This window comes from Amphiprion ocellaris, chromosome 2, assembly GCF_022539595.1.
Source record: "Amphiprion ocellaris isolate individual 3 ecotype Okinawa chromosome 2, ASM2253959v1, whole genome shotgun sequence".
NCBI classification, from domain to species: Eukaryota; Metazoa; Chordata; class Actinopteri; family Pomacentridae; genus Amphiprion; species Amphiprion ocellaris.
In genome coordinates, this window is record NC_072767.1 from 14,212,574 (window position 1) to 14,356,752 (window position 144,179).

The following is a 144,179-nucleotide window of genomic DNA, read 5'->3' on the forward strand; positions in this document are numbered from 1 at the left end:
CCCCTTCTTCCTCCTCCTCATCCTCCTCAGAGACTTACTAAGGCATGTGTGTGTGTGTGTGTGTGTGTGTGTGTGTGTGTGTGTGTGTGTGTGTGGTGTGTGTGTGTGTGTGTTTTACAGTACTCCAGCTACACCCATATTGTAACATACCAGAGCTGGCTCAGGCATTTATGCGGCTCTAAACAGAAAATCACACCATCCGCATAAAGAATTAACAGAATTAAAGTAGGTTCCTCTTCATTAAATGATTTGATTGCTTGAATTCCAATGATTTTGCTAATATATCCAAATAAGCGCTGCAATGATTTGTTATTGTTGCATTTATACACCCAGCTGCCTAAAAGGAATGGAACATAATGTCTAAAAAAAATATTCTTATTTGCTTTCTCTGTGACAGTTAGATGTGAAGATGGATATGGATATCATGTATATTTGGAAGTATAGGATTAGAAGATGGATACACCTGGTTTCGTGCAAAGACCAGAGGTAAGGGCTTACAATTGGTCCTGCTCCATCCTGACTCCAAAAAAATACAGTTGTCAGCCGTAAAGCTTATTATCGGGAATGTTGCATTGAGTTTCTTTCATCTCTACACTAACAGAAAAGTAAAAATCAGTGATACCCACTGTTACATGCTAGAGTTAATGGGTTGGGTTATGCTTAGTGCAACCTGGAGGGCAGTTGTAGTCGACAAAGTTGCCGCAAGAGGCCTTCAATTATGATTAATTGGTCAGTTTAGTTATGAGATTGATGCAACTCCTGTCGTTGTCTTCTCTTTCTGTTTGTATGTGAAGTTAGATGTAAGTAAAATAGCATCTAGTAAACATAGCTGGGACCAGTGCACATCTGGAGCCTTTCTGTTTTCATGAAAGGATCCCTAAATGGGCCTATCAGCCACAGGGTACCAAGGGGTGAAGAGGTGACAGGCCCTGGAGGCTTGGTTGCTTGATGTGACCATTGACATTTCTGGTTGGAAAGTATATCGATCAGTCAGTCAATCCGCCAATTGCAATGAGACTCAGAATAACTATGAACAGACATGACTCCAAAGGAATGCAAACCACCAAGAAATAAATGCAAAATGACCACAAAGAGACAGAACAAACTAAAAAGAAATGAGTGCAAAGAGATGCAAAAGGACCACTGAGAAATGAAAAGCATTAAAAAAATGGAGCAAAATAACCAGATAGACACAAAATAAACACCACTGGACCCAAATGACTGCAAAGACCCACAAACCACAACTATGTTGCCCTTTACATGACTGTGCTCCAGAGTCCACTGTCTCATGATCTGTCCACTGATTTTGTTTTCTTTGTATTTTAACAAGATACATTCTAATAGGTGAGATTTAGAGGTGTTTGTGGGTGTCATTTTTACACTTCTCTCTGCATCTGACTTGAAAAATAGCAAATAAACATATTAACCAAGTGACCCGAGTATTACAAGTTTATTTTATTGATATGTACAAACTTCTCAATTTTTGCATTTTACATGCTCCTGTGAGTATTTATATTCAGTTTTAATATATGCAAAGCACTTTGTAAATGTGTTTTTAAAAAGTGCCAAATGGTTTGTATAATATAAAATAAAATTCAGCCTGGACACTTGCTTAACATCAATTCCATACCTGCGTTGTTCTGTAGCGGGTTGTGGAGGCAGGAGTCCATACCAGCTGATGTTGAGATAAAGGCAGAGTACAGCCTGAGCAGGTTAGCAGCCAATCACAGGGCCACACACAGAGACAGACAACCAAGCACATTCACACCTACAGCCAATTCAGGATCAACAATTACCCCACCATAAATGTCTTTGGGCTATTGGAGGAAGCTGGGGCACCCACAGAAAACCCACATAGGCACATGGAGAACATGCAAATACACAAACAGAATCCAAACAGCAGCAACAGTGTTAAACACTACACAACCCTGCAGCTCCCTTAACACAGTAATCCCCTGCAAGAAACACCATGTTGGCATTTATGCTCGTCAAAGTTATGTAATTGTTGCATTGCTGCAGTCCATTTGCATTACCATCAAATTCAAGGGTGACAATAATAAAAAGAGAGCATGATGTTTACTGTGTTGGACATTCAAATGTTTCCAGATCGTGGAATAAGTAAACCATCTAAAAAACCTTAACCAGGATGTTGTGTTTTTGGAAAACAGGTTTGGAACATAAGCTTGGTTTGTAGTAAATTGGCTCAAATGTGCAGAAACAGTGATAGTCCTTTAATCCTTTCGAATGAAGCTGCATCACAGACCGTCTCTGCCCCACTGACAGACCTGGAGTGAAAGAAGCTCTCTGTATTCAAGGAGCTGGAGCAGCATCGTTTGTCTCCATGTGACCGGCAACCCACACTGGTTCAGGTGTCATGTGGCAGCTCTCTGAAGGCCCCTCCCTCCCATTCACCTCTTCTTCCCTGGTTCTCTCTCCAGTTGTGTTTCCATTTCCCCAGGAGGCGTATCCATATCAGCCTGCTGCACAGGAACACCACTGTTGCAGGATCAGTGAGCTGCAGCAGTCTATCTGCGACCTGCCTCCTCTCCTGTCCCTTACTGCCATAAACCAGACAGCAAGATACACAGTGGACACATATTTAAATTTGTAAAAGCTCTTGTAGGGTTACAGTATGTTTATATTTACTATGTATGTGCAATTTCAGTACTGATATCATATAAATTTGAACAGAAACATGGGCAGCAGGACAGCCATGTTGAATCTGAGCACAGAGTTCATCTCAGTTTCTCACATTCTCTCTGCACAGTCACCTCCTTCACCTCTGATGCCAACTCCCTCAGGCAATGAATGAGTCTTGTCTTTGTCTTATAAACACACACACGCACACACGCACACAAACACCTGCACAGGTACAAACACAAAATTAAGAGCTCATTCTTTTATTTCCTTGTTCCTGACTCTCTTTTTAAAACTCAATTCAGTGTGCTTTATTAAAAATTGTCTACTGCCAAAACCTCTTAAAAAAATATAACACTTGCACGTGCGCGTGTGTGTGTGTGTGTGTGTGTGTGTGTGGGGGGGGGGGGGGGGTGTGTGTGCGTGTGTGTGTGTGTGTGTGTGTGTGTGTGTGTGTGTGTGTGTGTGTGTGTGTGTGTGTGTGTGTGTGTGCGTGTGTGTGTCTTTTGGTTTATGGTTGCTACGTACCCAGCTCCACTCAAACTCCCTTCACAGAGTCAGTATCAGAGCATTCAAACTGTGTGCAAATAACATCTGTGTATACAAAACAAATCGAAATGACATATGCATTAAGTGAAAATGCATAAATTCATCTTTTATAAAGGACTCTTTGATTCAGCTCAGTAGTGTCTCTCATTTTATCCCAGGGGAAAGTACTGCATGTCTTTGCAGCTACAAAGGCTTCTTATCATGTTATCTTTTACTCTGAACTGTTAGTTGGCTTAAACCACATTAGGAACTGGTTTCACAGTTTTAACCTGACAGTGTTCTCTGAATGAAGTACATCGTCATACCTGCAGAGTAAATGCACCTCTGTTCAGATCCATCCATCACTAGTTTGTGGTTGCAAATGCAGATTTCACTTTTTTTGCATTTCGTTACAACAAATCTATTTTCAGAATTATTTTAGGATTTGTGAAAAGTAGCGATAAACAAGGAACTTGGGGAGAGTGCAAGGTGAAGTGACATTCAGCAAAGTTCAGTGGCCATAATTAAACTGTTACATGGTGTTTTACTTGTACAGTTAACCCCACAATTATTAATAACCCTGTCAAATTCTGATTTATTGGCATTTTTAAAATGTTTTATTTCATTTTTCATTTTTTTTTAACCAAAAATGCCATGTCTAGAATTAGTCTGATCATTTTCAAGTGTTGAATTTTTTTTGAGACAATGCAACTATTATATTGTTCCAAATGATCCAGGTAATTTTAATCAAGTTCTACAGCATTCTAGTGCTTATAAAATGAGAACAGTTGATGCAGTAGTTCTCTAGTCAGTCAATTGCATGGCATAGCTAACACCAGAGAGCTCAGTGAGCTGCTATAAGGATTCATCACAGAGACAGAGTTACACACAGTGGCTGCTCACAAGAGGATCAAAAGCTTTAAAGTTATATCCAAGTGAAGTACCAGTTGTCAAAACTTCATTAAAAAAGTACAACGAGTTCCATTCCATGAAAAATCTCAAAGGGCTGGTAGAAAGCCAAAAGTGACCCCTGCACTGTTAGAATTTAGAGATCAAGAAGAATCCAAAGATCACCACTGAGGCCATGCTGATGAATCTGAGCAACTGTGGTAGCAACATCTCAAGACAGACTCCGAACAAGGCTAATCTCCAAGGACACAGGCCAAGGAGATAACATAAGATAAAACTTTAACGCTTAAGGAAATTCCACTTCTCCAAGAAAGGCATCCAAAAGCTCACCTAGACAAGGAAGGAAGATTTTGGCCATCAGTTCTGTGTGATGAGATGAAAATGGAGTTGTTCAGACACAGTGATGTGACTTTTGTCTTGTAAAAAAAAAAGAAGAGAGAGAAGAATTCCCCCACAAGACCACCATCCCCACATTCACACATGGTCTTAGGGATGTAATACTTTGGGGGAGTTTTTCAACTGATTCACCAGGCAGTCTCTTCAAAGTAAACTAGTTACACTCTAAAAAAAAATCCTTGCAACTCAAAATTTTTACATGTGCTAGAGCTCTTCTACTTGACCTGCAAAATCTAAAATCAACTCACACCCTGATCTCTGCATCTGTGTTGTGGCTCACATGTGTTAAGTATGAAACCAAAAGCCAGAAAATAGCTTTGCTAACACTGGACTCAGACTGAAAACAGACAACCATAGTGACTGTTTAACCCTGTTTTCAGCTTCTATGCTAAGCTAAGCTAAGCATTCTGTTTCCTGTAGATTCATAGTTACAGTGCATCCATGAGAGAGTCATCTAGATTAATGCAAGAATGCAAAAAACTATATTTTCCAGTTAACTGATCAAAACTTCATTTTCAATTTTTCATATGTTGCCAGTGTTTGACCACTGAATTAGTAACTTTTTTTATTTATGAGGATCATTTTTAGCATTTATTCAGTTACTTTCATGTTTGCATTTTTCCTCTCTGTACCACCTGCATGTACAGGTGCAGACATAGATGTTAGCTCGGCATGCCGTTAGCCTTCAGGGTGTAAAGCAGAGAGGCCACTGCAGGGCCGCACCCATGCATAAGTGCATGACTGGCTCTGCTCGTTGTCTTTATGTGACTTCTTACTTTGACAATGCAGCCTGAGAGATATTTGACATTATTTAGCTTAAAGCATGTGAACTACAACAACCAAGTCAGTCTTTTACCTTAATCAAAAGCTCATCTTTACAGCAGAAGAAGGGTAAACTGATTTGATGACCTGTGGATCAAAAGGAGTTGGTTAACTGTGATAAGAAGCCAAAGGTTTATTAAATGTCTGGATTACAAACATTGTAATCTTTGCACCAACATCATTTCAATGTTTGCATTTCAATGTAAAGCAGATGACTAAACAATTAAGTCCAGTCATAAAGTCAGTTTTTTTTCAGATTCCTCATTTTCACCAGTATCTCTGACTGTTGAACATCCAAGCAGACCCACCCTAAACACCAGCAATCATCAGTATTACTCAGCATTCTCTTAATGACTGAAAACTTTTCCTTGGCACAAAGACACGTGCTGACAATGGGCTGAAGATGCCAAGGACCTGACAAGATGAGGCAGCCCTCAGACAGAGTAAACACAAACCAAAACAATTAAGACGTTCCTCCACTAACAGAGTTTGAAAGTGAGAAGCCATGAGCTGTCTGTACATGCAGCAATGCAGTTTGAGGCAGCGTAGCAGCGCTAACATGAAGAGATAGTTGTGTGTGTGTGTGTGTGTGGAACACTTGAACCAGCCAATCATGGGTGTATTCACGGTGTGGAACGAGTGTTTGGTTTTCCTCAGCTTACCTGTGACAACAAAGTCAAATTGGAGGCAATGGCAGGCCGTTTGATGTATTGATAACTAATCTGAAAGGTAATAACAGCTCAAAGAGGATGAGAACAGGTTTGATACATTTTGTTATTTCAAATCTCCTTTAATTTTTTTCAAGCATGTGCAAAACACTGAGGTTAACCTGAATTGACCCCAAACAGGCCAGCAGAAATCAGCAACATACTTATACCTATTCAAATGTACAGCAAATTACAATTTTTTAGGATTTAAAAAAAACTGCTTATCACCAATGTAATCATTAACATTTTTTTGCAGCCACAATGAAAAAACAAACTAAACACAAACCTCTGTAGCTTTCTTACATGAGAACATGACAGAAAAAGTTCTTATTGAGGGTTATTGAAGATGGGTTTGGTAGCAGGGAGGACTCCGCTGGCTGTACAGGCTGATCCCCTAGAATTTTCCCCAGGACTGTTCATCATTTTATTTAATAGTTGCTGAGGGTGGATAAATCCTGTTATTACAGTCAAAGGACAATCAGAGCAAAAAATGTTGTTTTTTCCCCATCAGTGGTCAAATAGGAGCAGACTTTCTCTCTACATTTATAAAGTTCAGCATTGTCAAGAAACTTTGCTGCAGTGACAAACAAAGCTGATTTGTCTCAAAGGTGAGGAACCCGTTGCTTATTTACACATCTAGCAGACCAAGAGTATCACTAATGTTGATTTTGAACTCGTGGTTGACCTAATATACTGTATATACAGTGGTTGAAAAAGGTTTTCGGACACCCTTAAAATTTTACACAATCTCAAGTATTTGTGGAAAAAATCTTTTATGTGCTTCAAAAGGTGTGGCTGCATTAGACAGACACAAACAAATACATATGATATTTTTTTTTTAACAAGAAAAACTAACAAAACTAAATTCTTGACAGTTTCAATATGTCAGTTCTCAACACTGTCGGTATCAAAGTCAACAAAAAATTGAGATTGTGTTCAAAACTGAACAAAAAATAAATAAACCATCATATCATCAAATGAATATTTAATAGTCCTGCCAATAGTATGCAGCAGAGCTCTAATCCTGGCTGGCATGTTCCCCATGAGCCTTTCACACTGTTAAGGGCTAATCTCGTCTCATTCTTCTTGAATTACTGCTTTTAATTCTTCTAAATTTCTTTGGTTTACGCTTTGAAACAGACCTTTTGATAATCCACCACAGAGTTTCAATCATGTCCAGGGATTGAGCTGGCCACGCTAAGACCCGGATAATGTGCTCCTGCAGCCAAGTTCTACTGGCCCTGGATGTGTTCAAGGGACATTATCTGGTAGAAACATCCAGTTTTGACCTTAACGGAACAGAGCACGTGCAAAACGGAGCGTGTGGGTTTCAAGAATGGCACCAATACTTGGCAGAGTTCAGTGTGCCATCACAGACAGTGACATGACCAACACCAGCAGCACTCATGCATCCCCAAACCTTGATACTGCCTCCGCCATGCTTGACAGTAGGTACTATACATGTTGGAGATAATGCTTGGCCTGGCCTTCTGCGTACCCTCACATTAGCAGGAAGAAGATAAAGCTGGAAACTGGACTCATCTGACCACAGAATCTTCTTCCAATTCCTGGCTGTCCAGTTCTTGTGTGCTTGGGCCCAACGATGCCGGGCTAACCTCTGTCTCTCATTGATCAGGGGCTTCTTGACAGCCTTGTAGGACCTTAAGCCATGATCTGAAAGTCGGCCATGTACAGTACAGGAGGAACACTGGACACCAGTTTGGTTTGACCACTGCTGCTGAAGCTTCTGTGATGTCATTCAGTGGTTTTCCTGCACATGTGGATCAGGATGCAGTCATTTCTTGCTAAAGAAACCTTTGGATGCCCAAATCTTGGTTTGTCTTCCAGGCTGTTGGTTCATTCGTATTTTTGCAGTGTATCCAACTGCTGAAGGACAGCATCTGTACTTCCTGGCTATCTGGCGACAGCTGTACCCTTTTTGGCTGAGAATCTGTTTCTCAATTCCTCATTTTAGTCATTTTTGTCTCTGAAGAACTTTCAAATGTACTGGCTTTATAGTGTGTTGTTTAATGAAAAGCACGACCTTCATAAGTAGATCACTGGTACTCAAAATGTATTATGTATTTTTATGGAACCAATCACTTTTAAGTTTTTAATGGCTTTTTTTAGGATTTGTTTAGTATTTTGGCTGTGACTGTATTAAATGAAATTGTACTTGAAGACCTAAGAGTGATTTTTAATGCAATATTTCACAAATGCATGGGGTGGCCGAAAACTTTTTTCCACCACTGTATATGTAATGAAGCATCAGGCTCTTTAGCACTAGATGCACTCCTTTCTCCCTCAGCTAACTTCGACTGTCGTTTGGTGCTGCATGGGCAGGTAGAGCACAGCGGGTTTATCAGAGCGTGAGAATAGCTGCCTGCTGCTGGGAAGGAGGCTGGCAAAAGTAGAGAGAATAAACTGTGCAATAACTACAACTATTAGGTGCTGGAGACCAAAAATGCTCAGCAGAGTTTCATAGATGGCAATAATCCTATTTGGATTTGTGGTTGGAAGTGACCCCAGTCACATTACATGGAGTCATTTGTTGCTATTTGTGGAGCTTACACTTACTAACTGAAATAAATAAAAAATGGAGAGAGGAAGTTTCTTTATATTGATACAGTCACTAAAAATCTCTGAAGCGTTTAGGAGTGCTTTTAAAAATAATAATAATAAAGTTAGAGTGTTAATAAAGACAGGGACTAACATTCCATGGTCTCTTTTGAATTGTTTGTCTTAATGTAGCGTTCTGGGCCAAATGAGGCCGAGACAAGGACGCCTGAGTACGGTGGCCCTGAGGTGCAAAATACATTAGACAAAACATAACAACATTTCATAAAACAGAACATTTCATAAAACCTAGCATTTCATAAAATACAGCAACAAAACAGAAAACACAACATTTCAGAAAACACTACAACAGCAAACCAGAAAACATAAAGTTTTACACAACAGAAAAGGTAGGAACATTTCTTGTTTGTGATTGGACAGAATCCAAGGCTGTCTGCTAACGGCTCCGTATCATTTTCTATTTGTGTTACGTGCTGCTTTCAGCAGTGTCCTTGTGTGAACTTAAAAGTGAGTTTGAAAGGAAAGGATTAATATCTCTAACAAAGGACATTCTTAGGGTGTAATTCTTAACATGATTTTAATCTATCATGACATTAGAATGTCCCTTTGGACAGTTAAAAATCAGGCCTGACGAGACAAGGCAACTTCTGACAAGTGGCATCAGAAGTGGCTTCTTATCAGATGACTGTTAGGTAAAGACATGGCCTCTGTGTTAAAAGGGAGAGGGTAATGTGGATGCTTCATGAACTGAACCCACACAGAACCTTGTCCTGACACGTCATCGGTTTATGGGAATGGTGTCTAACATTTCTGGTGTGAGACACCTACTTTAATACTCTCTTTCACATTCTCACGCTGCCCAAACAGATCTCAAGCCAAAAAAAAAAAAAAAAAAAAAACAGAGGAGGAGCTCTTCCAAGTTGTTGCATTTAGACTATTTTGCACCTCAGGGCCACCGTACCTGCATTATACCAGACAATCAAAGTCAGAGCATAAATGAAGCTGTTCTGATGTGGGAATTCATTCACTTCTAAACAACTTATTTCTTTTATTTATTGAATATCAGCACTGGATTAACTGTCCCTCCACAGTTTTTAATGTCAGTGCTGCATGACATTCTGGCAAACTCACAACTCATTAAAAGTGAGCAAGCTTTGTCCTGTCTCTGGAAATCAGGAATGAAAATAGATGGGAGAGGGTGGGAACAACAGGACTACGCCTCGGATACACGCCCTAAAAAGACACACATATGCACACAGTAGATGTTCCAATTCCAGTCTTATTCGTGTTTTATCTAAATTTATTATTGTCCCTGAGGCACTGTTAGTCACAAAACATGCTCATGCAGATTCAGAGTTGAAGTTCAATAGTTTGTCATTCTAAGTCCCACTAGAACTTTCAGAGCTTCAAATTAGTGCTCAGTGTAGCTTTAAAGAAAAAGGAAGGCCAGCGCTGGAATGCTGTTCTGGCAAGAAGTAGGCTGTGTGAGTTTGTGTGCAGGCTAAGGTGTGCTCTTAAATGTCATTTGCCAAAGGGAATAACATGATGGTAAGGTGAGACGATTTTTTTTTTCCTCTGAGAAAATGTTAGAGCAGTTTATTACCTTTATGAATCATTCACAGAACCATAAGAAGCTCTGAGAGTTACAAGACGAGCTGCATTCATCGTTGTCCCCCCAAAACGCCTCTACTCTCACTCATCCACTGCAAGTCTGCAATTAGACTTGAGCTAATGGAAAACAACTGTTTGCAATAAATCAACACAGCAAACACACCATAATATGCTGTTCCCTCCTCTGTCTCTAGCACTTTCTTTATGCACATACTCACAATCCCACACACTTACAAACACACACATGCTACATTCCTCAGTAGCTGTAGAGTCAGGAGGGTGTAAGGAGACTGTCCTCAAAGTGCAGAGTCTGAGTTCAGACATTTGCGCTTTCTTTCTGCTGTTATTTACTATCTGTACTTATGCTTGTGAAGTGTGTAACGACAAAAGGCAGGAGGACACACCGGCCTGAGCTGCTTCTGCATGCTTGTAAAGTGTGAGACATGATCGGTCTTGACTCGAGTGGATATCCTCATTTGTTGGCATTCCATTTATGAAGTCTGCTCTTTCTTTCTCTTCTTTGCTAAGTTGTTCTTTTCTGGGAAACATTTGTGATAAATAAAACAGACTGCAGTCTCATGATCAAAATCTCTGTGACGAAAGGTGAAAAGAAGATGAGTCCGCAGACATGCTGACCCCTCTGTGAGGCTGTACCTGGCAGCAGAAGCACTTTGGTAAATGTAAAATGCATCAGGATGCTAACACAGACATAGTAGCAACACTAGCATGCTCATGTTTAGTACAGGTTTACCAACATACATTTGCTAATTAGTGCTAAACACAGAGCACAGCTGAGGTGAATGGTTCGGCAGGTGGAAAAACTGGACAGGTTAGCTGGACAAACAGCAATCCATCCAGTGCTTCAGATATTTCCTTTTGGACCAAAGTCTCACTCATTGAACTATTAGTGTGGCTAAAAATAATAGGGGACAGCTCCTCTGGTTGTAAAAAGAAGAGTGAATGTACAGAAGACTGTGAGAAATTGAACGTACTTCTCACTTGGTCTGTTACCTCAGTAACTATTTTCCTCATGAGTTTATGGTCTCAGTTTTAAATCTCCTTCCATATAACATGATGTTACTTTTGTGAATTATGGCCCTAGTTAGATTACAATGGATAATAAAGCAGGGTATGTTTTAGGGTGGGGCTACCTTGTGATGGAGAGGTTACTATCAGTGTGAGTACTTGCCTCATTTTCTCAGCCAGATCCACACCATGCTATACTTCCGGTTTCAAAAGAGTAAGGGAGTGATGGCCGGATTCCAAACTCTGGTCTTCAAAACATTAGTCCACAAACCAATGGGTGACGTTATACATGTATCTCTTCTATGCAGTCTGCCCTCAAAACACAAGCAGCCATGTAGCATTTGGTCAGATCAAATACATTTAAAATGCATTTATCTGAACTGTGCATACATTTGTATTGGTTGGCATCAGACACACTCAACACCAGCAAACCAAATAAGTGGGAAATGTCTGAATAATGATATAAGCGGTCCTTTGGACAAACCAGGGGATTTTGAGCATGTGTGATAAGTGTTACTGTCACTCAAAAGTAGCTGTCAAACTTGTTTTTCCTGTGAGCACCACCCATTGGCTGCAGGCAAGTGTTTAAGCAGAGTCAGCATGTGAGAGTGAGTTTATTGCAGTGGAGGAGGCAGAAAAACTGTGGATATCAAGGGTGTATAAAAGTAAAGTCCTAAAAAGACCTGGGGAGAAGGCAAAGAGTGAGATGCACCTTAGAGGAGGCTTTATTTGAAATTTCCAATCATACAACCCCTGATCAGGTGGAAGCATAATCTGTCCTTACAACTGTGATGTAACAGAGATTCTGCTCACTGTACATGTAACAAAATCTCTTTGGGAAACCATATTTTTCATAATTTCAATGCTGAATGTATTTTATGTGGTTATCTTATTGCATTTTTTTATATCTAGAATGATCACTGCATATATTGCAGCTATTCTGGCAAAATAAAGTATTTTCTACCTCTAGCTGCGATGTCATGAATATTTTTTTCCCTCAAAATTGCCCTCACTTTCTAAAATCCTTCTCAGTCAGCGACACGTCCTTACTTTACGCAGTATTACTAGCTTTCCAAAATATCCTCCCCCTCCTGAAAGTCAAACTAGTCCCCATGAAGACTGAAGTAAAACAGTTGCCACGTCTGCCTCCAGCAAAGTTTGGATGGGAGTGGCACACAGTGAACTACTTTTTGGCACAGAGGTGGGGTGGAAGCGGAGAGGTGTGGTCGCCAGCCTCCAAAAACAGGCCTCTCCTGCCTTCTGTTGCAGTCTGCCCCAGAGGGACCGGGCAGGCAGGTGGACGGAGACGGCGCTGATCGTGAGTTGAGCAGAGCGGCTGAGGCTGCCGCGTCCCGGTCAGTATGAGCATGTACGGGTCCCAGCAGGGCCTGAACATGGGCCGGAGGGTCAGCTCCAAAGGCGATCTGGCTGGCGGGGGGAGCTACCATTACGCACGGAGCGAAGTGGTGCACGGCGGTGGTAATGGATACGATCCCTACATGGACGGATACAAAACCTACACTTTCTCCAAGTCCACTGGAATGGGAGGCGGCATGGGAAGTGGAACCATGAGCGGAGTGATGAGCCAAATGGCCAGCGGTATGGAAGGAGGGACGATGACCAGAATGAGGTGTGAATTCAGTCTTAATTTTATTTTATGAGTGTTTTGCCACCTGTTGCGCGTTTTGTTGCGCTCATTGGAGGGAGGACGCATGAGTCCATCAAATATTTATCCAGCCTCTCGGTGTCTGTTTCACCTCCTGCAAACCCCGAACACACTCAGCAAGCCAGAAAAGTTCCAACACTTGATTTGCCAAGTAAATGCATGTTCATGTATTGCAGATCATGTTTAGAGGGGGTGCTTTTGCTCTGCAGCTTTCATTGCACTGATCTGTGTTTGTTTAGAGTTTAATGTCTCAATGCTTCATTAAATTATTCTCTCCAATCTTCTTATAAATTGCTGACAAGCTGCAGGTATTTTGTAATGAAGTTAGAACTGAACTAGCGTGCATACATAATGTGTTTGCTGAAGGAGTGCCCCCATTACCTGACCCTTAAATTACACAACTGGTCATACACACTGATAATGGAACAAACCTGCTCTGTGAGGAATGTTTTAATGATGACTTATAGCCACTGAGTGTTGCATCTTTTTGGAATTATAAATCAGCTTCTTCTGTGCATAGCAACTTGCCTCCCTGGGGAGAAATGTGATTTATGGTCCACACTGAACTGATCAGCTCTCTCTGCTGCAACAGCTTAATACTCATCCAGAAACATCCATGTCAGTTTCAGACCTGCCACAATATGCCACTGTGGCGCTTTAGGAAAGAGAAGAGAATAAGGTGATGCCAAGATGTTTGATATGAAGACTGCTTTTCATGTACGATAATTAGGTTGATGCTGGAAAGAGTCAAGAAAACAATGTAGTTTGGGGGTCCAGTCATTTTAAATCACGGACTTTCTAATGTTTACTGTTAGAGCGAAACTGAGAAAAGGTAAACCTGTTGTTGAGGTTTTCATAACAAAAGCCTTGCATTTGTTTTTGGTGAGTTAAACTGATACAGTTTGCTGGGGCACATACGGATTGTTGAGAGTAAAAAGCAATCTAATCTTGATATATTTGCTGATATTTTTGATGTATATGTGAAGATTTATAGCTATTTGTTAAACTGGTCTGCAGCTTCACTGCACGCCCCCGTCTGCTCACCTGTGACGTGTTTTCTGTTATGTGTGCTGCTGGCAGTGCTGAGTGTTGTATAAAATGGAGCTAGAGCTGCTTTTCTAGACCAACTATGAGATGACACCTTTTCTAAACTATCCTAAACATCATTTGCTGCATTGTTTGTGTTTAAAAGCTTCTCATATTGCTACGCATTGGATAACGTACACTACCATACCAGAGTTTGGGGTCACCCAGGTCATTTCATGTTTTCCATGAAAACTCACACTTTTATTCATGTGCTAACATAACTGCACAAGAGCCTTCTAATCATCAATTAGCCTTTCAACACCATTAGCTAACACAATGTAGCATTAGAACACAGGAGTGATGGTTACTGGAAATGTTCCTCTGTACTCCTATGGAGATATTCCATTAAAAATCAGCCATTTCCAGCTAGAATAGTCATTTACCAAATTAACAATGTCTAGACTGGATTTCTGATTCATTTAATGTCATCTTCATTGAAAAAAAAAATTCTTTCAAAAATAAGGACATTTGTAAGTGACCTTAAACTTTTGAACAGTAGTGTATGTGCTGATAGAAATATATCCATGACAGGCCAATATTGATTGTGCCGACCAATATATTGGTGGGACTTTGCTACTTAGCACTTACCAAAATTATACAGATAGAATATCTGAGCCAGTATATGGGTTGATATAAGTTGATGGCAGATATGAGTAGGTTTTGTTAGATAGATTGTTATTAGAACATATGTTGCCTGAGAAGTTACCTGCAGGTCAGAAATGTCGAGGATTTGCTTGACGCTGGTCAGAAACAGTGTCCCCATCATATATCGTTGTTCCAACAGAGATCATTTATATATTGGTGTCACTCTGACTGGTTCATGCTGCAGCACAATGTTGGTGATCCTCTTGCTACATAATAAGGGGAAGAAGCCATTTTCATGGAATTCATTAGAGGATGTTAGTTTTTAACAGATTTATCTGAAAAACCTGGGCATCAATGTAATGTTCTCTTGTAAATGTTACTACTGTAGATCATAATGATTAATTTCAGATTATTGTGTCCTGCATTAATTGCACAACCCCACATGTGCTGCCTGTAAATGATGTCATAAATAACAAATATTCATAAATATATATCATATCAAATACATGAGAATATAGTGTGTGCATTTGCACAGGATTCTATTGTGTTCAAAATTAATAATAAATCAGTCAATATGAAACGCTGTCCATAAGAGAATCCCTCATTTACTCATTAAGCAAAGGCAAATGAAAGTTTTACCAGAAATCAGTTTAAATCCAGAGTTACTTGCCTTTTTTCACATCAAATTCAATTTACTTTTAGTTAAAAACAAAACAAAAAAATCTGGGAAGTTCTCAATCTATTGTGCCAGTGGGCTTTTATTATCAATAACTGCATCCCTTTGCAAGGAAATATCTAAGAAATGTGCAGTTTTATCAGGGCCAGTTCTAGTCTGCTCTGTGGGCTGGTACAGATAATATGTGGGCAAAGTCGATGGCTGGTAGTTCAAAGCAGGAGAAGCTGATTAGTTTCCCAAAGGTTTCTGTTTTGAGGTTAAATGCTGGCATCTCCTCCTTTTTTCTGAGATTACTGTTTTTGCATGATCCCTGACAAAAAAAAAGATAAATACAAACTTAGATAATGTTAGAATACTAATTTGTTCTGATTCAAGTGTGAGATTTTTCATGAGTAGTGAAACTCTGCAGGGTCTGTGCAGCAGGTGACTTTGGAGGCGGGGTTTATCCTGCCCACCCAATCAAACAGTAGAAGAGATCCTTTGTGTGTAGTTCCTTGTGCTATTTTAGCTAATTTAGGTTTTTCGTCATTGATTGAATAATAATAATAATATTTATAACAAGGCCAAAGAATTGATTGTCAAAATAATTGGCGATTAATTTAACAGTGGACAATTAATCAATTGAAGGTTGTAGCTCTGGTCACAGGAGGTTACAGGTGGATCTTGGTTCATTTTAAAAGGGTCACACAGAACAAAAATTGGGAACCACTGGTCTGAACAATGATATGTTGGTGGATATGCCTCTAATGCAAATAATGCTGCTGAAGACAATAATGGAAATGATCTTTGTGGTGATGAGCTGACTTTGCTGCCCCCTGCAGTGGCTCGGCCTTCGGTGCCATCAACCAGAGAGCTGAGGCCCTGCAGAGCCAGTGCAACGAGTACCTGAAGAAAGCCGATTATGCCATGCAGGCTGTGAGTCATGTTTCATTTTGTCTTGCTAGTTGCCAACTCTTTTCCTCCAGCAGTACAGATAAAAACTGGTCTGATTCAGAACTCATTCAATTCATTTTTTTTATTTCCAAAGAAAAATATTGCAGCTCTGTTGGCAAAAAGATGGAGAAAAAAATGACAGGAATGCTGTGTGGTTGTAAACTGAGTAACTGGATGAATATGCCTTTTATGTTTGTGTCAGAACATGTAATCGAAACCAGGCATATCATGAAAAGTTTTTTTTAATGTTTTCTGCTAGATCTGCTGATCTCTGTGAACACTTACTTTACAACACACACTCATTTAGTGTTCAGCACCTTTTGTGAAGTATTTTTTCTGTAGCTTGAATGTTGTGGGTGTGTGATTTATTAGTCTGTTGACTTGTATCATGAGTTCTCTATGTTTCAGTTGCAGAATTACATTTGTGAAACACCCAGTGTCACAACCATGTCATCCTTTCCAACATCACAAAGCTGTCCTCTTACATAGTTTTACTTAAGAGGATTTTATCTGGGTTTTGACATTTTTGCCACCGCAATACAAAGTGAAAATACAACATTTACTAAAACAGTAAAGGACAAAAGATGTTTGCATCTATGTCATGCTTTAGTTGGGGTTCATTCTCAGTTGTTTTTTTTTTTTTTTGGATAGTAGCCTTGTACACCTGTCTGATTATTGTGCTTCTTTCTTGCAGGGCAGCGGGGATACAGAGTACTACATGGGGAAGGCCAAGGATGCCATCGAAAAGCTGAAATACTGTGCGATGGACCTGAGGCAAATGGGACAGCCCAATGACAATGTAATCAGGAGGTAATGACGGCTACCTCTGACTTTTCTGTTTCTCACTTCCTCTTCTGATTCTCTATTTGTTTAATTTATCTGCAAGCAAAATGATACACAGAAAACTCATGAAAACTGTATATCTGATTCCTCTCAATCTCTAGCTTGGAGATCTGTAAAGACCGGCTGAAAGGGGCCCACATGGCCATGACCAGCTCCATGCAGAGGAGGAGAAGCACCAGGGGGAGCTCTGGAGGATGGGAGGACCCTGGAAGGAGCTTCCATGATGCTATGGCCTGGATTGGACAGCACAAGGCATTTATACGCACGCACACACACACACACACACACACACACACACACACACACACACACACACACACACACACACACACACACACACACACACACACACACACACACACACACACACACACACACACACATAGCTACATGCCTAACTCTGACCTCTATAACTATGCTTACGCGTCAGGAAGGGGCTTCAAAATATTTTCAGTTCCTTTACAGGAATCAGGGTCAAAATGAAGTCCTCCTGTTGATTTTGTAAAATTTCTTCATGGTTGTTTTTTCATTGTCTCATCCAGAAATTCAGCAGTAAAACAGCTTTTTAACAGGTCAGCTAATTTACCCAAATCTTTGCAGTGCTTTAGACGGTGTGACAATGCAGAAAACAAAGGGTTGAAGGAACGTTTGGTTCTTTTGAAAATGCCACGGCAGCTCACGTGGTAGAGTCTGTACCTATCAAGACTAAGTCGTGACCGCACCAGCCCTGCTTTGATGTTATTTCTTTGTTTGAAAGATCTGTATGATCTAGATTTTGGTGGTGGATGTCCATTTTGTTAACCTTTCAATTATACATTGTTCCTTCATTCAATATTTCGACATATTAGGTTCAGTTTCAAATATCTTAACAATGTTTCAGATTTCCTGGTGAGTCATTAAATCTTCCTTAAGAGTATCTGTCAGTATGATATCATATTTAAATTATTTTTTATTGATTAATTCGGTCTTATATTCATTTAGCATCAGACAGTCTGAGATACATGCTATTAAAACACTGGATACAAACAGTGAAAACATAGACATAATTAAAAGGATGATGTGAAGATGGTAGCTTGATGCCTCAAGAAGATCTACTCACACAAGCAGTTCTTTTAAAGATTAAAGACTGGGATCATTCATACTCAAAGGCTAGGTCATGTGTCAGCTTATGAAAGAGGAAGCAGAATGAAAGGACAAAAATGCCACTGTGTGAGTCTATATGTCAGTACTATGTAGATGGGAGTCTCAGTAAGGTGAGGAAGCTTTCAGTCAATGCTAAAACAGAGCTTGAACAGAGTTTAGAGATAAAAGCCTTCTACTGCTGTGTGTTGTTGCAGACACACTGGATATGGTGATTGAATGCCTGTCATGTTAATAAAAATATAAGAGGGTTTTGTTTTGAACCTGATGCTAAATCATTTTTTAAAGATACATTCCAGAGATGTTTGACCGAAGTGGTTCATAAATTCACAAAAGAATTACCCTCCTAAGTCGTTTCTCTGCCACCACCTGCTGGTGACATTCAGTGTACATCTGTTAGGAAAACACTTCACACTAACTATCTGTGCTGATAGCTGTGGGGCAGTTGTTCGAGATGCTTTGCCTCCGGTCTCAGAAGGTCTTAGCAGCACCATTGTGTTTACTTCAGTTTTGCTGTGAGCTCCTGCCTCCTGATTCTGTAACATTTCTGTATTGCAGCGTCTGATTGAAACAGCTCTCTGGGGAGACGATCCTGCAGCCATTGAGCAGCAGCTCACCAACCACCAGAGGTTTCACACCTCCATCCAGAGGAGCCCTGAGATGGACCGAGCCAGAGACGAGCTGGTGGGTTCAGTCTGCAGTGGGCTAGCAGCCACGTTATTGTTGCTGTGGGATGAAACAATGTTCACAGTCATTTTAGCTGCTGGTTTGTTGTATTTTAATTCAGTTCTCATAAAAAACGTTTCATTAGATGAGGTTTGTAAGGTAGAAAAATGGTGTAAATCTCATTCTTTACTCTTCAGTATTAACAAAGCAAAAGAGTTCATTTTTAATCACATAGGCCCAGTAACATGTCTATTACCAGTCTGGTAGCTGGAAGCTGGTAATAATTTCAGATGTCTGGTAATATGCCCTGACAAAAAACTGAGCCTCATATACAGAGATGACTCTATCTGTCAGAAAGCTCATCAGAGATTATTTCTTATCAGGAAAGTAAGAGGCTTTGGAGTTTCTAAAAATGCTTTGGAAATATAAGCCTGATTGAGAGGATCCTGGTGTTTAAAGACCCCTCCAGTGAAAATCAGTTTTGTTTTTTTTTTACCTTGTTAACATGTCAGTGTGGTGTTTTTATAGGCTGGTAGACACATTCAGAGCAAAATAAGCAGTCAGTGACAATAAGTGCTTTAGTAGAAGGCAGCTGGAGCGCTATGTTTTTTCCTGTTTTTTCAGCTTTCGTCCATAACTGACTGGTAGGGAGTCCCAGGTATTTATTCCATGACCCATGGCCTGGTATGAACCCATGGGTGCGTTCCAGTACCTATACTAACACAGCATACAGTATGGCAGATAAATATTTAGTGTGTTCCAATACATAGTATGCCAACTGCATTGTGCCAAAACTACAAGGATGTTCTACTACATCCAGTCAGATTTTGTAGTAATCAAGCCAGCACACTTTTCCGACCCACAATCCTCTGCACCATTACTTTATATATGTTACAGTGTCTCCCGAGTTTCTAAATTAAATTAAGCTGGAGTGAGCACATAGAAAGGTCACAGCTCATTTTGCATTGCAGCTGAAAGTTTCTGGTGAAATATTATGACAAAGTAGTATGTTCCAAGTGTATACATACTGCATGACACACTGCGTACTTTGTAAGGGTAGTTGTAGTACATATTAAAGTAAAACAACAAAGTATGTGATCTGGAACTCAACCCAAAACTTGCATACCATGAAGTACGAATGGTGGAGAAACTATATGGGGAGGGATCTAAAGACTGTGTTATAAGTACCTGATAAGTGATGATGCAGACCCCTCCTCTGTTTAGAAATGCTTGTTTCACAACTTAACAAGAGGTGAAATAGCTTAAAGAACCAAAAAGAGACAGCTGCCTTTTACTAAAACACATCAACACCATGACATTTCCACTTTGAAGTGCAGTGGCCAAAAACACAGGTTTATACATAACAATCCAAAGGAGTCGATCCTGTCAGCTTGAAGTGTGCAGCCTTTTATAGAATCATTCCCCATCAGAGTTAGTTTGCCTTTTAAAACAAAAGGATATCTCAACAGAAGGTGACAGACTCTGACAGACTCTGACTTGCAATCTAAAGTATGAGACAGTAGCTCCAAAAAGACATTTCATACCTGCTTGTCTTTTGGCTATTTTATTTCACTGTTATTTTTAAATTAGCTTTTATTAGCTTTCACAATTTAAAAAACAAAAATCTCAAAAGCGTATTTCTGAAATTGTTTTCCTGTCTTGATTTGTGTTGATTTTTGCTGATTTAGCAGCTTGCTATCTGTAAAACACCTTGAATTGCACAATGCTATACAGACAGTGCCTTACAAACTAAGTGTGATTAACTCAATAATTTTCTTCCCTTTAGGCTAAGAAAGGAGACAAAGGAAGTCTTCACGCTCTGGAACAGGAATGGGACAGTCTACAGGTGAAAAAAAACTAAGTGTTCCTCACTGCCTGTGTTGTCTATTTTTTTGGTAAATTGCCAGTCTTGTATTTAAAGTTACTCTCTTCTCCCTTGCTAGCAAATGTCGTTCGGTCGGACCCAGCAGCTGCAAGACCTCATGTACCTCATTCAGGAAATATCCAGAGAGATTATGTGGGTGAATGACAGGGAGGAAGAGGAGCTGATGTTTGACTGGGGAGACAAGAACGTCGACCAGTACATCCCCAAGAAGCAGGAGAGCTATTCGGTTAGTAAAATACAAAATCGCTGGGAGTTGGTAGAGAATTGGGTTCATTTGCAGAAATCCACGTGTTGATTTCAGTTTTAAAGAGCTTCAACTATAGTCGATTAACATTCTTGGCAATCCCGTGAGCCTAAATGGCGCTAATGTCTTTTATGAAGTTAATCTGCATCTCATAAGGGAGCAATCATCTGTGGTAGATTAGATTTTGGCAGCTGCAGTCAGTTATCCACTTAGAGCACAGCCACAGAGGTTTTCCTTCAGCTGCATGCGGATGTTTTTCTGTTTCCCCTGTGATTACTAAACCTCTTCTTATATAACAGAAACTGATGAGTGCCCTGGAGGATAAAGAGATGGAACTGAATAAACTGAAAGCCAAAGTGGATAACGTCCTGAAGAACAACCACCCGGCTGCAGACAAGATTGAGGTTTGGACGGATCAGATCACTTGGAGGAATATGAGATGAACTCCCAGTAGAACCTTCAATAGTTTCATTATCTCACATTTTTTGCATTTGTGCATTTTTCCAGGCTTACAAGGACACCTTACAGACTCAGTGGAGTTGGCTCCTTCAAATTACAAAATGCATTGATGTCCATCTGAAGGAGAACGGAGCTTACAGCCAGGTAAAATAAAGCTGTTTCAATATGCAGTTTATAAGCAGCATGACCGTGTGTGATCTGAAAGCAGTCACTCATAAAACACACAAACACACAGAGAATTATAAAGGCCTTCCATCTGCGACTAAAATAGTTTGAAAGAATATGAAGCAAAATCTAATTTGAGTTGCATATTTATATTGCAACATAAATAGCCAAATATTAAGCTGATATGAACCGAGTTATGCAGTGAAGATGTCAGAAAAGTAGACGTTTTAATGAATAAGACTGCACAGACACCATGAACATCAAATTATTTAACAGTTTTCATTTTTGGTTCTATTTGGGAGGGAGGTTCTAAGTGGGAGGAACAACAATATATTATTTATTCAGCATGTTAAGGGAAAGTAATGTAAGTACAGGTAGCAGAGATGTTGCTCTTCTTTTTTTCTTTCTGTTTTAGCATTGCAGCTTAAATACAGCACTGTGCATTGAACTTGTCTGGGTTTGGTGTCAGTTGAACTGGGTGTGAGCTACAGTACCTGGAGACAAACCTCTGTCAACGATTTGGCAACACGATGGCATATGCAGTCAGAGTGCAGCATGTATGTTAATGATTTTAAAAGCATTCATTTATGTCATAGACATCCTGTATTTGTACTCGAATGTCAAATATGGCCTGAAAATTTTAATGATTTTAATGTGAAGACAGGAATTCTGAAATGGAAAATATGTAGGAGCCATGAATGCCAGACACAACTTAAAATAAATTCTAGTTTTGCTATGTGTCTACTGCGTGTTAAATAAGCAACTGTTTGCTAAATGTTCACCATTTCTCCTGTAAAAGTTAGTAATATGTCAGTGTTGTACTTATAGCTCACCACTCTCCTCCGAAGAGGGCAAAAAAGCACTGCTTTAATTGAAGACAAGGAAACGTGATGTGATTAATCAGTCACAGTCACCTGTCAATCTGAATCAGACAGCTCCTGACACCTCTCATTTGATTAAATTAGGTTATCCTGTGGTGTCTAAACAGATTGTAAGTAATATTAATACATGGATAAACCAATTTGTTTAGACTGACAGAGTCTTCCTCAGGGTGCTACGTTTAACTTTTCTTATGCAGTCGTTTGAAGTTACTTGACGTGAATTCTGCCACTTGGGAAAACCACCTACAAGACCTGAAAAAAATACAAGTACAAACATCTACCACAGTGACCTAATACTTAAAAAAAGCTCCAAAATGCAACAAAAGTACAGTAGGACTGTACCACTAGTTCATAATATCGACTGTTCGCAAAATGCTTATCCATCCATCCATTATCTATACAGTGTTTAATCCTCATTAGGGTCATGGGGGGCTGGAGTCTGTCCCAGGGTTAGGGTTAGGTTTAGGCTTAACCCTGACTTAGGGTGAAGGCAGGGGACACCCTGGACAGGTCATCAGTCTATCACAGGGCCACATAGAGACAAACAATCACATTCACATTCAAACTTATGGACAATTTAGAATCACCGATTACTTGAGCATGTTTTGGGACTGTAGGAGGAAGCCGGAGTACCTGGAGAAAACCCATGCATGTACAGTTAGAACATGCTTCAGTCCACACAGAAAAATCCCACGCCGGCATGTGAACCGCACTGAGAGGTCATGTGCTGAATACTTCATAATGTGTTCTATTTTTCCAAATGCTTATGCAGAATTATGTATTTTTAATAGTTCTTCAAGGAAGCAAATGACACATACAGCGCTCTGCAAAAGGAACACGAGACGGTTCGTAAGAATTACCCCTGTGACAAGAGCACTTCTCTGGAGAACCTGCTGGAGCTCCTCAGAGGCCTGGAGGTATGACAGCTTCTTACAACAATAACAGAGCAGCATATGTGACCTCTGAGGCCTTTATCATAAGACTTTAGACTTTTAGTACAGCAAAACTAAGTTGATTAGACAACGCACCTTTATTTTTCATTATATATATTCTATGCAGAATAGGCAGGGAAATGTTAAATCCCAGGCACCAGAAGAAAGTTCACACAAGGTCGTTTAGGAGCAGGACCTTTAAGAGTTTATTCTGCAGGACTGCATTTACTTGCAAAGGGACAATAATCCTACAAAAATAGTTCTATGCATCTCACTGATTACTCAAAGAAAGTGAAACTGTGGCTGTTCATAAGTTAGTAGTTACAGTTTAGTAATGTAATTTTTATTCCTGATCTATAAAAGTTTTTGTTATCATTATTTTCAGAGGGAAAAGGAGAAGATTATGGAAAACAAGAGGCAGGTGCAACATCTGGTCAACAGGTCAAAGAGCATCGTGAGACTGAAACCCAGAAACCCTGAGGAGAAGAGCAACCACAGCGTCATCGTCAAGGCTCTGTGTGACTTCAAACAAGACCAGGTCAGTTTTCTCATGATCATGTCACAGTCTCACACACACAGCATGACATGTTCAGTATGTTTAACGCTTAGATGCTCCAGTGATTGGACCCTACACTCTTCTATAAGTGGGTCAAAAATGACCGGTTTAAGAATCAATGAGTTTTTATACTATTTTTGTCCTTTTGGTTCAGAATAATCATTTGTATTATTGTTTGTATTATATTTTTATCCACACAAGAACAATTCCATGTTTGAAATATGTTAATTTTTCACTTTGTAACAGATTTTGAACATTTTAATAACTGAAAACGTCACGGTACAGGGGGAAATTCGAGCCCAAAGTGAAAGCACACAGAGCAGTCTGGAGGCAGATCACAAATTAAACAGGTTTTTATTACAAATAAGACCAAGTAAGGTCAAAAACTCTCAACGGGTGAGGGAGGGGGAAAGGCAGGCTCCCGGGGATTGGCAGTCGGGGGGCACACGCCGGTGCCCATGGCACCCACAGGGCAGCGGCGGCCAGAAGTGATGCCAGGTCCTCTTTGGGGAGCGGGGCTGGGTCGACTGGTGCAGGCAGGGGGTCCACATCCTCTCACCTCGAGGACGGCAGGGGTGCCAGTCCTCACCCAGGAGGACTATCGGGGAAGGTCCACTTCCTCACACCAGGAGGATGGCAAGGGGTAAAAGGCAGGCTGCTCCAGCAGTTCAGGGCTGAGACACGCACCGTAGTCTTTGTGTGACTCAGGCAGTAGAATCCCACACCAAATGGTGTGGGGAGACAGTCTTTAGGTGGTGATGGGGATGAGTTGCAGGTGTTCATTCCTGCAGCTGCTATCCCTCTGCACTGATCACCCACAGCGCACAGAGAGGTGGTAGAAATAAGCAGGCAGAGGAGTGGCTGGCCGGAAGGGGGCGGGGCTAGGCTGAGGCCATGACAGAAAAAGAAAAATATTACACAGAACAGCAACAGAAGAATGTCAACATCCATTTTGTTGACATTTTTCCACTCTTTTCCTCTAACTGCTGCTGCTCTCTGTCCCTCGAAGTTTGTGTACTTCATTACCTCTTGTATGATGTTAGCAGTGATAAAGAGTTTTGGGTAGTAATACAAATATTACAGTTTCTTTAAAAATGTAAAAAATAACTTAAAAATTTTAATAGAATGATATCGAAAACATGTTTTTTGAGTAATACCTGGAATATTAAATGATAAAAACTTTTCATTACAAAGATATTGCAAGAAAACGACTTCACTGGGTCATTTGTGACCACTTATACATCTAAGGGTTAAGCCAGCTGCTTACATTATTATCTATTTACATTCAAGTAAGGCGTAGGATTGGGTGCTGAAGCCTGGTATTAGATAGGCCCCAGGGTTAAATTATTAAGACTACAGGGTCAGTAAGCTCCAGTGTTATCAGTTTAGCTGTATCTACTGGAGAAACTACAAAACTAGATTCCCTATTTATCACTGCTACATAAACGCATGTTTGTCTAATTCCAATATCCAGTCATAGTTCATCAAATACAGATGGAGAAATGCACAGTTTTCACTTCCAAGCTCAAAGTTTATATCTTGTTTCCCCAGATATGTTTTGTGTGTTAGAGTCCTCACACAAAGTTAAATAAATTTCATAAACAAGCTTTGATGATTTAAAGTGACCACTAGTCAGCTGATGGTTGAGCCATGGGTGTGTTCATTAATTCTACCTGAAATGGTCAGAGCTTCATCTGAACTGTTCAGAAATTGTATTTCAGAGTGCTCAGAGTAGGGCAGATTTAGTGATTTGTGGGCTGCAGACAAACTGGATGTGCCTTTCTCTTACTAAATGTTGGAACTGACAGTGGTAGAGGAAGTACTCAAAACTTTTTTTCTAAATAAAACTGTACATCACAGTTAATATAGAGTCAAAGAAAAAGTTCTGCATTCAATTTTCTAATTAAAAGTAACCAATGAAATATAGGAAATTAAAAAAAGTTTATTCTTTTCTGAGTTTGTTTATTGTTTTTTTTACTTGAAAAGTAACTGTAGCTAATAAGAGCACCGTCTCAGTATCGGCTCAATAAGCACTATAGGTAGCAGTAGTAGCAATGGTAAAATCTTAAAAAACACATACACATATTCCTGAGTAGGAATCAGTCTAAAGAAAATCTATTGTTTTCCTATGAGTACAAGTCATGAGTTGAAATATGGCGATACTGAATTCAAGACCAGTTTTGTGTTTAAGATAACTTTTCATTGGGCTCCACAGAAAGTGATCTGTAAGGACAACGAGGCCATCCTGAAGGACAACAGTCAGCGGAGTAAGTGGCAGGTTACCGGCCCCGGAGGACTGGATATGTTGGTGCCCTCTGTGTGCCTGATTGTACCACCTCCTAATCCACTCAGCATCAGCCTCGCCAACAAGTAAGACACACTGTCACTTTGTTTTGGCACTCAGTAACGATTGAATAAGTCTGTGGTGAAGGACAAATTAAATTCATGTGTTAAAATTTTGCCTGTGTTTGTGTTGTTTGAAGGAACGAGCAGTACTATGAGGCCATCCTCTCAATCTGGAACCAGCTGTACATCAACGTTAAGAGTCTCATCGCCTGGCAGTACTGTCTGCTGGACATCAGACGCATCAACTCTCTTACCATCAACATGGTAAGGAGGAATAAATCTCTCTGTTGTCTCTCATGAATATGTTTATTCACATATTTTGGATGATAATGAGAATTTCATTTTTATCATGCAAAACAAACAGGATAAAAAAGAAAAGTACACAACATGCAGTATGTGAGCCCTTCAAGGAAAGACCAGAAAATAAAACCTGGAGATAATATAGCAGCAAACGAGTCGAATAAACCAGGAAATCGAAATTCTGAGAGATTGCCAAGAGTTAGATGAAAATATCTGCTGAATAAATATGATGCTAATGCCACCTGTTGAGTAGCCTATCTTAGCATAAAGACAGTAAACAAGTGGATAACAAACAAGATAGTAAGTATGTGATTAACAAGATTTACAGTTTGAACTACCTGCTTTTCTATTTTCAGCAGCTGCAGTTTACTACAGTGTATAGGCATGAAAGTCACAGACAAATTATTAACCTTTCCTTGTATATCTAATGCATTCAATACAGTACGCCTTGACAAAAGACCAAAGCCAGCAGCATTTGTGGTGTACTGTACTGTAGGTGTACATTATATACCCTACTGTTCAAAAGTTTGGAATCACTTAGAAAGCAGTTTTATTTTTCAATGAAGACAACATTAAATGAATCATAGATCCAGTCTAGACATTGTTAATGTGGGAAATGACTATTCGAGCCGGAAACAACTGATTTTTAATGGAATATCTCCATAGGGGTACAGAGGAACATTTCCAGCAATCATCACTCCTGTGTTCTAATGCTACATTGTGTTAGCTAATGGTGTTGAAAGGCTAATTGATGATTAGAAAACCCTTGCGCAGTTATTTTAGCACATGAATAAAAGTGTGAGTTTTCGTGGAAATTGTGAAGTTGTCTGGGTGACCCCAAACTTTTGAACGGTAGTGTATGTGTGTAGAAATCACAATACATACAATGATGGCTTACAGTATACAACAGCTAAGAGGGAGATGCCATTAAAAGGACCGGCATTACAAATAAATTCACCTGACAAATTTACTGAGCAGTATGAGGAGGAGGAGGAGGACAGGTGTTCACAGAGATAAAACCGCACAGAAAGATGCTAATAAGCATGTTGGTCAGAGAAAAGGACCTCTGTTGTGTCCAGATGCCAACAAAGCAGCAGAGATTCAGAGAGCTGCATATCTCTCAAGCCTCTAAATAGACATTTACCTTTTCTGGGTTACATCCTGCCCTAAACTTAAGCCATCACTTTCACTGTATCAATTCTCCACTTTGCTACTTGTATGAAACTGAAGTTTCTAATAATAAAAAATAATGTAAAAACCTATCCAGCAAAATGGAAGTTTTCCTACAGCTGTCTCATTGTTGTCTGATGGTTATAAAGTGCATTTGCTTTCCTTTCACTTATGATCAAGATTTTTTTTCTGGTTGTTTATATCTAAATCATATATAATGTTTGTGTGTGTCTTCAGTTGGCCAAGATGCGTCCTGAGGAGTACCGACAAATTATCAAGAGCCTCGAGACTCACTATGAGGAGTTCAAACTGAGCAGCCACGGCTCCCAGATGTTCGCTGATGAGGACAAGAGGAGCATTGAGAACCAGTTCACTGGAGCCCAGGCCCACTATGACCAGCTGGTGGTGCAGCTGCCTACTTATGGTCAGTATTTGTGGAAATCATCAGATAGAAATCAAGCTGTATAGTATACATATACACTTAAACACACACTTTCCATTTATTTTGTGTAACTTTATTTAGTGTTATGTTTATAATTAGTAATATTCAATAATAATAAACAATATTTAAATTACATTATGAATATATACTCTACCATTCAAAAGCTTGTGGTCACTTAGAAATGTCCTTATTTTTGAAAGAAAAGCATTTTTTTTTTAATGAAGTTAACATTAAATGAATCAGAAATACAGTCTAGACATTGTTAATGTGGTAAATAACTATTCTAGCTGGAAGTGGCTGATTTTTAATAGAATATCTACATAGAGGTACAGAGGAACATTTCCAGCAACCATCACTCCTGTGTTCTAATGCTACATTGTGTTAGCTAATGGTGTTGAAAGGCTAATTGATGATTAGAAAACCCTTGTGCAATTATGTTAGCACATGAATACAAGTGTGAGTTTTCATGGAAAGCATGAAATTGTGTGGGTGACCCCAAACTTTTGAACGGTAGTGTATCTTTATGATATATGTCATATGACTGAATTTCTCTAATAGTGAATCAATTTAGTGTTCCTTTATCTTCGCTTAACAAATCAATGCTACAATTTGATCAAAGCAATGACATCTCAGCACAAGAGGATGATGTTCCTAAAAAAGGCAGAATTTTAGTTATTTTAAGTATATATATTTTTTTAGTTTGTTTCATAACTTGACTGATGACACTGAGTTTTTCCTGATTAATATTACAGATGTTCAGGCCTGATGTTTAATCATTTTGTTAGATTCATAGAGACAGACATCACCTTTATTGTCATGGGATCTGGGTTAATTCAAATGTATTTAAATGAAAACAATCTACATTTACATTTGGTAATCACTCTCTGTACTACCACCATTGCTACTTATATTTAAATATATAATATTTTGAACAGAAACTTATAGTGTACATCTGGATAAAGTTGAAAAAAATCTAAATTATAAAAAAAGACTTATATTACACTGTTTGGTAGTTCTTAAAAAAATCTTGATCTAATTCCAAAAGCTAACTTCAAAATTGTGCTAGAAACCCACTCTATGATCTGAACATAATGTAATTATTTGCACAAAAATACTAATACCTTCCATGTTGTAAACAAAAACAAAAAACACCCATGATATTGTTTTAATGTGTAAGAGTACAGCAAATCATATTCTGTCCACATTTAGGTCAAGAGAATTTAGATTTAGATTTCTACAACTGCACATCTTGTTTCTCCACAGTTGCACAGCAAGAACAAATAGAAATCCATCAAGTAGTTGAGCAACCACGCCATCAGTTCATTATAATACAGCAACAGCCGCTTCAACAAGATGCCGCCGAAGAAGAGGCCAGGAGGCTTGAAGAAGAAAGACAAAGACTGGAGCTTAAAATAATGGCGGAGAGGAAAGCTGCTGCCGAACAAGAGGCCAGGAGGATAGAAGAAGAAAGACAAAGACTGGAGATTAAAATAATGGCGGAGAGGAAAGCTGCTGCCGAACAAGAGGCCAGGAGGATTGAAGAAGAAAGACGGAGAGTGGAGCTTAAAAAAATTGAGAAGAAAGCGGAAGTGAAGAAAGAGGTGGTGAACAAAGAGCATGTGGTCAAGAAGGAGGTGGTGAAAGTGGTCAGAACAGAGCCGGTGAGGAGAAGGGTGTCCTCTTCCTCTGTCTCCAGTGCCTCCTCATCGTCTCACAGTCTTTCAGAGCTGCACTCGCTCAGACTGAGGCTGGAGGCTGCTGAGAGCATGCTGACTCAGCATCTTCATGTCTGCGTCGGAGAAGATGCCGTGCACGACTGTGGCCTCAAAATCATTCAGTTAGAGGTACACACAAACTCTGAAGTACAAGAAAAACCGACAAGCACATAACATTACAAACATCTCATATCAGACACCAATAGTAACTATTTGTTTCTTTCAGACGGTGCAGCGGGATGTCGATGCGATGCGTGATGAGTACTTAAGTTTGAGGGAGCGCATTTTGAGGGAGCTGGAAGGCATGAATGACTCAGATAAGGCCCAGTTCCTCCGCAGTGAGATTGGAGTGATCAACCAGAGACTGGGCAGCCTGGAATGTAGCTCTTCAGCTTACGTACAGAGGTACATAACATGACCAAACTGCTGTTATTGTGCTTTGTTTATTCAGGAAGTCTCACTGAGAAAAGGACCTTGGTAGCAAGAAAGACCTAAGGTGTAATTACGTATTTTACAACATCACAAAAGTCACTAATATAACTAAAATATCAGTAAGGTCCATAAAAGAACGTTTCTGTAAAATTTAATGACTTAAAACCACTATCAGCTTCTACTATTATTAATTTAGTTGTTGTAGTTAGCTTTGAATTTGACAAAGAATGTAATAGATGCCCTGATCAGCATAAAAATACACATTACCAGTGCTGATTTGGAAAAGATATATTTCGTATGTCCAAAGTAGGGGGGAACCAGGTATTGGTCTTTGTAGGAAACCCTAAAGAATATTTTGGACTTAGAAAACATGACTTAGACTTAGAAGAGTCAAATCCATGAAAAGCCACTCATCATATAAACTTTGTAATCAAACAGTATTGAATACTTTGGAAAGATTCACAAACAGTGCAGCACAATGTTGCTTCTCATGAGGTTGGTAGGTCTAAAACTCAGCTGCTGTCGCTGGAGGATGATTACACCTCCTGGTAGCCCATAATTTGTAGCATATAGAGTTTAAACATACAGTAAAACTTAGTAAGGCAATAGGTATTTAAGTTGCCATCACGGTGCTGAAATGAACAGAAGCAAACACAAGTTTCATTATAAATATATGAAGATGATGCTGTAACCACTGCTGGTTTGAAGCCTTTGATCAAAGCCATCTCTCCAGGAGTTTAAATAAGTGAAAGATACTCTTCCATAGCATGTGTTAACAAGAAAAGCACTCAGAGATTCAGTACTCTGCTGCTCAGTCATTGAATCATTTCTGACGGATGAAATCTTTAAAAAAATTTGTGGTATAGCGGTCGATTTGTAGTCGGATCGCAATCATGTGATCATCAGCAGGCAGATGACGTAGCGTTCACTTGTCATAGTTACAGTGCCGCTATTTTGCAGTGATACAGAAATCTTTAACAAATCCGTGGATACAGACCATGTAAGCCGCCTCACTGCCAAAATCTTATGAGTTGTTCCTTGTGTCATTTCTGACCTTCCCTTTCATCCAATTCCATAAGTACGTTTTTGAGTACTGTTACCACATTCCTTGGCAGAGTAACAACATAATAAATGCATCGCATCTCATCTTTTAAAAATGACTTTCTTCACCTCTTGTCTTTATCAGGCTGCGGGCTCTAAGGGACATGCTGGAGAGTGTGGCACGAGCTGAGGACATTGTTAAAGTTCATGAAGCGAGACTTACCGAAAAAGAGACCACATCCCTTTCTCCTGGGGAAGTGGACGAATATATGTTGACACTGAAGGTATTTTATGAGATGTATTATGCTGTCGGTAAATTTTGTAGAAACATATCAGCAACATATTGATGTTTTTTTAAATTTTAATATCATTTACAACTGTGGGGAAGCATTGCTGCAACGAATCACTTATCAAACTCATTCTAGCCATTTCTACATATCAGTACCAGAATACCAGTGCATATTAGCACAAGGCTCAGTGGTCACACAAAAAATCTGTTATTTGAAGGCCAACAAGTTCCATTCTTTTATTGTTAAATATATAGCATAATATATGCTATACAATGCGCCTATTAAGTTGCTTTTTATTACACAGGAGTTATCACTTTTGACTGGTGTTTTCTATGTGCTGTTGATGTGTAGAATGTCAAAGCAGAGTTGGATCAGAAGAAAGATGTCCTGGCCTCTATGGAGAAAGAGTTGGCCAAGGCCAGCCACTGGAACAGCCAATTGGGAGATCCCTTCCACAGGTGTGACATGATGCTGTCAAAATACACTGAGCAGGTGGGCGTGCTGTCAGACCGCTGGAGAAGAATCCAGGGACAGATTGACACCAGGTATGTCTCTCTTCTATATCCTTTTTTATAACAAAGACCAAAGTCAGAGTTTGCCTATAGCTGACTTAAACACCAACTTGAATACCTGATGCTAGCATTAGTCTGAGCTCTGGCAGCATTGTGTATTTTGTCCACTTCATGGTTGCCAATTTAATAATTCACACCATATCAAAAACTATGAGGCTATCACTTCAAATGTGAATCTAGAGCCTGTTTTACAAAAGCAGTTTGCAAACACAGATCTTACGAAATCAAACATTTGAAAATCAAGTTGACAGAAAAATGAATGACTGATAAAAACAAAACTAATTGAAAGATGAGTCCTTAATGAATATAAGCATTTGTTACTGACCAAGACATTGGCAGCCATTTACCAGGCTGCACTGGATAGAAGCCTTGTTTTAAAGACAAGTCATTGAGAGATATGGTGTTCTCTTTTGTATTCTTTTTCTTTCTTTCTCTTGCTCAGACTCCAGGATCTGAAGATGTATGTGCCTCAGCTGCAGCACTACAAGCAAACCAGCACCTCCCTTTTTGACTGGATTGATGCCACAACGAAAAAACAGAACGCCCTACAGGCCACCAAGATAGAGAATATCCAAGCACTTAAAGACCACATTACCAACCAGAAGGTCTTCTGTTCAGCACGTCATTGCTATTCATGAGCTTGTTTACTGCACTGACTTGGTTGTACGTCCATGCCTGTTTAATCATTAGATGTCTGACTTCTATGTTTGGTTGCTTTCTCAAGGCTCTGAACACAGAAATCAAAGCAAAGAGGGAGACAGTAGAGAGGGTGCTGAAGGACAATGAGGCCTGTGTGAACACTATTAAGGCAAGTAGGCCACAGTACTATATAATCGACTTCAAATTCATAAAGTAAATTAAATTTCTGATTTCCTGGCTGTTTTCTTTTTTACAGGACTATGAAACGGACCTCTCCTCTTACACATCTGGTTTAGAAACTTTGCTCAATGTCCCCATTAAGAGGACAATGCTGAAGTCTCCTTCAATGGATCTAAATCAGGAGGTACTGAAACCAAAAGTCTCATTAAAAAAAATTTTGAATTGTAACTTTGGGCATTTTGTGACCCTCCAGCAACTTTAATATCTGTAGGTTAAAGGAGGTTATTGTTCCATAAACTTCCTCCTAAATAGTGTAGTTATGAGACATTGTATCTAAATTTGTCTTTGTTTCAGGCTATACAACTGCAGACTCGTTACATGGAATTGCTTACAATGTCTGGTGACTACCACAAATTCCTGGGCGAGTCGCTCAAAAACATGGAGGAGCTCAAGGTACCAATCTTTTGTACTTAATTTTTGTGCTCTCTATATATTTGTTTGTGCTGTATCTTATTGTATGTGTATTAAATTTTTGCTTTCTATGTTGGATTTAAACTTATATCAGCACCCCACCCAGAGACTTTGAACAAATTGTGCAGTTTCTGGACGTTTTTTCCTGCTGCCACCTTTTTACTCACCGTGGACTCATTTTTCCCAGAAATATAAAGTCCTGTAGCTCTATCGAAACAGCACAACAATGTATAGAAGTAGGGAGAACTCAAAAATGTCTTTTGTGCATTGTTACAAAGCTATATCACCATGAATCAAAAAGAAAAGTTTCATTTGATGAATGATTTATTTCACAAAAATGAGAAAATACCTGGAATCAACACATTTAACAGCTGCGTAAATCCCCAAAGGTGTTATCTATACAGAAAAAAGTGGTTGCTCGACATGCTATAAATACTTTATTGTTTGTATTTTTACAACCCCTACAAGTGTTTTTCACATTACTCTGCACATCAACTCCAGACAGATGTTTCACTGTTCTGAATGTAAGCCACGTTTTAACCCTCTGAACCCCAAGTAGTTTCTGGGCATTTTTTTACTCCTGTCACAGTTCTACCTATTTTTTGATGTAATATGAAGACTTGCACCTCTATGGAAACAACACAACCATGTGTAGTAGTCGAAAAGATGTGACTGATCAACCTCTGACCAATGGACATATGACAGAAATTTTTTTAAAATCCAGTGAACTGCAGTCTGTGTTTACACAGAACAGAACAGAGACAGTATGAGAGATTTAGAGGGCTGGGGTTAATCAAATAAAATGTAATTGATCAAGAAAATAAATGCAGCATGGCTTAAAAACAGTGTGCAGTGGGGCAACATATCAGCTTGTTGTTGGAAGATGCATTTAGAATCATCAAATAATTTTCTAGAGGTTATCTGCAGAGCAGTGTGAGGTTGTAGAGCCACCATTTTCCCCCCATTTCTGTTAACACCTGTAGGGGCTTGGGAAAATATTCTACTTGATGATTCCAGTTTTTTCAGTTTTTGTAAAATGAATCATCAGAAAAATTATCTATTCATTATCTACCCCACTTAATCCTCATTAGGGTCACGGGGGGCTGGAGTCTATCCCAGCTGATTTGGGGTGAAGGCAGAGGACACCCTGGACAGGTCACCTGTCTATCACAGAGCTACATATAGAGACAAACAGTCACACTCACATTCACACCTATGGACTATTTAGAATCACCAATTAATGTCAGCATGTTTTTGGACTGTGGGAGGAAGCTGGAGAACCTGGTGAAAACCCATGCATGCACAGGGAGAACATGCAAACTCCATGCAGAAAGATCCCAGGTCCTGGCCGGGACATGAACCAGGGATCTTCTAGCTGTGAGGTGACAGTGCTAACCACCATGCAGCCCCCAAAGAATTTTTTTAAGTGATTTATGGCATTATAAATGTATTAAATTGCATTACATATATTTCTAAGTTCTCTCTATTTGTACTTTCTCTTTGTTTTACTGCTTTCACAGAGCTGCAGGAATTTATGTTTCAGTAAAAAATGAGTTCACAGTAAGTAAAAATGTGACAGCAGCAAAAAACACCCAGAAACCTCGGAGTTCAGAGGGTAAAGTTACACTAAGTGAAGTTAATGTAACATTAACGAACATTGTTATCTTAACTGTGTAAAGAAATGACGGTACATGCTCACACTACCAAATTCTTAAGCACACTTCAGCCTTTTTTAGTTCATTCTTTTGTTTTAGGGCCTGTACCTTTACAGTTTTGGTTGACCACTCATTATCCTCATTTCCAGCTGCAGTCTGCCCAAATAAACTCATTCAAATCAGTCATCAAAATGTACCTGATTCTCTGTAGTCATCTTTGCTCTGTCTTGCTTCCAGATTCGTAACACCCGGATTGACCTGTTAGAAGAAGAACTTCGCCTCCTTAGGGAGGATATCCAAGACTGCAACGGCAGAAACAAATCACTGGAAGACACGGTTGCTCGTTACCAGCTGGAGCTGTCTCAGTCACAGGAACAGCTGTTGTCCGTGGAGGAGGTGAAGCGAAATACGGCCCTCCAGTGCAATGCCACCAAAGAGAGCCTTGACAGTACTCAAAGCCAGCTGACAGAGCTCAGTGATCAGGTAACACGTCTTACATACTTGCTGGATGAAGAAAAGAGGAAGAGGAAGCTAGCAGAGGAGCGCTATAATCAGCAGCAGGAGGAATATGAATCGGTGTTGAGGAAGAGACAGAATGAGCTGGAGACAGTCAGCTGGTCCAAGATGGACGTTGAGAAGAGTGTGGCAAATAAGGATCACGAGATTGAAAACCTGCGGCGGCAGCTGGATGCTGAAACAGCAAGGGTCAAGGAGCTACAGACGGATATATCAAAGGTAAGAAGCCAGTGCAATGTGGAGATCAATAATTTAAAACTCAGCTATGAATCCCAGATCCACGCCAGTTGCACAGACATCCAGAGGCTGGCAGCCCAGAGGGACGAGGATGCCGCTGAGCTCCAGATGCAGTATGACAGAATGGAGGGAGAGAGAAGGAGTCTGGAGGAGGAGGTCAGGAGGCTTAGGATGTCTGTTAACCAGGCTGAGGAGCAAAGGATGAGAACGGAGGAGGAAGCTCAGAGTCAGCGAGCTGTGATCATAGAAGAAGGGCGAAGGAGGAGAGAACTAGAAAGTCAGGTGGAGTTGCTGATGAGTCAGAGGGATGAGGAAAACAGCGAGTATCGAGAGGAGCTGGCTGAGCTCATGAAGGCTCTGCAGGACAAGAGTGACCAGTTGGCTTATGTCACACACAGTCTGGATGAGGAGAACCGAAGGAGAAAAACCATAGAAGAAGGACAGGCTGTACTTGAACAAACTGTGACCCAGCTGCAGGTAAAGCTAACAAGCTCATCGGTGGCTACAACCCAGCTGAGGGAGTATGATGAGGAACTTCAGAAGATGCGTTTGGAACTTGAGAGAGAGAGCAAAGAGCGAAGCAGAGTGGAACAAAATATAAGCAGGTTAAATTCGCGCATCAAGGACCTGCAGGCTGTGAGAGATGGGCTGGAAAGCCAGATGGAGAATTTGAGAATAGCTAACCAAGAAGAAGTGGCCAGAAGAAGGCAGGTTGAAGCAGAGCTTGAAAAGACCACTATTACCATGACAGAGTATGCCACTACCATCACTGCACTACGCAAGAGCCAAGAACAAGCTAGCACATCAGGAAAGAGAGGTGAAGAAGAGCGTCTCAGGTTACAGGAAGAGTTAGAAAGAAGCTTGAGAGAAAACAAGACCTCTGCAGAGCACATGACACAGCTGAACACTGAGCTGAAAGCCCTGCAGCAACAATTGCTCCAGGAGCAGGCCCGACTCAAAGAAGCAAAACTTAGGAATGATGGTCTTTACAGAACAATAGAGGAGAAAAGTAAGGCACTGAATGAAAACACTGTTCAGCTTGAAAGCCTTAAGGAGATGACAGAGACCCAGACCAAAGAGAGGCTGAGGCTGGAGGAGGAATTAAGGGCAGCACATCATGATAAAGAGGAACTCTTGAGATCCAAACAAGGAATGGATGATGAGCTCTCCTCACAGATTACTGCCTTGGACCTGCAGCTGCAGGCCAGTGAGCGTAGCAATAAAGACTATCACAGCCTGGTCTCAGAGCTCTCTTCAGAGCGGGAGAAACTCAAGCTGGAGACTGAGAACATGCAAACACAGGCCACCGAGGTACATCGGCGTTTGACACTTACTTCTGGACTACTCTCGTCTTTCCAAATCAGTCCTAACTTGGAACATTCAAGTAGCTACCGCTGTCCACTCTCTGTAGCTGAACCTTTGCTTGCATGCTGGAACAACTATTGATTCCCTGTGGATGTATCGCACTCGGTAGTCTGATCTGAATGCATGCATGCGTATGTGTTTGAATAAGCTTGCATGTCAATTACTTGCATGCAAACGTAACCTGTGCCTCTCTGCCTTCCAGCCTCCTCAATCCATTGTATCCCTGTCCCCAGTGTGCAAAAATGTGCAGTCTGCATGCTTTTTTGAATTTACTTCTTTCACCCAGAATTTTCAACTCCGCCAATTACATCACTCCTGCCGGTTCACTGGTATCATATAATTTGATTGTTGTTCATTGTGCTGTACCTACGTTATAGTCTTTGGGATAGATTTTGCAAATTTATGAAACAGCACTTATATACACTTAAAATCTAAACAATTTGTCAAACTACTTGAGGGACCCCTTCCTTCAATTTGAAATTATGTAATCAAAAGTCTCCCCATCTATTGGTTTTACATATCAGTGCTGTTTTGCAAATGTGCAATATATAGACTTAATCTATGACAATCTAAACAAAATCCTGGTTAAAATACCTAATTTGTTGGTTTGTGTGTGTAGCTGGAGTTGCTATGAACAATGTAGTGTTGATATAGTTTTTGTCTGCAGGATTGGGAAGGTTGATCTCACAACAGAAAATGATAGCTTTTAGACATGTTGAAGCATGTGTTTCTACTGAATAACTGCCTTTAAAATGTGAGCACTGTAAAAATGGTACCTATGTACTTTTACTTCCCAATCTTGTAAGACCTCTAGCAAGATTGATTATTTACTGTAATGTAATATGCACTTAAAGTAGTGTTTTTTTCTTCGATACTGTAAATGAACTAGTGTGTTTCTGAGTTGACTAACTTTTTCTCTTTGTTCTTTTTCTGCTTTTTCACTTTATTTTTCTGCAGACAAGAGCCATGATGCAGTCCTTTCAGTCCCAGTACAATGATGTTGTAAAGGAGAGAGATGCTGAGCTTCGCAATAAGCAACGTCTACAGGAGGAGAATGAGAGGGTGAAGAGGGACTTAAGTTACTGGAAGGACCAATGTGATAGCAAACAGGGAATGATTAGGCAATATGACACAGACAAGGAGATTTTGGAAAGGGAAAAGAAATCTTTAAAAAGTGAGATTGAGCGGTTGATGAGGGAACTCAAGGATCTTGATGAAACAAATAAAAGTAGGTTGTCAGCCATCCAGACAGAAATGAAAGAGGTCAGTGTCAGACAAACTAAGGAGACTGAGCTGAAGACAACTAGAGCACCACCAACCTTGGAAACTTCCACTGCAATTTTTGATGGAGTTCGCAAACCAGTCACGGCAAACCAGTTGCTTGACTGTGGTGTTTTGGATAAATCGACATTTAACCAGCTAATGAAGGGACATAAGACTGTCCCTGAAGTATCTGTTGACAAAAAAGTCAATCTAAAAGGGACAGGACCAATAGCTGGGGTGGTAATTGAAAGTCCGAAAAGCCCAGGGTCCAGGATGAGACCACTTTGCAAAATGACTTTCACAGAAGCTAAGAAAGACAATCTCCTCCCACAAGACAGTGTTGACTTGCTACTGGATGCTCAAGCTGCTACAGGCCATATTATTGACCCTAGAACTAATCAGAAGTTGACAGTTGAAGAAGCATGTAATCAAGGTGTGGTTGATGATGAGGACAGAGAAAGGTTGCTTTCTGCAGAAGCTGCAGCTGTAGGATTTGGTGGACCTGGCATAAGCAAACCTCTTTCAGTATTTCAGGCCATGAAGAAGGGGCTGATCGACAAGACCACAACACTTCGTCTGTTACAAGCCCAGGAGGCTACGGGAGGCATTCTGGATCCCTTAAACAGTGTGTTCCTTCCCAAGGACACAGCCATTGCCCGTGATCTAATTGATGATACCATATGTCATGCTTTGAGTAAGAGGCCCGAGCTATACCTGGATCCAGAAAATGAGGAGGGTGTAACCTACAGTGCAATGAAGAGGAGATGCAGAGTAGATCCAGACACAGGCCTCTTGCTTCTTCCCATTCCTGAGAAGGTGGACCCCTCAAAACTTGTTTTTGATGGTGTTCGTAAACCTGTTACAGCCAACCAGCTGTTTGATTGTGGTGTCTTGGACAAGCCAACATTTAAAGATCTTGAAAAGGGCAAGAAAACTGTCCCAGAGGTGTCTGAGGATAAAAAGGTCAATCTGAAGGGCACTGGACCAATTGCTGGGGTTGTTGTTGGGAGTAAAGGCAAAATGTCTTTCACACAAGCCAAGAAACAAATGCTCCTGTCTGATGATAGTGCAGATTTGCTATTAGAAGCCCAAGCTGCTACAGGTCACATCATTGACCCCAAAACCAATCAGAAGCTGACTGTGGAGGAGGCTTGTGCCAAGGGAGTGGTGGATATTAGAGATGAAGACAAATTATTGGCAGCAGAGGCTGCTGCTATTGGCTATAAGGATCCTAATGTAGTGAAGCCTCTGTCAGTGTTTGAGGCCATGAAGAAGGGACTGATTGAAAAGGAGACTGCATTACGCCTTCTGCAGGCCCAGGTGTCATCGGGAGGCATTCTAGATCCCAATCTCAGTGTGTTCCTACCTAAGGACACAGCTATCAAGCGCAAAATTTTTGATGAAAACCTCCATAATGCTCTAAGCCAGACTCCAGAATGTTACCTTGACCCTGAAACGGAGCATGAAGCCAGTTATGAGGCTTTGAAGAAACAATGTAAAATAGAACCTCACACAGGTCTGCTGCTTCTGCCAATCACTGAGAAGCTAGATCCTTCCAAATTGATATTTGATGGTGTTCGTAAGCCAGTAACAGCACAACAATTGCTTGATTGTGGAGTCTTGGACAAGCCAACAGTTACCCAGCTAATGAAGGGGGAGAAAACTGTTCCAGAAGTGTCAGAGGAGAAAAAGATATTTCTAAAAGGGACAGGATCAATTGCTGGTGTAGCAGCTGGACCATCAGGGAAGGTGTCTTTCTCAGAAGCTAAGAAAAAGATGCTCATACCACCAGATAGTGCAGATTTGCTATTGGAAGCTCAGGCTGCCACAGGTCACATAATTGATCCCACATCCAATCAGAAGCTGACAGTAGATGAAGCATGCGTGAGAGGAGTGGTGGACAACAAGGATCGAGATAAGCTCTTGGCAGCAGAACGTGCTGCTGTGGGCTACCGGGATCCGAACACAGCTAAACCTCTTTCAGTGTTTGAGGCAATGAAGAAGGGAATGATCGATAGGAACACTGGGGTACGCCTGCTGCAGGCCCAGGAGCTTGCAGGAGGAATTCTAGATCCCAACCTCAGTGTGTTCCTTCCTAAAGACACAGCTATAAAGCGCAACCTTCTGGATGAAGACCTTTGTCATGCACTAAACCAGGATCCTCAGTGTTACCTCAACCCAGACACAGAGCGAAATGCCAGTTATGGGGCTTTAAAGAAAAGATGCAAAACAGAGTCTCATACAGGTCTGATGCTTCTGCCAATCACTGAGAGAAAAGATCCTTCAAAACTTATGTTTGATGGCGTTCGCAAGCCAGTCTCTGCACAACAGTTGTTTGAATGTGGGGTCCTTGACAAGCCAACATTTAACCAACTAACTAAAGGAGAGAAAACTGTCCCAGAGGTGTCTGAGGATAAAAAGGTCAGTCTGAAGGGGACTGGCCCCATTGCTGGAATTGTAGCTGGACGTCAAGGTAAAATGTCATTGTCAGAAGCCAAGAAACAGAATCTCCTACCAGAGGATGGTGCAGATTTGCTACTGGAAGCCCAGGCTGCTACAGGTCATATAATTGACCCAAAAACTGATGAAAAGCTGACAGTAAAGGAAGCATGTGCCCGAGGAGTGGTGGACATTAGAGATCAAGACAAATTATTGGCAGCAGAGGCTGCTGCTATTGGCTATAAGGATCCTAGTGCAGCCAAGCCTCTGTCAGTGTTTGAGGCCATGAAGAAGGGACTGATTGAAAAGGAGACTGCATTGCGCCTTCTGCAGGCCCAAGTGTCATCAGGAGGCATTCTAGATCCCAATCTCAGTGTGTTCCTACCTAAAGACACAGCTATTAAGCGCAACCTTTTAGATGAAAACCTCAGTCGTGCTCTCAACCAGAGTCCTGAGTGTTACCTTGACCCTGAAACGGAGCACAATGCCAGCTATGAGGCTTTGAAGAAAAGATGCAAGACAGAACCTCACACAGGTCTGCTACTTCTGCCAATCACTGAGAAGCTAGATCCTTCCAAATTGATATTTGATGGTGTTCGTAAGCCAGTAACAGCACAGCAATTGCTTGATTGTGGAGTCCTGGACAAACCGACATTTATGCAACTAATGAAGGGGGAGAAAACTGTTCCAGAAGTGTCAGAGGATAAAAAGATATTTCTAAAAGGGACAGGATCAATTGCTGGTGTGGCAGCTGGTCCTTTAGGGAAGATGTCTTTTTCAGATGGCAAGAAAAAAATGCTCATGCCTCCAAATAGTGCAGATTTGCTATTGGAAGCTCAGGCTGCCACAGGTCACATAATTGATCCCACATCCAATCAGAAGCTGACAGTAGATGAAGCATGTGCAAGAGGAGTGGTGGACAAAAAGGATCGAGATAAACTCTTGGCAGCAGAACGTGCTGCTGTGGGCTACCAGGATCCGAACACAGCTAAACCTCTTTCAGTGTTTGAGGCAATGAAGAAGGGAATGATCGATAGGAACACTGGAATACGCCTGCTGCAGGCCCAGGAGCTTGCAGGAGGAATTCTAGATCCCAACCTCAGTGTGTTCCTTCCTAAAGACACAGCTATAAAGCGCAACCTTCTGGATGAAGACCTTTGTCGTGCACTAAACAAGGATCCTCAATGTTACCTCGACCCAGACACAGAGCGAGATGTCAGTTATGGGGCTTTAAAGAAAAGATGCAAAACAGAGTCTCATACAGGTCTGATGCTTCTGCCAATCACTGAGAGAAAAGACCCTTCGGAACTGATGTTTGATGGTGTTCGCAAGCCAGTCTCTGCACAACAGTTGTTTGAATGTGGGGTCCTTGACAAGCCAACATTTAACCAACTAACAAAAGGAGAGAAAACTGTCCCAGAGGTGTCTGAGGATAAAAAGGTCAATCTGAAGGGGACTGGCCCCATTTCTGGAATTGTAGCTGGACATCAAGGTAAAATGTCATTGTCAGAAGCCAAGAAACAAATGCTCCTGTCTGATGATAGTGCAGATTTGTTACTGGAAGCCCAGGCTGCTACAGGTCACATCATTGACCCAAAAACTGATGAAAAGCTGACAGTAAAGGAAGCATGTGCCAAAGGAGTGGTGGACATTAGAGATCAAGACAAATTATTGGCAGCAGAGGCTGCTGCTATTGGCTATAAGGATCCTAGTGCAGCCAAGCCTCTGTCAGTGTTTGAGGCCATGAAGAAGGGACTGATTGAAAAGGAGACTGCAGTACGCCTTCTGCAGGCCCAGGTGACATCAGGAGGCATTCTAGATCCCGATGTCAGTGTGTTCCTACCTAAAGACACAGCTATCAAGCGCAATCTATTGGATGAAAGCCTCAGTCATGCTCTAAACCAGAGTCCTGCGTGTTACCTCGACCCAGAAACTGAATGCAATGCCAGCTATGAGGCTTTGAAGAAAAAATGTAAGACAGAACCTCACACAGGTCTGCTACTCTTCCCAGTCACAGAGCAGCTAGATCCTTCCAAATTGATATTTGATGGTGTTCGTAAGCCAGTAACAGCACAGCAATTGCTTGATTGTGGAGTCCTGGACAAACCAACAGTTACCCAGCTAATGAAGGGGGAGAAAACTATTCCAGAGGTGTCAGAGGATAAGAAGAAATTTCTAAAAGGGACAGGATCAATTGCTGGTGTGGCAGCTGGACCATCAGGAAAGATGTCTTTATCTGAGGCTAAGAAAAAGATGCTCATGCCTCCAAATAGTGCAGATTTGCTATTGGAAGCTCAGGCTGCCACAGGTCACATAATTGATCCCACATCCAATCAGAAGCTGACAGTAGATGAAGCATGTGTGAGAGGAGTGGTGGACAAAAAGGATCGAGATAAACTCTTGGCAGCAGAACGTGCTGCTGTGGGCTACCGGGATCCGAACACAGCTAAACCTCTTTCAGTGTTTGAGGCAATGAAGAAGGGAATGATCGATAGGAACACTGGAGTACGCCTGCTGCAGGCCCAGGAGCTTGCAGGAGGAATTCTAGATCCCAACCTCAGTGTGTTCCTTCCTAAAGACACAGCTATAAAGCGCAACCTTCTGGATGAAGACCTTTGTCGTGCACTAAACAAGGATCCTCAATGTTACCTCGACCCAGACACAGAGCAAGATGCCAGTTATGGGGCTTTAAAGAAAAGATGCAAAACAGAGCCTCGCACTGGCCTGATACTTCTGCCAATCACTGAGAGAAAAGATCCTTCAAAACTTATGTTTGATGGTGTTTGCAAGCCAGTCTCCGCACAGCAGTTGTTTGATTGTGGGCTCCTTGACAAGCTAACCTTTAACCAGTTAGTAAAAGGAGAGAAAACTGTCCCAATAGTCTCCATGGAAAAAAAGGCTTTTCTGAAGGGAACTGGCCCCATTGATGGAATTGTGGCTGGACGTCAAGGTAAAATGTCATTGTCAGAAGCCAAGAAACAGAGTCTCCTACCAGTGGATAGTGCAGATTTATTGCTGGAAGCCCAGGCTGCTACAGGTCATATCACTGACCCTAAAACTGGTCAGAAGCTGACAGTAGAAGAAGCATGTGCCAAAGGAGTGGTGGATAGGAGAGACCGAGACAGATTATTGGCAGCACAGGCTGCTGCTATTGGCTATAAGGATCCTAGTGCAGCCAAGCCTCTGTCAGTGTTTGAGGCCATGAAGAAGGGACTGATTGAAAAGGAGACTGCATTGCGCCTTCTGCAGGCCCAGGTGACATCAGGAGGCATTCTAGATCCCAATCTCAGTGTGTTCCTACCTAAAGACACAGCTATTAAGTGGAATCTACTAGATGAAAGCCTCAGTCATGCTCTAAACCAGAGTCCTGCGTGTTACCTCGACCCAGAAACTAAATGCAATGCCAGCTATGAGGCTTTGAAGAAAAAATGTAAGACAGAACCTCACACAGGTCTGCTACTCTTCCCAGTCACAGAGCAGCTAGATCCTTCCAAATTGATATTTTATGGTGTTCGTAAGCCAGTAACAGCACAGCAACTGCTTGATTGTGGAGTCCTGGACAAACCAACAGTTACCCAGCTAATGAAGGAGGAGAAAACTATTCCAGAAGTGTCAGAGGATAAAAAAGTATATCTAAAAGGGACAGGATCAATTGCTGGTGTGGTAGCAGGTCCTTTAGGGAAGATGTCTTTTTCAGAAGCTAAGAAAAAGATGCTCATGCCACCAGACAGTGCAGATTTGCTATTAGAAGCTCAGGCTGCCACAGGTCACATAATTGATCCCACATCCAATCAGAAGCTGACAGTAGAGGAAGCATGTGTAAGAGGAGTGGTGGAAAACAAGGATCGAGACAAACTCTTGGCAGCAGAACGTGCTGCTGTGGGCTACCGGGATCTGAACACAGCTAAACCTCTTTCAGTGTTTGAGGCAATGAAGAAGGGAATGATCGATAGGAACACTGGGGTACGCCTGCTGCAGGCCCAGGAGCTTGCAGGAGGAATTCTAGATCCCAACCTCAGTGTGTTCCTTCCTAAAGACACAGCTATAAAGCGCAACCTTTTGGATGAAAACCTTTGTCATGAACTAAACAAGGATCCTCAATGTTACCTTGACCCAGACACAGAGCGTGATATCAGTTATGGGGCTTTGAAGAAAAGATGCAAAACAGAGTCTCGCACAGGCCAGATACTTCTGCCAATCACTGAGAGAAAAGACCCTACAAAACTGATGTTTGATGGCGTTCGCAAACCAGTCTCCGCACAGCAGTTGCTTGAATGTGGGATCCTTGACAAGCTAACCTTTAACCAGTTAGTGAAGGGAGAGAAAACCATCCCAGAGGTGTCTTTGGATAAAAAGGTCTTTCTAAAGGGGACAGGGTCAGTTGCTGGTGTTGCAGCTGGACCTTTACGGAAAATGTCCTTTACTGAGGCAAAAAAACAGAAAATCCTGACACCTGCCAGTGCCGACATGCTATTAGATGCTCAGGCAGCCACAGGTCACATCATAGACCCCAGAACTAATCAGAAACTGACAGTAAAAGAAGCATGTGCCCGAGGAGTGGTGAACAAGGAGGATGAATCCAAGTTGTTTGCAGCTGAAGCCGCTGCTATAGGTTACAGAGAACCACATAGTGCCAAGCTTCTCTCAGCTGGCCAGGCCATGAAGAAAGGATTAATAGACAAAGACACAGCTCTACGTGTACTTCAGGCTCAAGAGTGTGTAGGGGGTATTTTGGACCCTAGCATTAGTGTCTTCCTACCCAAAGACATTGCTAAGGAAAGGGATCTTATAGATGAGAACCTATCCCATGCTTTGAATCAGTCTCCAGAGTGTTATCTGGACCCAGACACCCAACAAACAACTACATATGTATCTCTGAAGAAAAAATGTAAAGTTGATCCAAGCACAGGTCTTTTGCTTTTCCCTGAACCTAAAAAACCAGTAACTGTTAAGGGGATTAGGGACCAGGTCTCAGTCATAGATCTGGTGGATGCAAACCTGCTGAAACAATCTGATGTGGACCAATTGAGAGAAGGTAGACTAACAAGCCAAGACATTGAAGACCGCCTGAGGTCCTACCTGGGAGGTTCCACCTGCATAGCAGGAGTCTATGATGAGGCCAGTGATAGGGTGCTGCCAATCTATCAAGCAATGAAAGAAGAACTATTGCCACGTGGAACCACTGTACAACTGCTTGAGGCCCAGGCTGCTTCAGGTTTTATAGTTGATCCTGTCAACAACCTCCATCTGACTGTTAGTGATGCCTACAATAGAGGACTGTTTGGACCAGAGTTTAAGGACAAACTTCTAGCAGCAGAAATGGCTGTGACTGGTTACAAACTGCCTGGTACAGACAGTATTCTTTCCCTCTTTCAGGCAATAGAGAGCGGTCTAGTGAAGAGAGGTCAGGGGCTCTGTCTGCTTCAAGCCCAACTTGCCAGTGGAGGTATCATTGATCCTATTCACGGCCATCGTATTGACACAAACATAGCGCACAAGAGAGGCTATTTTGATGATGAAATGAGCAACATCCTAGCTAATGAAAAAGGTTTCTTTGACCCTAACACAGAGGAAAACCTAACCTATTTGGAGCTTAAGAAATGCTGTAAAACAGACAAGAAGACCGGCCTTATCCTTTTGCCTATCAATGAAAAGACAAAGCAACGATCAGTACAGAAAAATACCCGAGGACAAAGGAGAGTGGTAATTGTGGACCCGGAGACTAATGAAGACATGACAGTACGTGAAGCTTTTGACAAAGGGTATATTGACTATTTAACCTTCATTGAGCTGTCCAAACAGGAGTGTGAGTGGGAAGAGGTCACTAGCACTGATCCAGATGGTTCCTCACGATGTGTTATCATTGACAGGAAAACTGGAAGAGAATATAACGTTACTGAGCTGCTTAAAAAACAAGTAATCAGTCAATCAGTTTTCCAGCAGTACTGTTCACAAATGATCACTCTTACTCAGTTTGCAGATTTCATCACCAGTAAGACTGAACATGGATCACCCTCATTATCATCATCATCACTTACATCATCAACAACTTCAAGACCATCAGCTGCCTCAGGTACTTCTTCAGTAACATCAACATTAACTTCAAGACCATCAACATCTTTAGGTACATCTTCAGTGACATCATCAGCTTTAAGAACATCTGAAGCCTCAGTTCCGTCATCACTGAAATCATCATCATCAGTTATGTCAAGACCATTATCACCTACCCTTGCTAAGATGACCACAACAAAAACTACCATTATCACAGAAAGAGGCTCCACAATCAGCAGAGGTGTTCGAGACTCACCTGACTCCTTCAAGCATATATCCAGCATATCTGTCCAATTGGAAACTCCTGATGAAATAGTGGGTGAACAGGAACCAGTGGGTGCCATTTTTGACACAGACAATGTGGAAAAGATATCTGTCACAGAGGCTTTAAATCGTGATTTAGTGGATTCCATAACTGCCCAAAGACTTCTTGAGGCACAAGCCTGCACTGGAGGAATTGTCAATCCTGCAAATGGACAGAGGCTCAGTATCCAGGAGGCCTCGCGTATGGGCCTAATAGATGATGACATGGCCACTAAGCTTAAGCCTGCCCAGAAAGCTTTTATTGGCTTTGAAGATGTAAAAACAAAGAAGAAGATGTCTGCTGCTCAGGCTTTGAAGGAGAGGTGGCTGCCATATGAGGCAGGACAGAGATTCATGGAGTTTCAAGTTGCAACAGGAGGGCTTTATGATCCAGAAGTGGGTTGCAGAAGAACCATAGAAGATGCTCTGAAAATGGGCTGGCTAGATGGAAGAACAGCCCAGAAACTCCAAGATATGAAACACCACGCAAAGATCCTAACATGCCCTAAGAGTAAACTTAATATATCATACAAAGATGCATTGGATAACTGCCTGGTGGAAGAAAGCACTGGGGTGAAAATACTCCAGGCCTCATCTGTGTCTTCCAGGGGAATCAGCAGTCCATACAATGTTGCATCTGCCCCAGGATCCACCACAGGCTCCAGGAGTGGCTCACGACGAAGCTCCCGCAGGGCCAGTTTGGACCTAGGCTCCCCAACCTCCTCATCAACTCGTCGCTACAATCCTACCAGTGTCACCTCCTTCCCCTTCCTTAAATAAAACAAAAATAAGACAAGGTCCTGCACATGCATACTTGCAAACAAATCACAATTTGTCAGAATATTTTCAATGTTCAAAAAAGAATTGTGGAAAACGTGTGTTGTCTGTGCAGAGTAACATTTTAAATTCTTGCATAATTCTAGATTTAAGGCTTTGCTATTGCTGTGCTTAACCCTTTGATGGGCAGAGTGCATCGGGAGACAGCCATTTTCCATTGGATTTGGGTCACTTTTGACCCATGTTGCGCATCAAAGGGTTAAAAATGCCGTAGTTCATAGTAATGAACACTAGCAAGATATTTTTTTGGAAATGGACAAAAATATTAATGGCGGGCATGTTAAAATGTTTGGATTCAAGAACAAGTTTATGTTAATATAACAGTTGGTATCCCTAAATGGGCTTAGAAATAATAATAATAATAATAATAATAAATTTCATTTATAAAGCGCTTTTCCAAAAACTCAAAGACGCTGGAAATGATTACCATATTATTTGTTTGCATACACATACTTCATTTTTATTTTTTTTTTAAATGTGCTTTCTTCATGCTGTTAATTGTTGACATAATGGTATTGCATTTACAAATATCTGACATTTAAAATATGTCCCCTACTTGTTTTTTGTAGGGAGGAATGCTAAGTTGGGTTGCATATATTGTTTTTACTGCTGTTTTTCCCCCTCCCAATCAGCTAGGCATTGGTTTGTTGCTGTTCAGTAGTTCTGGTTTTGTACCAATTTCTCACTATCTCAAAATAAAATCTGAGTCTTTTGCTCATATATATTTGTGACTGTTCTAATTTGTGCTCATGCAGAATCCAAACAGTTTTTCTAGCTTCATGTAAAATATCTAAAATATCAGTTATTGCTCAGCTTGTATTAATTATTAAATATCACACTTACTGACTTACATTAGGTTTCATCAAGAGAATACTAGCTTTTGACGTGTAGACTTTGTAAGCCGCAGCTTGTGTAATGGCTGCATTGTGGAAATCTGTAGGGTGTAACCAGTAAATTACTGTTATTTGTAGGCAAATTACAGATCATAATAAAGCCAGTTATGAAAGTTGTTTTAGCACTTTCCCTAGAATATAGACATCCTTCTATTTTACTGGGGTACATGAGTTTTAACTGTGAATAAGTTTATTTTACAAAACCTATAAGGAAATTGACCAAAAAAAAAAATCATAGCCCAAAAATAGTGGAAGTCAAAGAAGACAGAGACAGCTGACCGACCCCACAGCATTATTATATAGTAGAACCACACCAGGTGAACTGAACCCCTTTCACCCCTTGGGTAAAGCCAAACTCCGCCCAACACGCTCCTCAAGGGGTAAGTCTAGTATAGCTCCCCCTAATCCTTGACACTGACACTCCACTCATAGCACAGGTTCCTCCAGGCAATCCATATTCAAATATGGGTAACCTGGGTGCCAAAGGAAGTCCTTAAAGAGTACAGCTGGAGAAAAAGATTACACTGTGCATAAGCAGCAACAAGGTGCAAAACAAACCAAGTGGAACAGTAGAGAACATAAATCATGTGTCACAGGGCCAACTTCCAGTCTCCACAATACTCAAAACAATACATTAGGTCAGTGTCTGCATCAAGAGCCAATCTCCATGACACCAAACAGGAAGGTAGCCAACCCATACCATTAAACACACCTAATATAACAACTCTACAAACCCATTAAAATCAAAATGCTGCCCATAGCAAACAATCTAGAGTCTCCCTCAACCTGGTCTGGGAAAGGAGGAAATACATGAGTTGTAACTAAACATAAGAATATTACAGAATTTAGGGAAATTAACGTAAGTACAAACAAATCAGAACTTAAGGTAGAAGGCAGAGGAGAGAGACTGGCTGGCTGCTATCGCCTTATATAATGGAGCCAGATAAGAGCATGATTTACTCTTCTGTATTCTTCAGTGTTTGTGTTTGGGGAAGTATTCTCTTTAATTGTGCACCTATTCACACCAGTCATTAGTAAATTCCCTTTAATTAATGTATAAAGCCCTGGATTTTAATGGCCTTAATGTCAGCAGGATTTCTGCTCATGTTAAAAGTTTTCTGCACATTCAGAAGGTTTTAATGTGCCCCATAATTTGCCTCCTGGCCACTACACTATGTCAGTTTTCATTTCAAGTGTTTTCCTAGATGAGTGTGGTTTTACCAATCTTAAAAAAAATGGAGTAATGTAACTGGTCTGACAAAATCAAAAGAAGTGGTTTTGAGGCATGCTAATGTGATATTTTTACAATACAAAACTATTTTATTTATTATAAGAATATACCTATGCAGGGCCGTGCAGAGACCTTTGGAGGGCCAGGTGCTCAAAGTTAAAAGGAGGCACATGAAGTATGAATTTGGAACACCAAACAGAAACATACCTTACAGTATAACTGGCTGAACTGTAGCAACACATATTCATAAAAAATGCAACATGGAATCACAATATAACTTATCATTGTCCACACCTCATATCTTGTTGTATATGTTTGACATGATTGGGTACACTGTACAGCTTCTGTTGAGTGGCTTGGTGAGGAGGCTGCTGCTGCTGCTGATGATATTGCTGGAGGTGGGCTGTAATAATCTGAGAGTGTAGACACTAAAAAGAGCATGGGAGAGATAGTAGCTGATTAAACAAGTGTTATGTGATCATGACAACATGCAAACATAATGCTGAAAATGGCTGACTGTGACCTGCCATACTGCTGATTGTTTGTAGGAGACTCCTGCTGAGAAAGGTTGCAGCCAAGGCTGACTGTTTGAACTAAACAAAACAAACTGCTCATTCGTAAACTAAAAGGGGAACATTAATGGGGCGACGAGAATAAAGGAGGGGTGGAGGTACAGCCTAAATCCACAAAGCCATAATTGAAGCAGTGCATTAACTTAGGACAAAGGAAGATGATGTATTAAATTGAATTTAGATCACCATTAGACACTGGACTGTTTAACTGTGGCTACTCTTCCTGGAATCCTTATTTTTATGTTTAAATAAAATTGGAGGACTAAAATGAAACAATTGTGACATCTCTTTAATTTAATTTCACAGCTTTATTTTTGTTTTCTAACCTCAGTAAAACCAAATGCAATCAATCGTTTGACACAAACATGACTTCAGCATGAAATGTTTCATCCTGTATTTATTGACAGATGTGTATTCATATTGTATTAAACTGAAAGGGAACATTAATAATGGGAGAAAGAGAACAGAGGAGGACTGTGTGTGCCTCGGTCTGTCTGTGTCTCTGTGTTTGTCTGTGTGTTGTCCTGTATTTAAATGTATTTGTGCTTGTATTCAGTTTGTCTATGCACTTTGAGCAAGACAGCAAGGTTATGAAAGTCATATATTTTATCTTTATGCATATTAGATTTAACTTGGGGCTGCACAGTGGCATGGTGGTTAGCACTTGCACCTTGCAGCTAGAAGATCCCTGGTTTGCATCCCGGCCTTCCTGGGATCTTTCTGCATGGAGTTTGCACGGCTTTCATGGGCCGCTGCACAGCAGTGGCACGTGACAAGGTAAGTTTTAGGTTTAGATTTTAAAATCATAATATGATAAGTTTTTTAATCTCCAATAGGAGGTGAGAAATTTTCTGACATTTTCCTGTTGTTTTTTTCAGCTCCAAGTCCCAGCTCCAGCAGACACATGAAGATGAGGAATCGATTCAATCAGAGACGACCCCAGAGACGACAACCAGCCTGAGACGACAGGACAACTGGAGAAGGAGCAGAATGCACTGGTACTTTACATGTACTTTAGAAAGAATCACCCTACATATACTGCATGTTTCCACAGGGATTTAGTATACCTCATATCACTGACTGAGAAAATGTAGTTCTGTCAGAATTGATGGAAAATGTTTGAAAGTGGAGCTGACTGTAACCAGCTTCTAATGTTTTGTTGTTGTTGAAAATTCTTTGCTATCAGGAAATATATCTTTATTGTGATTTTCTGAAACCAAAATTGAGCTGTTCTGCACATTTGATGGCAAATTCCACAGTTAACAACCTTCAATTTGGGAATCTTTGGCATCGTGCTCATGTAATTATAACAGAGATCCTAGATGAATGTTTTGCTAACATCATGTTAAGCTGAATGTTGGAAATAACTTCCACTGTAACATTAAATAGTTATTTATGCAGTAGGTGCTTCAAGCACTGATAATGCTGTTTAGTGTTTTTAAAAAGAAAATGTCCCAACATCTTAATTAAGTTCTATATTGACTGACAGCAGTGGAAATATAATTTTTTTTTCTGTTTACACTGACAAATGACAAGGGGAAACATTAGAAACATACATTCCTTGGTCAGTGTAGTTGCAGGTGAATGAATGAACTCATGCCGTCAGGTAATTGATGTATTTATTATAATTGATTCAGATGTCAGGGTAAAGATGAATGCGTTTTAAATTTGGAGTCGAGGAGGCGAAACATTCATTCTTTCAAGAAAACCGCTGATGTTTCCTCAAGCTGCATTTAAAAACAAGTTCTCCTTGGTGTGTCAGCCAGCTTGTTCTTATCTCCAGTCATCCTTCAGACCAGCCAGACCTTCAGCTTCTCTGTCTCCCAAGACCTTCAGCCAGGCTCCATGCTCTCCTCCCACCTGCCTGCTGTCCATCACCAGTCCAAGCTCCACCACATTCCCTCCTCCTAGAAACTCATTCATCACAATAAATCTGTAACTTTTTCTCTAGTGTCAGTGTTCAGCTCTCGGGTTTATACACTCTATAAGAAGTAGTTTTATTCAGTTGTGGCCATCACTCTTTATGTGAGAGGTAGACGCTGACTAAAGTGTTGTAAGCTTAAACAAGGAAACAGTTTATCATCTGCTTTTTGTCACACAATATGTTGATAGGAAAATACACAGCAGTTACACAACTTGTTGCAGATTACTGACCAGTCATCAAGTCCTCTCATATGAGAGAAAATGAAATGACCTGCAGTTCACTGAGGATTCATTTATAAATGAGAGGTAGAAATCCTGAAGACAGATGTAATTAAGGCCAGATTTGAAATATCAATTGTTGGAGCCATTTCAAACAGCAGCCACTAAGTGGTGCTGTGACCTGGATACCTGTGTATTTAAAGGCCACACTAATTGACACAGGTGTGGCATATGTGAGGTCTATTGTTTTTTTTTTTTTTTGCTTTTTTTAAACCGTGGTGTGGACTGTTGGAAAGATTTTGCTCTTTGTTCATATTGGTTAACTCCAGAAGGTAAATACATTGATTTGATACACCCGTTCATAATTGTGTGTGAACAATTATTTTTTGTAAATATAGAAATATAGACTCTATTGGTCTTATTTTTGTTACCTCTGACCCCGATTGGGATATGCGAAAAGCAGCATTTCACAGTGCTGCAATGTATTTGTGACAAATAAAGGCAAATTGTTGTTGTTGCTGTTGTTATTATTATTATTATTATTATTATTATTATTATTATTATTATTATTATTATTATTATTTTGCCACGACGGAGTACGAGAGCACGTCAGAGCAGCTAGAGGCCACGCGTTTTTTAACGGAACAAAGTGTGCGTCAACATCAATGTAATAAACTAATGGGAAAGTCATAACTTGTGTCCAAGACCCATCAGTTCTAAATTAACTGGTAGTAATCAAAGCATTTGAAAAATAATTTAACATTTATGTTGCAGTTAAAGTCGAAGCAACATAAAATGTGGAAATAAAATTAACACTCGTAAATCAAAGGTTTATATGAATTAAAATGACTTGCGGGGTAAGAAAAGAAAAACACACATTCCGTTGCTTCTATGATAGGACGTTATCGTAGGTTTTCAAAATAAAGGTCCTCGCTTGTTTTGCGCTTTCATTAGGGGACAAATGCAGTCTTTCAGATATTGAGATCCACGTGTCAGCAGGGTCATTCCTGAAATCGATGCCTTTTTATAAAAATAAAGAGTGTGATAACGAGTATATTCTAAAATGCCTTCAAAATCAAAGTATTTTATATTTGTAACTTCATCTGTAATTCACCAATTCGCTACAAAATTTATTTTGATAGTATCACCCGGAGGTTGTTTGATGAGGAGAACAGTTAGCATGTCGCTTATGTAGCTTAGCTGTAGCTCATACAAGGCGTCAAACACACCAAGGTAAGCTCCTAGTGAACAGCTCAGTTAATACTTTCCCGTGTCTTTTCTGTAAGTCATTTACATTACCGTGTCCACGCTGTTGTTTTTAGCAACCTTCCTCGTTTACTAATTTACTCAGTTACGTTTTTGTCACAACTACATTTTCTAAACATGTTTTTCTCTTCAAGCTCCGTGTCTGTGCTGTAACACGTTAAACACCGTATTACATGTAAAGCTTAAGACCATTTTGTAGCCTCCTTTGTCCAGGTGAAATAATGGCTGATGACCCTCAGAGAAATTTCCGCTCCGCATATTATGAGAAAGTGGGCTTCAGAGGAGTGGAGGAGAAGAAATCTCTGGAAATACTGCTGAAGGACAATCCCCTGGGTAGGTAACTGTTGATGTTCACCAACAATGCAGGGAAAACCTGAGTGTCAAACTAAGTACTATTAATGCTGAGTTCTCTGCAGAGCAATCACAACATCCATCCATCCATCATTTATACACCGCTTAATCCTCATTAGGGTCCCAGGGGGCTGGAGTCTATCCCAGCTGACTTAGGGTGAAGACAGGGGACACTCTGGACAGATCACCAGTCTGTCACAGGGCTAAACGTGGAGACAAACAATCACACTCACATTCACAGCTATGGACAATTTAGAATTTTCAATTAACCTCTCCGTGTTTTTGGACTGTGGGAGGAAGATGAAGTACCTGGGGAAAACCCACATATGCACAGGGAGAACATACAAACATAAAGATCCCAGGTCGAGGCCGGGACACAAACCAGGGATCTTTTAGCTGCAAGTCGACAGTGCTAACCACTGTGCAGCCCACAATCACAACATTTAACCTATTAACAGAGACACAAGACAGTCTTGTGTATTACATATATCGCAAGGAGAGCATTTGTTTATTTACTTATTTTTAGCATATATTCAACAATCTGAGTTCTGAAACTTTAACTTAATCCTTATGCTATGTTTACCACCGTTACAAACAATGCTTTTTGATGAACTATGTCTAAGTAGAAACCTGACGCACAGCTACATTTGTAACAGGTCAACAATGACTGCAAGCTGATATGCTTGAACAAGCCTCTGATGAATTGATCAAATCTGCCAAAGTATGACCTGAATGCTGCTTCAGTGGAAGGGTACAACTTCAGGAAAACCTGACCTTTTGTACACAAGAGTTAAAGTGATCACTGCCACTAATCTGCTTCATTCTCTGCTAAAGATGCTATTACTCCTCTGTATCTTTACAGTGGAAAAAGCTGGTTGTTTTCATTTGATGAAATACCAGGTGAGTTTTACTCTCTTACAGATCTCGAGAAGCTGAGCACGTTCAGTCAGAGGTTTCCCCTCCCCTCCATGTATAGGATCCATGTGTGGAAGGTACTATTGGGTAAGAAACCGACACAACCAGTCACACACACCACTGGAGGTACCTCAAATCCTACCCACAGTGACCAGATTTCAGAAAGTGATGATGCCATTAAGAGAGTATAAGCATTCCTTTCAGTGTTGTCTATTGGACTAATTGAGCATGTAGGCTAATTAGTTTTGTAGAAGTTGTTCAGTAATAAAGCCGCAACTGAGCTGTCAACTCTCCCCCACATGGCGCACATAACTTGTCGTACCATACCTATGTTTTCTCATTAAAACACTCAGTTAACACTTTTTCCTTGCCTGTGCAACCAAGACATTTTGGCTAATTGCTCCCCATTGCCACTCACAAACGCCGCCATGTTTGACCGTGCCATTAGGACTAGGTGAAATGGTTAGAATTAACAGTATACCTTAAGACTGATCTTCAGATATGTTGCAGTGATTGCCAGTTTAAAATGAGACAACTGTAGACACAGTCTAGACATATGCAGGCTTTGAGGTAGACCATGTGCATAACTAAGCATTTCCCCTCCATTTTATGCTATGATTGATAATGATAAAATATTCACTCTGAACATTTATCACTTGTCCATCATTTGAAATTGGTCCCAGTGGATTTCTTTTCATCATGGTTTATAATGGAATGGAATCAGTTTTAATTAAAGTATCCACTGAAAACCCTCCAGTGTGCACGCTTCCTCATTCCTATTCTGCTGTCCCTCCAGGCATCCTGCCTCCCCACAGTGACTCTCATGCTCTGGTTGGAGGCTACAGGAAGGAGCAGTACCAGGATATCTTGGAGGCCCTGGAGGTGATGAGATACATCAACTGCTCCACGCCATCCACCCACGTCTACCTGCGCATGTTCCAGCTGGAGAGCCAGGTCCTCCCACGGTGCTCCGAGACCTCGCCCCCAGTAAGATGAAGCACATAAAGTGATATTGTCTGAGATTGAATGGATAAAGCGTCAGACAGGAACATTAGATGATGTATACAGATGATGTGTAGGGCAGTGAAGCAGCAGCTGACACCTTGATCGCAGTTCAAGGTCAAACTGAACCAGCTGTGAAGTATTTGATATGACAGTTGTCCTTTAACCCTCATCAGTATACGTCGCAAGACCTACTTCACCCGTACACTTGGGGTCCAGCTGGACGCCAGTAGTATTTCATCGGTTTCACATTTCTGTACCTGTCCATATCCTCTCAATGTATATTTCCCTAAAATGTGATAGATAGATAGATAGATAGATAGATAGATAGATACAAATATGAAAGAAACAATGAAATTACTATTGATGATTACTGTAGTGTATTGCTTACAATATTCGTGTAAGAACTCCTGAATTGAAATAAAAACATAATGCAACTGAAGCAGTCATCACAAGAGCAACATAACACAAACATACATAAATAAAAGATGCACAGTCCGGCTGGGGTCCCCATGGATCCCAAATGATTTTTCTATGTGTACACCACAAACCTGGTTGGAATCAAATAAGCTTTGGTTTATGTGATGGCAACTATGTGGGTGACAACTACTTAAAGGGACTGAAAAATCCAACCTGTAAATAAAAGAAAAAAAAAAAACTTATGGACCCCAGGTGTACTGATGAGGGTTAAATGTTCAGGTGACAGTCCTAAATGCAGAACTAATTGGAGAAGAAATTGTGATTGTCACACTGATGCAGCCCATTAAAGTGATATGTATATTGCATTTAAAGGACCCATCTGAACATTTGTTAAAAACTTGATGCATCGATCTTGTAGACAGTAAAGCATTTAGAGAAGGTGTTGATCTGTGTCTCTTGGCTGCATTCGTTCAGACCTGCAGCTGTATTACTTTTACTAGTTTACATTTGTTCACAGACACGGTTGAGCATTTTTGCCATAGTTCCTCCAGATTACATAATGGTACTGGTCTGAATCTGATGTATTTTAAGTAGCTGATGGTAGTAAAAGAATAGTGTATTCCCATTTGTTATTAAGTTGCCTACAGATTTTGTATTATCTAATCGCATCTGACGATAAATCATTGTTGAACTGATGACTTGCTAAAGTATTTGTAATTAGTGGAAACCTCACGGATACTGAAATTGGCAGACTTTGATTATGACTGGCGCACAGTTACGGAATCCTGATGATTAAGCTATGCAAAGATTAATATTAGAACATCACTTTCAACCTGTCACGTCTCCGTGAGCCAGGGCATGAGGAGAGTAGCAAATAATGTAAAAACAACTGAGTTAAAGAGACAAGAAACTGATTATAGAGCAAAAAGCAATTTATTTACAAACTAAAATAAAAGTAAATTCAAATTAAAGCAAGTCTTGACAAACATGAACCAGAACTGAAGTCATAAAGGACCAAATGTTTGACTTAGGCAGAAAACAAAGACATCAACACCACACAGCTCACTAGCTGCAGATCACCCTGATCCTCGTTGCCAGTGGCACGATGATCAGGGTGATCTGGCTTTGAAACTATGTTAATTTGTCAATGACCACAGGTGCACCCAGCCACTCCTGATGGGCGCAACCTGAAGAGAAAAAGGAAACAAACCACACAACCTACCTACACACAAATACACAGCACCAAGGACCGTAACACAACCCTTGTCACATCAGTAACTGACTAATTAGATACATTTGTGTCCATAGTTAACCAAGGAAATCACAGAGACTTTTGTTTGGCAGAGGGAATGTATCCTAATCAATCACTCATAGTTGGCTATCCTTAAATCGTGCACATCTCCTTTGAAAGAGTGGATGTATTTTATGATGTACAATGTTTTGCTTATATAAATAATGCAAGAATAGTAAGTCTGGTTGTCTGCCTTCAAAATAAAATGACTTATGCCCCCTAAAAGTACTTACTTGTTTATATTAACAAATAAACTTGCTAAAACTTTGACAACTGGTGCTCTTAAAATCAAATTCCGATGTATTTTGACTACTAAATGAAACCTAGTATAACTCTACACTACTAGATACATTGTGAGTTAACACTGTTCCACTAATGTTGGGATAGATACCATCTCACTATTGTTTACAAACTACATCTACAATGATTCCTCTATAGTTTCTTTACCTTTGGCTGTGTATTACATGGTGTTAAATTGTGGTTGTGTTTTTTCCAGGATGAGGAGAATGAAGACTTTCTCTCCATCAGCCGAGCCATGGAAGAGATTGTAGATGATCCTGTTGACTGCTATTGGCTTATCAAGTGTTTCGTCAGTCAGTTCCACACAAAGTTTGGAGATTCAATACCACACCTTGTAAGTATTACATTTAATTTAAGGAAAATAAATCTAGAGCCTTTAAAAAGTTTTGCTAAAACATATGGACATGGCTCACTGACTGAACATTTGTAGCCGTTTGTAGAAAATGTTTTATATTTTATCGCTGCTTCCCCCAGAGGTGCTATGTCAAGCCAGGTTGAGTTTTAAAATTGACAATGATGTAGTTGTTTACAGGATGAAATGGTTGGCGTATATAAAGCAAAACTGAAGGACTCAAAGTATCAAGTCAAATTTTCAGGATTTGGTTTAGTTTCCTTTAACCTTCTCAACTCCAAGTGGCTTCTGGGCATTTTTTGGTCCTATCACATTTTTCTCACTGCGGGCTCATTTTTCACTGCTGTATAAAATCCTGCACCTCCTATGGAAACTCTGCAACCATGGCTGGAAGTACAGAGAACTCACAAATGTCTTCTGTGCAGTACAACACTGTTTTAATGGCAAAGCTAAAAAAGAAAAGACAGAACTAAAATTGAATTGAAAAAACATTGGAATTGACGTAATTTTTTTTCACATTGCTTATATTTTATAAATACTAAAATAAAAGACATACTATAGATAATTTACTACTTCCATTTTTAAATTGTGTCCATATTTATCTGTTCTGTTTAAACACAGCCTGCAGTTCAGCTAAGAAGTCCTGCCAATTTGTGATGAACAGTCAAAGAAGAGATGATGCATGTGAGCCCAGTTGCATACTAATTGAGATTTATTGAACAGAACCAGGTGTATGTGCAAAATAATAAATCTGATCAAGTAGATATATGTGCATATTTTTGCCTTTGTGCATTTTAATTGTGAAGTTACAAATAGTTTCAACATGTATCATGCAGTGAGTGATGAAGGATGCAAACCACATCAACCATCCATGTGTTATACCCACTTAGTCCTGTGGGGGATGGCAGGGGGCTGGAATCCTATCCCAGTTGACACTGGGTAAGAGGTGGGGTATGGGTCGCCTGTCACAGAGCTAACAGAGTGACAGACAACAGTTCACATTCACACCAGGGCCAATTCAGAATCACTAATTCACCTATCATGTATGTAGTTGGATTGTGGAAGGAAGCTGAAGCAGCTGGAGAAAACTCGCACAGAACTTTCTTGCTTTGAGGCAACACAGCGAACTACTCTACCGTCGATCCATATTAGGAATTATAGTGTAAATGTAGTTTGCAAAATGCCAGCATTAATCTGATAAAGTTCTCATGACCCAAGAATTTAAATCACATTGGTTTTGTACGTGCATCACTATGAGTGACACTTTGTTGTTTGCTCCCGTTTGGACTGTTCTGTTCTCATGTAGCCAAAGAGCCTGGAGCATTACCTGAGTCAGGAGGAACCTCGACTTCTGAACCATCTGAAGAACACCGGGGCCCTGGCTCAGCTGCCCTATAGCCTCTGGTTCAGACGCTGCTTCGCTGGCTGCCTGCCTGAATCTAGCCTGCAGAGGTCTGTTTACTGATCACTCCAGATGCCCATCATTTCACCACACTTTGACTGAGCCAACACGGCAAAGATTCTCACGTTTGTTTAACAGTATTTTTTGGAGCTTAACTGTTTTTGCTGCTAAGGTTATTTACAAAGCTCTTTTTGGTAAGCTGCTAAGAAACAAAAAACATGCCTGACATTTTAATGCATGCCTCCTACATTTTGCAGTGTTTGCAATTAAAGCCATTAATTTACATCAGTTATATTACACAGCTCTATGTAAAATGCACTCTTACCAGGTTAGCGAAGTATAAAAAAAATCTCTGTGCTTGTGTAACACAGTCAAAGCAAGTGCAAACAGGTGCTCGGCTGGTTGTTGGTTCTGCAGGTTAAAAGTCCTTAGGATGTTTGCATATTTTTTAGCGTCTTTATATTTTGCCTGAATGACTTGAAAAACTGCTGGACATCTTTTTTGATCATTCAAAGTTCAGTTTACTGTGAATGGCGCACCTCAACAAACAATGTAGCAACAGTTGACCTCGTGCAGTTGTCTTACTGTGTACAGCCTTTCTCAGACACGAGTTATGTCATTTTTGAAATTGTTGACCTTATCTGTTAAACTGACTTCATTCTGTCATGCAGAAATAGGTCACTTTTATGTTAGAAATCCCTCACAGTTTCATTCAAACATACCCCCAACAGTAATGAAGACAACCACAGTACCTGCACAGTATTTGCCATGTATATAAGACAGTAAATCAAATAACCTGTAATCAATTCATAAACAAAAGACTAATAAAAAATAGTAGCAGCTTATCAAACTATCCAAACAACTAATAGTCAAGTTTATTTTCCTGAAGATTGAAAATTCTATCCATGTGTAATGATAATTTACTTAAATATAGCAACTTGAAATATGCTTTCATTGTTACTTGGCTATCAGTTGTCATTTTTGATAGTTACCTGTACGTAGTTAGATGCTTTCAAGCACAATGATGCCACTACTTCCTGTGATACTATATAATTGAAGAATATTCTCGATTTTTCTTTTTTGACATGATAAACATTTTGACTTAAGTAAACATACCAGACTTTAACCAGTAAAATAAAAATAAACTGACAGCTGTGATGGAGCTCAGGACTCAACATGAGGACGGCCAATATGTAACAAATAATTTCAATACAGCTGATAAACGCTTGATGCTATTCTGTCTGGTGTGAAAAAAAAATACACAGTGTGGCCTGCTGATGCGTCCTGATCAAACCTGCCACTGTGTCAGGGATAATTTAGAATTATAAGTAAGTAAAGGAAATTACTGCTGTTGTGCCATGTGTGTAAATGTGCACAACTGTCTCGCTTTGGAGACGCTCATATAGATCGATTGCTGTTGTGACTTTTGCAGACATGAAGCCAAGTGGAAAAAATCACGTCTGAAAGAGGCTTTTGTGAGATTCTAAGATATGTTAAAATGTACTGTTTTTGAATATGTAGTGCACCTAAACAGTCAATCGTCATGCCTTCTGAAAGCTAATATGTCTCCTTTTAAATACTGAAGACAGCTGACCTTAAATCCCTTGGACTGGTCTGATGGTTGAATTGTCTTTAGGGTGTGGGACAAAGTGATCAGTGGCTCCTGTAAGATCTTGGTGTTTGTGGCCCTGGAGATCCTGCTCAGCTACAAGATCATGTTGATGGGCATCAACCGGTCAGAGGGTGTGGTCAGGTTCCTGTGTAATGTAAGTAAATGATGGCACTGTATTGTAGGATGGGTGTGATGTGCATAAAATCCACGGGTGGGTGTGAACCTCGATTTTTGAAGTCACAATTTGATACTTTGTCGACAGCAGAAAAAACAAAGCTAATGCATCAGTTAATACTTTTTAAATTAGATTGTGAAACAAACATTCAGTAGTGTTTCACTGGCCATTTTTTAATCGCCACCAAAATGCTGGCAAAAAATAAGTAACAGTGATGCTCCATTGCAAGACTCTGACCTGTTTCATGTATAAGAAAAAGTCCATTAACTCTCTGGATTCTAAATATTTACTCACTGTAGGCTTTTTTTCAGTTGCTCCTAGCTATAAACAGTAGTGGGAAAAATGTGACTCAATGTGCTGTAGATAATTTAATACTTGCCTTTTTAATTTGTTTCCATATGAAAAAAAAATACCAGAATTGTTTTTTCACTTGACTGTTGGTCACAGCTAAATTATTAATGGCTTAATGGGTGCTGATTTTTTTTTTTTGTCCTTTACAGTTTATAAATGGCACATGTAAAATATCATGATGGAACATTTTATCACAGATAAATAGTCTGATAGTTAGAAAACCAACAATTTGTTCTATATTTACAGTTTCTGCCTCTGATAAATGTTATAACTTTGGCAGTTCTTTTTTTTTTAAAGCTAACGAGCCTTTCAGCAGGTTTTGGGGTCTAGACGGTTAAAGACAAAAAGCACATTTGTCATTAAATTAACTGTTAATACCAGCAGGGCAATTTAAGCTTCAGAAGTACACAAAAATAATACAGATTTTTATTTTCATTTATAATTATCATTGGATAGACCCACCTGGTGTCTGACCCATACAGTGTGAAGAGAGAAGTCGCAGGTTCTCGCTGTGCACAAAGGCCGATTACAATGTATAATGTGAGTTAGGATTTTGTGTAAGATAAATAAAAATGCAAAGTGTATGCCCATGATATAGCTGAGAGACAGCATGTGGCTCACTGCCAAAACCTTCTGGATGGAACTTCCACTCTACAGTGTAAATACGTTGACGTGAATCGACTATTCTGACAGTAATTGTCTGCATCAAAGGGCACACCCACCCGAGGAAGTCTTACGCTGAACCGTCCAGACCCAAACAGTTTGGGATGCATACAAACTTCATTCCACCCATGTTTTCCCATCATATAGAAATGCATAGTTTCTTCCCTTGTAGGTGCTCTTTATAACCTTTGCCTACTGAACCTGTTTTTTCCAGATACCGCAGGAAAACACAGATGCTATTGTGACTAAAGCCATTGATTTGTGGCACAAGTATTGTGGCACCCCGATGCATGCCGTATAGCCACTTCGAGCCAGACAAGGACAAAATCTAGAGCCAAAGGTGAGCTGCTTTCCCAGAATCCACCAGGACTCCACTGAGAGACTGCAGCGTTGACCATCTGTTGGACTTTGTCTCTGAATGACTGAACTGGAAACTCATCACGGACTATTTCTGATAAGCCAGAGGACATGGGAGCCACTTTTCATATTGACAAGTCGACTTCCAGCTTTCCCCTGAGAACATTCAAACTGTACTGGGAAAGAGACCTGAATAGACATGAGCACTGGAAACAGCTACTGCAAAAGCTGTTTAGTGCAGCAGGATGTGTGAATTTCACATGAAACCTGTTTGTAAAAAGACAAGGAAGCACAAACTTATTATTTATTAATAAGTTTCTTTTTTTTAAGAAACTGCATACATCATAGAAGACTCACAATAAATTAATACCCACATGCAGTTTTTCTGCTTTACAAAAACATTTGAAAAGCCTCTTACTTTCTATGTACATCATCTTAGTATTCTGAGAATATATTTCTCTCAAAACATTTTTACATGTACAAGTGGCAGTAACATTACTGACTCTTGTACTCAGCCATACATACACACTTTCACACACACAATCATAATACACACACAACAGAGCAACTAGTTCTCCTCAATTATATGGTCAAAACTGCCAAGTCATGGACCCAGTATGAACCATTTCCATACTTTGTACCGTAAAAGACTCCACAATAAACAAAAACAGAAAAAAAGTCTACTTTCTTATACTTCAGCAGAGAACTCAGTAGCATTTGACTGTGTCTACAGATAATATTCTGTATCAAATAAGCAAGGTGTTTTGGCAACTTTTAATTTCCCTGTAAACAATACTGTAGGCACAGTGACACAGTGAGGTACTGAACTCTCAACAGCAGTCACTCTGGGATGCATTCAAGGTCACGACCTCCACAGCAAGTCAAGTTGCTTTGGTTTCAACTGGGAATTTGAAGTCTTAAAAATGTTTGAGCTCTTGAATGCAGCCCATAAACACATGGACAAGTAAGGAGAGGATCTGAAATTATTGCTCAGTTGATTGATGTGACTGTTTAGAGATTGAAATTTGTACTGTTACTTTTTAAGTAGCAAGCATTTTGGGAGATTGATTAGGATTACAGGACAATTTGGCTTTAGATTCAGCTGCCTTCAACAGTTTATTTTGTTGTACATGTTTTCATTCCTGGCAAATAACAAACAATGCCTAAGATATCATCTGTGAGCCAACACAAGGACATCTCCAAGGAAAGATGATGTCCAGTTGAGAAAGTAGAGTGAGAACATGGTAAAGGCAAGAAAACAATAAGAAAAATCAAAGCCCCATCTTCACTTCCTCCCATTCCCATCCTTGAAATTGGCACAGATTCTGTGTTTGACCTCCAATAGCCTTGTTCAAAAACAGAAGTGCTGTAAGGTAAACATATCGCCACCTCTTCATCATAAAAAAATGACAATTAAAAGCTTTTGAATATCAAGAAGTCTGCAAAATCTCCACTGAAGGGAGATGACAGTCGAGTTTAATCCACCTCAAAGTTCTTTTCTCCCCATTTCCTGTAATGGCTCAAAATCACGTGTTGAGGCCAACCCGTCAGTTTGAAGTTGACGCTGGACAGCGTTAGCAGTACGAGGGCAGCAGGTAGCAGTCTGAACACTTGAGGCTTCTCTGGGAGTATAAAAACATGGCCAAGGTCTGACTGAGCCACTTTATGGTCGGTGAAATCTACAAAGAGAAACCGCAAAAAGACAGTGATTATGTTCCAAGAAATGCTAGCAGCGTGGACTTTTTCAGAATAAGTTCTTTATACTGACATTGATGAAACCCTAACTTATCTCTAACTTTCTACATGTAGATACTCACTTGAGAGGGTTACATGTCACTTTACACCTTGCCTCCTTTACAATGTGCAGATCTGTGCTTATACATATTAGTCTCTGCTGCTCTCTGAGTTGTCTGCTCACCTACAACTCTGCTTAAACACTGTAGAATTGCTATTTGCTACATAATGGCAGGCTGTAATATTGGAGGAGTCCAGCCAAACATGTCTGAACCAGAACCCCATTCTGAAGAAGAGGAATAACGAATTGTACGGGGTTACCTACAAGTCGATCTGTCAGTGTATGACTGAATTACTCCAATACTACACTTTCCATTGCATGGCTTCATGTAGTTTTACAGTGTCTGAGTCCAAAGTGAGCTGGTGTGCTCCAGCTGAAGTGAGAGGAGGGTGGAGAGAGGGATGTGGACTTCAGCGATCTGCACATTCTAAAAGAGGCAATGGTGTAGAGTTTTTATTATGGCCAACACTTTGATACACGTGAGTTTCTGGGGATTTAATTAATGACTAAAGAGGAAAATTCATGTACCCCAAGGTTACGCCTATCTACAACAGCATACCGCTTACTAACGGCCGACTTCCATAAAGCCTCATTTATATGTTAGGGTCAATGCTAACATGCTGAATACTGTTTTCTAGCCCTTTTAGCTGAGCTGAATCTGAAGCATTTTTCCACCACTGTGTTGACACCTCTGTAGCTCTTCTTGCAGAGTGAGAGATACTGTAGCTGTCAGAAATTCCCTGACTAGAAATTACAACTAGGAGGGTAATTTGAAATTTTCACACTTGGCTGCTCCTAAGTATTGCTTTAACAATCCAACAGGAGCACAGCACAGATACAGCCGAGGCTGACACGATGCAGCTTGAACTGATAAAAGTAGAACCAGCGCTAAAACTGTAATCTGAGATTTTCAAACACTCCCATCATACAAAAGACAAATCCAACATGACTGCTATTCTGGCAACACCCCAAGGGCAAACTTTACATTTTTTGGAATGACATTAGAGCCTCATGGTGTCAGTGGTGTTCCCATAGTCTAAGTCCTCTGACACAAGGTTAGCTAGCAAGAGTTAAACTTTCACCTGGTCAGATGTCGGCTGGATTCATGCACCTCCATTTCTGTGCTTTTAAACTCATTCAGCTCCTTTCTAATGGCAGCCTGCACGAACACACAAAGAAATCCAGACTTAGAGTACATAGACACACATCACTTAAATCCAGAGTTAGATATGCTGTCGTTTTGTTGTGGGTTTGTGTTAGGTGAACCTTGTCAGCAGCTGTGAGCCGAGTCCATGGCTTGTCTGCCCTCCTGTCGTAGTCCTGAGCCTCGGCAACCTCCACATAGTCACTGAAGCGGATGAGGATCTTGGCCTCCCTCAGCTCCTCTACGGTGGGCCTCTGGCTGAGCTGGAAGGCAGAAGAACACATGAAATCATTCAATGCTGACAATAAGTGTGGCGAAGAAAACATCTGTGCAGAAAAGAGGTTTGAGTATCAGACTTGTGAGTAAAGCAGGTGGCTCATTTCTCTTGTCTGGTGTAAGAAATTAACCAAGTTTTTCTATGTGTAATATGTATAGAATTAGGTTTTAAAGGGGCCATATTATATGTTCAGTCATCAGTATTGAATAGAATTGCGTGTCTCCAATGTATCTAGGAACGATAGCCTCATTTATTTCCTTTTTCTAGTAGAACGTATGATCTGTGCTGTATGTTGAGCTGAAACTTGAAATACACATTCTGGGGACATGCAGGACTTGGATTAACTTGTTAAAATGGGCATAACAGTGGACCTTTTATATCTGTGAATTATTGACATCGAAGGACGATCTTTACTCTTTTTTTTTTTCAAAACACCAGAAACCACAGAAATAATAAATTATGCTTATCAATAATTCTAACCCTGCACTTGGCTCTGCATCAAAATATAATGCAATTACAGCTTGGGTGAAATTTAGCTGTTGTATTAAAAAAATGCAAATAAATTAAAAAAATGTTATGTAAATTTGGAATATATGTCGTAATTATAAATATATAATACCAAAGAGAAAAGAAGAAGAATAGTAGCTTCAATTGGACATGATCACACACAGACACACACAAAATAACAGGGTGATGTAACTGAAACTATCATCCTTCTAAAGGGCTGAAATCTGAAGGGTGGCACCTCAGTCACCAAGGCAACCATGTTGATATGTCTAGTATGGGTTATGAACTAACCATCTGAACATGCTGATCAAAGACTGTCCATATCCTCTGTGTCTTACCTTCCTCGATAAATGTCTCTTGATCTCCCTCTTCTCCTCCTGCTCCTCCAGATCATTTCGAGCTGGAGGAAACGGCAGAAAGGCCACGATCTCACACACAGCAACAATTAATATTTCTGGGGTTTTCTTGGCTCTTATATTATGCAAAGTGACTTACGTTTCAGTATGTTCCTTTGTTCCAGCTCCTCTGCTGTCGGCCTTTGACTCAATCGCCTGAAAAGAAAGGAGTGCATCTATTTTAGGAAACCTATTTTTATATAATTTTAATGTTTGTGTGTGCATGCTTTCAAATCATCTTTATTGTACTCGACTCATTTTATGCAAGAGATTTTACTCATGTGGACAGACTGGGCAGACAAGCTGACTGTGCATGTACTGTCACTTTTATGAGGTAGTATTTTGTGAATTTACAGAGTCTGTAGGCACTGACTCAGAAAGAATACAGAGGTAGGATGACTGATAGTGAGTGTGAACCGGAGGAGGATAGAAGAAACAGGATGCCAAAACAGGAGGCTGTGGCCACAGAGAGGGTGAAAAGATCAGCCAGAGGAGGAGGAGAAATTTCTCTCCTGAGCTGGATAACAAAATGGTACCAGTGTGGCTGCTCAGCAAATGGTAAGATGTGTATTGTGTGTAAAATTGGAACACTTATCAGTATAAGCATATTTGAGCAATATTACATAAGAAGGTGTTCTGATTTACCGAAGCTGGACTGTCATATTCTCTGCAAAGTCCATTATTATCTGTAACAGAACATCTTAAGTGCGCCATTGTGTTTACACCATTAACACTATCCAAGGGACAGAAGGTCCACAGTCTATCAACACTTTAAATAATCAAAAGTTGAAATGTATGCAATCATAAATACTTATATTGAAGTTTTAAAAAGGGATGCTTTGTGACAGAAATAAGTTTTTGATGTAGGAATGATTAGAAAGCATCTTGTATGATTATCTTGGAAACACATTTGTGTCTGTACATGTTTACTGAGGCTTTCACTCCAAATCTGCCCCCCTCTTCAGTCCTGATACTACATGCTGTACTGTACCAGTACATGTCCTGCACTTCACCTTTAATCTTTCTGCTCCGCCTCCTCCCTGCATTATGACTCATCATCCATCATCTGCTCCCTGCAGCAGCCAGGTCGCATCTATCACAGCTCACATGGGCTGAAACACTTTGCAGGTGACTGGGTCTGCATGTGGAGTGCTGTGGCCACGTAGCAGACGTGGTTAATGACGTCTGTGATGCCTTCAGTGGCTTGGTGCCACGTCAGCATGCAAGCTGTTTATCCGGGAGCTCACCTGGTCAATTTGGTGGCTGTTTGTTGTCGAGACTCGAGCCGCTCCTGGTCCGACTGCAGCGGCAGGATGTTCTTCTCCTCCAGCTCCCTCTTTGATGGACGGTTACTCAGCTTGATGGCCAAAGAGTCTTTCCGTAAAACCTTCATGGCTAGTGTGCCTTCAAATGTAAGACAGGGGAGATGTATGTAGTGTCAACTCAGTTCTACATTTCCAGGCAGTTGATCTCTCACTTGAAAGCTTGTTTCTCTGAGGCTTAATATCCATCCATCCATTATCTATACACCACTTCATCCTTATTAGGGTTGCAGGGAGGCTGGAGTCTATCCCAGCTGACTTAGGGTGAAGGCAGGGGACACCCTGGACAGGTTGTCGGTCTATCACAGAGCTACATATACAGACAAACACACAAATCACACTCACATTCTGACCTAGGGACAATTTAGAATCACCAATTAACCTCAGCATGAACAGGGAGAACATACAAACTCCATGCAGAAAGATCCCAGGCCCAGGCTGGGATGCAAACCGTGGATCAAAAGGTGATGGTGCTCACCACCGAGCCACTGTGCAGCCCTGAAGCATAATATATTTTATAAAAATGTAACTTTAAATGTAAACTTCTATGTAATTTTAGAACCGATATTAGTGCATTAAAGCACTGCACCTCCACTACTGATGGGCTGCTGATATTGCCATGTCTTTTCAGGACATGGATTAAGGTGATTCTATGCTAACATGTTAGCCATGAGAGCTTGGTGTGGCCATAAGTATTTGTTGTGCAGTCCTTCTGCTTGCTAGTGGCCAAAGAAAGTCAATTGCTGCAGCTTTAAAGAGCTCATATTCTGTGGTTCTTGTTGTTTTTTTCTTTCATTCAAAGTGTTAGAACAATTTTTTTTTTGCATGTACAAGGCCTGCAAACTTCCAAAACCCACACCAAAGGGAGTTATTCTCTCCCTTACCTGCCTGAAATGCCACGTTTGAAATACAGGCTTTTCTTCCCTTACTGTACGTATGTATGTCACCATGTAACACACTTAGCCTGGTATCTAATTTGGCCACATCCTCAAACCAAAACCCTTATCAGACATTTGACATACAACATTGCTACTTCATCAGCGTGTTGAAGTGACAGACGCAGGTCACTCTTGTGTTAATGTTCCCAGCTTTACACAGACGTACCCACCACACGTGCAAGATTTTCATACATATGAGATTTGACCAAACATAAGGTGATGTTTGAAGATGTTTGTATGGATTCTGTTGAGGGTCTGATGCTGTTTTTGGACTATTATTGTGGCTTAAATGTTCTAAAATCCTTCCTCAGATCACTTCACACAACTTGAAGTATACTGTTTTTGTGTGTTCCTGTCCCTTAATATGACTGCGTTCAGTTCAGACTTGAGCCGAGTTGGAAGTCACAGAAATGTTACTTGGTCTGAGCCAGTAAAATTGACCTTGAGAATTTTAGGGAAATGAGCAGGATGCTCATTTAGACATGAAGCCGACACATTCAGTTGTCATCAGATTAACGGGAAGGAATGCATGTCTAAAAATTTTGGGGTTGTGGTAGCTGACCAATTAGAGCAGACTTTTCAGGACAGCGGTCAAAATGTAGCATTTGAGACAGAGGGTGGGAAGAGGTTCTACAGTATGAGGAAAAATACATTTGAACATTAAAGCATTTAAACTGATTCTAGTGTCTTCCAAAAAAAAGAGAGAAAGCTGTAATTGAACATGATATGGACTCTTTCATTTGACTTTTTCATTTTGGGAAACATAAGAAGACAAATCCCTAGTGAGACCCACACAGCACTGTCCCTTTTTTCCCCCTTTCTCATGTATTATATAAGAGGCCTTTTGCAATATATACACTAAAACCACAATATGCATAACGCTGGTGTGATGAATAATTCATATCTCTGATTACTAACTGAAGGTCTGAATACTTAAAGGCATGTGTGCAGTTGATGCTTGTGTAGCCATATGGAGACACACATATGCTCATACACAAAATAAAAATGACATATGTAGATGCATCCACTTCATAAATATGTATTATTATTAACAAGAAGCGACAGTTAAAGGACACACACTGAAAAAACCACTGCTGCTACAGTATTGATTGGCCTCAGTTAATTAGATGAGCAACAGTGAGCTGCTTCCAGAACCTTCCTGAATAAGAATCCCACAGAGGAAAAGAAAGACGCTTACTTGTAAACAGTGTATCATCCTCATCCTCTTCCTCATCTTCCTCTTCATCCTCATCATCTTCTTCCTCATCCTCTTCCTCCTCCTCCTCTTCTTCCTCGTCCTTGTACATACCCGGCAGGTCCTCGTAGTCGGCCTCGTTGGGGAGGTTCTCTTTGTCGTCGTCACACTCGATCATCACCGCGGGAACAGTGTGCATCATGGAACTGCAGGTTGGTGGGAAAGAGCAATGGTCACATGTGTGCTCACTGTCCCGTGAAGTAGGTTTAAATAGTAAAATAACACGAGAGAAGCTCTATGGAAGAGCATTAAAAGAGTTTGTGCCCCATCAATTTCTTCAGTTTAGTGAATCACGTGTATGTGTCACCAAATATCTTTACAATAAATTCCATCCAGGCAAAGAAGGGACAAGTGTGAGAAAAACACAACTGTGATTTGTACAAATAAGCAAGTTTAGACCCAAAAAACACATCAGGAGGCTCTTCCATGAACATGACCTCCTGCCCAAGGGAGAGCCTGGCTGATAGAAAATGAATCTTCAGACAGGCGACCAATCACACTGATGGATGTGAAAGAGTGAAGTCGAGGAGGAAAAGGGGTGGAACCAATATGCTTCCATAAGAGACTGTGGATGATGAAAACAACACAAGGTTTTCCACGAGTGACATTTTGTCAGTGACAGTATTCTTCTCCCTTCATGCACTGCAGCATAAACCTGAGGAGGTGGACAATCAGAACAATGTCTGAGAAACACCGCAGCTTTAGGATGAAGAAAATCAAGTATATAGGAGTAAAATGCACTCTGGGTAAGAACTGGAATGGAAAACTTTATTGCTAGCTAAGGATGAACGCTGTCAATTTAACCAGCAACAATTATCACATTTGATTCCTGAACATTATTTAAAAAGCAAATATGTACTGCTCCTAGTTTTTCAAATGTGAGGATTATGTTTTTCCATGCTTCACATCCATGTGAACTGAAATATCTTTCATTCATAGAAATAAAACATAAAAGAGCATTAAAAAACAAAATTTTGAGTATCTAAGCTTGATTTTAAATAGCCAACAGTTTGAGCAGACCTCAGGTGTTCAGGAAGTTTGTTCCACAGGTGAGGAGCATCATAGCTGAATGCTGCTTCACTGTTTTTGGTTCTGGTTCTGGGAACACACAGTAAACCTGTGCCTGATAACCTGAGGGATCTGGATGCTTCATATGGAGTTAATAAGTCCAGGATGTATTTTGATCCAAGATCATTCACTGCTTTACAGACCAGGAGTAAGATTTTGAACTCTATCATTTGACTAACAGGAAGCCAGTGTAGTGATTTGAGGACTGGTGTAATATGGTTAGGACTCCGGCAGTAGCGTTCTGGATCAGCTAAAGCTGTTTGATTGAATTCATTTTAAGACCTATAAAGACACCATTACAATAATCCAACCTACTCAAAATAAATGCATGAACAAGTTTCTCTGTGTCTTCTCTAGACACGAAACCCTTGATCCTAGCAATGTTCTTCAGGTGGTAATAGACAGATTTAGTAACGGCTTTCAAGTGGTTAATGTAGACAAAATAATCAGCAGAGTAACGAATAATGAAAAAGTTCCGTGTGTCTATCAAAGCCTCCAGTGGGAGTGATCCTCACCTCTCAAACCTCTGCATGGTGAGGGCCAGGGTCTTGTTGAGCTCCTCTATGATCCGGCTGGGCGGGTGGAGAGGAACAGGAAGTGTCCCGTACTGTAGCGAGTGTCCGCCCATTGAAGCGTGGCTGGGAGGGGCGGAGCACTTCTGGAAGGCCAGCGTAGAGGGCTCCATGCTCCCTGCAGGTACGGAGATCAGGAGCTTCTTTGGAGGTAGAGGAGGAGATAGCTTGACCGACATACATGGCAACTTCACAGGGGCAGCGTCTGAATGGGAGGCAGGATGTGACAGAGTTAGACAGGCAAACACAAGCACAGTTATGAGTGTTCATGAAGACACACCGACCTGTAATGTGATTAGGTAGCCTGTTGAAAGGTTTGGGTGGTAGAGCAGGAGGTTGTTTGTGTAGCGTTGGAGGTCTGGACAGGCTTGTTTCGGCGCCGTCAGCCGGATATACCATGGACTTCTTTGTGGGTGGAGCCTGGCTGGATTTCTGGACGTGGTCTTGTTGACATGTGCCATCACTGGGCATTTGAAACTCCAGTGATCCTGAAGAAAAAAATGAAAGAGTCAGAGGCCATAATGTATCAAATAAGTAATCAGGTAGCAGTGGTGCTGAGGCTGTGCTGCCTACCTACAGCTGCTGCTGCTCCTTCCATCAGCTCAGTACCTTCAGACTCTGACAGGCTAGAGCCGAACACCGGAGACCGACCGTTCTCCATCTTCACCTCCTCCCGCACAGCCGGAGATGTGCCATCTACGGAAAAAGACAAAGCAGGACAAGACGAATAGGGGGATGAAAAGACAAATGAGGATCCAAAGGAGGTAAATGGAAAAACAGGCAGAAATTAGAACCAGAGGAAGCCATATTGCTTTAGTGTTTTTGTTAAACGTAAATTTGCCAGCTGATCACTTTAAACAGAAAATGCACTGCAAACAATTCTGATAATCAATTAATTAAAAATACCAAGCAAATATGTTGAGGATTTTCATGTGCAAAACTAGTATCTTAATCCTGACCAAATGGTGACACTTACTATAGATATTTTACAAACATTTTTACAACTTCTACAAACTAGGCATTTTGCACACTACTCTGCACATCACATTTCACCGTGCTGTATGCATCTTCCAACAACTCGCTCATCTGAATACTGTTTTCAAGCCATACTGTATCTGTTTTATTTATCAAGTATGTTTTACTTTCCTCTCATTCTGTTAGATTTGCTCCCAACCACATCTCCTCTCTGATCTGTGAAAACACAGCCTGCAGTTCAATATAAAAGTCCCTCAATATTGTCAGGTGGCTGTTGGAGTCAGTCATGGCTTCTCAATTTAGCCAAACAGCGCAAAAAACGGTGGGCTATGGGGTTTAGAAAGTAAATGAATAATTTTTTGTCTCAAAATGAAAATGTATTAAAATCATTAACTTATCCCTACATATACAGAATTATTGAAAACAATAACCTGATATGATCAGTAATGATAATACTGAGTTATCCGTCTGCCATAGCAGCAGACTGAAACCAACAGATATTAGAGAAAAGACCAGAGACAAAGTGCCAATCTGCGAAGCTGCATGTAGAAAACCTTAAATAATGTACTTTATTAAAAGAACAAAATGAAAATGGACAAAATAAAATGATTAATCAACTAATCAGCAGTGCAACATTTCACATTTTAGTCCTGTGTGTTACTTGTCACCCTCACCTTTCTCATAAACCTCCTTCAGGAGTCCTTTCTTGATGAGCTCCTCTCTGCTCTGGCGAGTGGACATTTTCCTCTCCAGCACTGAGGGAACATGAGGAGCGTGACGTCAAAACAACAACAGAGAGAAATCTGGCGTGCCTGATACTAAGAATGTTACACTTGAATGTTATAATGTTGGGCTGGTGCTGAGGAATGTGCGAGGTGCAGCAGCTGTTTGTTTGGATTTGCTGCTTCCATCATTGTTGCCCAGTAATAATCTTGCGACTGAACATCTGAGCTGCACACAGACTTTACTAGCAGCCAGCTGATCCTGTGACAGACACACTGCTAATATCACGGTGCTGATGCTGACTTCTCTGTAGCTGTCTCACTCCAAATTACTGTTATTTACTATCTCAGATCATTATGTTACAATATATACACTACTGTTCAAAAGTTTGGGGTCACCTGGAAAAGTCCTCATTTTTAAAAGAAAAAGTATTTTTCAATGAAGATAACATTAAATGAATGATAAATCCAGTCTAGACATTGTTAATGTGGTAAATGACTATTCTAGCTGGAAACGGCTGATTTTTAATGGAATATTTACATAGAGGTACAGAGGAACATTTCCAGCAACCATCACTCCTGTGTTCTAATGCTACATTGTGTTAGCTAATGGTGTTGAAAGACTAATTGATGATTAGTGTGAGTTTTCATAGGAAACATGAAATTGCCTGGGTGACCCCAAACTTCAAATTTTTACAGTGCTGGATTTTACTTTACACAGTGACTTCTGTTAAAATAGTTGGATGCAGAACACAAGAATTCAGGGTAAATTGTGTTATAATAAGTAAATCTCAATATAGGATGAGAGCAACTCGGAGACCCAAAGACCCAGGCTGAAAGAAAAAGGTGATAAAACAACATGGAGCACTGTGGGAATAAAAGGCAGATTAAGAGCAGTGTTTGTGGGGCCCTCTTTAATCTGTCTATGGCTGTTGAAGAAGTCATGAATGAACTCTGGATAAACAAATGAATTTGATAGTGATACTGTTTTGTGATGGTGTACATTTTGGTATTGCTATCATCTGTTAATGAGTGACTGCAGTGACAGCTGTAGGAGTCAGCTCACTGGGTTATGATACTGGTAGCTGATGGTTGATAGCAGTAGATGGTTGAGGGAGTTGAGTGGTTTTTTAAAAATTTTTTATTGACAGACATTTCCCTGATTGCCATATTTTTGAGTATGTTGTAATAAGTTGATATTTTAGATGCATAAGTGGGTCAAAAATGACCTGGTGAGGTCATTTTCTAGCAAAGTCTTTGTAATGAAAAGTTATTATCATTTAACATTCCAACTATTCCTCAAAAACATATTTTTGATATCATCTTATTTAAATATTTAAGTTACCTTTTATACTTTTAAAGAAACTGTAATTGTATAACTACCCCAACCTCTTTATCACTGATAACATCATACAAGAGGTGATGCACAAACTTGGGGGGACAGAGAGCAGCAACAGTTAGAGGAAAAGAGTGGAAAAATGTCAACAAAATGGATGTTGACATTCTTCTATTGCTGTTCTGTGTAATATTCTTCTTTTTCAATTATCAAAATGTTCAAAATGTGTTATAAAGTGAAAAAAAAACATATTTCAAACATGAAATCGTTCTTGTGTGGACAAAAATATAATACAAACAGTAATAAAAAAGATTTTTCTTAAGCAAAATGACAAAAAATAGTATAATAACACAATGACTCTTATATGGGTCATTTTTGACCCACTTGTGGAAGAGTGTAGGATCCAATTACTCTTATCTAAGGGTTAATAAAGCTTAAAAACGCTGATATTTTTTGGATCCCAGCAAATCTCTTTGGTAGAGCTTCTCACAGTCAAGCAAACAAATTTTGACCTGAGCTGTGTTGTTCGGCTGCTCAGCGACTTCTAGTTTGTATCAGGGGCAGCCGAACAACACATTTTTAAAACAGCTAATTCATTTGTTAACTTCAGTTTTTGCTGAAATCAACACTTTCCTAGTAACCACTAAGACTGTCTACGGTCGGCAAAGAAAAATGTTCAAAAACTCCTTTTGAAGATCTTCTTAGGCCTTTTATGTGAGGGAACTGAATTCAGAGCCTTTTAAGACTTTTCACCATGGATACATCTGTAAATTTCTACTATTCAGTCATATATTTTGTGCTTACTTTGAACTTTATTTAAAACCGTTCAAAAATTTGGGGTAACCTAGATAATTCCATGAAGACTCACACTTTTATTCATGTGTAACATAATTGCACAAGGGTTTTCTAATCATCATTGAGCCTTTCAACACCATTAGCTAACACAATGTAGCATTAGAACACAGGAGTGATGGTTGCTGGAAATGTTCCTCTGTACCTTTATGTAGATATTTCATTAAAAATCAGTTATTTCCTGCTAGAATAGTCATTTACCACATTAACAATGTCTAGACTGGATTTATCATTCATTTAATGTTATCTTCATTGAAAAAAAAGTGCTTTTCTTTTAAAAATAAGGACATTTCTAAGTGACCCCAAACTTTTGAATTATATTATTTAAATACAAGGCATAATTACTGTCTCTGGATGAGACCTTAAAAAATCACATACATCCACATAAATGAATTTACTTTGACTCAATGATGGCAGAGGTCCAGAATGAACACATGGTGCACACAACATGCAGCCACCTGCGTGTACACGTGTGTGCTATAGAATGTATACTGTGTGCTACTAGGATTCAGAGAAAGGAGGAAGGTTTCAGTAGGAAAAAGAAAGAATTAAACATGGAGCTGCTGTGACAGCTGGGAGAACAGCTTGGCTGCAGGAAACCTCTCTTCACCCCTCTGCTGTGTGTTTGTGTCTCTCACTGAGAACAGGATGTAAAACTGTTCAGCCAGCTGAAAAACAACAACAGCGTTCGTTTCTACAGCCAAATCAAACTCTTTGTCCTGTTTCACGGCTTAGGACCCAGAGAATATTGTAGCTCTGAGCCAGACATGCAACAACGTTCATATTGCTCAGATAGAGGGGCATTGCTCTGGATCAAGAGGCAATTTACTACTACAGAGACCACATAGTGGCTGACAGCCTCCATTTAAAGCTAATTTGTTGCTGCAGTGAACATTAATTATTGACTCTTCCACACAGCTGTTGTGTTTGCATCTCCGATCAACACTGTAATTAACAGCTTTTAGCCATAATGTTTAAACCAAGTGAAATAAACATACATTGTGTACATGATCTTTACTATTTGCTGTACAGACTGTTACTATTATGACTACCTGATTGTTTCGTCTTCATTTTTTAGTCTTCTGTGACTAACCTCTTGGTTTTTTTTAACTAAATCTCTTAAAAATCCTTTCATCTCTGTATAGAAAAGCACGTCTATCTTTGTGAGAATCACGTCAGAAAGTAAGACAACACTTGGCTGAACAATCAGTTTGCTAAATATTGATTCTGAGCTGCATCTGAGATCTACACTGTTCACCTTTTGTCCTGGTTGAACTGAAAAGTGTTGAATGCTGATGCTCCCCAGTATCGCTATCAAATCATTTTCAAATCAGGCTGTATATTTTCTGTATTGTTACATTACACAGACTGACTTTGTGAAAATCCTTTAATATTCACTATATAGTTCCTTACACAGTGTGTCTGTATGCAGCATTTACTTTTACATTATTATGCTTAAATGATCCACAGTGCGTTAAATAAGAGTCAATAACTGCATGGTGCTTTGTGCAGACAGGGAAAAAGGTCAATTTAGTTGCTGCCAGGGGAGAGTGACCTTGGTGTGGGGTAAAAGTGCTCATTTGAGTTTGTTATCTAAAACATGTCATAATTAAATGGAATTCATTATGTGGATAGTGACTGACTTTGGACACAGCTTGATTCAGACCTGGCACTATCATCATAAACCACTTTTATTTCCACCTGCAGCCAGTTAAAGGACTATAGGATGATGATTGAAATAAGCTGACAATTTATCAATTCAGTGTTATCACTATTGATGATGTGTTTCTTCTACAAAGTGCAGAGCAAACTAAGCCAAACTTTGCCTTACACTAACAGCAGACCGCCGAGGCTTGGCAGTAACGATGGTCTGGTTGATGCTGAAGCCTCTCTCCGTTTTACACAACCATAATGGTCCGCAGCAGGTGTTTTCTGCAGTTCCTATATCACCCCCTGCTCTGCAGCTCGGCACCACTGCTGAGCTCCCATTCATCAATGCTACTGTTGCTAGGTACAACAGGCACATTTATCTGCTGTCACATGTGAGTGAGGCAGCTTAAAGGGGACCTACTATGCTCCTTCCACCTCTCTATTTTTCTGTGACTCCAATCGAGTAGCCTTACATTCACATTCATAAATAAAAAAAAATAAATAAAAAAAAACACATATATTTATCTGACAATGGTCCTTTCTGCAGCCTCTGAGTTCATTAATAGTCTGAAACGCGCACTTTTAGCTCTGGGCTCTTTAAGTAGGGCTACGCAGATTTGTCTGTGTAATTGATGACATATGGTTTTTACTTTTTAAAACACGAAAAGCGCTCAAACAGCACAGTATTCTGCCTAGGCTGGCCAGTCGTATCGTTTCCTACAGATAAGTCCCCATAAGTCCGCAGTGGTGGATTTGAAGTAGAATCGCAACCATGTGATCGTCAGCAGGCAGCTGATGTAGTGTTCACTCGTTGTCATAGTTACAGTGATGTCGTCCCTCTATCTCGCAATGATGCAGAAATCTTTGACAAATCTGTGGATCCAGACTATAAGCTGCATCACTGCCAAAATCTAATCACTTGTGAACTGGTGTTACTGTTCACTGACTGCAGCACAAACTGCATCTGGCTCATGGCTGGAACCAGAAACGACGCAGCAATTATGTAGTGAAGTGAGAGAAAACTATTTATTATTGAACTACACTATCGTTCAAAAGTTTGGGGTCACCCAGGTAATTTCATGTTTTCCACGAAAACTCACACTTTTATTCATGTGCTAACATAACTGCACAAGGGTTTTCTAATCATCAATTAGCCTTTCAACACCATTAGCTAACACAATGTAGCATTAGAACACAGGAGTGATGGTTGCTGGAAATGTTCCTCTGTACCCCTATGGAGATATTCCATTAAAAATCAGCCGTTTCCAGCTAGAATAGTCATTTACCACATTAACAATGTCTAGACTGTATTTCTGATTCATTCAATGTCATCTTTATTGAAAAAAATGCTTTCCTTTCAAAAAATAAAGACATTTCTAAGTGACCCCAAACCTTTGAACGGTAGTGTATGGCTACGTTTAATAAGAACATCCAACACTGCAACATGATATATAGGAGAAAATAAGGAACGTCTGCTTTAACACAGGGAGGAAGAGGAGCAAAACTGAGTGGTAATTGAGGTGTGATGCTGACAGTGGTTTGGTTCTCACCTGCAGAGGTCTGCTTGAACTTCTCACTCTTCTTCTTCCTCCATTTCCACGGTTTGAACAGGCGTCCCAGAGTGGCGAATTTGCTGCGCCGTCGGATGGGAGGCGTGTGCGTGCCTGGGACCAGGGAATCAGAGCGCATCGCTGCCAACCTCTCTACCTCCTCAGCTGGAAAACACAAGGAGAAGCATTAACCAAGGCAACAAACAAAACCTCATGGTGCTCGATGGTGTTTTTGTCTTCCACCTGAAAGCACATTAATGGTAGAATTCAAACATACTATTATATGGAATTTATCTGGAGTGTTTGTCATAGAATTAGCAGAAGAAAGTATGGAGCTGCAATGACTAGGATCATTAATCAGTACTGTTGATAACTGTAGTGGTGACTCTAAGTGGGTAATAGTCCACAGCTCCCAAACATCCTACCCTCCAATGTGTCCATCATTTTCAGATAAAATCAATATAACACACTCATAAATTTCACCTGTCACACCTCTATTGACAGAGTTACTCTGAAATATCTATCTCAACTAAAACAGACTGTTTTTGCCGCTTCAGTGCAGTTCCATGTGTACAATCTTTACAAATAACGGCCGAATAAGATGTCATTTAGACTTGTTTTAAATGGTCGGGTCAAGTGAGGCACTAAGCAAATATTTAGTTACTGTGCTGCATATTTATTGTGATAATGTTCTTCTTAAATCCACAGTTAGTGAAAGCAGGAGATCACTAGTGTCTGTTTCAAATGTCAGGGGATGTACTCTGCCAGCGGGCTGTGCATAATCAAGTCAGGTAAAGCGTATTTGGATAGCTCTTAATCACAGTTAATATGTCAGGTGGCTCCACCAGCAGAGACCTTATGTAACAAGAGGAAAAACAAAAAAAAAGATGCTTCACGGAGGAGCGACGGGAGCAAAACCTCAGGATGGGTCTGACGTGGATACCAGATAGAACAGAAACAGAATGTAAACAAGAGTGCTGCGAATATCCACAAGACATTTGAACAGAAATATTAGCTTCTCCAACGGGGAGTCTTCCCTCCTCCATGTTTTTCATTCACCGTCTCCCTCTGAGCTGTAATTCCCTCCGCCCCACAGGGAGTTGTCTGAAAGTAATCAAGCTGGAGGCCCCCCCTATGCAGCATGCTCCAGTTTTCCGTTCCACATTACACCTTTCCCATTACGCACTACATCCTCTGCAGAACAAGGGCATGATGCTGGAGCCGGCAGCCATGGATGGAAAAACAAAAGGAACATTTCAGCAGGCAGCGGTGGATGTAAACACACACACACACACACACACACACCAGCAGACACACTGCACACACTGCAAACAGACACACTACTGCATAAACCTACATCCACATGGACTCAGATGCATGTGGTAAGTTGGGATTTATGAAAAAAGAACTATCGCAGAAGGAAAACTGAGCACAAGTCTTTGTGTTACTGCAAATACTGAAGAACTGCTGAGAGTTCACAGAGTCATGTGTCATTGTAATGTCTGCAAAAATGACCAACTGTAAGGAATATTAAAAGTATCTATAGTCTAGAGTGCAGGATTACAGCTGCTACGATTAGTTGTGTTTGGACATAAAGGAGCTTTGTTACTCCTCTAAGACAGTAAACTGAATATGTTAGGGTTTAGTGCAAATCAAAACATTTTACAACAACATCTTGGGCTATGGGAAACACCGATGAACATTTTTCATTATTTTCGGACACTTTTTTGGAACAAACAACTAATCAGTTCATTGAGAAAAGAACTGACTAATTAACACACATTAAAATAATCATCAGTTGAAGCCCAGTGTATGATGAAAAACAGTTAAGGAAAAAGCATAAAAACACATTTTTGGAAATGATTCCAAAAGGGGGTTGCACAGTGGCTCGGTGGTTAGCACCATCGCCTTGCAGCTAGAAGCTCCCTGGTTCGTGTCCCCTTCCTGGCATCTTTCTACATGGAGTTGGCATGTTCTCCCTGTGCATGTGTAGGCTTTCTCTGGGTTCTCTGGCTTCCTCCTACAGTTAATTGGTAATTCTAAATTGTCCGTGAGTGTGCTTGTTCGTCTCTATATGTAGCCCTGTGGTAGACTGGCGATCTGTCCAGGGTGTTCCCCGTTTTCACCCTAAGTCAGCTGGGATAGACTCCAGCCCCTTGACCCTAATGAGGATTAGCAGTGTATAGATACTGGATGGATGGATTCCGAAAGGATTCAACATCTGTAAAGCAGTTAACTAAAAAAACAATAATCGTCTCTTACCCAACAAACAACTACGACCAGACAAACAGGATCTCGATAGATCTTTTTTCTTATCAGAAAGCTCCTGACCTCTGATAACATTTCTCGTCTACTGTATTTCAGCAGAGCCAACAGCTCCTAGAGTGGAGCCAAAAATAAAATCAGTCAGTGCCAGTGGGTCGGACGAAAAACCAAAACTGAGTGTAAAGCAGTAAGCAGCTGCAGACAGGAGGAGACGTCAGCCTTGAGGTGGCCTTGCTACAAGAGGGATGTCAGTTCAAATGTGCAGCAGCTCAGCAGCCAGCACTGAGCAGCCCTTCAACAACAGCATCCATCCCCCAGGCCCAGCCTCCCTCCCTGCTGCTCAGCAGACAGGTTGACTCTGTGGTTGGTCTCTGTAGCACCCTGGTGTGAATGTCAGACAGCTCACAGAAACCTTCCCTGCACAAATAAACAGAAACTTTCTCTAAATGCGAAACATCTCCAGCCCCAGCGACACTCATTACAGACCCGCAGTGAAATCATTTGGCTATAAAACACTTGAGTTCTGCAGCTCCAGCTGACCAGAAACTGCCTTTTCATTTCCTTTAATGAATCACGTGACAGGTTGAAGGAGTCGTGGCTCATCTGTTGTCTGTGGAAACACAGTGAAGGTGTCCCGTCCCTCCTGGTGCTGCCCGACCCCCCAGCAGTGAGTCAGAGGCTCAGACTCACACAGCAGGGCGACATTCTTTCAGTCTGACCCCGGGTCTGTTATCTCACTGCTGCCTCAAAACACTGACTCAGTCAACAACAAGCTCCACAACAAGTCAGATGAGCCAAACAAGAGGCGATGCTGGCAGGGCGGAAGAACAAGCTCCCTTCATTAGATGACTAAAGTTCCTGCTTGATTCATGTTTGTTAGATTTGTTATTTTTTTGCTCTCATTATTGGGAATGACGTGGAATAAATCAATGCTGCAGAAATATGTTTTGGGCTGACTGGGCCATAGATTTTAGGCATCAATCCTCAACCTGAGTGTATTGATCCATGGAGCAAAAATAACCCCGTCAACACTTTGACAGATCTTTCAATTAATCACATAAATTCTGTGACTGACTCATCAGTCCTCTGGGACAATGGTGGTGCTAAAACTACCATCCCATTTCTAGATTAGCTGACCGACTCACAAATAATAGACAACAATTCTGAGAACTGAAGAGTTTAAGCTGCTTCACAAACATTTGATACTTCACATACTGAATATCTTTCACTGGTCTGAACAAAACATATTTCTCGCAATCCTCTGACATTCGATCAACTCAGTAATTAACATTTAACATCATGAGAAGTTAAGTTGGCCTTTCAGGTAACATTTAAAAAAGCTGTTTGCATTGTTGAACTGCACTGCTCTGCAGGCGGACAGTAATACTGGAGAGAGGCCTCAATAAATCAACTAACTGATTAACTGAGCAGTTATTTAGAGCTGCAACGATTAATGCAACTATCAAATTAATCTGTGTCAATAATCAGTTAATTGGTTTGAGTAATCTTTGTTTCAGAGAAACTGCCAAAAATATCTGAATCCAGCCTCTTATATATCAATATTTCCTGGTTTGTATCAGTACATCTGAAAATGTCATCTTGGGCTTCAGAAAGTAATGACATTTTTCACGTTTTTCTTACATTTCATAGACCAAAAGGTTAATGGATTAATCAAGTAAGACAACAAACGGATTAATCATTAATGATAATGATTGTTGGTTGCATCCTTACTGATCTATAGCGTGTTACTTCAGTCTGAGCGTCCAAAGATGCTCTGACTGATGGCACAGTTCCATAAATTGATTAACCGGATTGACAGAAGGCAGCAGCACTGATAATCTATTGATGGTTTGAGCCACTCAAGAAAAAACAAACAAAACAAAAAATGCCCCTCCATCTCCTCTCAGTCATGAGGACGTGCAGCTCTTATATCTCTGTGAACTCAGTCTCCCTCTGTGGATTGATGGTCGAGCAAAACTAGATTTAAAGATGTCACCAAGGGACATTTTATTGACTAAACAGACCATGGCTATATCACCAACAGACACACATTAATGCACATGTCAATTAAGTCTGCTTTTTGAGGAATAAACTGCACATAAGTGGACACTGTATCTATGGACAGATCATACTAGGAACAGGTATTTTCACTCAAACCAACTACAACCTGAATCAGATGGATCTACTCTCAGAGGTGATTCAGGGAACCGAAACCACACAAGGAAGCAAAACCAAACACAGAACCTGAATGTGACACCATAGCTACACTAGCTGCAGTAAATCAGAGACACCAGCTGCACTAACTCTGACAGAACACCAGGATCTAAGCAGCGTTAAGCCCCTTTAAGGCCACTGTGAGGCAGATCACTCCACACGGGGACTCTCGGGGCTGATGTTCTGCCCCAGATGCCTCCAGGCTCCCCGGTTGGCAGGGAGCGGTCCGACACATGACAGGGCTCATCTCAGACCACAGCAGTAACCCTGATCCTCCTCCTCCTCCTCCTCCTCCTCTCTGGGGTAACCGGCGGCTCCTCACCGTCCAGCGGCTCCGCTCCCCGGCAGTTGCTACAGATGTGTTTGATTTCTTTGCCGATCTGACAGTGGATCATGAACGGCATGTTGTTGTTGTTGGCGGCGGGCTGCTGCTGCTGCTGCTGCTGCTGCTGCTGCTGCTGCTGCCTGCCGCCGGAGCTGTTGCGGGACTTGATCCTGGCCAGGCAGAAGGCTTTCCTCCTCTTCCTCGGCTTCTCCTCCTCGGACGCGGGGACCACAGAGGATGAGACGTCGGGCTGACACCCGGTTCCGGACCACGAACGCCTCACGTCTCCTCCACAGACCGCCATGTTTGCGCTGGTCTGCAGGGCTGGATCCTCTGCCCTCCGCTTCACTGAGAGGATTTCAAACGGTCTGCAGCTCCGTCCGCTGCTGTCAAGTGAGCCATCACACAAACACACCGCCGGACACCTACTACAAAATAAAAGCATGTGACCCTGGTATTCTTTTAGAGATCTACAAACATAGACTACCATTCAAAATTTGGGGTCCTTATTTTTGAAAGAAAAGTTGTTGTTTTTTTCAACCATTCTAACCGGAAACGGATGCTTTTTAATGGAATAACTCCATAGGGCAGGGGTGTTATCTCATTTTACTTCAGGGGTCTTATACGCCCCAATTTTATCTCAAGCAGGCCAGACCAGTAAAATCAGAGCATAATAGCTTATAAATAATGATAACCTCCAATTTTTCCCTTTGTTTTAGTGCAAAAAAGTACAATTCTGAAAATGTTCACATTTAATGAACTATCTTTTTACAAAACATTATGAACAACCTGGAGTTTCTTTTTTTTAAAATAATATGTTTATTTGATTTTTCTTAGAAAACAAACACAAACATAGCATGGAGAACAAAACAAAACAAAAACAGCCCAGGCGTGACAAGACAATAACCATTTTTACATTAGACAGGAATTTACATAGGCAGGCTAGGCCAGTTTAGGAAATCCTGGTAATATGGGAGAAGACAGTGTAGGTCCAGTATATTTTAAATATGGTTCCCAGACTTTATGGAAAGTGTCCACTGTTGACTGCAGCATACAGGTAATATATTCATTGGAGATACAGTCCAGTGTGAGATTATGCCACGATTTCTTTGTTAGGGTGGCGTCCTTGCTCCAAAAGAGCAGAATGTTCTTCCTTGCAGCAAAGGTCAGCAATTTGAACAGTCTTTTATGATTGCTGTTAGAAATATGAACATAGGGGGGGACCGAGTATGAGGCACATAGGATCCAGCAGTATTGAACCGGAAGTTTCTTAAGGAAAATAAGTGCAATTTCAACAATATTATGCCTCAGTTTATCCTTTACACATTACAACTTACAGATCACAGACTATCCACAAAGGCACAGAACATTTAGTTTAACTTTATGATCAAAACAACTTGTCAAGATGTAGAAATTGTTTTTCAGTTTACAGTTTTACAAATTTACAATTTGCAATTAATGTCTTCTCTGTAATTTTTACACTTTGCAACGTCATCCTGCAGACCACATGGTCCCTCTACCGGGCTGCTTTTAGCTTGCGGGCCGTATGTTTGACACCCCTGACATAGAGGCCCATTTCCAGCAACCACCACTCCTGTGTTCTAATGCTACTCTGTGTTAGCTAATGGTGTTGAAAGGCTAATTGATGATTAGAAAACCCTTGTAAAATTATGTTAGCACATGAATAAAAGTGTGAGTTTTCATAGGAAACATGAAATTGCCTGGGTGACCACAAACTTTTGTGCATGTACCCACTGAAATTAGTCCCTACAGCATATAGAAGCAGAAAATAAAGCCAACACAGTATAGATTTAAAATCCTCATACCTACAGCAGTTTGTATATGTAGCCCTGCAACAGGCATGGTGACCTGTCCATGGTGAGGATTAAGTGGTGTATAGATAATGGATGAATGGATGGATACCTACAGCAAACTCCAGGCAGCAGCTGACACAATTGCAAATTTTCCTGAGAATCTGGATCATTCCGTAAGGCAGGCCTGCTTTTTCTTTCAGTAAATTATCCATTTTATTGACTGTGTTCACTTCCCTGTGAGAAGATTTTCCACCAAAACAATTTCCCCATTTTACTGTTTTGCAGAGGGCTGCACAGTAGCTTGGTGGGTAGCACTTTCGCCTTGCAGCTAGAAGATCCCAGCCTTCCTTAGATCTTTCTGCATGGAGTTTGCATGTTCTCCCTGTGCATGTGTGGGTTTTCTCTGGGTTCTCCAGCTTCCTCCCACAGTTCAAAAACATGCTGAGGTTAATTGGTGATTCTAAATTGTCCATAGGTGTGAATGCGAGTGTGATTGTTTGTCTGTATGCGTAGCCGTGTGATAGACTGACAACCCTGCCTTCACCCTAAATCAGCTGGGATAGACTCCAGCCCCCCCTGCAACCCTAATGAGGATTAAGTGGTGTATAGATAATGGATGGATGGATTTTGCACGGGTACAGGTGCTACATCCTGGGCTAAGCTCCACACAATATGTGATTGGTTTAGAAAAAATACACAGAGCATTTTCCCCCTAATGCAGAATGATAATGTTTTTCTCCATTTATCCTGGATGACAATGCCCAAATCCATAATGCAAGAGGATGGGGGCATTTCTAACAACTGAATGGTTAGAAAATGACGTAAATCATCTGCTACGTGTCAGACAGCACTCTCCACCATCATCATATCATCACCAGATGAGGGAATATCTTTTGAACAATGGCATTTCAGAGACTTGGAGAATCAGTGTCAACAATCACTGAAGCTGTTCTCGCACCATAGCTTGGTATACAATCTATATACCAATGACCCTTAACAAGGGCAGAAAGAAGACAACGAAGAGGCAACACAAACAAAAATAAATTAAAAATATATTAAGTTAAGTCATATTTCTAATGTGTGTGGTTTTAAACAGAAATGCAAGTGCAGAGACAAATTACTACTTGCTGTATTTTGATTATTACAATGCGTACATTTCAAAAAAAACTGTTGTATGGAACAGGAAGGAGGTTAGTGAAATCAATATTTTGTTCTGTTATAAGTTGGAAGGAGAAAATGGATTAAATGCAGTGATAAATATTCAAAAACGACTAGTTTTCATTTATTTAGAGAAAGTTATATACAACCTGGGATGTAATGGAGCATCTATTAGTGCTGTTAGTCTGCAATTTTTATTAGAAGGTCAGTTTTGTTCTTTTTTGTCAGACCCGCATTCAGAAACAGCGGATTATTTTACATCCAAGACTCACAAGCTTCGTGATTTTATTTTGAAGGCCTACTTCACTTCAGGGTTCAATCTATGTTTCAGGGGGCAGCTTTACGCACCGCTGGCCCTCACACATTCAGCCAATCACAGACCACTGACACGTGTCGGACCGACGGCATTAACCAATGAGGTTGAAGCACCGGGATATTTAGAATGTAGTGGTTTCAGTAAGACAAAGAAAACAGAAAGCAGGAAAATCTACTGGGTTTTTTTTGTACAGAAATGAACTCATAACCAGTCAGTCTTCGTTTGACACTCGTCAGCTGTCCTTTTTATGTGTTTATATTTACGCATTTTATATTTATGTGTATTTAAATGTGCTTGTTCTTATGATTTTTTTCTTTTTCGTAAGGCATATTCATGAAAAACACGTCTGCCGTAAACCGTGTGTTGTGTGCAGCAGAGGAGGCTACAGTAATAAGACCACATTTCTGGGATCCTTGTTTGTCGACAGCACCACCTACCAAACTGTATGACCACCAAAATGTGCAACATACGATCGTACAGGTTTATTTCCTCCCAAATCCTGCTTTCTCTCCAAAAAGTTGTAAAGGTTTATTCTGTCCAGTTAGTACTTTCTAAAACTTCCTATTTAACAGGTTAAGTTTTTAAAACAGGCTTATTCCACCCAAAACTGTACATAGTTTCTGTTTTTGCCAGTGTCTGTGGGCTAGAAAAGACAGCCAAGTGGTTGACATGTTATCTGACCTGAAAAGAAGTTAATAAAAAACAAAGATCCTACAGCTGCGGTCCTGAATATGCAGCCTCCTCTGCTGCAGACCTGTACTACTCTGAACAGCAGTACTAGTCATTAACAACAGAACATCCCACCTTTAGTTATTTTATATACCTTGTGAAGTGATTACATAAATAGGTTATTGAAAAACAATAGATTAAACACATTTAAAAATACACTACCGTTCAAGAGTTTGAGGTCACTTTGAAATGTCCTTATTTTTGAAAGAAAAGCTGTTCTTTTTTTCAATGAAATAACATTAAATGAATCAGAAATACAGTCTAGGTCTAGACATTGTTCATGTGGTAAATGACTATTCTAGCGGGAAACGGCTGATTTTTAATGGAATATCTGCATAGGAGTACAGAGGAACATTTTGAACTTTTGAACGGCAGTGTAAGTTTAAAATTGAATAAACACAGCACACAAATTTGTGGATCTGACATTAAATGTGCTCAAGAGTCATATGGAGTTGAAAGCTCAGTAATATAAGCAGGTGAGAGCCAACACGAGCCATGAAAGTAATCAATAGAATCTTAAAATAAACTTTACTGGAAGCCGATGGAGAGGAGCCAAAGCAGGAAGTACTATCTTCCCACTTCTAGGTTATGATCAGTCTGGCAGCTCCCTATAATCTGAAACATGTTTCAGACTGAGGCAGCTATACAAGGGGCTTTGATAGAGACAACAACAAAAGACGGCACAGGCAGCAGCTCCAAGATTCAAAAGATGAAAAGAAGCTAAATTTGGAAAGGCTTTTATATTTTAAAAAAAGAGAAAATTCTGGAAGAACTGAGTCGACATGCTAGTGAGAGACATTTGGATCCGCTCTGTGGAGGCCAATAAAAGGACACAATCTGCAGTTACAAGCCCCTGCCAGCAGGTGGAGGTCACAACAAATAAATCCAAAATGAATTCATCCCACCTCAAATCAGTGACAGACTGAGCTGCAGGGTGCAGACTGCTTAGGAGGAGTCAGTGTCTAATCAGCTGCTATCTCCTCCACCAGTCAGCTGTGGTGCACAACAATAACACACCTCGGATGTGTGTGTTTGACTGTCTAGACTGGTGTTTATACAGTCAGTCATTAAGGGCTATTTTCCATGTGCATTGTGTATTGATGCTTGTGTATTTTACGTAACACGAACATCAAAAGCATATGCTGCATTTTGCTCGCTGCAAACGATGACTCATGGAGCCTTTCAAAGTACACTGTTGTGTATCACAAGATGAAAGGAGAACGGTTTAGTTAACAAGGCTCGTGTCTGGAGTGAGCCCTCCTCCTTCAATGAAGGATCAAGCCTCCAGCTTTCTGCTCAGTTACAAGCAAAGGCACAACATAACAACATAACTGAAACGTTCTTCACAAACAGTACTCGTTTGAAGTGGATGAGGCCTAAATTAGTGGGAAACAAGAACCGAGTAAAAGGAACCATCATGGCTTCTTATCTTATGTGTCACACAGGTTTCTCTATTCTGATGAGTCGCGTGATTTAAAACCACTCTTTGACTGTTGTTCCTCCTCCAGTGGGAAGGAGATGGGAGATTAGAGCAGTGGTGTCACAGACTGATCAATAAATCTATAGTTTCACTCTGTTACACACAAGCTCAGGCCAACAGTGTGTCTCATGGATGTGACTGGTGAGGAAGGTGAGTGCGCCTGTATAGACTAAGCAACAGCAAAGCACGATGGATCCTTCTATACAGAGACAGCTTCCACTTAATGGAAATATTTGACTATTCAGCTCAAGAAAATTAGAAGAAGTAATATTATGAGCAACATTTCTGAAAGTATCAGCAGTAAAAGTGTTCATTATGCAGCGTGTTATATTCTCATACACAGTGTTTTCTAGATTTAAGTTAATAGCGGAGTAAAATAGATGTTTAGGCCACGTTAAGCATTCGAATTTGAGAACAAACATGATTGAGACCAAGTTTTAGTTTGTTTTTCACGCTATTTATTTGCAATTAGCATGTACACTACCATTCAAAAGTTTGGGATCACATAGAATTGTCCTTATTTTTGAAAGGAAAGCATTTTTTTTTCAATGAAGATAACATTAAATGAATCAGAAATCCAGTCTAGACACTGTAAATGTGGTAAATGACTATTCTAGCAGTAAATGACAGATTTTTAATGGAATATCTACATAAAGGTACAGAAGAGCATTTCCAGCAACCATCACTCCTGTGTTCTAATGCTACATTGTGTTAGCTAATGGTGTTGAAAGGCTAACTGATGATTAGAAAACCCTTGTGCAATTATGTTAGCACATGAATAAAAGTATGAGTTTTCATGAAAAACATGAAATTGTCTGGGTGACCCCAAACTTTTGAACAATAGTGTATGTACACAAAAACATTGATTATCTCATTACATACATTGTTTTGCTGGAATAAACCTGTTGGTACTTTGACATCTACCTAAATACTGTTCCAGACTGAGCATGTCCTCATGGGAGCAGCCTCCCTCACCAGCACTATCCACCCTGTCACGTGGCAAAAGGAACAGCTTGAGGAGCATGACTGAGAGCCCAAGGTGTTGACCCAGCCTCCAAACTCCCCATATCCCAGTCCGATCAAGCATTTCAGTAGCAAAACTGAGAAAACTGTGTAATAATCTGCATTTTACTCCTGAAAAATCAATTCTAAGCACAAAATTACATTCAGATTTTTGCTGTAAATGAAAAAATGTTGGATTCACTCTGAGCACGGCTGGTTTGTTCCCAGTGATTTTACTGCAGAAACTGTGAATCTGTGCACAGCAGATCTAACCCTGTCTCACAGTTCAACTGTCTGCTTGTAGAACAGCATTCAGTCTGCTGCTGGGCCGCCTGCGCAAGCTGAACGCAGCTCATCTCTCAGTTTGGAGACAGTATGGACTCTGCTGCGGTGCGATGCAGCTGTTTGATCAAGTCAACGAAAAGAAGGAGATATTGCACATTCAGCCCAAGCCAAGAGCAGATTTCAATATTTGTGTGTCAGTTGGACATCATGTGACCCTGAAGGGGGTGAAGGTGAACTCCAGCAGGGCATGATTTGGAGATCCCATAGGTGCACTTCTGCCAACAGCCAGACTGCTGTGGCTCCTTCATCAAGTGCAGGCTAAGACGTAGAGTCTACATGATCAAAATGAGCAGCCCTATGTTCCTACCAATTACATCCATATTAAATGATTCTGCACTCCACAGTGTACATCTACTGCTGTATCTGTGACGCACTGTTACTGTGTGTAGTGATGCAGCAGTAAAGGTGTGCAGGGCATGGGAGTGGATGGTCATGTAGTGCAGCACATTAGCATGGGACAAGATCACAGGGCTGAGGTTTTGTCTTTTCACAAGTGTAAAGACGATTTACCTCTAATCTTAACCAATTGCTTTAGTTTCCTAACCTTAACCTTATTTTAATAATAGTTGATTTTCTGTAAAGATAATCCTCTCCTAATCCTGACCAGACCAGAGCTGTCATGCACAGTTATTGCAGAATTTTTATTTTTTTATTCTGCCATTGAACATAAAAAAAAAAAAAAAAAACATTGTCATTGAATGTAATTTGTGGTTTATGCAGAATAATCCAACGCTGACATCCCTGCCTGGCTGTACAGCTGGCCTGAGATAAACCTCATGACATCACCATCAGGGTTATTTTCTCAGACCTGACAAAGCTCCTCCACATCCACTAAAGACCTTGTTTTTACAGGCTAAACAAATAATCCGCTCTGGTGGAGAGAAAATACAAGGTAGCACAAAATGACAACATAAAAGTACAGGTACCTTGAGGTAAGTATATTGTTACTCTTCACTCTTGTTAATTAAGTGTAAGAACAGCTCACAATACATCATATATACTGAGGAGAGTCTTTTTCTTTTTCACGACATAACTCCATCCATCCATTCGTTATCTATACACGGTTTAATCCTCATTTGGGTCACGGGGGGCTGGAGTCTATCCCAGCTGACTTAGGGTGAAGGCAGGGGACACTTGGACAGGTCACCAGTCTATCACAGGACTACATACAGAGACCAACAATCACACTCACATTCACACCTACAGGCAATTTAGAATCACCAATGAACCTCAGCATGTTTTTGCTACCTGGTGAACATGGAGAAAACCCATGCATTACAGGGAGAACATACAAACTGCATGCAGAAAGATCCCAGGAAGGTGGGGACGTGAACCAGGGATCTTCTAGCTGTAAGGTGATGCTGCTAACCACCGAGTCACTGTGCAGCCACATAACTCATTAAAGTTATTTATTAATGGCTCAAACATGTTTAGAAGAAGCAGTCTCTCAAAGTTTCAGCAACATCATATCTGCCCAGGGTTGATCTACTTGCTACTGTTGTTTAAAAAAATCAACACTGGTGTCATTCAAAGTTATGTTATAGATCTATACTCAAACTGCTAACCTCCTCAAATCTCCTCAAATCTTTCTCCTTACATAATAATTGTCTCTGCTGTCACAAAACCTGTCTGTGCTTTCTCCACACATTCATGCATGTACAGCATGTCAGTAATATGCATGATGCTCTTTTATAGTCTTATCTTGCAGAATAGAACATAAATCTTTAATTTGATAATAATAAACATTTTATAATGACATTGTATTTCTGACTTTAAATATCATATTACCTTACAAACAGTATTCACAACACATGAGGACATCCATGTCTGTCTCTCTTAAAATGACAGTGATCCAACACCCCACACACAGAGTGACGTTCATAGAGAACATGAACTCAGTAGATCCGTCCATTAAAACTGCATAGTTGGAATTGGGTACTTTTGACTGGGGTTCCACAGGATTTTTGGTATTTAGTGTTGGTAAAAAGCATTTAACAGAAAGAGAAAACGACGTGAAGTTATGATGAAAAATGATTGAGAGGGTGATGATAAACTGGAATGAAAGAATAAATCGCCTGTGAGATACAACATACACTACTGTTCAAAAGTTTGGGGTCACTTAGAAATGTCGTTATTTTTGAAAGAAAAGCAGTTTTTTAAATGAAGATAACATTAACTTAATCAGAAATCCAGTCTAGACATGGTTAATGTGGTAAATGACTATTCTAGCTGGAAACAGCTGATTTTTAATGGAATATCTACATAGAGGTACAGAGGAACATTTCCAGCAACCATCACTCCTGTGTTCTAATGCTACATTGTGTTAGCTAATGGTGTTGAAAGGCTAATTGATGATTAGAAAACCCTTGTACAGTTATGTTAGCACATGGATAAAAGTGTGAGTTTTCATGGAAAACATGAAATTGCCTGGGTAACCCCAAACTTTTGAACGGTGGTGTATGACTGTCTAATTAAAGGCAAGACATTTTTATTCATCAAGCAATGACTTTCTCCCTTCATTAGCCAAACACGAAGTGTCATTTTATTGTACACCCTGCCTTGTATATCAGAATTCAAATTCTCTAAACCGCATAAAAAAGAATCACAAGAAACAGAAGTGTGACAGGGATTATGGAAGGTGGATTGTACTTTTGTTTGAGGCCTTCCTTTACTCTGCACAGACGAGGGGCTCAGCAGGAGCACAAAGGTTTGCCAGGTTACAGCTCAGTGTGCTACAGACAGTAATGGACTTCATGCCTCAGTGTGTCTGACAAGTCAGGGTGCTTTCAGATATACAACAGTCTCTGGAACATACCACCACACAGTCCAGGTTTGTGTGAATGTGCATTCATACACATACATGCTGTACATGAGAGGCTGTGCAGCACCTACTTAGACCACAGGTGTTCTCGTCACATCAGAGATGGCAGCGTGTCCTCTGTTAGACAGCTTGTGGTCCTCACAGCTGTCAGATTATTTGCTATCTGTGGGACACTGAGCTCTTTACATCTGTCTCACCGGAGACCATCCCATCCAGCAGCATCTGTTCTACGGTGGCAGCAGTCTAAACATGGAGTTCCAGAATAATTCCCCGCTCTTTAGCTCACCATATACAACTGTCAGTCATGACTCCAGCAGCAGATAGGAGACCCTATATAGCCTATAGAGCTTCTCATCTCTGAGCCTTTGTACTGTCATGGATATCCACGTGTGCGTTGACTAAATCAGTCTCACCTTGACCTGCCTGAACACAGATTCACATCTCCATGGTGCTGAGTTTGCCTGATAGAGCACACAGTGAAGCCTTTTAACTTTCTTATCAAGCACTAGAAGGGTGAGAAAATAAATCAAAGAGCTGCTGAACTTCACTGTCAAAAACTATATGTTGTTGTGGTTATAGAATTTCGGATGTGTTCGTTTTAATGCCTCTGGGAAGGATACTTACTGCGTTTCTGTTTTCTCTCTTTGTGGTTAGTTTCTATCTGTCCTTTTAAGCTTATGCTAAACATTGATTGTGCTTTTGCTATTGTTACTGCAGATCAAATGTGTGCAGATCTCACAGCTGACACACCCTGATTTTTAGTTTATCCATGACTTGTACATGTAACTCTGTAACTTTTCATTTTAAAACTACAATATAAATAAAGTCTGTGTGATTTAATGGAAAACTAAGTGAAATGACGAAACTGGTTACTGATCAGGGTCCACAGGTCATGTGTCTGGGTTTCCACAGCCCTGCACTAACTGCCAAATGAAAATGCCATAATCAATATCAGCACTGTTACTGCTGGCCTGACTGAGGCTGACCCACTGTTCACAGGTCAAGCTTGCTTTTAAACCATGCCTTTAAGCTAAATGCTGCCAATTTTAACTAACAGATAAAGTATTTAGATATAGTGCCAGCTCACCCAGATCCCACAACGCATATATTTTACTTATTACCAAGAATCTGGTTTTATGTGAGAGATACACTCGAATGTTTTCTAATCTATATTCATATTTAAATCTTTTCATAAAGTTATAAGTACAGCACTGTCCCTCATACACTACCATTCAAAAGTTTGGGGTCACCCAGACAATTTCATGTTTTCCATGAAAACTCACACTTTTATTCATGTACTAACATAATTGCACAAGGGTTTTCTAATCATCAATTAGCCTTTCATCATCATTAGCTAACACAATATAGCATTAGAACACAGGAGTGATGGTTGCAGCAAATGGACCTCTGTACCTTCATTGAAAAAAAAAGATTTTTTTTTCTCAAACATAAGGACATTTCTAAGTGACCCCAAACTTTTGAACAGTAGTGTAGATGAACTTGTCCATGCAAGATTATCATTCTATTATATATATAGTACTTTCACTTTGCATTTGGTAATTGTTTCCTTGTACTTTGGTTTATTGTTTAAAAGTTATTGATTTTAGAGCTACAACAAACATTTGGTTTTATTCATTAATTGACTATCTATACATTATATTGATTTATTTGCCTTCATAAGGCCAGCACTAAATCTTGTTTTATCGCATACTCCACGTTGTTTGTCAGAATTTAAATTCTCCAAACCACATAAAAAAGAATCACAAGAAATAGAATTGTGACAGGGATTATGGAGGGTGGATGTAATAGTGTTTGAGGCCTCAGAAAGGCTGTGCACAGACGAGGGGCTCAGCAGGAGCACAAAGGTTTGGCAGATTACAGCTCAGTGTGCTGCACACAGTAATGGACTTCATCCCCATAATGAAAACAAATGCTGTAAAAAAAAAAAAAAAAAAGAAGAAGAAGAAACATTCACAAAAATCTGAAATTTTGTCCAAAATTCAAAGACATGGTCTTCAAAATGATATATCAAACATTTGAGATAACAGTAGGCTTTAGATTAACTTTTCACATTATTGGCACTGTTGTTGCGAACTTTTTTATATCACTGTACCAGCACATAATATGGGTGCAGCAAAATTTTCCACTGTGAAAAATACATTTGAGGGCGTAATACTTTTTGGTCATTTTCAATATGCATTGTAAATGATTGTTAACAGGAATTAAGGTGCAGATAAATGATATATTTCATCTTCATGAGGATGATCTGGGACATAAAAAGAGTAAAAGGTTGCTCTTCTTTAGCTATATTATATGCAGTGTTAAATTTTATTGCCATTTCTGACTCACTGCTCCAGTTTGCTGCTGCCTGATGCTGAAAGACTGAAGAGAGGCTGCTTTGCCAACCACACACCTGTCACAGCATAGGACAGGTTTCTCGGAGACTTTGTGCATTTTTAATGTTTCAATTCGAAATGTTAACGCTCTGACAGCAGAGGCTGGATTCCCAGCTAGGCTTTGGCTGCTTTTTCTGCAATACAACCAATGTATAGTATGGCTGTCTTATAATGTCTCAGTGTTTCTCACAGGCTGACAATCTACATGTGGTGGTGGGTGGTATGGTGTGACCGATGAGCATGCACAGACTCATGCAGCTTCGAGAGTGGGAGTGTAAGCTACAATTTACCGATGTACCCTAAACCCCACACAAAAGGCTGTTGACAGCCACTGCAATTCACTGGTGTTCCCTAAGTGCCTCATCAGTAGATGATGCTCAGGAGATGTGCACAAAGAAGCCTCCAGTCCCCACTCAGTTACTGCAGCAGGAGTGTGACCAAAAATGCTTTAAAAAACTGTGGAAGAAGTCTTCACATAAGAACATCAGATCTACCTCAGCTGAAACGGAGTGATTTTATCTTCCTGGGTATGTTGCTAAGAGACACACACGGCTTAATGTCAGACGCAACAGGGCAACCAATAAATATGTTAGGTTTCATACCACAGTTTTGGTTCTATGTGCAGCCAAACTTGTGGCACTCTGGAGTTCTGCAGATTAGCAGCCAGCAAATATCTGATGTTTTGATTGATTAAAGAAAAGCATCTTTCATCTGTGAGTCTTTGTATTGTAATGCTGTAACTTATACTTTATTGTCCTATGTAGATGCAGCACATGTTGCATGTGTCCCTGTACTGAAAGAGAGATCAATCTCTATTTCTTCTATATTTGGTGTTTCTTGGAATTCTTCTGTTTTCAAATCAAGGTCTAAGAGCCGAGGTGCAGAGGACCCTTTGAATCAAACTTGTAATACGGCTTTTGACTTTCCAGAAACAAAGTTGAGTTACGGAGTGTAGACAGTTTTCACTGGGATTTCTTTCTACTTGAACACTGGTCCACTCTCTGGTCACCTCCCGCCTGGATTACTGCACCTCTCTTTACTCTCTGGTCTCCCTCTCAAGTCCCTCCATAAACTCAGAATGCTGCAGCCCAGATCATCACCAGGACACCTTCTCTCCATCACATCACCCCTGTCCTAGAACAACTTCACTGGCTCCCAGTCCTAAACATCATCTATAAAACCGTGCTGCTAGCCTTCAAGGCCCTCCATAACCTCACCCCTCCGTACCTCACTGAACTCCTCCACATAAACACACCCAGCTGGACACTCAGATCATCTTCCTTCTTCAACCTCACCATCCCTCCTGCCTCTATGACCACTATGGGCTCCAGAGCCTTCAGCCGCTCTGCCCCACCCCTCTGGAACTCCCTCTCACCTGACATCTGAAACATCGACACACTGCACATTTTCAAATCCCATCTCAAAACCCACCTGTTCAAACAAGCATATACTCACTTTGACTTCCATTCCTCTTTTTTCTTCTGTTTTTTAAACCTGCTAAATTTCCTTCTTTCAAACTTTTTACATCTTTAAGTTTTATATTGTTAACGTGAATGTGTTTTAACTTTGTTTACTTTGTATGGTGCCCTTGGGTGTTTTGAAAGGAAAATAAAATGTATTATTACATTATTATTATTACTTGGATGACAATTAACAGTGAGGTTAGACTTGAAAAAGCAGGACATAATCTTGAGAATAGATCGACTGATTCTGAGTTCTTCAAAAGTCAGCATGACAAATTCAATTCCACTCAGATCTACTATATTGGACTGGTGATTGAAATGCACAAAATACAAGTCAAACTGCTTGTATGGTAGTGGTAAAAAATGTTTTTCATAATGTACTGTCAAAGTTTTAGGCAGTAAAAGTAAAGTGTAGGTATTTTTGGGAGAACTTTTTGGGAGTTTTTCTGTGGATTCATTCTGTCTCAGTGTCGTCCGTCTCTTCATGTAAGCCCAGAATGACTCCATGGTGTTGAGGACATTCTGGGGGCCTGACCTCCTTGCTTTTCTTGTCTCTGAAGACAGTTCTTTATGACTCTGGCTCTTCAGTACATTTGAGCTTACTGCTGTGATGCAGAGTGAATTTAGGACAATTTAATGTCTCCCTTATGGTACTGCTTAGTGCATAGTAGATCGAATCTATACATCTGAAGTGCTTAATGCTTTTGGTATTGTGTGTTTTAGAGTGTCTATAAAAGGTATTCCCCTCTGGGCTCTGACTTTGACACTCCAGAACATTCACCATGATGTCTATTAGTCATTTCTGTGTAGCTCTGGTTTTGTTTTTCTGATAATTGTCTTGCTGGAAAATGAAAAACCTTTGTCCAGTTAACTTTAGAGTCTCCCACATGCCTTCTAGTGAACTCTAGTTGAGATTTCATATGAGCTTTTTTTAACAGTGGCTTTCTCTTTGCCATCCTCCCATAAAGCTTCGACCGGTGAAGAACAGGCAACATTTGTTGTGTGCACAATCGCTCCCATCTCAGCTACTGAAGCTTGTCATTTCTTCTGAGCAGTCATAGTTGTCTTGGTGGCCTACATTACTCGTCTCTTTCAACCATCACCCACTTATGAAGGACATCCCTGCTTAAGGCAGATTTATGCATGTGCTATATTCCTTCCATTTCTTAATGATGGATTTGACAATATTCCAAAAGATATTCAGTGACTTGGAAATTTTCTTGTATCCATCCCAAAACTTATGCTTTTCAATAACCTCTCCAAAAGAGTGTCCTTTTGTCTTCATGGTATAGTTGTAGCCAGAAGTACAGATTCAACAATGACTGAACCTTCCAGATACATTGTACTGCCATCACTTGAGTGCTCTGCACTCAAACAATCTCCACTACCTGTGTGACTTCTAACACCAACTGACTCCACCTGTTGAATTATGTGAGTGACTCTGAAGGTAGTGAATACTTCTGCTGTCACTTACTTTACATTTGACCAAATGACCAAGATTCAATGTTGAAAAGCAACAAAATTTGAGAACTTCCAAGTTGGGGGGCAAATACTTTTGATAGTCTCGGTATTTTGCGAACTGACCCTTCAATTGAGCTACTCATGGTTTAAGCATTGTCTTTATGATTTATGTCATACTGGAGAGCTAAATAGCCTCCCCTTTTCTCCACTGACCCTCCTGTCTATTTCTGATGACTATCCATTACCTCACATATCATCTTCTTATCCCATCTGGGCTTCTGTCTCCATCAGGCAAAAAATATTAATCATTTTCTGACCCTTGATGGTGGTGCTGCTAATTCGGGCCCCGGACTGAGACTATGATCCTGACAGAGATTTAGTATGCAAAATGAATGTGCTGTTCTGCTGCTGAGACAGTAAGGTGGAGACCTGCTGTCTGGGGACTAAAACAGGTCTCCTCTCTCATCTTTTCTCCATCACTCTCTTTTCTTTTACCACCACTTTCCTGCCAGTTCACTTAGTCACCAAATACATCTCTGATTAAGACATTTGCTGGCAGCGACGCCACTGAGGAATCGCCTTGTCAACCCTGAGGGTGGCAAAGCTCTGGGTGTTCATGGGTGACAGATTTTAATTGTTTTTTATTTGGAAGCATCCTGAGTAGAGACGATGTTAGAGGCTTCCCATGCAGTGTTTTGTAGATAATTAGCTGCACAGCAAGAGCACTGCCCAGTTCACTGCACCTCAACTTCACAGCACTGCCCTTCAGGCAAGACTCAAGTGGAACAGAGTGGCACCACTTCCATTGGTTTCCAGAGGATAAACCACACAAAGGTCATAAATGATCAATAGGCAGGTGACAGGGACATTCAGAGCCATCTGATATATAGAACATCAAAAAAAATTTGAAAATAGTCGATAAGCAAATGGCTTTCATCATAGGCTGTATATAAAAAATGAATGTAGTGACTGTAATGTCAGTTACTGGTTTATGAACTATGATTTTGAGGCAGCAAATTTGGAATTTGGTGGTTTTCATCTTAATTTTTTGAAACCGAACACAAGGAACGAGTGGTGAATCTGACTGAAAGCTCAGTGACTCTCTGCAGGCCGATATGGTAACCGACTTGTTAATCACAAGGTAGGCCTGCACTAAAAGGTACCCTGCTTTATCATCGATTTCATTCTAAATAGGACCATACTTCACAAAATAAACAGTCTAAACTGCATTAAAACAACACAAAAACGAGCGACTGAGGCCATGAGTGTCAATTTTCTAAGAACTTCTGTTTTTTGCAAAGTGATAATTCGACTGTAAGAAAGAAGGAATGAAGATTTAAAAACACGCTGAAAGTCAGTAATACAGATCCAACTTTCATACACAGTTTATGTTTTTTTTTTTAATCAAATTCAGAATATTTTACTAAATGTTGATAATATCAACATAATGCCTTGATAGTGAGGGACAGTTAACTAAAACTTTGCAAGCACATTTTGCTAACTGACTGCTAAAATTTTTCTCAAATTTTGAGAACACACAGGGAGGTGAAGTCCATCAATGCTAAGGTAAACAGCACAATTCTTTTCCATTATATCATGCTTTATTCCCTACATGCCAATCCTGACAAATAGCTAAATGGCTATTTACCATTTAGTTTCATTTTCTTTATATCTTGCAAAGTCACATATAACTGAAGGATTGTGTACACAAAAAGATTCTAAACAAGCCTGATATCATCCTGGTGAAGGCAGGATATGTGAGGAATAAAATGCAACATATTGGGAAAGAGATGTGTGACTTGTTTAATTTTGATGAGCCTTTGTAAAATTAACAAAAAAATAATAAAAAATCTGTTCGTTTGGCTGACAAGGTAGAATTAAAATGTGTGTGACCCTATTCCATCAGTCAGTGTTTAAATGTGGAAACACCAAAACTGGAGTTACAAGGCTTTCTAGTGACAACGTGAGCTACTGTGTCTGATTTGGTCTCTGCTGGTCTCTTCTTCTTTCTCCATCTGTCTAGAAATGTGTTGGCATGAGCACCAACACCAAACACAGGGGAACAGCGCTAAATAATGTGTGATGTGATGAGGAAGGACAAAGAAAGTCTGTGAGTTCAAAGGCAACATGAAGTTCAATGTTTTTTCTTCCTCTAACACTTTCTTTATCTTCTTCTCTCTCGCTGCCATTCACTGTTCAAAGCCTCTCCCCCCCCCCTCCTCTCTCTGACTGGACCTGCTATCTGCTGAATTAATAGAAAGTGACAGAACAGCAGAGCCTGTAGGAGAGAGAGAGAGAGAGAGAGAGAGAGAGAGAGAGAGAGAGAGAGAGAGAGAGAGAGAGAGAGTGTGTGTGTGTGTGTGTGTGTGTGTGCATCTCTGTAAATGTGTGAATGTGAGACAGGGATATGAGTCACCCCTCTCTCTCCTCCCTCTCTCTGTCTCCTGTATGCTCATCTGTTTTGATAGGTGGCCTTCACCAATACAGACAGCATACTTAAGTGAAAAAACACACCAACCTGGATCTCCGGTTGCCTTTTGTGGTTTGGTGGCATATTTGTCTATACGCCACCAAACCACGTAAGATACGTAAATACGTAAAGAGCCCAGGAATGAACCACAAGGGGACACACTTGCAACTATCACAGGGGGGGACAAATATCAAAGGAGAGCTCCCAGACAGGCTGCAGAGCAAAGAGGAGTACGATACAATAGGCAAGAAATAAGAGATTAAGATCCAGAAATGACATTAACACACCTAAACCATAGCAATCTAAATGAAATGAAACCCAACCCAATCTGAATTTATCACAATAAAAGTTTAACTATAAAAGCAAGATAATGACATAAGCGCTTGTTTTTGTTAGCAGCTGTGATAGTGAGTATCATTATGGCAAAATGCAGTCTTGGAGAGACCTACTGTAGTGGTTACTACTATAAAGGTGGAATTAGGTATTTTGGCTGATGCTTATCTGTCAGTCTGTTTGTGGACGGATTTTGTCAATACAATTATCAAAAGTGTATAACATGTAATCATGAAACTTTACAGGTATGCAGCTGAGATCAAAATGAAGGTCCAGTTTGAAGATGGGTGTGATCCAACCCATAGTTCCTGACTACTTACTACATTATTATATGAGTATACACCACCGTTCAAAAGTTTGGGGTCACCCAGACAATTTCATGTTTTCCATGAGAATTCACACTTTTATTCATGTGCTAACATAACTGCACAAGGGTTTTCTAATCATCAATTAGCCTTTCAACACTATTAGCTAACACAATGTAGCATTAGAACACAGGAGTGATGGTTGCTGGAAATGTTCCTCTGTACCTCTATGTAGATATTCCATTAAAAATCAGCTGTTTCCAGCTAGAATAGTCATTTACCACATTAACAATGTCTAGACTGTATCTCTGATTCATTTAATGTTATCTTCAATGAAAAAAACTGCTTTTCTTTCAAAAATAAGGACATTTCTAAGTGACTTTAAACTTTTGAACGGTAGTGTACATTGACAGACTTCACAGCTGGTGTAATGTCATTGCAAGATGGTCTCTACTTGTCCACATAAATACATCGCAAATCAGTCAAAAGAAACGTTTAATCATCAAAGCTAGCATAGTCTGGAATTATCTTCACTTTGTAAAAGAAAAAATGTTATCAATAATACTCATCCCAAAAAGTAGAAATACAGTAAAAATGTATGAAAGCTGGACCAAGGAAAATGTAATCTGTAAAAAAAATATGTGCCACAGTTTCTTTTTGTATATCTGCCAACATACACATATGTGTAATGAGCGACTGCTGGTCTGTTTCATGTCAGTCTGTACTAAAGTAACTGGAAAAAATGCTCTCTTCCTATAAAAACACGGACTTATACTAATTAACAGTTTAACTTGTGACAATTTCCAAATAACAGCCTCATTAAAAATATATTCAAGCTTTAAAAATAGGTGCTGATGGCTAACATCTATCTCACCCTGTAAACACTCAGCTGTGGTGACACGTTAATCCTTTGGCCAAATTTAGTTTTCTGGTTTCAGTAACCCACAAACATGACGGAGAGAAAGCTCACACTCCCAAAGTTCTTTCCAGGAAGCCTACATGGGAATTATATTGTGGGACTTGAACCTTCCTGATGTATCCAGTGCAGCTAACATTGCAGAGAAACAGCAGAAAACAGCTAGCTGAAATGAAAACATCAGCATCGATCCTCTAAGACAGAAGTGAGAAACATTTTTCACCACAGTTTACCTGAAGAACGCACAATTCAATGCAACCACAGCACACTACATTTTAATGCTGCTTAATCTCAACTCGAAACATGCCCTCTGTGCAGTATTGGTAGAGTAGGCTGCGGGTATCACTATCACGCTCGCTGACATAAGGGCGATGAATGCAACAAGTTCAGACATGCTGACTAAGGGCTGTGAGGAAGCATTGTGGGCATTAACAATCGCCAAAGCTGTGTGTTGAACTCATACTGCATAGTAATTCAGGGCAGAAATATAGTGTTTCCTACTCAAACAGTGAAAACACGAGGGCAAAAGTAACCTGAGGGTTGCTCTTACTAACAGTTGATTAATAATTCATTAAGGATTTCTAAATAGTTAATCTTTCATAAAGCCACTGAGCCACTGTTTATAAAGGATGCCTGGTTAGAAAGCAGCAGCGATACATTATACACAAAAAAAAAATCACAATACATATTAAATGCACTTGGTTGTTCAGGGTTGTATTGTCCCAGCACACAAAAAAAATCTACATAAATTAAAATGCTGATAAGACTGCTCCTGGAAATTCTCAGAAAACAACCAAAGGAAGCATCAAATATTGGGGAAAATTTGTATTTTCACCGTGTGAGTGTTAATTGGCAGAAATGTTTCCAAACAGAACAAAACTGCTCAATGCAGCACTGTGTTTTCATGGCATACTCTGTGGAGCATAATGTTGCTTCAGACAGATTATTAGCTACCAACATCAGCTTGACATTGAGGCCAGTATTTCTTACACGCTGACTTTTCGGTGGGGTTCTCCCAGAATCATCATCGTTGCCACTCAGATTGTTCTCTCAAAGAGCAAAGCCCTCTCTTCCAAATCTAACTGCATACCCATTTGCAAAAAAAATCCTTCACAATAGTGTACAAAATAAATAAAATACTATTACAATGCAGTTTGGGATTTGTAAACAACTCGAAAAAGTAGATGGAGTTAAACTAACCAAACCAAACAACACAACTGAGTATGACGGGACGATAAACCAAATTTAACAAAGCAGCAACAGTATGAATCTCAGTAAGAATGTGTTACCGACCTAAAATTTCACTCATGGCTTTCAATTAATAAAAAACATCTAAAATAACATCAAAAATAATAAAACTGAAAGCTACAAGCACTGACATCAACCAGCCAATCAGGCCAAAGTTGTGACTCTGGCAGCAACAAATTTTTCACTATGTATTTGTCACTGATTGAAAAGACTGAAAAGACAACATATTTTTAGGTGACACCCTTCGATTTGCGTGTTTTGTCGAAAGAACAGGACAAACCATTCTGTTGCAGTGACATAGAACAAAGAAAAATAGCACATGCCAACATTTTAGAAGCTGGTGTTTTGTCTATTTTTATTGAGTTACTTTGAAATATACTAATCAAATAATACAGAAATACAGAATCTTCACCTTGTCGCACTGAAATTGGTTCAAGCAAAAATATAAAAAGTAAAGTAGCAAAGTAGGAAATCAGCTTAATAGGTGTGTTCTTCTTTTATGAAACTATAAATACACAGCCCACGTCTAACACTGAGCATCATAGTGTGACAATCAGCTGCAACAGCAAACAAGCAGCCGATGGTGTTTTCTTGTACACCACACTTCTATATGCTCCTGCCCTCTGTCATCACACTAGCTGAGAGACCCTCGCACTGTCTTGGGTAATAACTTAGGTCTGAGTCATTTGCCTTCCTTGGCTCAGGGTTTCTGTTTCAGCACAATGAGCAGCTTGTCTGAGCTGAATGGACGGACGCCAGCGGAGGAAGAGGGAAGGGTTTGTGTGTTCGGTGGGAGGCAGTGGAAGAGCTCCTCTGCATTTAAAGCTCTCACACCTCTTCTCTGTGCTTTTGCATTCTGCCCAGGTAGGTTTGGCAATCTGCTGCTCAAGGCCTGCCTAATGTATGCAGACAGCAGTGCTGATGTATGAGCATGAGTCGGAGCAAATAAAGAGAAACAAAAGAGTAATACTCAGATAGTGGGAGGTGGTGTGAGCACTGTTCTCACCATATTCTGTGGACGACAGCCAACTCTGGTTCTCTTGAACTGTGCCAGTCTTTATGGTGCTACAATTTAAATGGCTCCATTATGCCATCCTATCCTTCTTCTCAAAGCCTTCCTGCTCCTCCACCTCCTCTCATTTAAGCCCTCTTTGTCTTGGTCTTTCATTCAGGTCTGTATTAGAGTCTCTGTGTTTGAATGAGAATGTGGTAATGCCTGCGTCTTGGTCTTTGTGGGAAGGGCTAAGCTCTAACTGAGCTGACCTGGATTTACATCGCTGGAGCAGCACTGTGCTGCCTGGGATCTGGACTGACTCAAGACGACAGAATGCTGAAACTCAACAACACAGGCTTTGAAACTGATCTGGTCTAATTAATGGCCACAAAACAAACAAACAAAGAAAAAAGAATTCAGTTTTTAAGATTTGCTCAGTGCTCGATCGACTTGCACATCCTTTATCATGAATGACTAACATAATGCATATTGTGCTGGCCAATCTTCAGCCACACCCACAAAACCTGACTGTAAAACAGCTTTAAAAGCTAATTTGTGCTTTTGATATTACCACAATCAATGTGCAAGAAGTTGTTTCTACTGACAGACACACAGAGCATCATCAGTTGAAGCTCCTCAGAGTTTTCAGATCTCCTGCTGTAAAAATCCAGCTATTACCTTGTTACCATGTTACCATGTCCATATGGGGTTTTTATATGCTAGGAGGCAGATTACGAGTGAGATAAGCAGTCAACACCATGACTGAGCATTTCAACCTTCAAAGTCCAGTGTCTAAAGACAGTCTCAAAAACACAGATTCAGACTGTTGGGGTGAAAAAGGAAAGATGCTGTTAATTTTCAGTACTGCAGTAATTTACTGTATTCTTCTTCTTCTGCATTGGTTTTCAGTTCAAACATGTCTGGCTGAAGTACTCCAGTATTACAACTAGCAATGGTGTTCTGCAGAGTAGTGTTACCATGTTTGAACAGAGTCAAAGCTGAGCTGATGTGGTCCAGCTGTGGAGGGGTAGCTGAAAATAGAGGAGGGAAATTTATAGTTCTGGATGTTCCAAAGGAAGAAACCATGAAAGGAATATTTTTTATGGAAAACAGTTCTAAAAATGTAATTTTGATACACAGTATTGTTCAACCAACAACTGGAGAGGGACTTAAAGCCTCTTTTAGCTCACTGTTTTGGTTTTACAGCACATTTACTGTCAGTATCGCTGCTCCCATCTGCCTCATTGCAGACAAATTCAAAAACAATTAGCAGCGAAACAAGAAGATATTTTTAGGAAAGAAACAGGCGCTACATGCAAATTGAGTAATTTAAATTCATCACAGGAACACAAACACTGCTCCAATAAATGCTGATGATGCTTGTTTCTGCAGGAAGTGTAAGTAGGCAAATGTTTGCCAACACATTAGCCATTACAATGACCAAAGGCTAAAGTGCATCTGAGCTGTTTGTACGCTAAATTGGTTTGGAGTTATATGCCTCCAAGTGTCCACAAAGAGACGGATACAGCTCTGAATCCTCCACCTGATTAAACAACTAAGCAGATCATTTGTCTCCCAACTGACGCAAGTGTTTTCTGATCTAACATGATATTGTTTGTTAACACTCTCTTCAGCAATTATTCATATGACTGTGTTGTGTGAGGAAGTTTGGTTGAGCTTAGGTGCAGAAACTATGATTAAGCTTAAGTAATGAAAGAGATAGGGGCAAAACACAGCAGCATTGACTGTCTTTAGGAAAGAGAAAAATCAAGGATGGTCTCCATTGTTCAGGTTGCGCAAAGTGTTAGTCATCCATTTACCACAGCCATCTCCCTCTGATGTTTTGTGATACTAACCCAAGTTATATTTGTATTTGTGCAACCAAACTCGAAATAAATCTCTAGTGAAGTCTACCTACATGTCACTTACCAGTTAAAAACTTTAAAGTAACTTAAAAAGAAATTAATACAAAAACTGTGGCCAGGATGCTAGCAAATGGCAGTAAAGTACCACAGTCACAAGTCAACACTAATGAGCATCTCAGCCTGGTTCTATGATGAACCTGGCTGAAGAGGGTTGGGCTAAACAGGTCAACAACAAGCCGTCTGGCAAAGCCACAGTGATAAACTCTTGTTTACTAAGCCCAATACTCACATACACACAGCCTCCCACACACATATGTACACCATTCAAGCATGCATAGTAACACACACAAACACACACATGCACACTAAACATGGAAGGAATATGTGTCACATGTGAATGGTGACACACATCAAAGACAAGAGTGGGCTGGATTTATGCAAAACAACAGCAGCTAAACACACAAACATGAAGTAAAAGGGAATCAAGGGAGTGGGTGGGCAGATGGCTTCAGTGGTGACAAGAAAGATGAGATTAGTCCAAAAATAATATTGGGGGAAGAGAGAAAAGGAAGGAGAAGAACACAGGAATGCTTCATGGTCCTGCATTAAGGCATAAAGAAAGATATTCCTGTCTTGGCATAGCTGGCAGTGCCCGCTGGATTCTCGGTGATCCCACGCCAGCCTCATGCAGCTGCAGACTGCCCTGCTCTGTTTTCAGCTAATAGCCAGGAGCAGCAGTGTTAGCACGACACAGCAACCTTCCCCCTCCTTCAGATTCAAGCCATGCCTGATGGAGAGCCTGACACAAAGCTCCAAGAAGAAACAGTGTTATTCATATTGGGGAGGCTCGGCCAATCTGGCTGAGAGGAGGTGCTGCGTTTAATAGGAAACAAAATGGAGAGGAAGACTGTTGAGGGCCAGAGAGAGGGCAGCTGAGAGAGATTATGAGTAGGTGGGTCTGAACACTATGAGTCATAAAGGTCTAAGCAGGCTAAAAGGGGGCATATTACAGGGCTACTATGTGAGTAATTCCTGATCTCATTAAGATTTATGTAAGGCTGGTTTTCACATACATTGCTCACCTCTGCTTGCGGCAGGAAAAGAGCTTCACAACAAAAACAGACGTGTTTTATTTGACATATATGCATTCAAATTGTGTGCAGCTGCATGTTTGATAGAATAGTGGTGGAAAAATCAGAACAACAGCAAAGCAGGGAATTTTTCTAGCGTTGGCATCTGTCTGAAATGGAAATATAGGCTTGAGTCTCGCCTAGACTACCAGGCTATACACACCATGTGACTGGGATTTGTCACATCGGCCAATTCTGGGGGAGGGTCGATCGCAATCGAATGCAGTAGCCCATTGTAAAAAAAAAAAAAAAGAAAAAAAAGGAGTCGTCTTATATGTTTAATGTGGATATCAATGGAGAAATGCTGATTCTGTTGGAACTCTTTGGGCTCGGTTCACCTATTCTGCTCGGTGGTGTTTTCAGCACCGAGGGGCCGTGGACAGCTCCACGGATGTGATATTACAGCAGCCTCCCTCCGGGATCCTAACGGCAGAAAGTGCCTCTTCTCACATCAACAGAAATCAATCAAGACCTGCAAAACGAGCATAGATCTAGCTGTAAACCACTAACCAGATGCCGATAACCCAGCCTTCGTGACAGCGTATCATCGTGACCATGGCAACAAAGGAAACAATAAGTTATCTGCCCAGTTTTCACGCAGACACACTGGGCTTGAGCCACCACGTTTGGCGAGGATCTGGCATGCAGAGCATCCATTCTTCACCTTTCTCCAAACGCATTGACAACAACTGCATTTTAGCCCGAGGCTGCCAAGTTCACACATTTCACTGCAGCCGACAATCAAGGCGGAGTCTGCTCGGAGCAATAGCAGCCAGTCGTCCATAGGGATAATTGGCTTCTCCTCTGCACGCCACATATCACACGCATAGTTGGGATAAAAGTCAGTCTGTGTGGAGAAATCTTCCCGCTCATCCGCATGACTCACTGTGAGCTTACCGTCCACCAAGATGCAGCTGAGCACCATGGGTACCGACGGAGCTGCACAATGAAAGCCCAAAGTCATGCTGATGCGTGGGAACTGTCACTAAGCGGTGAAGCAATTTCTCTCACAGCCAGAACCGATTCACTACAATATTCCCCAGTGGCTGCTGTCCAGACATGCGGCGGAGAGCATCCGTGTCGCTGGCGAGCTGCCTACCTGTCTCCAGGTGCAGAGAGATCCTCGCCTCGTTGATGTAAGGCGTGTCACTCTTGGACCGGACCCTCCGGATCGGTCTGCGGTCTACCTCCTCCTCCGGGGCCGCCGCCATGTTCGGCCAGCCGGGCAGCGTCCACTGGCGACCGGCGGGACTGCGAGAGAATCGGCGCCGCAGCAGCAGCAGCAGCAGCAGCAGCCACTCGTGCACCCGCCCGGGCAGACGGTGTAGGAGGAGGGCGGTCTATTGTAATGGTGATGGAGGGGAGGAGGGAGAGAGAGGAGGGAGAGGAGAGATGGAGATGGGAGGCTTGATGAGCTTCTGCTCCTTTCTTTTCCTGTAAGACAGCTCCACCTGCTCAAGTTCCAACTCCACGTTGACAAAACACTGACCAATGAAAAGCGATAGACTACAGTGACCTCAAACACATCATTTTCACTGCCTTATGCGGCTCATACAGAGCTGAAATGATCAGTGAACCTGACCCAACGTCAGATTAATTAAAACCAATTTTGGTAAGTGATTAAAATGTCATTAATCAAGCAAAAATGCCAAACATGGTCAAGTCTCAGCCTCTCAAATGGTGGGATTTGCAGCATATCAGACAATTTTATAGAAGACTCTCTCTCTCTCTCTCTCTCTCTCCATATACATATACATATACACACATACATACATACATACATACATACATACATACATACATACATACATACATACATACATACATACATACATACATACATACATACATACATACATACATACATACATACATACATACATACATACATACATACATACATACATGTGTGTACGTCGTCATCCCAACGCTACACATAGTGGAAGGAAAATGTATATCTCCTCTCACCAGTGCAAAACAGTAACCATGACAGTACAAAATACACATACCATACATACCAAGACAGAACACGTTTTGTGTGTTAAAAAAGTGGAAAAAAAGAATAAAATAATTTAGTGCTACATAACCACAATAAATAAAAGTACAAGTAAATAGTAACTGATGACTGTGAACTTTTAAGCTTTGACAAAACAAGGCATTTGAAAATGCAGCGTCAAGTTCCTGGAAACTCTTTTCTGACATTGTACACACAGATTCATCAGTTATTCAGACACACAATTGCCCAATTAATTGACCATGAAAAGACATAATATATGGTGATCTAAAATAATGAAAATAGTCAAAGACTGCTGCTATATTTTAGTTTATGGACTATATTTTAATGCATCTTGCGGAAAAATGACTAGTTGCTTAATGCATCTCAGTCTTAGCTGCAGGATTAAAAAAGGTTCATAAGTCACTTACATACCAATCACTTTTATTAGTATTTTAGAAAAAACAAAAATGACAACAAAATAAGGTTAAGACTTAATATTACACATTACCTTGCTCTATCCTTATAATGACGACAGCCTCCTATAGGACTTTATGAAATGCTCACTTATCTGTCATGGAAGATATATAGTATACAATATATAAACACTTACTATTTTCCATGTGGGCACCTCTTTCAATCAAATTGGAACATATGAACCATGGATCATACATAGATCTCTCAGATAAGCTTTCTTATACCACTAGCAAAAAAGCTTGTCTTTAAGTTTAACAACTGCAAGACTGGTCAGTAGGACAGAAACTTAAGTAGAGGTGTGAGAAATTATCTACTTTGTGTCATAATATGTGACTGGATTGCTATAACACTGCCATATCAAATATCAGTTTGGGTTGTGCTTTCTGTTCAACTGAGTCAGTGCTGGCCTCTAGTGGAGATGACTATAAGTGATTTCACAATTGTTTCAGCAACAAACAGGCTCTGCACTGTTCAATAAATGAAATGTAAACCGTTCAAAAGAACTTTTAACACCTAGCTGAGTGTAACTTCTCTATTCCCTACTTCATGGTCATATATCAATGACTGACAGAAAACCAGTAGGTCTGTCAGGGTCAATATAAGAGCTCAGTTATTTACTAACTGCACAAATTTATTGACAATTATATATTGGCTTCCCATTTGTATCTAACAATATTTCACAGAAATGTAATTAATCACTCAACACAGTCTGAGAAGCAGAGAATGATGTAATTTGAGTAAATTTAGAGGTTTGGTAAAACTAAATCCATTGACTATTATGAGCAACGTGATATCAGTTATGAGCTTCCGAATCACAGCTGTCAGTAATGACAGTGATTGCTACAGTTTTGATAGTGTTGACTGAAACTTCACAGGGGACAGCAAAGAACGCCATGCACATATCTTTGTAATTTATAGATGGAGAACATCACCAATCCACAACCAATAATAAATGAATAAATATTCAAGCCCCTTCCCACTTAATTTTACAACTATATTGCTACTTTTAAATTCTTTTATGGCAAGCAAGCTACCTTCCATTCTTAATTAAGGTGTTCCAATACCTGCACAATGGAGGGACAACAGGAAAGTACTTATGCAGTTTTGATGTATTTGTACTGTACATAAGTGTTTTTATTTCATGGCAATTTCTACTTCCACCCAGCTTCATTTATCTGACAGCTTTAGCTACTTTAAAGATAAATACTTTGCACAATAAATAATATAGCAAGCATTTAAAATACAAATAAAATAAGATTGTTGAGGACTAAACAGTTTCCAATCTTTTTGAGATTTTACAAAAAGCAGTGTATATTTGTGCTCACACTTCAGCTGTATATTAATTGTTAACAGCCCATTAAATAGAGATTTTGCTGAATGCTTCTCCCACCACTGGACAGAAATTAAAAGTTGAACTGTTTTTATAGGCAGGTGTGCATAGAAGTGGCTAAATAAGGCAGACAACATAGGGAAACAAACGTTCGTAAATACTCCACTGTTCAACTTATCAATCAAGGGTTATTAAGAGGCGATATAATCTGAAATCATTTCACATGTGAGTGATATTACACAGGGTCAGGCTCACCTCTGTATACTGTATACAGTGAAAAGCCAAGTGTAGCACCAGAGACTGTACAGTCTATGTGTAGCACACATGCTCCCTCTGCTGGTCATGATGACTTCAAGGGTTGTTATTTACCTCGCTGTCCTCCGTGATAGGCTCATATCACCATCGTTCTGCCCCACCACCGCCGGCTGAAGGAAAAAACACTCCGCCTCAGTTCCTGTGAGTCACAGCTGTTGGTCCTGGCCTCGGTGTGACAGGTAGTCAACATTAGCAAACCTCAGAGCCAACTCATCCCGGGAAATATATGACTGCTGGAGTTTTACGCTGCCTTCACAAGCTAACGAGATGCTAGCTGTCAATAGTCGTTTCCTTGGTTACCAGCGCTCTCTTGTTAGCATGCTAACTTCCAGGCGGTTAGCTTATCTAGCTAACATACCTTAGTGCTAGCTAACAGGTTCAGTTGACTGCCTTGAGGAACGCCTTTAATAAGCCTGCTAGTTAGCTATGAGCAACAGTAACATTATTGTATTACAGAGGGAACTTGTGTTGGGTGCTAATGTCAAAATTAGCTACAGTTAACGAAGTAGTGGGCTAGCTCTGTGTTTATATATGATAACTCAGATGACCTCTGTTTAATAAAGCCTCAATGACCTTCCTGTGAACAGAACTAACCAGCCTGTATCTTCCATTTTGAGGTTTCGTCAGGCGTAAGCTTTGTTTTGTGGCTGATAAATACAAAACAAACTTTAAAGAAGCCCTTTACTAATGTCTGTGTTTTAAAGGCACTTACACATGGATCAGAGAGTCTGTTTGCCTGGAACAAAACTACTGTCTGCTGCCCGACAGAAACACTGTCTTTTTTGTTCATTCTACCAAAGAAGTGGCCTGTCTGTGATATCTCCTTTCTCGTTTTGAGAAAGTTTGGCTTGTAATCACTGGAAGAAAACACTTTAGTGTGCAATAACCTCACATATAATATAACCAAAGTGACATAAAATAAATTGTAAATCAGCTGTGAATAGTAAATGGTGTTCTGTCTTTCTTGTTCCTAGTTGCCAACACCTGATGATTGTGCGCCAGTTTGCCTGCAGAGCCTTTATAAATGCTCACCTGGATACCCACCTGAGAAAGCCCCAGGTCAGCCAAACCATGGCCAGACCAAGTTCAGGTAGCCCTTGTAGTTTACAGTTCCTACTATAAATCCGCGAACATCCTTTATTGTTATATCTTAGTGCCTTGATGTGTTTATTCTCAGACTTGGCAGCATTCAGGAAGATTTTCTCCAAGGCCAGCAATATCGCCATCATCACCGGAGCAGGGGTCAGTGCTGAAAGTGGAGTACCCACCTTCAGAGGAGCCGGAGGCTACTGGAGAAAATGGCAAGCACAGGTAGGACACCTACAGTTGTTGGTCCAGTGACAAGTGTTGCACCTTTCTGAATTTTTAGATTGCTCCATATCTCTTTTCATATAAGCAGGATTCCAGTTGAAGCTTTTATCTCTTAAAATGTTTCAGCTATGGTAAAATGGGGCAGCATAGGTCATGTTTTAGGTTTTATTTTTTGTTGTATTATTTTCAATTTTTACATGCAGTAAAAGCTTTCAGTACATTAAAAAAATTCTTGTACAATTTATTCATTTAGGAACTGGCCACTCCAGAGGCCTTCTCCAGAAATCCTTCACGTGTGTGGGAGTTTTACCACTACCGCCGTGAGGTTATGCTAACAAAAAATCCCAATCCTGCCCACCTGGCCATTGCTGAGTGTGAGGCGCGTCTGAGTAAACAAGGGCGTAAGGTTACTGTCATCACTCAGAACATTGATGAGCTCCACCGCAGAGCCGGATCCAAAAATGTCCTGGAAATCCATGGTGAGCAAATAAACAGAGACGTTATCTGATGCTACAATGAGTCCATCTGTTTTACGACTCAACTGAGAATGAACTATTTCGATGAATTATTAATAATTTTCTATGCAAAATAACTTAATATCCTCTAAATTCTGCCTTAAACTGAATATCTTTGGGCTTTGAAATGTTGTTTCGACAAAATAGAATATTTGATCTCATCACATTTGGGTTTAGGAAATTGCAAGCATTATTTTTTTTTACTGCAGTGTCTTCATCTGCATTTCAAGATTTAACCTTTTTATTGCTTGTCAGTGTTGAATCATGACACCAAAGAGTGGTTTGTTTTTTGGGTTTTTTTTTTTTTTTGGAAATTCATGTCCAAAAAGCCAAATTAAATTGACCATGATTGAGTGTTCAAAAGCACTAAAAGGGGAAAATTTTCAAGGAGGTTAAATACTCTTCCTTGGCACTATATTCTGACATTTCAGTATTACATTTCTACTATCTGCCACTCTCTTTTGGGGCTAAACCTGGTTATTTTCATTACTGAAATATTATGTTTTTCAATAGCTATGTAATGACTTTCTTCAAAATGTCCAGAAAATGTAGGAAGAACATTAATAAATGAAAATGTTTCGATGATCCAAAAGATGGAAATCCTCAAACTGTTGAAGCTGGAACTCAGAACTAGTGGATAAATTGTTGAAATAGTCGTTGATTCCTATTCTGTTTCTTGTGTCATTTTTGTAAATGCAGGTAGTCTGTTTAAAACACGCTGCATGAGTTGTGGTCATGAAGCAGCCAATTACAAGAGCCCCATTTGTTCCGCTCTGGAGGGCAAAGGGTAAGAGCTTCATCTGGTATTGTTAGGTAAATTAGTCTATTTTCCTTCAGCAGTATGACAATGTGTTACAAGAGATAGTGATCACAGTCATTTGAGCTCAAAATGCCAGAGAAAACAGGCTGCTTCAGTCAGTCAAATGTCAGGGAGCTAAATAACACCTGATGACACAGTGAAAACTAAAAATGGGCCTCAACTCAAATGTCACATTATAAGCCGCTTTGTTACTTACCTGACATTTAAAATGGATGTTTTTGATAGCTGACAAATGTTCTTTTGTTGGGTTCCATCCCAACTGCAGAATAAATGAAAGAAACCACATGCTGAAATGTAAAATTAATACCAGAAGCAATCAAATCATGTTAAAATGTACCTGTACTGACTGTGATGTCATGTAATTTGGATTCATTTCTGGTCGTTTTAGATTCCCTCTGATCTCCAGTCATATAGGAGTTGTTAACATTTCATGGTGTTTCATTACAAGACCGGAACAAATGAAATTACCCAAAACATTTTTGGAGGTGTCTCTTTCAGATGACCTGTCTTTTTAGTCAGTATTTCTATTTTTGTATGGCTGGAGGTAATACAGGGTTTCTGCAGGGCATTAAAAAGCATTAATAGTCATTAAGTTGATTTTGCAAAAATTAAGGCCTTAAATGGCGTTAAAAAGCATTAAATTTGATTCTCAGTGGCATTAAAAATTCTTTCTGCAGTTTTCAAGAAAATTGTTGATAATATAATAATATGTAATTATAGACTGCGATTCATCAGATATGTGCATCTGTGTAAACGTGCCGAAACATTGCGATAATTGTTCTAGCTGGTTGGGTACAGCTGCCAAAAACTGCATGTTTTTAACCCTTGTGTCGTCCTGTGGGTCAATTTGGCTCGTTTTAAAGTTTGAAAATGTTGAAAAAAAATATATTTTCACAGTGAAACTTCTGATGTCCACATTTTCAACTTTTTTGGAAATTTTTGAACACTTTTTGGTGGAAAAGAAGAAATGCTAAAAAAAAAAAAAAAAAAAAGTTTCTTAGGAACATTCACAAAAAATCAACCAAAATCCAGCAAATTTTGCTGGATTTTGGTTGATCTTTATGTGAATGTTCTTTAAAAAAAATATTAGAAGTTTTACTGATATATATGTAATCACTTTAGATATTTTTAGGATTTTTTTGGAAGATTTTTACTCATTTTTAAAAAATATTTACAAGAATTTTCTTGCCAAATTTGGGGGATATATATTTTTTTAAATAAAACTTTTAAGGGAAACTTTTAAGGAATTATTGGAATTTTCTTCCTGAAAGTTTTGCAAATTTACAAAAATTTGGGGATTTTTTTTTTTGCTGAATTTTTGGATTTTTTTTCAGACAAAAAAGCAGTACTTTTTGGTGCCCGTAAATGAAGACAACAGGAGGGTTAAAGTGGCCGGCAGGCTGGACCAGGTGGAGGAGAGCTGGGAAATGGGGAAATGCAAATTCCAGCAAAAATGGCTAGAAAATGTGGAATTCAGGGAATGACTGCAGCCCGTTGGTGGTTGGGGCGGTTTCTGGATTCAGAAATAGTGAAATGTAGGGACACTTTTCATACAAAAATCATCTTTTACAAGAAAAACCAAACCCATGTAATTTGTTGAGTTCACGGTCGTGGCATTAAAATGTTTACAGTATAGCATTAAAATGGCATTAAAAAGCATTAAATTTGACTGGTTGATTTCTGCAGAAACCCTGTAATATGTTTTCAGGTGGTCTGTAAGTCTGTCTGTCCCTCCTGTAATGATGAATGCGATATCTCTTGAATACCTGGGGGTAATTCATTCACTTTGACTGAAGAATAAACTGATTTGGTGTTGAGGGGCAGTGGTGGTGCAATGGTTAAGTTTCTGGACTACTGATCCGAAGGTATGCAGCCACTGTCCGGCCCTTGAGCAAGGCCGTTAACCCTTCCTGCTCCAGGGGCGCCGTACCGCGGCTGACCCTGTGCTCTGACCCCCCGACTGGGGGGATATGCGAAAATCAGAATTTCCCCTCGTGGGATTAATAAGAGATAATAAACTATGACCTCACAATACACATTTTTTGGCCATAACTTTAGAATTTATATGCTAACTATGACAAAATGTCAGGAAATACAGTGATGATGCGATTCCATTTTTTGTCCTAAAGGTTAAAGGTCAAATCTTGACAGACATGGCAGAAAGGCTTGACTGCACTTGTTGGTGGAGGCATAAAACCACGAGGTGGCTATTCTGGTTTCCAACGATTTTTGGGTGGGATGGAGGCAGTGTTCTTTATAAATTAGGAATCTTTTTACTGTTAGCAAAATACCAAAAATGTTTTGGATTCATAGAATTTAATATATTTGAAATGTGTGTATATATTAGGACTGAGTATTAAATGATGTAAATTGCTTGGAAAAGTGTTGGCACCCTTTCACTGTAGTGCTTACAAATGGTGCTGTTTCCAGCAGGTTATTATCTTCACTTAGTATCACAGGTGTCACAAGTCTTGTGATGAATTATTCAGAGTAGTAAAATGGAGAGGTGCTCAGTTAGCTGTTTAGTATCATTGTCTGCACCACAATGAATGTGGACAACAGAAAGAAAAGAAGTGGTGATTTTATTATTCCACCCCTCCTGACATTTGGAGTAGAAACCTGATCTTGAATCGTGGTCTGATCTGATGTTCATCCCAAATTATCTGTTAATGTGAGGACTTTACAGATCCAGTCTCACAGAATAAATATTAAACATGTTTGATATTTATGATCGGGATGTGTATGATTATCACACGAGCACCTGGAGTGGCAGAAACTGTTGCTAATCGACGTTAAATGTTCTAGCTGTTCGGGGCTAATGTTGGACAGATGTTAAAACTGAGAAAATCTCACCTCCAGGTCTTCCTGAGGGATCAATAGGCTTTGTTGAACGCATCTCCCCGACCATTTTCTTATTCAGATTTGTTAAGTGCTTTATTTTTTCCCCCCACTATCAACCAAGTTGTTGCACAGCAGTCTGCGTTTTTGTTTGCATCGATGTCCCCATGAGGTTGCATGAGGTGATGCACTGCACCACGATTGCTACCTCTGGCGTGATCATCTTAATATTATCCTGTATTGTGCGATGTACCTTTGTTTTCAAATCTTCTAGTGTGCGCATGTCTAAGATTATAGAGAGGAATGTCTGTGAAGTTCCTGCTATGTGTGTGATGCAACCTCATTTCAAAATCTGTTTCACAACTCCTGTAGTCTGACCCCAGCTTAAAGAAAGAAGAAAGACAGCAACTGTCAAGTATGGTTGAGGAATACAAGAGCATCACCAAAAAGCTTGATGTTCCTGTGGTCACAGCTGCTAGGGAGTTTGACGTCAGATAGTCAGCCTCCATTAATCAAAAAGATTAAGGTGTACCAAAGCCTGATCACACCATCCATCACTTTCTGAATGAAAGTAAACTCCTCGAAAGAAGACCCCAGAAGACCCCACTTTTGAAAGAGGGACATAGAAAAGCCAGACTCTGCTAGAATGCGTGTGGACAGTTCAGTGTTTACAGGTGAATGTCTTTTAGACAGATTACACCAAATGAGAGCTTTTTATTAAGTCACATCAGTATATTGCCCAGTGCCAGACAGCATCTCACTTACAGGTCATAGCTCCTCTGACAAAATAGTGACCCAAAGCAGACATCTACAAGCAGCCAAGAATGGATGAGAGGGAAACTTTGGCTCTTTCTGAAGTGGCTGCTCTGACTCTTTGACCTTAATCCAATTGAACATCTGTATGAAAAGATGAAATTGGCAGTTGGGAGAGGGCAGTCCTAAAACCTGAAAGAAGAGTCAGGATCCCAGCTAAAATGTGCTTGATTACAGAGGCTGCATGAAAGGGTGTGCTACAAAATACTAGGTTATGGTTGTAATATTTTTGTCCATGCAATATTCAGTTGCACCTTTTCTGTTCTGTTTTGTGGTGATAAAAGGTATAAGAGAATATTATATGTAAGTGACTTTTGTCAGTAATTCACCTTTTTAGTGGCACCTAACATCTTTGAGACACTAACTGTCTCCTCAGAGCTCCAGACCCAAACACACATGATGCCAAGATCCCAGTCCAGCAGCTGCCCAGGTAGGACACACCTATGCCCTTATTTACCACTCTGCTCTTTTTAAATGAGCTTATTTGTTCTGACAAAGTGTGTACGTGCGTGTGCACGTGTGTGTGTGTGTGTGTGTGTGTGTGTGTGTGTGTGTGTGTGTGTGTTTCAGGTGTGAGCAGACAGGCTGTCATGGCCTCCTGAGACCAGCTGTGGTTTGGTTTGGAGAGACACTGGACGCTGACATCCTCACCAGTGCAGAGACCGTGCTAGACAGCTGTGACCTCTGTCTCGTGGTAGGTTAGTGAGTGTGTGTGTGTGTGTGTGTGTGTGTGTGTGTGTGTGTGTGTGTGTGTGTGTGTGTGTGTGTGTGTGTGTGTGTGTGTGTGTGTGTCACAACAAAAGTCACAAACCAAACATAAAGAAGAAATATATGACTACTACTGCCAAATTCTCTAATGTTCTTGCCAGTTTCATTTCTATGCTCATTAAGAACTGTAGAAAACATTCCATAAATCTCACTATTTTTCAAACTCATACCTAGACAATGTGCAGAGAGACAATCAGTAGAGAATGCTAAAGGACGGAGTTTAAAGTACACCTGTTCAGCCACTGTACTCGGCGCAGTTTGAGTTTCATACCTGTGGAAGAGAAATAAACCCACTTTGGCAACATGAGGAGCTGTTAAAAACTGTCATGGTATTTGGAGGAATATTCAAGTTTTAGTTGTTAAATTTAATACTGTATGAAAACCTTTATTGACAGCAACGCTCTTGTACTAAATGAATGTTAATATAATATACAGTACACAACAGAAGCCAACTCACAGGTTATTTTCATTTTTTTTTACCATTTTGATATAAATCATTTATTTATATTTTTTATGTCTGTCTTTATTTGGATGACAGACTCAGTCCTCCTCAGCATGGAGGATGCAGATTGGGCGTCTTCTTGTCAGTCAGTATTTCGGTGATGTTTATACATGTAATTTCAACAACACCGGAGAAAAACTTTATCATAATACAGTTTTCATTAATAAGTCCTGTGGCAAGTCAGAAGCACTTGCCGGTCTGCTTTTCTGAGCTCGGTGCAAACAGTGCACTGTTGATGGAACTTATGTCGTAATCATCAGGATGTCCACTGTGGCTCCGATTAGTCATACTATGAGTTGTTCTATACCTCTAGAATTACTGCTGCATCTGTCTCACAATCAGATTTTTGAAATGTTAACGCAGTTAGTCTAATTGGAAATCACAGGTGTACTCAGTTTTGTTTCTAAGATGGCAGGTTTTCTAAATTGTGTCAGTGATCACAGGGGCATTCACTTTTGTTACTCTACATTTCCACTTTGGGGCCTTTTTTCAACATAGTCTTTTCTAAGGTATTTGTTTTTAAAATAATGCAATTACTGACAAGCAGAAGTGGGTAGAGTAGCCAAAAATTTTACTCAAGTAAGAGTAACATTACTTCAAAATAATATCACTCAAGTTGAAGTAAAAAGCAATCATCCAAAAAATTACTCAAGTACGAAATGTTTGGTGAAAAGACTACTCAAGTACTGAGCAACTGTTTGATTGTAATGTCCGATTTATTTTTTTTAGAAATGATGTGATCAGACAGACAAAAATGTAAAATAATGTGCAAATTCTGGTATTTCAAAATAAAATAAAAAATAGCAAAAATAAATAACATCTTTACAAAATGACAAGTTAAGGCACAAGAAGCACAAATTTCCAAATCTCAGTTTTTCACAACATAAAGCTTTTGAAACAAATACCTGTAGTAAGGTAACATTTTTATGTTTAAACAGTGCAAACTACTTCCAGTGACAAAATGTACTGTATTTCACTTCCCTCCAATTGGCCACAGGCTCAGTAGGTAGAAAATAACATTACAACTAGGGCTGGACCCCAATATCTGAATATTCAGTGGTTGGCCCAAAAAGTAACGAGTCGAGTGTAGCCCAGTGTCATGGAGTAAGAGTAGCGTTTCTTCTTCACAAATCTACTCAAATAAAAGTAAAAAGTATAGCAGAGTAAAACTACTCTCAGAAGTACATTTTTTTCAAAAAGTTAGTCAAGTAAATGTCACTGAGTGACTGTAACTCGTTACTACCCACCTCTGCTGACAAGTGTTACAGTCAGTAAATAATTTGACATTTAGGTCGTATTTCACAGGCGTGTGTTCACTTCCGTTGTATACTGTAGATGTTTTTGATGTTCTTGTTCAAAATAAAAGACAGAAAATAATGTAATTTCAAATGTGTCCCCTCAGCTTTTACCTTGTTTGAGCTCGTCATGCTTTTAAATCTACACTATAATCCCACTCTGCAGGTTGGTACTTCATCAGTCGTGTATCCTGCAGCCATGTTTGCTCCTCAGGTCGCAGCCAGAGGCGTCCCTGTGGCTGAATTCAACATGGAAGACACACCGGCCACTATGCGCTTTAAGTGCGTTTCATTTGCCATCCCACAATCACATATATGCATCATTTCCACTCATTGATTTGCGACTTGCTGCATACTGGAGATAACCTGTCTTTTTGTTTCAGGTTCCACTTCCATGGCCCCTGTGGGACCACCTTACCCCCTGCACTGGCACGCCATGAGGCCGAACAGAACTGAAAGGGTCAGCTGCACACAGACCAGACTGTCGAACACTGGAGGACTTTTGCTACAAATACAAAGAATTCAGTATAAGTACACAACATGACTGTGGAGATGAAGTGAAAGGGAACCTGTTTGTTTTAATCTGTCACGCAGATAAGATATGTAAACGGAAGCATGAATATGACTATATTATAAATAGCTGCCTGAACATTAGACAACTTACTGATTGAGTGACTTCTAGACTTCCATCTCTTTCTTTGCAGTAACAGATAATGAGAATTGTAGCAGATATATGACGCCAAATCACAGTCATTCTCTGTTTTGTCACATGTAATTTATTGGAGCTGTAATTGTGAAACTGCTGTTTTAAAGTGGGAAGTTGAACAAGGCAGTAATTATTGATTAAATACCACCAACTTCATCAATGGTTTTGAAGTGAATGTTTGATGCTTGTCTGACAGTAGGGGGCAGTGTTAAGCTGCTGCTGTGGAGGCTGCTGCCTTCCAGTGTGGGAAAAAAACAGACTGCCTCCTTCCAAAGGATGGGAGCTCTGCCTGGGATGTGTGGTGTTTGTGTATGTCGATGCAACGTTGCCTGAATTTATGGACTGTGATGAATACTGTGTATGATGCCTTCCAGTGGCTGTGAGTAAGCTCTAGTTAAAGCGGGGAGAGCAGTGACTGTGCGTTCCCTCAGCCAGTCGTGAGAACAGGATTTCCATATGTATCCTTCTTACGGATTTGCCACATGTATGTTAATGTTCTGATGTGATTAAGAACAGCTTATGGATGGAAAATGAAGTGTGCTGAAATAAATGTACGCTGAGAAGTGTCTCTGCAGATCTTCCTCAGAATGCATGCATGCATGTGCGTGACTAACAGACTGCACAAGTTGCAAATAATGCAGTAGTCCCAATTGCAATGTTCAGTGAATGAGTACTGCAGTATGAGTAAAGATTCTGTTACAAGCCATGTTCTGCTTTCCTAGAACGACACAAAGATGAGATTGTGCCTGACACTTTGCCACGACCGGCCCAACCCCCCAGACTTGTACATATACAAAGACCAAGTCCAGTGCCACATTTCTGTGTATTACTACACAGTTTATTGCAGTGGGAGTTGCTCAACTCATTTGAAACGGCCCACTCCTGCCATTGCTGAGGATTTATCAATACAAATTTTTTCTCCGTATAATAAATCAGAAAATAAGTAGATACTCATTTATTCTGACATAAAATAAGCTATAAATAAATAGTCCTCAAATGTGTGTTAGTAGGGAAAAATACACAGAAATCACATCACAAATATTTCACAGTAACTAAAAAGCTACTATGTTTGATAGCCAGCCTGCACAGAACACAGCTTTCTCTCAGACGGGTTTCTAACATCATAATTAATAGGTTCATAGTTTTTAAAGTGTCTTCAGACAGTAATTAGGTGCCTATATAAACACTGAAGCTGTTTTGACGTGTAATGTTCGCTCTTGTTACTGGCCATACAAGTGAGGAAGTCCACAGTCTTTTTGTCAGTGTAAAGTTACATTCTAAAGCCCAGGTGAAGAAAATAGAAGGCTTCAGCAGACTGAGCAAGACAAATCCAGTGCATCTTCCAAAGTTACAATGTATTTAGGACAAACTTCTCTGTGTTTGTTTCCTCAGTGCTCCCCTGCAGAGCTGCAGTGGAAGGAAAGCAGCACAAAGGCATTTTGGTACTAAAATCACAGTAACTTTGGACAGTTTCCACTATATTCGGCCAACTTAGACTGCTAATGCTTCATAATTAGCTTCTAACCTCAGAATGTACTTTTACACAGAACGAGGACGCTGGATTGTGCAAGCACATGAGCTCACCAATGCTCCTATCAGCCACAACATTAAAACCGTCTGTCTAATGAAAGTAGCTCTGACCTGTTGGCTCATTTTCACAGAACCTCTGTGGTATCTGGCACTGTGGCATTGGCAGAGGATCCTTTGGGCCCTCTGGGTTGCAGGGCAGGGCCTTCGTGGATCGGGCTTGTTCTGGTGTATCTAGTGCATGCTTGATCAAAATGGGATCTGGGGAGTTTGGAAGCCTGGGCCCTTGTCGTGTTCCTCAAGCAGTTCCTGTGCAGTTCTTGCAGTGTGGCAGTGGGCGTATTTCTGCTGGGGGAGGCTACTGCCAGCATGGAGTACTGCTGCCATATACTTGGTCTGAAACAAAGTTTAGACAGGTGCTGTGTGTCAGAGGAACATTCACATACAATACCTATAAAAAGCATAGATCCCTCTTGGTTGTTTCACCCTTTTGTTGCTTTTATACATGAAATCATGGTCAATATAATTTGACTTTTTTGACAAAAATTTGCAAAAATAAAAACCTATTTAATATCAAAATGAAAACAGATTTTTACAAAATCATGTCAGTTAATTAAAAATATATAAGGTAAAGTAAATGACTGCGTAAATTTGTCCAAATCTGCCATTAATTGATATATGCAAGCTAGAATATGAACGGTGTTGTAAGTTTGTTGCCGTTTGTTGTAGTTGCAATTTGTTGCAGTAAGGGATCAAGTATGCAAGGAGGCACAGCAAGAAAAAAGTGTTTCACTTTTCATATGGGCATCCAAGCATTGTTTCAAAATACCTGAAAAATTGTGAATCTATCTTCTATATTTATCCACTGATCAGCCACAGCATTAAAATCACTGACAGGAGAAGTGACTGAGACTGTTCATCTTGATACAGTGCAATGATCTCCTGTATTGAAGTACCACCCATGTTGCAAACCAAAGACATGTCAACAACACGTCCCAAACACCAGTGGTCTCCCTGAGGAGTACAATGGCCCTGCAAAACTGTTTAGGATCACAAAAAGGACCCCAGCACAGTGACCCAACCTCCAAACTCCTCTGATCCCAATTCAACTGAGCATCCTCTGGATGTGCCAGAACAGGCCCGATTCACTGACGCCCCACCCCACTGCCCACAAGACCCAAAGGATCCGCTGGCAACATCCCAGTACCAGACACCAAAGGCCATCCCCAGACGTTGAGCATCAATGTTCCAACAGGCAGAGGGGGTATTAGTACTATTACACAGTATTTGTCAGGTGGTTTTAATGTTGCTGATGATGGGTGAATGCTGCTGAAACAGAGTATCATCAACTTCAAGAGGTAGCACAATTCCAAACTCGACCAAACCTACTAAAAAAATGGAAAGAAATGTTTAAAGATAGGTTCAGATTTTTCAAGCATGTTTAAAAACAATCTCATACTGGTCAATGCATGAAATTAGTTCATGGCTAAGCTTCTTCAAAAATGAATTCTAAAGTTTAGCCAAAGTTTTAATCACGTGTATGCAATGTGAATTAGCAAAATTTTATAAACATATTTACTGTTATTGAAACATTGTCTGTGCAGTAGAAAAACATAAAATGGAATTTTGCATTTCCCATTGACCAAAAATATTAGGAAGATACGATATTATTGGAAATGACAAAGTGAGATTATTTAATTTTATAATGCTTTCTTCCACTGAACTAAAGCTGTTGGTTTTGTTCCCTAAAACCAGTCAAAGCCACGCGTCACATAACTCATAACATGCATACTGACATGGAAGTGGTGTTTTAAGACAGACAGGAATTATATTAACTTGTCCTTCAACAACAATTATAAGATATTACTTGTTGTGTTACAGAATTACTGTAACAATATCCAGTTTTATGTAGTTTATAGTAGTATATATTTGCAGTGTGGGAGTACATCAGACATAAAATGCTGGAACTCCTGCTCTATAGGTTTTCAGGCCAAGATGGGATCAGGCCTAACACTTCTCTGTTTGGCCACAAACAAGCCAACCACCTTGACTCCCATCTTCTCAGCATAAACACAGACTGTACGCAGGCCAGCTCTGTCATCAGAGGTTATTAATATTTGGCTAATCCGATGGTGATATTCAGATGATCTATGAGACATCTCCTCACACCATTTCATTCATTCCTCCTCTGCTTTCACTCAGCTACCTTTCGCAGTGCTGTTTTCTGTCTCCACGCTCATCTGTACGTCTGCCATGTGTGTGGTTTTTGAGACGCCAGGTGTCCCTCCCTCCCTCCCTCCCTCCCAGCTATGCCTCCATCACCTGCTCATTAGAGAGAGGATGATGGTCCGACGGTCCCCCATGACTCTGCTCCAAAAATAACGGAGCCAATTTCCCGCCTGTTAGGCGGCGATTTCACACCAATCTGAATGTACTGCCCAGCTAGGCCTGTCACAGAGAGAGAGCGAGGCTATGAGACAGAAAGAAATAAGGTGGAAAAGAAAAGAAATGCAAGGAAAGGAAAAATATAGGTCAGACTGTAATGTGCCTGAAAATAAGTTCCTCATCCTATAAACACACCACCCTCTTCAATTGGTGAATTTTTTAGTTTTTTAGCAACATTATAAAAGTTAGTGCTCCATGTAACTCCCATAAAATCCCAAAATGCATATTTACTCTTTGGTTTTGTTACAATATGTGGTAATTTGCGAGTTGTCTGAAACATTGTTGGACTTTGGATAGAGCTAAGCTAGCCGCTGACTGAACAGTTCATGTGTGGTATCAGTCTTTTTACAAACTGTTGACAAGAAAGCAGGTATTTTGTAAAATGTGGTGCTATTCTTTGAATCTTGTTGCTTGTAGCTTTCTCATCAACTCCTAGAGTTTATATTATGTTCATTAAGTGGTATTTCCAAATTCATTTCCATTCTTAATTTTCATAATGATGTACAGAATATATCCCCTTTGCGCCCTACACGTTGTGTCCTCTCCCACAGTGTAAGCTGATCTGTTCCATCCCCGCAGTGTTTAGAATAGCGTCCCCATCTTCCAAGCAGGTTTAGGGTTATGGGTTAGGGTTAGGTGATATCCTGATTTTTCTATCTGGGATTTTGAATGGATGGCTGGTTTTATTCCTTTGGGAATCATGAGAAAGAAAGACCTGACTGGCTCTAAAGGCAGCCAAAGAAGGCACTGCAGTTGGCCAATGTTTATGCCCATCTAACACTTCTGCCCTCTGATTGGTTCCTTGTCTCGACCAGCCGGATCCTTCTCTACCTCCTCTTCTTCCTCCTCATATATCTGTACATACACTACCGTTCGAAAAGTTTGGGGTCACTCAGAAATGTTCTTATTTTTTGAAAGAAAAGCATTTTTTTCAATGAAGATGACATTAAATGAATCATAAATCCAGTCTAGACATTGTTAATGAGGTAAATGACTATTCTAGCTGGAAACAGGCTGATTTTTAATGGAATATCTACATAGAGGTACAGAGGAACATTTCCAGCAACCATCACTCCTGTGTTCTAATGCTACATTGTGTTAGCTAATGGTGTTGAAAGGCTCATTGATGATTAGAAAACCCTTGTGCAATTATGTTAACACATGAATAAAATTGTGAGTTTTCATGGAAAACATGAAATAGCGTGGGTGACCCCAAACTTTTGAACGGTAGTGTATGTATCTCTCTCTTTCTCCCCATTTTCTTCATTGACATGCCATATGACAGAATTCCACATAAAGAGCTTATTTAACTGTATCCACATTTCTTTCAGGTCTGAAATGCTTATACTGAACTCTGACACTGATGTTGCTTGGCTGGAGATCATGCAAGGATAGTCACAGAGGTCCACAAGGTGTTTTTGCACACTAAAAGGCACATCATCAATAAAATAAGCAGAAAACACCATGGCTGAGTATTTCCACCGTAGCTGCACTGTACTGGTGACACAAATTCAGAACTTCCTGGGTTTCATAACAAACCTAAGGAACCAGTCCAGTCAGCTTGTGGCAAAAGGCTCTGTGTGCCAATATGCTTCCTCAAAATTGGTTTATGGTGCAAGCATGTATGGCTGCATTACTGCAATACTACATCTTGCCATGAGAGGAGAGGAGAAGCTTCCCTGATTCACAAATTCTAGAGGAAGCAATGGTGTGGAGTTGCATCTAAGTCATAAGAAGACACAATTATTTTAATGGAAAAAGCTAATAAATATGTATTTTTGATACATATAAATTAATTTTTAGATGCTAAATCAGAGACTGGAGGAGGACAAACATGGATTCCTGTTATGACAGTTGCTGGACTGAAAAGTTGCCAGAGGTATGCTGCTCTGTTACAGTGGCACCAATTTCTACAGTGGTATGTTGCTTGCAGCCTACGGACAAATGTGACTTTTTAACGGCAGGGGTGGCTGATACTGTAGGCCAATCTGGGCTGGCAATCAGATCAGTCAGGTGTATACAGATTTGATGTCACTGACAGACAACTGAAGCTCTGTCTTTACTGACAATTTAACACAAGTAAATGCATTTTAAATTTAAAACAATCATAAAAAAAACAACATTAGGCTGCTATTTTCTGTCGCTGGGTTACATGCTTTAGAAATGTGTGATTGTATAATTTTTTTTATATCTTATCAGAATTAGTGCAGCCAAACCTTATAGCAGAGCCAACATGACTATGCCTGGCCACCATAACCTGTCTTGCTACTCAATAACAGAAGGCTATCGAAAAAAAGGCTATCAAAGCAAACATCTGCAAACATATTCTTAGAATTTATTGAACGCTGCCATACATTATATCATATAAAAATTAACCAGAGATATGTATTATCTATTTTTTTGCCAAGAATGGTTAGCTTGAGGTTACAGTTAATCATATGGAATGCAGAGAGCAGCAGCATACCACTGAACTAAAAGCAGAGTGAAGGAGATGTCAGCCAGATAGTCTGAACTTGACCCCAGTCCTGAAAAGAGGCCTAATCAGGCCTAATAAATAAGAACGCACGTGTGTGAGTGCACCATGGGTGTGTCGGGTTTTCTGTTGAAACTACTGGTGGGTTGTCAGTAATGGAGAGAAAGGCAGTTTGATTTAAAAGGACAGACAGGCGTTGGACTATTAAAAAATTTATGATAGCTTTTATTGGTTGGACTTATTGTAGAAACACAGCTGACGTTTGCCAAGTAAAATTTAAAACCCTGTAATCAAATACGTTGTTGTAGTGTGGTATGTCATCCTTATCTTGAAGCCTTGTAGGAAAGTGGACTGACCCGAGTGACTCCCAGTGATAGTATAAAAGAAATACAGCATGGCGACCCCCATGCAAGAGGCTCAAAATGAAGAATTTAAATCAAAACACAGACTGTAGCAATTTTCATTTGGATTCTGTCTTTCTTCTGTAAGCAAAGGCATCACTGGAGGAATTCAGAAGCTGCTATAATCACATACAAATCTATAGTTATTAGTGTAAGTAAAGCGTGTGAATACTTTGTCAGTCAGTCAGTCAGTCAGAAATGGAAACCAGAGGGACCTCCCTCATAAAATGATGGCGAGCGGTCGCTCAGACTAGAACAAGTGTTGCAATGAAGAGAAGAATTACAGCATATACTCCTCTTCCGCCAAGGCCAGAGTGAGGTTACGGTAAATATCTCCATCAATGTCACTGTGTCATCTGCAAACACGTCAGTATGGTTATATTCCTCCCCGCTGCAGCCCCTCTCCACACCAGTTTTATGAGCTGTGCGCCCACATGTGACCTCTAATGGACAGGGGCTTATGTTTGTCTGTGTGTCCGCCAGTGACTGCCTGACTTGAAGGATGGAAACAGCATAGCTGATTTCCCAGAAGTGGGTCTGCTTTATTTTGTTCAAACATTTGAAAATATTTCACGAGTATTAGTTCAGAATTATCACCTCGGCCCACATGTTTGCCTTTCTGTATTTCTGTAGCTGTTAGGGTCATTAAAAAGAGAGAAAATAAGATGCTAAGCAACAGTTAGTGGAAATCAGTATATATAAAATAATATTTAAAAAGCAAATGACTGTACGGAGCATTTTTGTCCTATTTTGATCAGTGTAGATGTTCATATTCCCACATCCCCAAGGATGTAACTTATGCCAGCACCTTGGGTTACCTAATTGACCAACGTGATTAAATGTAAAGTATGTGTGTGTTTGTGTGTGTGTGCATGAATAAATTGTCTCCCCACAACTTCTCATTCAGTCGACAGAAATTCCAATGAGAGAATCTTCCCCCTTCTTTGCAAACTGGAGCATCATATTTTGTTAATTCGTTTGGGAAACTGTGAAAGTGAATTAACTTTGAGCCATGATTCCACAGACACCCACCCCTCTATCCACCGACATACCTGCAACTGTCAGAGCTATCGATTTTTAATTCACACTCAGGAAAACTTATACTTTATTCATTCTGGTAAGGAAAAAACTTTAGCCAGAGGATCTGCAGGAGTGCGTAGGATATATGAATACTGTGTGTATGCACAGAGTGTGTTTGTACTGAGATGTCTCTTCTTGTAAGGACCTCACGCCACACAGAAAGTTGAGGGAAATCTCTAGGATGAATCATTTTGTTTATTCTCACTTGCTCAAAACTTGAGAGTTGCAATTTTATATGGGATTTAACAAGAAAGATGATCAGCCTCACACTGTCCTCCTGCAAAAATATGATGCTATACACCAACTAACCACAATATTTAAACCACTGAGTAGTGTGTAACACACTAACCCTGGTAAGAGCCTCTCAAAAAACCACACTTGGCTGCACTGTAAAAATGATAAAGAGTCCAAGATGTTGACCTGCCCTTTAAACTCTCCAGATGCCAGTCTGAACGAGGATCCATGGGACGTGCCAGAACAAGCCTGATCCAGTCGTAGGCTCAACTTGCATCCCATATGACCCAAAGGCCTGACTACAGACACTCTGGTTCCAGACACCTATGGACACCTGCATATGTCCTGTGCAACTTGTTGGCAGCACATGAGGGGCAGGTAGTTTTAATGTAGTGACTGATTGGTGCGTATTATTTGTACCGGCAGCTTTGTTGAGACCTGAGATGGCATTTTATTGTGACTGCAGCCTTTAGTGGTCATAGTAACTGTAACAGGAGCAAAAGAACTAATAATACATCAGACTTTTGAACAAGAGACAGCTATTCATGTCCAGTTAACCACATGCTTATTCTGAAAATGAAGGTCCTTCACCGTATCCTAAAGCAGACTAAGTTGTTTCTGTGCCTAAATCAATTGAAAATATCATTAACGAAAACTATGATGAAAATACTGATTCATGATGTGTTCTCATGATGAAATGAATTGTTAATTACAAGACAAAAACGATGCCAAAATGTTTTGTATTTTTCATCAAAAAACTAAACACTAATGCTTAAGACAGACAATTGGACAAATACGCTAATAGCTGTTTACTTGCAAAATCTTATTCATTGACATGCAACATCTTCTAGCAAAGGTTTCTTCTGCTGCTCAAAATATGTTCTGTTTGTGAAAATCCGCTGACCTGTTGCACTGTCTATCAGTAATGCAAGCTGGTGTTACTAGTTATTGGGGGAAAAATATTCATGAAGCTAAAGTCAGACAGTAACACAGAAAAACAATGTCAACATTTCCTGCTGCTGGTGAAGCCTCCAGTTCAGAAAACCCTCCTATGGGTTGTTTCAAAGGGACACATTACCTGTATAGTCATTTAGGTTGGAATGAAAATGTTGTTGTCAGAAATTTGCAAAAAAACAAAAAACAAAAACAAAAAAAATGTGGTTCTTGGTCACCTCCTAAAACTTTACTTTCCAGTGTACACATTTCTAAACATTTCTTTACTCCCACAAAATGCCCTCACATCCTCAGTGAAGCAGACAAAGTAGTCCTTATAAAGACAGACATTCAAGAACACACACACACACACACACACACACACACACACACACACACACACATGCAGAGTTTGCTTACTGGCTCCACCATGGTAGAGTTGCTGCTGATGTGTTGCTGTGGGAACTGTGATGTGTGTAGAGCCTCAGCAGAAAGAAGCTCCAAGCACTGCTACTGTATTCACATTTCTCAAACACCGTTAAGCAGTACAGAGGTGCATGTGCCTCTACATGTGAACTAGTGTACAGAAGTATTTTTCTCCAAATCTGTACTAAGAAAAAATAATCTTTAAGCTTTTTAAGATAATAAAAAACACTTTATCCCCTTTTTACTCACAGTTTTTATTTACAGCACATTTATTGCATGGTATAGTCACAGGGTCTTTTCATCCAACAATCTGTGGCATAGACTGTATATAAAAGATGGACTTAGACACCATTACATCCTGTTAATTTTTGGAACACAGTGGACAACACACTGTGCATATCTACACAGTAGATATCCCTTATTGTCAATTTCCCTCGAAATGGCATCATAATTTACAACATGAACATCATGCCATATTCAAAAACTCTTAAAACTAGCAAATCACACAAAAAACTCATTGAGAAAATCTTTCCTGAGGTAACAGACCAAGTAAGAAGTAGGCTCCTTCTCTCATAGGCGTCTATGCAATCTCATTTCTTTTTGCAACTGGAGGAGTCGCCCCCTGCTGGCTGTTAGAGTATCAACAAGTATCATCTCTTGGAAGCAGCTCAGAAGTTCCAAAGTTATAATTGCAGACATCAACAGCCTTGTTTTGACTTACACTGAGACTAGTCAGAATTAATTTTTTTTAGATATCTATAGATAGATAGGAAATTCTGTGAAACAAAAAGAGCTTCTCCGACTAGTTTGTGGAGAATTAGAGCTTTGTTCAATAGAGATTTGAGGTCAAAATTAACTGCAGACAAAGTTCTAACCAATGCAGAACCTCGGCCTTAGGCTGCTCTGAAGTGGTGGTAAAACAGCTCGTCATATGTGGTTCTGGCTGTACTTCCACAGTTTGTTGAAAAACAAGTCACCTCTGCCAGCAATTTGCCATTACTTCTCAAGTAACTACAGTGATCTGCAATGTCGATTTTTCCGATTAAAATTCAAATTTAAGATATCTGTAATTACCAACAGTTCAATTTATTCTTCTAAATTAAACTTATTTGAGTCATTCTGTCTAGTTCAAACTTAGTTTGGGATTTGGAAAAGGACAAAGTAGATTGAACTGACTATCTACAAAAAGCAATAATTTGCACATATCCCTTGCCTGTTTACATATGACAGTATTGCACAGGATGCAAATATTTGCACATATAATTTATTTTTAACTGTTTTTTATCTTATTTAATTTATTTTTTATTTATTGTATTTATTTATTTTTATCTTTTATTTGTTATTTCAGTTGTGTGTAGGGAACTGGCAAAATAACAATCTCGTCACTCAGGGTAACCACTGTGTTTCTGCTGTGTATATGACAATAAAGCTCTTGAATCTTGAATATTGAATTGAGGAGAATTAGATGAGATCAGTTTTGACTAGTCAGCTAAAGTCAGCTGGTAGATATGTTAAACTGGTATTACAATGAGTCATAATTCAGCATGATTGTAGATATGTCATACACATGAAGAATAAAACTATAATTTGCTCCAGAAAGAATGACAATGTGGAAATCTCCTGTACATATCCAGTGCAGTTATTAAATGTTAAAAAGCCTTGTTATAATCTTCAAATATTAATGTAAAATTATCCAAAAGACTTGAATGAAACAATCTATTGAACTGAAGTGTGTTTGAAGAGACACTTAGACAGATGAGTCAAGACTTGGTGAATTAGACTGTCAAATGAAACAAGGCTATGGCAGGATTTTCTTAAATACTGAAGTAATATTTATTTCAAACAACTATTTCAAACAGTTTAATGGTTGTGTGAGTCATTTTTTGTCTCCCCATGCTGTTTCAAGGCTTCCTACTGTGCACACTGCCAGGACAGCTCTTGGTGAGAAACACTAAATCCCTTAATTTTATTTAAGTATATATTTATTTGTTGTGTAATAGAAACAAAATTGAAAGACTTCTAGTCATCCTTTAAAAACACACACACATCTTAAGCATGTCAGTGTTTGGTTGCAGGAGTAATCTGCTGGTAATGAGGCTCTGTGTGTGTGTGTGTGTGTGTGTGTGTGTGTGTGTGTGTGTGTGTGTGTGTGTGTGTGTGTGTGTGTGTGTGTGTGTGTGTGTGCCATGTTTTACATTTCTTTTTATGTAAATTTTCTTTTTTTTTCTTCAAACTGACACCCCCACTCATCCGGCTTCACCTTCTGCTACAGTGCGTATGTTTATATTCCCTGAATGACTCCATGTATGTATTTGCATGCAAACATGGATGGATCTATGTTTTCTATCTGTGTTGGGCAGGGTTTAACTGAATTAAGATGACTGAGGCTGGTGCTCTTCCCAATCGCCCCAGATTGGGCTTTTGGAGTGAAAATCCTCCAGGGAAGCACTAATCCCTGACTGTCGGGAGCAATTTTTATTCCGTAAGCAAAGCTTTCTCACTCTATCTCTCTCTTGCTTGCTTCCTCTCTTGCTCCATCGCTCTATTTATAGCCCTCTTAAGCTGCTCTGCGTTCCACTGTTTACATTTAGAGCCCCACTCTTTAGATTTAGACCCCCCTTCCTCTTTCTCCCAGTCCTCCCTTGGTTCCCCCGCAGAAGAATTAAAAGCAGGAAATCTCTATTGACTAGCATGCTCACATAAAGTAGGGGATGAGATGGACAGATAGAGAGATTATGAGGAGGAGCGCTAGATAGATAGAGGTAGTGAGAGGAGGAGGAAAGACAAAGATGAGAGAGATGTAAAGTGACAAGCAGATCTGAATGTGTATTCCAGGCGGTCAGGCAAGCTGTTTGTGTTTGAGAAGGCAGATTGTGATAGAAGGGAGGAAGAGGCTGTGTTCTGAAGGGAATGGGAGGCAACGACTGTGTGTGTTTTTAGAGGAACATGATACAGATGATGCAGATTATTTTCAATAGAGAGAAAAAAATTGGGGACTTGTGACTTCCTGCTACTTTTTCAAAGAATTTGAGGGTTTAAATGCAGTAATTTCGACATTTTGGGAAATATGCATATTTGCTTCCATGCTAGGGGTTAAATGAGAAGGTTGAAACCACTCCTGCACTTGACTCCACGAGCATGTAGTTAGCTAAGCTTAACACAAAGAATGCAAACACAGTGACACAGCTACCATGGCTCAGTCCAGAGATAACACAAGCCGCATTTCCACCACAACTATGTTCCTTCAGCTATTTGTTAGGTGTGTTTCTTTTAATGTCTAAAGCCCCACGGATTAGGCAAATTAGTCAGCTGACGTTTTACCAAATGAGAGCTCTTTTACTGAGATGTTTTAGCATGCGATTGTACAAAACTCTGGCAACCCTAATGGAATGTTAAGGTAGACCTTCTCAGTGTCAATCTGCATCCCAGATTTCAGCTTGATGTCTTCTTCTGCATTAATGGTGGTGGTACGTTTGTGAACAACAGGTTTGTGAGGAGTTACTTACAAGACACTTCCCTGCACACACAGATAAATTCTTTTCATTGTTCCACTTGTCTTGTCAAACATGTGACTTTAAAGCTACTTCCCTTGTCGACTATGGCCAGTGAGAGTCATGGAGGCATGAAAGGTTGTGTTATAAGCAAGCATACAGTGGGAGAAATAATATTCAACACATCAACCTTTTAATAAAATTAAACACAGTTCCAATGCAGTGATTCTCATGAAATTATGACTTTGACAATAAATACAGAAATCAACACAGATAAAGAAATTATAACATTACAATTCATAAATTAGGTTATGTGTGAAACCAGTTTAATGCTTGCTGGAGATCCTTTGTCTGCAATGGTAGCGTCAGAATCATCCTGTGTGAAGAAGCGCATCACTCACAGCAGGCTAGTGAGATTTCTGTCCAGTCTTCTACACAGACTGTCTTTAAATGTTAAAGATTCCAGGGGAATTTTGTTCTTTAGCTTCCTCCCTATATTGGCTTTATGTGTGATGACTGACTGAGCCATTCTAACCACTTAATTTTCCTCCTCTGGAACCAGTTGAGAGTGCCCTTTGCAGTATGTTCTGGATCATTGCCCAGCTGGAAGCTCTACCCACTTCTCATCCTCATCATGTTGTGGACGGCAACAGAGTCATCTCAAGAATTTTTTGTACATGACTCCATTCTTCTTATCTTTAATAACATGGATTCAACCAGAACTATGCCAAGAGAACTAGCTCCATACGATAGTGTTGCCACCTCTAAACTTCACTGTGGTATTATCAAACTTTCTAAAATCTCTCACTGAGAATTAAAACAAAACCTCATTCACTAATCTTTTTAAAACTGACATCCATGCTGATCATCATTTTAGCTTTCTGAAAAGAAGACTACGATGAAATACTTGCACTGGCAATGCTAACATTTGTTTACTAGGTGTAATGCATTATTAACATGCTATGATGTGTATCATGTTCAGTCATTTGTTGCTTAGCACTAAACACAAAGGTCAACTAGTTTGGCAGGAATTTGGTCTAAAACCGGACTCCTGAACCACGAAATATACATCAATCAACCACAACATTCTGACCACTGACAGGTGAAGTGAATAACATCAATCATCTTGTTGTAATGCAACGTTCTGCTGGGAAGCCTTGAGTCCTGATATTCATGTGGATGTTTGACATGTACCACCCACCTAAACATTGCAGGTCAAGCAACCCTCCCAACCCCTCACCCTACATGGCAACAGCAGTCCTTGATGCCAGCTGCCCCCCTGAGCAGGACAATGCACCAGGACACACCACAAAAACTGCTCAGGAGTGGGCTGGGAAACACAACAGAGTTAAGATGTTCACCTGGGTTCCACACTCCCCAGATCCAAATCTTATTGAGCATCTGTGGGATGTACCAGGATAAGCCTGATCTAGGTAGGTCCCACCCTGCAACCCACAGGACCCACAGAATTCACTGCCACCATCCTGGTGCCACAGGACATCCCCAGAGGTCCTGTGTCCATGCCTCACTGGGTCAGAGGAGTTTTAGAAGCATAAAGGAAATCAACACAATATTAGGCAAGTGGTCATAATGTTATGTCTGATCGGTGTATTTTAGGGTCATATAATCTTATATAGCACCTGTAACCTTAGCTGGTTTCTAAATTAAGAAACATTGTAGCTGTAATTCATCTATTCACACATATAATGATGGTGGCAGAGCTTGCTTACTTACTTGTCATCGGGAGCAACTTTAAGTGAAATTTGGAGATGTTGGGGATTGAACTGACAGCATTGAGCTCTGCTGTGGTGGATGAACTCATGGTGCACTCCATGAAAGTCTAACACGACGATGACCATGCTCTTGGATGTGTCTCTGAACTGACGTGCCTTCTTTCATGGAGACTGCTAGCTTATCTACTGCAACACTGCTGTTTGGTGGCTGTGGACAAATGATGATCCTTTCATGAATGTTGGATCAGACTAACATAGAATTTGATGTTCGCTGTTTGTGCAAGGTCACGGTTCAAGGTGAAGTCACAAATGCACGCTTATATTTGGTCAGAATGTGATCTTCAGTGGAACATTCCAAGCATCGCAAGAGTGGTGGAAATAGTGTGTTGCTGCACGAGAAGACTTCGTTAAATGGGGTGATAATTTGTGCCTTTTGTTGGAGTGGTCTCAGAACTTCTTGATCGCACCTAACACATAAACAAATAAATAAATACGCCAAAACCACGCATGTCTTACTTCATCTCTCAGTTCTTTCTCACCTACCTACCCTGTCTGCCACTTATTCCTACTGAAGGCGTAAATATTGATAAACAGGTCACACATGTACAACTTTTAAAAAGACACTGACATTTCTTGAACTAACTGGACACTGTAGTCTTTTAAAAGCATTACTTAAAAGGAGAAAATATGACAATTCTTAGGGACTATTTTCTCCAGCAGATTAATCCACTTTAGTGTTTTTTTTAGGCAGCAAGATGGTGTGTAAAGGATTGTTTGAGGAACACAACAAAGAGCACACAGCATTGGGTTCTCCAAACTCCCCAAATTCCAATCCGATCAAGCATCAGAGGAATGCACAGGAACAAACTCGATCTACTGAGGCTCCAGAAACAACCCACAGGTCTCAAAGGATCCACTGCCATTGTCCATGCCGGATACTGCAAGACGTCTTCAGAGGTTACATAGAATCCATGTCAGGTGGTTTTACTGTTGTGGCTGATCCGTGTATATAGGATACGTTTGAATTAATCTGACATATATTAAATAAAGTTTACAGCTGAACCTAAAAATAGGATTTCCTTTAAGACAATCAGCATTTCAACTTCAACTTGGTCTTGCTGAGTCTCTTGTTGTCCCAGCTCCTTCCTTTGCCTTTGTGTTTGTTTTAGTGGAGGTCAGCTTGCCCCCTACAGCAGAGGAGTAGCAGTTTAAGGCAGCAGCTAACATTTAGCTCATTATGTAAATGCTAATCATCAGTTGTAGCACAGACCCTGGGGCTTTAGAGAAGCTCAGACACGACTAAAGCTGGCAAACCAGCATGCTGCATTAACAATTCTTGTGCAAAAACAAACCGATTTATGGATCACAAAGATCCACTGTGCTCAGTTTTGTTCCTCACACGCACTAAAAGAGCAGTGATGTAAACTCGTTATGTCATTTAATGTGATGGAGCAGCCTCATCCTCTGTGTATTTTACACTCAGCTGAGGCACGCTTCCACTTGTGTTTCCTGCCCAGTGTCAATAATCAGTTGCGGTGCTCGCAGCTGCTCTACCCAGGAGTGTGCCTGTGTTTGTGTTCAAGAGAAAACAGGAATACAGGGCAGTGTTTGGACTGTGACACAGTTGTGCTGGCTGCAGCAGACTGGATTCCAAATAAAACAATTCCTTTTTTTTTTCTCAGTGAGGGCATTTTGTTTCAATTGGCTAAACATAGCTATAGAGCTGGTGTTGTCTTGTTGTATTGTCCAAAAATGTGGGGATGCGCTGTTGACCCAGTTTGGAGACACCCTGAAATATACAAATGGTTTGACATGTTTTACTCAGCCCTTTATCTCAGGGAATTATTTCATGCTGAACAAATACACAATTTAAAAGCCAGTGTCTGTCAGCAAGCTCCATAAACTATGTAGTTAGTTTTGGGTGTTAAATTACAGATGGTTCCGTCGTAAAAATGATTAATCGCACAAGATTTTTGGCAGCCATGCTCAGCCTGGGCTCAATCACTGCTGACAACTTTTGTGGAAAAATGCTTTCATGGGGAAATTTGTTGGACTCAAGGCAGGATTTTTCTTTGATTTAGTCCCATGAAAGAAGGTGTGGAAGATTGATGATAAACCCAGAAACAGTGTTTGAAACATACTCATGATCTTACAGAACTGGCAAGTTTTTAGGCTAATTCTTGAACTCTGACAATCCCATAGGGACTCATACATGTAATTCAATTTGATTGTTGATCGACACCGTGTTAATCATCACAGTTAGGGCCTTCAGCACCTCTGTACAACAGCAATGTATCTGGGGCTCTACAGTGCAGCTCAGCTGTCCATGCAGCACCCACTCATTAGCTCCCCCTCTGCCAGCTGAGAGCTCTGATCTGCAGTCATTGATTAGGATCAATAATTCACGCCACCACTCTAATATTTGATGTGTGGCGCTATAATCTGCTGGGGATAAGTGCCAGTGAGTGAACTGCACACAGCTCCTAGTGATAACGAGTATTAGTGATTATGTCCCCAACTCTCCCTCCTCTCAGTGTCCACAGTGAGCGGCTTCAGTGTCACCGAGCCGCTGCTGAATATTTGATGTGTCAGGTTGATTGGGAAGTCGACCCCAGACCACAGTGACCGGGGCTTTCTCCATCTCTCTGCCTGGCTCCTGCATCGATCAGAATGGCCACCTGCTACTCCCTCATCTGAAAATAATGAAACTATTGAACCACGCTCCCAGAACAGGTAGTACAAGAGAAAACACTTTAAATCATGTTAACATCAGGACTGGGAGAGCTGAAGCCTTCACTGCTTCATTCATTTCTCAGCCTCTTTGTGGTTCAGAGGAAGCTTGTGCAAGGTGCAGAAATTATTCTAAAGTTAAAGTTGGCAAAATTATTCTCTCCATAATACCAGTAAAGATTATCAAGTTAAAGTCAAAGTCTACTGAATGTCAAATATTCTCTATATTCTTCTGTTAGTACTCTTAGTACTCTATGTGCTAAATGACTATTCTAGCTGGAAACGGCTGATTTTAATGGAATATCTACATAGAGGTACAGAGGAACATTTCCAGCAACCATCACTCCTGTGATTAGCTACATTGTGTTAGCTAATGGTGTTGAAAGGCTAGTTGATGATTAGAAAAACTTTTATATATATATATATATATATATATATATATATATATATATATATATATATATATATATATATATATAAAAAATATAAAAATATATAAATAACCTTATATATACACACACACACACACACACACACACACACACACATAGCAGCCAGAGCTGTCATTGGCAGGGCAGCTCAAATGAAATTTCGTTGTATATGAAAATGTGCAATGACCAATAAAGATTGATTGATTGATTGATACATACATACATAATACAAAAGAACTGTATGCTTCTTGTCTGTTCTATAAGAATTGAACATCTGCCTTACTTTAAGTTTGTGTTCTTAAGAAAACTGTTTCTCAGAAAAGCAGAGATATAATTTTTTCAAAGTATTTACCAGCAAAGTATTCATGTGAGTTTACTGGAAAGGCAGCCTCAATATAAAGGGGAATACCTTCAATCACACCTATTGCTGTTAGTCATCCACTTTTTATGGACTGAAATGTAACTTCTAGAGTAATGTGTAATTCAGTAGTTTGAATCATTTCATTTTCACATACTACATTTCTACATAATCCTTTGAGGAATCATTTTTATCTTGTTGTGACTCACTTTTGGTGTCAGCCATGATGCGGTGCCAAAGACGTGCTGGTGCATCAGCAAATGGTTGAAAACTCATGTGAATAGGTTTTTACAGAGATTTTAGACTGCTGGTGCCTCATGTCTCTATAGCACATAAAGTGAGTATCCACGATGGTGTGTGACGTGTGATTGAGGCAAATTGTGTGAGTCAAATCCGTTTACCTTCTACTTGAGAGAAATCATGCTCTGTATTCCACCAGGATGACCCTAATCCTCATTTTGCAGTCCACTGTGACTTAGCACGCTCCTAAAAGCAATGGCAGGAAGAAAGTCATTAGGTCGACAATGGCTGCCCCACAGAGAATTATTATTGTGATTATCTGCCATATGGAGAAGTGTTCTGTAGTCACTGTGGCCCAAAGGTGTCAGGAGAACCAAAAGCTTCCCTTTTCTCTCTAAACACCAGGCATTGTTGATTTCTGCCTGTCTGTTTAATCATTTACCACCTTCAGTATTAGATTAAAGTGTTTTTTTGGAAGTGTCTTGACAGGCAGATTTTATCATTCACTTGGATTCATGTGGGATTGGATCCATTCAGGATTGCATTCATATTTTAATCGTGTTCATGTAGGCTAAAACTTTCCTCTCAAGCACTCAGAGGGAAATTCAGAAAAAAAAACACTGACAATCTGGCAGGCTTTTTTTAACTTTCAAAGACGCAACTGGTGCCATATGAAAGATTTCAGAAACTGTATGCCTTTTCACGAGTGTGTATATGTGTGTGTGTGTGTGTGTGTGTGTGTGTGTGTGTGTGTGTGTGTGTGTGCGTGTGCGTGTGCGTGTGCGTGTGTGTGTGTGTGTGTGTGTGTGTGTGTGTGTGTGTGTGTGTGTGTGCGTGCGCATGGAAGCAGAAGTGTGTGTATGTGTGTATTTAAATGATAGTTGCATTGGAAATGTTTTTCAGCTTCCCTCCGACGTCTCTTGCTGTGAGAGATGAGAGGAGCTGACACACAGAATTAAAAATATCTCTCAATAACACTCCCACACACACACTGCAACCCAAGAGGCCACACACACAGATACGTTTACACACACACACAAACGCACAGCCTACTGCTGAACACTCTTTTTTTCTGTCTCTCATCTTTGTTATTTCCTCTCCTGTGCATATGGATGCATACGTACAATCTGCTGGCTGTCGCGCTCTTTAAAAAGACATTAAAGCAACAGCATAGACGTGTAAAAGAGACGCTTTGATGATTCCATTAGAATTTTGACCTCATTTTTTTGCGCTTTCATACAATCTAAGCGTGATGTAAAGATGCAAGAACAGATGAATTTGCTGTTGCTGAGCAATTATGTAGACAATTAATGAGGTACTTCAGTGGTTGTATAAATATCAGCATTTATGCATGAGAGCTGGCTTCTGTATCTGTCTATTCCTGTCTTCCACAGAAGAAGCATGGAGCTAATTGTGTTTGTATGAATGGCGGCAAACAGGTTTATTCATGAATGCAAACGCCACTGAAGCAGCAGCAGCAGCAGCAGCTTCCTCAGCCCCAGGGAAGGCTTCTATTCATGAGAGCCCAGTTCCCATTTATCTGTCCCTGTGTCTCCCTGCCAACTGGCTCCCATCACGCACACACACACACACACACACGCACACACACACACACACACACACACACACACACACACACACACACACACACACACACACACACACACACACACACACACGCATGCACACATCAGATCCATGACCAGGAAATCACCTGGCTGTGATTACCAGAGCAGGGCGCCAGACAAATCAAAGCCACAATCTCTGGGTCACCTGGTTTGAGGCGGTGCTAGACTTGACCTGACATTTTCAGAGTTTATTATACATTTATGGATTTACACTTCACGCATTTGCTCACACACATATCGTCATACCACACAGTTTCCGCAGCGTGTCGACACCCTCCTCTCGCCCTCTTCACCGCCGCTGTGTTTTTGCGATGCTGGGAAGGTTTGTGCAGTTTGGTCACCTCTGCATCTTCATCTGCGCCACCACGTCCTTCATGTCAGAGCCTCAATTTGGAGAAATGTCAGCGAGCACAATGAGCCAGCAGGGCAGGGCGCTGTGTCACCGTGGTGCAGACAGATACACATCAGCTGCACTCATCATCTCAAACCACCTGAAAGAATGTCAGAGAGGAGAGAGGGAGGGAGAGAGACAGCAACACAAGGGAGACCAAAGATTGAGAGAGGGAGCTGGGGTGTCAGATTGGGAAACACCTCAGCAGCATATCAGTCACAACCGCTAGCCTTACTGCCTCTGTTGCCATGGCAACGGAGGACTGTCAGGCATCCTGGAGGGAGGGATGGTCCAAAAAATCTGCAGCTGTCACTTACTTCAGGAGAGAGGGAAATGGAGCCAGTGTCTGAGTGTGTGTGCTGCATGGCTGCTGATTCACTTGACTTCACTTCATTTCACTTCACGGCTAAGATGCTAAACAGGAAAGATGAGACACTTTGAACGAGCCAGTGGGCACGTGGAGTTGGAAAATAATGTTGCATTTATGTTCCAAAATAACCCAAAGCAGTTTAAGTGCTGCACCACGGACAGGTTCATTAATAAAGCACTATATAGACAGGGACTGCAGCTCAGAGTGTTTCACATCAGAAGAAAAGCAATTAGACAACAATTTTAACTTATAAGCCACAAGAGAGAAACACACTGAGTTAAAATTCTAATTGGCAAAACATATGAAATAGGTAAAATGTAAATTTTTTAAAAATTTCCTTTAAAACTTTTAAACTAAAACCTTTGACCAAACCTGCTTGACTTGGTTTGGTCAAACATTTTGCTTGTTTATTCTGATGTCTTTTATCACAAATGGTAATTCCCCAGGAGTCCATGATAAAAACATTTAAAACAAGAAAAGCACTTTGAGAGTGCAGTACTCCGCCAAGGCTGCTCAGTTGCTGTATGATTTCCAATGGATAAATCCTGATAAGTTCGCAGCGGTCGATTTGTAGTAGGATCGCAATCATGTGATCGTCAGCAGGCAGCTGATGTAGTGTTCACTTGTGGTCATAGTTACAGTGACACCATGTTGCTATCTCAAAATGATACAGAAATCTTTAAAAAAAATCTGTGGATCCAGACTATA

General features: G+C 40.3%; 4 protein-coding genes across 7 annotated transcripts; 3 read left to right on the forward strand and 1 right to left on the reverse strand.

Annotated features, from left to right (window-relative positions):
- Window positions 1-12,475: 12,475 nt before the first annotated feature.
- On the forward strand, window positions 12,476-48,914 carry LOC111569875 (desmoplakin). 2 transcript variants are annotated; one of them, XM_023272296.3, is made up of 24 exons: window positions 12,476-12,843; window positions 16,048-16,141; window positions 16,854-16,969; window positions 17,104-17,254; window positions 18,701-18,826; window positions 20,595-20,654; window positions 20,752-20,919; window positions 21,237-21,341; window positions 21,445-21,540; window positions 23,234-23,359; window positions 23,760-23,912; window positions 26,146-26,300; window positions 26,414-26,540; window positions 27,984-28,170; window positions 29,452-30,032; window positions 30,130-30,308; window positions 31,522-31,660; window positions 32,018-32,211; window positions 32,681-32,843; window positions 32,963-33,046; window positions 33,134-33,241; window positions 33,412-33,510; window positions 35,421-37,247; window positions 38,259-48,914. In XM_023272296.3, exons 1-24 carry the CDS (start codon window positions 12,575-12,577, stop codon window positions 48,135-48,137), a joined length of 15,186 nt encoding a protein of 5,061 aa, XP_023128064.2. In that variant the 5' UTR covers window positions 12,476-12,574; the 3' UTR covers window positions 48,138-48,914. The 2 variants fall into 2 exon arrangements, with proteins under 2 accessions (XP_023128064.2, XP_023128065.2); XM_023272297.3 differs by having other exon boundaries at window positions 35,421-35,918.
- A 5,272-nt stretch (window positions 48,915-54,186) lies between these two features.
- Window positions 54,187-63,815, forward strand: tbc1d7 (TBC1 domain family, member 7). Of its 2 annotated transcripts, none has more exons than XM_023272304.3 (8): window positions 54,187-54,265; window positions 54,498-54,631; window positions 55,571-55,651; window positions 56,361-56,551; window positions 58,774-58,911; window positions 60,236-60,381; window positions 61,968-62,097; window positions 63,347-63,815. In XM_023272304.3, the coding sequence occupies exons 2-8, from the start codon at window positions 54,520-54,522 to the stop codon at window positions 63,431-63,433; spliced, it is 885 nt and encodes a 294-aa protein (XP_023128072.2). In that variant the 5' UTR covers window positions 54,187-54,265; window positions 54,498-54,519; the 3' UTR covers window positions 63,434-63,815. The 2 variants fall into 2 exon arrangements, with proteins under 2 accessions (XP_023128072.2, XP_023128071.2); XM_023272303.3 differs by having other exon boundaries at window positions 54,190-54,265; window positions 54,512-54,631.
- On the reverse strand, window positions 63,780-110,335 carry phactr1 (phosphatase and actin regulator 1). Of its 2 annotated transcripts, none has more exons than XM_023272302.3 (13): window positions 109,997-110,335; window positions 79,848-80,012; window positions 74,412-74,492; window positions 73,336-73,458; window positions 73,047-73,250; window positions 72,706-72,967; window positions 71,066-71,268; window positions 68,855-69,011; window positions 67,708-67,763; window positions 67,551-67,612; window positions 66,551-66,691; window positions 66,367-66,443; window positions 63,780-65,168 (listed from the first exon to the last, which is right to left on the reverse strand). In XM_023272302.3, the coding sequence occupies exons 1-13, from the start codon at window positions 110,106-110,108 to the stop codon at window positions 65,153-65,155; spliced, it is 1,659 nt and encodes a 552-aa protein (XP_023128070.1). In that variant the 5' UTR covers window positions 110,109-110,335; the 3' UTR covers window positions 63,780-65,152. The 2 variants fall into 2 exon arrangements, with proteins under 2 accessions (XP_023128070.1, XP_023128069.2); XM_023272301.3 differs by lacking the exon at window positions 109,997-110,335 and adding an exon at window positions 84,649-85,022.
- Window positions 110,336-113,085: 2,750 nt separating this feature from the next.
- On the forward strand, window positions 113,086-122,523 carry LOC111569881 (NAD-dependent protein deacylase sirtuin-5, mitochondrial). Its single transcript, XM_023272308.3, has 9 exons — window positions 113,086-113,191; window positions 113,987-114,102; window positions 114,190-114,323; window positions 114,577-114,802; window positions 115,538-115,625; window positions 119,686-119,739; window positions 119,880-120,003; window positions 122,041-122,156; window positions 122,258-122,523. The coding sequence occupies exons 2-9, from the start codon at window positions 114,000-114,002 to the stop codon at window positions 122,328-122,330; spliced, it is 918 nt and encodes a 305-aa protein (XP_023128076.2). The 5' UTR covers window positions 113,086-113,191; window positions 113,987-113,999; the 3' UTR covers window positions 122,331-122,523.
- The last annotated feature ends 21,656 nt before the right edge of the window (window positions 122,524-144,179 follow it).

Excerpts from the sequence above, each read along its gene's own strand:
- LOC111569875 (XM_023272296.3), top strand. The coding sequence starts at position 12,575 with ATGAGCATGTACGGGTCCCAGCAGGGCCTGAACATGGGCCGGAGGGTC. Across the intron at positions 21,541-23,233 it reads AGAACGGAGCTTACAGCCAG|TTCTTCAAGGAAGCAAATGA; the intron begins GTAAAATAAAGC and ends TATTTTTAATAG. Across the intron at positions 30,033-30,129 it reads TCAAAATCATTCAGTTAGAG|ACGGTGCAGCGGGATGTCGA; the intron begins GTACACACAAAC and ends TGTTTCTTTCAG.
- tbc1d7 (XM_023272304.3), top strand. The coding sequence starts at position 54,520 with ATGGCTGATGACCCTCAGAGAAATTTCCGCTCCGCATATTATGAGAAA. Across the intron at positions 55,652-56,360 it reads TGTGTGGAAGGTACTATTGG|GCATCCTGCCTCCCCACAGT; the intron begins GTAAGAAACCGA and ends CTGTCCCTCCAG. Across the intron at positions 62,098-63,346 it reads TGGTCAGGTTCCTGTGTAAT|ATACCGCAGGAAAACACAGA; the intron begins GTAAGTAAATGA and ends TGTTTTTTCCAG.
- phactr1 (XM_023272301.3), bottom strand. The coding sequence starts at position 84,955 with ATGGCGGTCTGTGGAGGAGACGTGAGGCGTTCGTGGTCCGGAACCGGG. Across the intron at positions 73,251-73,335 it reads AGGAGCAGCAGCAGCTGTAG|GATCACTGGAGTTTCAAATG; the intron begins GTAGGCAGCACA and ends TTTTTTCTTCAG. Across the intron at positions 69,012-71,065 it reads GGATGATACACTGTTTACAA|GCACACTAGCCATGAAGGTT; the intron begins GTAAGCGTCTTT and ends TTACATTTGAAG.
- LOC111569881 (XM_023272308.3), top strand. The coding sequence starts at position 114,000 with ATGATTGTGCGCCAGTTTGCCTGCAGAGCCTTTATAAATGCTCACCTG. Across the intron at positions 114,103-114,189 it reads CATGGCCAGACCAAGTTCAG|ACTTGGCAGCATTCAGGAAG; the intron begins GTAGCCCTTGTA and ends GTTTATTCTCAG. Across the intron at positions 115,626-119,685 it reads TCCGCTCTGGAGGGCAAAGG|AGCTCCAGACCCAAACACAC; the intron begins GTAAGAGCTTCA and ends CTGTCTCCTCAG.